General features: G+C 32.6%; 11 protein-coding genes, 2 long non-coding RNA genes and 1 pseudogene across 18 annotated transcripts; 9 read left to right on the top strand and 5 right to left on the bottom strand.

The window, feature by feature from the left end:
* Positions 1 to 2,265: 2,265 nt before the first annotated feature.
* LOC128292691 (uncharacterized) lies at positions 2,266 to 11,504 on the top strand. Its single transcript, XR_008282632.1, has 3 exons — positions 2,266 to 2,421; positions 10,557 to 10,643; positions 11,285 to 11,504. It is a non-coding gene; the product is annotated as an uncharacterized LOC128292691 (long non-coding RNA).
* Positions 11,505 to 18,557: 7,053 nt separating this feature from the next.
* LOC108450073 (auxin response factor 17-like) lies at positions 18,558 to 23,286 on the top strand. The gene is made up of 3 exons (XM_017747517.2): positions 18,558 to 19,991; positions 21,227 to 21,984; positions 22,907 to 23,286. The coding sequence occupies exons 1-2, from the start codon at positions 18,972 to 18,974 to the stop codon at positions 21,941 to 21,943; spliced, it is 1,737 nt and encodes a 578-aa protein (XP_017603006.1). The 5' UTR covers positions 18,558 to 18,971; the 3' UTR covers positions 21,944 to 21,984; positions 22,907 to 23,286.
* A 1,421-nt stretch (positions 23,287 to 24,707) lies between these two features.
* LOC108450091 (uncharacterized) lies at positions 24,708 to 27,127 on the top strand. 2 transcript variants are annotated; one of them, XM_053027421.1, is made up of 3 exons: positions 24,708 to 25,209; positions 25,443 to 25,936; positions 26,701 to 27,127. In XM_053027421.1, the coding sequence occupies exons 1-3, from the start codon at positions 24,967 to 24,969 to the stop codon at positions 26,714 to 26,716; spliced, it is 753 nt and encodes a 250-aa protein (XP_052883381.1). In that variant the 5' UTR covers positions 24,708 to 24,966; the 3' UTR covers positions 26,717 to 27,127. The 2 variants fall into 2 exon arrangements, with proteins under 2 accessions (XP_052883381.1, XP_017603033.1); XM_017747544.2 differs by having other exon boundaries at positions 24,725 to 25,209; positions 25,443 to 25,916.
* Positions 27,128 to 28,533: 1,406 nt separating this feature from the next.
* LOC108451973 (uncharacterized) lies at positions 28,534 to 30,306 on the bottom strand. Of its 2 annotated transcripts, none has more exons than XM_017749691.2 (3): positions 30,149 to 30,306; positions 29,865 to 30,019; positions 28,534 to 28,818 (listed from the first exon to the last, which is right to left on the bottom strand). In XM_017749691.2, the coding sequence occupies exons 1-2, from the start codon at positions 30,264 to 30,266 to the stop codon at positions 29,865 to 29,867; spliced, it is 273 nt and encodes a 90-aa protein (XP_017605180.1). In that variant the 5' UTR covers positions 30,267 to 30,306; the 3' UTR covers positions 28,534 to 28,818. The 2 variants fall into 2 exon arrangements, with proteins under 2 accessions (XP_017605180.1, XP_017605178.1); XM_017749689.2 differs by having other exon boundaries at positions 28,534 to 28,815.
* A 269-nt stretch (positions 30,307 to 30,575) lies between these two features.
* On the top strand, positions 30,576 to 34,619 carry LOC108453532 (serine hydroxymethyltransferase 7). 2 transcript variants are annotated; one of them, XM_053027875.1, is made up of 4 exons: positions 30,576 to 31,861; positions 32,409 to 32,817; positions 33,586 to 33,687; positions 34,186 to 34,619. In XM_053027875.1, the coding sequence occupies exons 1-4, from the start codon at positions 30,866 to 30,868 to the stop codon at positions 34,347 to 34,349; spliced, it is 1,671 nt and encodes a 556-aa protein (XP_052883835.1). In that variant the 5' UTR covers positions 30,576 to 30,865; the 3' UTR covers positions 34,350 to 34,619. The 2 variants fall into 2 exon arrangements, with proteins under 2 accessions (XP_052883835.1, XP_017607172.1); XM_017751683.2 differs by having other exon boundaries at positions 30,578 to 31,861; positions 34,116 to 34,619.
* Positions 34,620 to 35,704: 1,085 nt separating this feature from the next.
* LOC108451992 (uncharacterized) lies at positions 35,705 to 37,905 on the bottom strand. The gene is made up of 2 exons (XM_017749718.2): positions 36,673 to 37,905; positions 35,705 to 36,546 (listed from the first exon to the last, which is right to left on the bottom strand). The coding sequence occupies exons 1-2, from the start codon at positions 37,027 to 37,029 to the stop codon at positions 35,935 to 35,937; spliced, it is 969 nt and encodes a 322-aa protein (XP_017605207.1). The 5' UTR covers positions 37,030 to 37,905; the 3' UTR covers positions 35,705 to 35,934.
* Positions 37,906 to 49,366: 11,461 nt separating this feature from the next.
* LOC108489965 (uncharacterized protein At4g37920) lies at positions 49,367 to 52,837 on the bottom strand. The gene is made up of 6 exons (XM_017794735.2): positions 52,574 to 52,837; positions 51,788 to 52,206; positions 51,293 to 51,461; positions 50,833 to 51,077; positions 50,222 to 50,409; positions 49,367 to 49,931 (listed from the first exon to the last, which is right to left on the bottom strand). The coding sequence occupies exons 1-6, from the start codon at positions 52,728 to 52,730 to the stop codon at positions 49,772 to 49,774; spliced, it is 1,338 nt and encodes a 445-aa protein (XP_017650224.1). The 5' UTR covers positions 52,731 to 52,837; the 3' UTR covers positions 49,367 to 49,771.
* Positions 52,838 to 53,022: 185 nt separating this feature from the next.
* On the top strand, positions 53,023 to 55,293 carry LOC108450707 (pentatricopeptide repeat-containing protein At4g18520, chloroplastic). Its single transcript, XM_017748444.2, has one exon. The coding sequence runs from the start codon at positions 53,023 to 53,025 to the stop codon at positions 54,883 to 54,885; it is 1,863 nt and encodes a 620-aa protein (XP_017603933.1). The 3' UTR covers positions 54,886 to 55,293.
* A 1,270-nt stretch (positions 55,294 to 56,563) lies between these two features.
* LOC108453598 (uncharacterized) lies at positions 56,564 to 62,063 on the top strand. Of its 3 annotated transcripts, none has more exons than XM_017751799.2 (7): positions 56,566 to 56,814; positions 57,576 to 58,752; positions 59,380 to 59,435; positions 59,527 to 59,760; positions 59,866 to 60,157; positions 60,619 to 60,815; positions 61,735 to 62,063. In XM_017751799.2, exons 2-7 carry the CDS (start codon positions 57,619 to 57,621, stop codon positions 61,886 to 61,888), a joined length of 2,067 nt encoding a protein of 688 aa, XP_017607288.1. In that variant the 5' UTR covers positions 56,566 to 56,814; positions 57,576 to 57,618; the 3' UTR covers positions 61,889 to 62,063. The 3 variants fall into 3 exon arrangements, with proteins under 3 accessions (XP_052884830.1, XP_017607288.1, XP_017607287.1); XM_017751798.2 differs by having other exon boundaries at positions 56,568 to 56,814; positions 57,489 to 58,752; XM_053028870.1 differs by lacking the exons at positions 60,619 to 60,815; positions 61,735 to 62,063 and adding an exon at positions 60,449 to 60,477 and having other exon boundaries at positions 56,564 to 56,814; positions 57,489 to 58,752.
* A 17,081-nt stretch (positions 62,064 to 79,144) lies between these two features.
* Positions 79,145 to 79,487, bottom strand: LOC128292994 (uncharacterized). Its single transcript, XR_008283004.1, has 2 exons — positions 79,317 to 79,487; positions 79,145 to 79,236 (listed from the first exon to the last, which is right to left on the bottom strand). It is a non-coding gene; the product is annotated as an uncharacterized LOC128292994 (long non-coding RNA).
* Positions 79,488 to 80,848: 1,361 nt separating this feature from the next.
* On the bottom strand, positions 80,849 to 81,593 carry LOC128292606 (uncharacterized). The gene is made up of 2 exons (XM_053027457.1): positions 81,253 to 81,593; positions 80,849 to 81,167 (listed from the first exon to the last, which is right to left on the bottom strand). Exons 1-2 carry the CDS (start codon positions 81,531 to 81,533, stop codon positions 80,858 to 80,860), a joined length of 591 nt encoding a protein of 196 aa, XP_052883417.1. The 5' UTR covers positions 81,534 to 81,593; the 3' UTR covers positions 80,849 to 80,857.
* Positions 81,594 to 99,107: 17,514 nt separating this feature from the next.
* On the top strand, positions 99,108 to 101,840 carry LOC108451038 (probable LL-diaminopimelate aminotransferase, chloroplastic). Its single transcript, XM_017748774.2, has 10 exons — positions 99,108 to 99,372; positions 99,470 to 99,498; positions 99,668 to 99,735; positions 99,911 to 100,027; positions 100,119 to 100,181; positions 100,264 to 100,368; positions 100,440 to 100,490; positions 100,577 to 100,897; positions 100,984 to 101,190; positions 101,288 to 101,840. Exons 1-10 carry the CDS (start codon positions 99,296 to 99,298, stop codon positions 101,576 to 101,578), a joined length of 1,329 nt encoding a protein of 442 aa, XP_017604263.1. The 5' UTR covers positions 99,108 to 99,295; the 3' UTR covers positions 101,579 to 101,840.
* A 4-nt stretch (positions 101,841 to 101,844) lies between these two features.
* On the top strand, positions 101,845 to 106,183 carry LOC108451037 (3-dehydrosphinganine reductase TSC10B-like; annotated as a pseudogene).
* A 6,214-nt stretch (positions 106,184 to 112,397) lies between these two features.
* LOC108450806 (3-dehydrosphinganine reductase TSC10A-like) lies at positions 112,398 to 114,165 on the top strand. Its single transcript, XM_017748581.2, has 3 exons — positions 112,398 to 113,207; positions 113,452 to 113,599; positions 113,696 to 114,165. Exons 1-3 carry the CDS (start codon positions 112,689 to 112,691, stop codon positions 113,992 to 113,994), a joined length of 966 nt encoding a protein of 321 aa, XP_017604070.2. The 5' UTR covers positions 112,398 to 112,688; the 3' UTR covers positions 113,995 to 114,165.
* The last annotated feature ends 30,014 nt before the right edge of the window (positions 114,166 to 144,179 follow it).

Genomic DNA, 144,179 nt, shown 5'->3' with positions numbered 1-144,179 from the left:
GTTTGTTAACTTCGCTAACATAATAGTCTAGCTGTATGCCACATCAGCAGTTAATTAATTTTTAAATTAAAAAATATTTTTATAATTTTTTTAAAATATTATATTTTTTTGAATTTTTTAAATTGAAAATAATAATTAATTGTTGATGTGGCATTCACGTGTATACTAGTCAACCAAGTTAACAAACATTAACTTTTCCATCCATTTTAAGATGGTTTATCAAAGTACACAAGTTCAACGGTTAAAAAGGTGAAAAATTGAATAAGAAATTAAAATAACTTTTTTTTGTAAAGTTAAAAGATCAAATAAATCATTATGCATTTTTATATATATTTTTGGCACATCTCTTTAGTTCTACTATGTTTACTAGATTATGACAAATATGGGTGAATAAAACATTATGTAAACAAAATATTTATAAAAAAAAAACTATATAAAAGGCAATGGAACGAGGTGAGGCGAGATGCATGATGAAGATGTATTTGAGGATCAAATTGATTGAATTTATATATATGGAAGGTTAACTTTGTTAAATTATTTTAAATTAGGGTTAGTTTGATCAAATGTGTAAATGCCGAGAACTAAATATGTTATCATACCAAGTAAAAAAAGGTCACCTCACCATTTCTGTTAGTGATTTAATCAATGGGTGATCAAAACAGAAATGAATGATAACGTGATGAAATTGAAAATTTTTGTAGTTCGATGGTTAAAACAATAATACATTAATAACTTTGTAACTAATTGTATAGTTTACCCAATAAAATACTCTAAGATTTTGTGGATAGTTAGTTATATCAAAATTATTGATTTGATATATTGATAGTAAAGTTTTCATTCCACACATAAAATAAAGATATTTGAGAATTTTAAGTTGTTCAATATTAATTATGTATTCACTTTCTTTAAAATAGTTTATTTTCAAATTATTGGTGTACCAAAAAAATATTATTTATATTATTTTTAATTTTTAACTATTAATTAAAAATACATAATAATTTTTAACCTTATTTACCTAATTAAAAAACTCATTATTTAAGGTTTAATTACATACATAAACTTATATTCGAAATTCATCTTATTTGAAACTCCATAAATTCTATTAAAATATATCAAATAATTATCTATAATTTCTATTAAAATAATTAATGCTTTCTTTAAGAAATTCTTTAATGTTTAATATATATACATATAATAAAATTTAATCATGTTTAGAAAGTCAGATTTATGTATAAATATTTATAATTATACATTTGTGGCATATTTAGATAACTACTATAATTAGTATATTTTATTAAATTAAATATAATTAGACCCTCCTAAATTCTTATAGGTAATTAGAAATAATTAAATTCAAATCTAATTATCTTTCTAAAATGTTCGATTTAAGTTTTTTTAAACACTTTTATACAAAATGGTATTTTAATTTTAGGACAGATTTTTAAATATAATTATAGATAATTTCTTAATAATTTTGAACTACTAAATAATAAACTAAATTACTATAAATTATTTATACTAAATATAACTAAATTACATAATATTTATTATTAATTATTTATACTTTGTTAATGACCAATTAATGATAATAAAGATTATATCTTTAATGTTAAAGAAGGAATGACCCAATCAATATGGAATGTTTTTTTTCTTGAGAAAATACCGGATATTCGTTGAAATCAGGCCCAAACATAAAATCCAAAACAAAACCAAAGTAGACCCCAAACATGAAAAGGTCCAAAAAAATGAAAAAAACCAAAACTAACAAAATAAAAAAACGGCCCAACAACAATTAAGACTAGCAGCAGAATCGACGGGGGAGCTCTAGAGACTTCGTCCCAGCTGTAGCCAACAAATAAACCCCCTCTTGAAAATAACAAAACTGAAAGGGAAAGTTATCAGAATCATTATTACCACCCGTCAAATCCAACAAATATCACCCCGAAAAACAAAAACCTTCTCTTATACGCAATCCCTTTGACAAAACAAAAACCACCAAAAAAAACGATCAGATATCCTCATATAACCCCTTCCAGACTCCTCTTCAGCTTGCCAAACCTTTGTCACCTGCATGTTTTTTGTCCATCTGCGATCGTCCATCACCTTCGCTTCAGCACCAGAAGAAATCCTCTGCAACAGATAAGTATTTTCCCCATTCTTAATGTCTTCAGTAGCAATAAGATGAGCAACCTCGTTAGCTTCCCTATTGAGAAAGCGAAAAGCACAATATCTGAAACTCAAACTCATTTTTTTTTGAATCTTCAATATACACAGCAATTTCAGATCTATCTTCTTTCTTCTCTTGCAGCTTATGAATCACTGACCTAGAGTCTCCCTAAACTTCCACGCCCTTCAGGCCGAGTTGAAATCCCAGATCTAGTGCCTGATAACACACCAACACCTCGGTTGCAAAAGCAGACGGTATATTATTATTTATGATAGTTTTTGAACAAATAACTTATTCTTTTCCATTTCTAACCACTAATGTAACACCCCGTACCCGAGACCGTTGCCGGAGTCGGACACGAGGAGTTAACGGCTTAATCCACTCATTTTCACAGTCCATTTGAAAATTTTCCAGACAGCTGGCTAATTGCGTCACTGTCACCTTAAAAATCATAACTTGAGTTCCACAACTCGAAAATCAGTTTCGTAATTTTTCCCTGAAACTAGACTCATATATCCATCCACAAATTTTTTTCTAGAATTTTTGGTCAAGCCAATTAGTACAGTTTATTAGTTAAAGTCTCCCCTGTTACAGGGTGCGACTACACTGACCTTCCTGCATTACGATTTGGATATCTCCCTGTGCAGGGCTTCAATACTGATGCCGTTTGTTTCTACGGAAACTAGACTCGAAAAGGAATCTGTAAATATATGGCATGACTTCTAATTAGCTCTGGTAAATTTATAATGAATTTCCAAAGTCGGAACAGGGACTCCATTAACCGTTCTGGCCCTGTCTCACGAAAACTTAAATATCTCTTAACATACTGTTCATATGATCGTTTCGTTACTCTCCTATGAAAATAGACTCGTCAAGGTTCGTTTACATAATTTATTCACTATTTAATTCCATTCTTACTATTTTTAGTGATTTTTCACATCCACGTCACTGCAGCTATCAGCATCTGTCTTTAAGGTAGGCTTTACCTATTTCATAGTTTCCATGATTCAACTAGCCCTTAAACATAAATAGCACAAAATATGATCATGATTAACCATCCCAATGGCTAATCGTTTCCAAACATTTCCATACCTCTTAATGAACAACATACAATGATTATAATACCCTGCCCAAAGTATACTTAAGCCATTTTCGCATGGCTATCCAAATTTACACAAAACCGAAAGGTACATGACCTACAACAAAAGGGTAGTCCTATACATGCCATTTCAAAGTTCAACCAAAATAGTATACCAAGAATGAGCTTTGATAGTGTGGGCGACTTCGACTTCAAAATCCGAGTCCGATAGTGAAGAACCAAAATCTATAAAATGAAAATCAAAGAAAACGGAGTAAGCATTTAATGCTTAGTAAGTTTGAGCCATGAATTTAAACACAACCAAAGTATAGCATTCATGTAGCTAAACAGATAATTTCATATGCACAAATTCTCCATATCATACTTACTTCACATACCAACCCTTATATTCATGCACAAAGATCAACTTAGCCAAAGGCCGGTAGCTCATTTATCAACGAGCGAATACTTATTTGTAAGGGCTCAACTAATTCAGAGCACATACGAAACATACCTCATTGTTGGGATTTCACAAGCGTATTAACTGAAATTTTTACAGCAAGATCATTCATTCCCGAATCACGTACCTTCGGAATTTAACCGGATATAGCTACTCGTTCAAATGCCTTCGGACATAGCCCGGTTATAGTAGCTCGCACAAATGCCTTCGGACTTAACCCGGATTTAGTAACTCGCACTAATGCCTTCGGCTTAGCCCGGATTAGTAACTCGCACAAATGCCTTCGAATCTTAGTCCGGATTTAGTAACTCGCACAAATGCCTTCGGATCTTAGTCCGGATATAGTCACTTAGCACAAAGCCTTCGGGACTTAGCCCGGACATCATTCGAATAACCATGCACATTTAACAATAAATCATGACACATTCCGTATTTTATTTTCATTAGCAAAACTCAAACACAAGACACTTATCACACTTGCAATTTCGCTCAATAGCCACATACAAAGAGCATGATCTAATCAAATCATAATCTAAGTTCTATTACTCAAAAACTTACCTTGGATGTTGTCGAACGGCTTCAACGGCTATTCGATCACTTTTTCCTTTCCTTATCCAACTGTGGGCCTCTAAGCTCTTGAGCTAATTCAAACAAATTTAACTTATTAAAGTCTCATTTTGCTAGCTTATGGCCGAATATGACAAGGAATTTGATAGGTCATATGGCCACCTTTTAGCTCAAATACACAATGATCATACGCATTTTTAATCACATCAAGCAATTTAATACAATTCATTCGAACATCAAAAGAGAAGCTCAAGGTACTTAGCCCATATATACTTTAGGCATTAGAGTCACATATATATATATATATATGGAATCCCGAATCAAACTCAACATTTTAGCTAATATTTCCCCCTTGGCAGAATTTTCTAAGTCAAGCTAAAGCCATCAATAGGCTACCTATGGCCAAACATACACATCAACTCATGTACTCATTCATGTGGCCGAACATACACATCTATGCTAAGGCCGATTGCAACACTTAATACATTCTACAAGTATGGTCACTTGTATTGACTAAACACCATTTGTTTCAAGTTCAAAACTTGGCTAATACACATATATACACTATTAAAGCATCCTCTCCTTTCCATTAATTCAACACATGCTACCCATAATATACAAAATTATATTCGGCCTTAGCACACAACTTGCTAGCCGATTCTTCTCCATCTAGCAACTAATGCACATTCGAGCTCATTTGTTAGACTCTACTTCATCTAACAACAACCATATTTTTTTTTTCTCTACTTTCTACCTTGGCCGAATGCATCACAACACCATATCATTTCGATTTTAGTCATGGTTAAACAAAGAACTTAATGTCTCACTCAAGGATGCTAAAAAGGAGATTCAAGAGTCATCAATCCACCATCACATGCATCATTACAAGCTTCACCTTTAGCATGCAATTAACATCAACACAAATCCACCTTAGCCGAATATCATCTCCATGACATAGTAAAGGTTTGAACCATGGGCTAGTTAGAACTTAAACTAACAAAAGAAAACATGCATGAATCTCATGGCACAATATCAAACTTACCTTCACCTAGCTACAAGCATGGCCGAATCTCTTCAACATTTCCTTCCTTCTTTCCTTTGAATTTTCGGTCAAGAAGAATGAAAAAAGGATGGACACATTTTTTTTCTTTTTCTTTCTTCTATTCACGGCAATGGAGGGGGGCAACCACACACATTTTTTTTTCCTTTTTCCATTTCTTTATTACCCATACTCATTATTTTATTGTTCCTAACATACATCACTATAAAACATGTTTGTGACATGTTTCCACTCATAGCATGGCCGGCCATTAGCTCAAATATTGGGCAATTTTACATGCAAACCCACCATTTCTACAACATGCATTATTAGGCCACTTTACATTTGCCTAGCACATTTCTAAATTTTCTCACATAAATCCTTTTGACTAAATTCGCATGCAATTTACTAAATCGAAGCCTAAAACTTTCACACATTCATAATCACATATTTTAGACAATAAATATCATGTTCAAATAATTTGGTGACTCGGTTTAGCGGTTCCGAATCCGCTTCCCGACTAGGGTCACTTTAGGGCTGTCACAACTAACCCAGAACACAATTCCTTTCTTTGACTATTGAAAGCTGCGTCAAAATTTATCCTCAGTCATAGCCCTGATGGAGCAACCTATCTGGTTGTATGGATTCTTCTGTCAGGTAAAACCTGCTTCACCCCATTAAGTTCCTTTAGGTAGTTTGTAACAAAATATGCAATTTGGATCCTCAATCGCATTTTTCCCTTATGAATAAATCTATTTCTAGACGTCCAAATCCCTCATAATGTGCACGCAAACCTCTTACACATGCCCAAAGAATTAGATTCAAAAATTTTTTTTAACCATTCAATGAATTCGGTACTTTCTTCTGAGACAGGCCAAACAATATCTAACCTCTCCCATGTTTCCTTTGCAACAGGACAATTTTTGAACAAGTGCTCCCTCGTTTTCGCTCCCTTTTGACATCTTCGATAGGTGGCAAACTGTAATCTTAATTTTAGAGGGTAAATCTAAATTTCATAGTCTCTTGTAAAAAAGTTCGTAACTGTCCTGTACTTGAGTCTGCCCAACATGTGAGAGAACTTTGTGGCCACTTCGAACCGAATACTCTCCAGTAGGTTCATCTCGCCAGATGATAAGATCCTCATGTGAACTCAAAGACAAAAGGATACATAAAATCCTCTCAGCATTCGTCTCCGTAAAGTTATTAGAAATCAACTCAGCATTCCATTTCTTTGTACTAGTATCAATCAAATCTGCGACTTCTAATAGCCTCGAATTAGAAGTTGAATTCTGACCACTAAGCACATCATTTCCAGGAACCCACACATTATCCCAAATAGAGACCTTCTGCCCATCACCAATCCTCCAACCCAGTCCTTTCAAAAGGAGGCATTTTGTTACCCACAAACTCTGCTAGGTAAAGGAAGGTAAATTACCCAATTTGGATTTTAAAAAATCAGAATCCTTATAATATTTTGCCTTCAAAGTACTCGCTAGTAATAAATTAGGGTTACGTAACAAACGCCAACCCTGTTTGGCCAAAACTACAATATTAAAAAAATTTAAATCATGAAAACCCATCCCACCTTCTTCTTTGAGTGGGCTTAAGGACTTCCAATCACACCAGTGCATGCCTCTCTTCCTATTACTTTTATTCCACCAAAAAGAGCTCATTATGTTTTCCAACTCCGTGCACAAAGATTTTAGCAAAAGAAAATAAGCCATCGTATATGTGGGAATTGCTTGCAAAACGACTTTTATAAAAACCTCTCTACCTCGTGAAATATGCCTAATGCTCTAGCTGTTAATCCTTTGTTTCAGTCTATCTTTCAAACATTGAAAAGTAAATTTCTTTTTTCGTCCCACCATGTTTGGAAGTCCTAGATATTTCTCAAGGTCAATTGAACACCGAACGTTAAGAACCTGAAACACCAAGTTCCTATCATGATCATTTACATTCGAACTGAAAAAAATCATGGATTTTTCAAAATTAACACACTACCCCAAGCAAACCTCATATTCCCTAAGGATCTCTTGAAGTATACTTATCCCCCTATTCGAAACTTCCCCAAATAGAATGCAGTCATCTGCAAACATGAGGTGGGTGATTGATGAAGAAGTTCTGTACACCTTGGCTCTACAAATCTTTCCCTCCTGACAAGCCAGTCTTATTAACGCTGACAGACCTTCTCTACAAAATAAGAATAAGTAAGGGCTTAGTGGGTCCCCTTGACGTAAACCCCTCGTAGACCTAAAGCTCAATCCTTCTTCTCCATTAATTAAGATAAAGTATTGAACAAAATTAAGACAGCGAATAACGAAATCAATAAACCCATTTGCAAAACCCAACTTAGACATTACGCATTTGATAAAATGCCACTCCACTCTATCATAGACTTTACTCATATCAAGTTTTAAGGCCATAAAACCTTTTCGCTCTGATCTTTTGTTCTTAAAAGAATGAAGTACCTCGTATGCCAACAACACATTATCAGTAATGAGCCTTCTAGGAACAAACGCGCTCTGAGAGTCATCGATACAACCATCCAACACCTTTTGTAAATGATTGGCAACGGACTTAGCGATAATTTTATAGATCACTATATACAAACTGATAGGGCGAAAGTTTTTCAGATTAATAGGATTGGCAGGTTTTGGAATCAACACCAACTGAGTTCTGTTTATTTCATCCAACGAGTGACCATGATTTAACACATCCAAACAAAATTCACTAGTATCCTTACTAATGATATGCCAGAATTTCTGATAAAAAATCGCCGGAAAACCATCAGAACCAGAAGTCTTTGTAGGCCTCATTCCTTTCAATGCATCAGCAATTTCAGCCTCTGTGTAAGGGGCCATCAGACTTTGATTCATACTATCTGATATGCACGATTTGATCTCTAAGAGTATGTGCTTCACATCTTGAACTCCTCTAGATTCAAATAAGTCGAAAAAATATGCCTAAGCAATATCCCCAATCTCTCTCTCATTGGTTGCAAAAGACCCATCAATTCTCTAAAGCTCACTAACTCGATTAGTATGCCTTCTCTGCGAGGCACATTTATAATGAAGTGTTTTTATCACCCATTCGCAACCAGTTCACTCTTGCACGCTGTTCCCAATATCTCTCCTCCTTATTCATTTCCATATTCAAGTGAATTTTAACCTCCATAAGTTCCGCCAAAGTCCCATCTGATCTCTTATCACCATTCAATTCCTCAAGTCTTCTATTTAACCTTTTCACCTCGTACCTTTGTTTGGCTTGAATTTTGCCTGCCCAAACTTTCAAACCGTTTACAAGAGTTGACATGCGATTAAAATAAGATCCAGAACTTTCTTCCCAAAGCTTTCTGATTTCTTCTTCACACGACTCCTCAAGGACCCACCAAGATTCAAAATGATATCGAATAAGACTTTTCCCCTTCTTACCAACCTTCGTTTCAAAGAACAAAGGACAATGAGCTGAGAAAGAGTGCGGGAGATGCTCCAGAGAATAAGTTGGAAAAGTTTAAAGCCAAGTATCCGTAGCAACTCCTCTATCAATTATTTCCCTAATGTTCCACTCCAAAATTCGCCCCTTTTTCCTAAGTAAACCAGGGACTAGAAAAACCAATGTTCTCCAAAAGACAATCCTCTAACGTTCTACGAAATGCCTCAGTTTTAGCCTTTTCCCTTGGTATACCTTATTGCTTTTCATGTGCAAGGAGAATATCATTAAAATCTCCCCTAACCAACCAAGGCAATGAATTATTTCTCCCCAACCGTCTAAGTAAATCCCACGTCTCTACTTTATTTCTAACATCCGGAGCCCCATAAAAACCCGTAAACAGCCATCGATGTTTTCCTTCATCTTCTTGAATTTCCACATCAATGTGATTTTTTGAGAGACTCTTCAAATTGACCAAGTGTCCCCCATTCCACTCTAGACTTAATCCTCCTCGAGAACCTTCAGCCGGAACGTCAATACCGTTAAAAAATCCACACCGTTTCCTAACCCTTTCCATTCTATTAGTATTCAATTTAGCCTCAATGAATAAGACAATTTGGAAATGATAAATTTTTAGCATGTGCTGAAGTCTTCTAACTGCTCGCAGACTCCCCAATCCACGAATATTCCAACAAAATAACTTCATTGCTGTGGGTCGGCTTGCCCAATGGTAGCCGCCGATACTTGTTGATTTTGAGCGAAACACCCACCACAAACCTCTAACGAATCCTGTCCATTAGAAACATTAGAGATTAAAAAATCAGACCTTTGTCTTTTTTTTTCCTTCCTCATTAATTATTTGAGCGTCTTCTAATTCGCATTCCATATTTGACAACTCCATTTCAGTCAAAAGCCCCTTCCGTGTAAGAGTCTGATTTAGACCCTAATCGGAACAGTAGTTTTAAGACCACGTAACCGATTCTGAAAAAATATTTTAATATTATTTTCTATGTCTGTGATATGTGAATTTATATCTTCGAAGTTTCTGTGATTTAATTTGTCTGTTTCTATGCTTAATTATGAAAAATGATTTACTCGCATAAATGATAAAATTTGCATGCCATATATTCAATGTGTTTAATTGGCATTGCTTTGGATTATTATGGCCTTATGTGGCAATTACTCCATCGAATTTATGAGTGGTCATAAATGACATTGTTTTATGTAATTGATATGTTTATTTATGAGGGATACAATGGTAATTCGTGCTTTAACATGAAATAAAGAAAACAAATTGCATGAATGTGTTGAAAGCCATTTTAGGTTTTGGCTAGCTTAATCCTTGATTAAGGTATGAATTTTCGTCTGTTTTTGAAAATTTTTACGTTTCTGTGATCGTTGCTTCGTGTTATTCAAAACCCATGTCTGAATTTCTGTTTCTGTTGAAGATTATGAAATGTGCCATTGATGATTATATGAGCTTTGTAATGTTTTTATATGGATTATGAAAGATATAGGTGATATTATCATGCTTTGTTCTTGAATTTTTTATGGAATAGAGCTATTTGGGCTAATTTGTGAAAATGAGGTTTTGAAGGACTGAATTGTGAATTAAATATGTTATTTGGGCTTGTATGGAGGATATGTATATTCGGCCAAGCTATAGTCTTGGTGAATTTTTCATATTTGTGAAAAATAGACTAAATTGTCAAAGTGTGAAAATGTAAGGGCTAAAATGTAAAGTGCCCTAAATATGTGTTCATGGATTATTTTGCATGAAATGAATGATTGAATGGTTGAATTTGAATTGTATTAGATCAAGAACAAAGAAAATCGAACTTAGATCGAGGGAAGTCCAATATAGTTGAATAGTCGACTCGTTTCCATCTGAAATTCGTACGAGGTAATTCAAAATACAATTACGTGTTAAATTGATTGAATGTTGTATATACTAGTTATAATCTGTATTGGACGGCTATGAGAGCCTGATGAATGAATTCCGAGTAAATTCTGATAATATGCTAGTATCTGAAAAGCTCTGTATGTTTTTAAAGGAACGTTGTCATCGATCCTAAATATCGTGTAAAATCGTGTCTGGGACATCGGTATCATATCTGAATTCGTGTAAGACCCTGTCTGGGACAGAGGCATCGATACTGAATTACATGTAAGACCACGTCTGAGACGTTGGCATTGTACCCGTTTATGAGTATCTGTATCTTTTCTGAACCATCTGATGATAGAGTACGACATATGGGAATGAATATATGAAATGTATAATCTATACAGATACGTTTGTATAGTAGTAAATTTTTTAATATGAAAGACTCTGTTTCTGTGAAATAATGAATGCGTAGTATGTATGAAATCATGGAAATAAAACATGACATGTATACAAGCAAATGAGCATAGTTAGGCTCATGAACTATTCTGTGAATTCTTACTGTTGATTTGTACTTTATATGCTTTAATAGTTAGACCAACTGTATTTGGCTTACTAAGCTCTTTGTAGCTTACTCTGTGTGATTTTTGTCTATTTTACAGTTATCTTAGCTACTCAAGGCTCGGGGATAGTCGAGGATTGTCACCATACTATCGAACTCATTTTGGTACTTTTGAAAGTGTAAATATTTTTAAGTATAGCATGTATAGGATAGAATGTATATGTATTTAAGTTTTGATATGTATATATGTTATGCCATGAGAGTTGGCTAGCAAATGGTATGTTTGTGCTTAGTTTTGGTAAATGGTTTGTGATGCTAAATTGTGTATGCTTGTAATGGTTATATGGCCTTGTATGTGGTGGTCATTTTGAAATATGCCAAGTTGAGGAAATGGTAAGTTTTAGCATGAGTTAGAAGATGCCATAAGTGAGTTATGAAATGAGCATTTTGGCATGTTGTTGTAATAAGATTTTTAATATGTTTTGGTATGGATTTGAATAGGTTATTGAATGATGATGATTTAGTTATAATGAAGCATGTTTTGAGATGGTTTTGGATAAATATTTTGGTATAAATGTTGTTTAATATTGCTGGTAGGAATGACCCAAAAAGGGGTGGCAAGTTGGCTTAAACCAAGCCTGCATTGTGCCACATGGGCAGGGAACACGGGCGTGCCTTGTGGCCGTGTATGCAAAGCAGTAACCTCTTAAGATCACACGGTTAAGACACATGGGCGTGTCATATGGCCGTGGGCTTAAGTCAGTAGCCAATTAAGTATCACACGGCCGTGTGTAAAAGTCAATATGTATACTTTATTTTGGCACGGCTGGACCTCATGGGCTTGTCTGGTACCCGTGTAAGGCACACGGCCTGATCACACGGGCGTGTGACCTCAATAGAATTGAATTTTTTTTTTAAGTTCTGAAAATTCTGAACGTGTCTGGTTTAGTCCCGACATTTTCTAAAAGTATGTCTTAGGTCTTGGAGACATCCATAAGGGATGAATTGTTGAATTGCTTATGCATTAATATTATGTGATATCTGTGATTCTGTATGGATCTGTGATGTTCTGTCTGTCTGGTAATGCCCCTTACCTATTCCGGTGACGGTTATGAGATAGGGGTGTTACATTCCGCCCCGGAACATTCCTTAAAACATCATCATTTAGAGCAGGTCCCACCATTTGAATTTTCCCATGCCTCACACTCTTTCCATCAATATGACGAAATTTCCCCCCTTCTTGGTCTTCATTCAACTCTTCAATAGATTTGGAACCTTCCAAATTTATCCCAAGGATATTATTAAAATTACCCCATAATTCACGTCCTTGATTTTGACTTGAATTATGGTTATATTGCTGCTCAAACTAAGGCTTTCCAAAATGACAACTGTCCCCCTTATCCCTTAGCCAGATGCTGTTGATCGTGAAAGCCTTCCTCGCTTGAGCTTTCAACGATAGATCCCACCCAAACTCCATTTCTTGTGCTCCAATACGTAATCTCACCAGACAAAAGTTCTCACCATTTCTAAGACAGCCACATAAAAAACAAAACAATGTTAATTTTTCATATTTAAAATTTGCATAAGAGAACTTTGACTCAGCAATCATAACTTTCTTTCTTCGTTTCAAAGGTTTTCGCACATCAATCTGAACACATATACGCATGAAATTCCTATATCCATTAAGAACCTACTTTGTATCATATTCTAGAAATCTGCCAACAAAATTTCAAAACAGAACCGCCATTGAATCTCTAAAAAAACCCGGAGGCAAGTCATGGACTTGAACCCACCAATCTGAATACACCAATGAGATAGACATCGGGTCTTCATTCTCCTGAATCTGATGAAAAATCAAGAGGTGGTTATTAAAAGTCCAAAGAGCACTTGTAATAACACGAGAAATATCTATTTCATTGAAAAAATTGAAAATAAACCGTTTTTCCCCCAGATCTGATATTTGTACCCCTTCCAATGAATGCTAAATGTTTGCCAAAGTATTCATCAAGGCTGGAAAATGGACCACGCTGTAAGGAAACATCCCACCAAGCAGAAACTATACGCAGAATTTTTTTCTTCTGATTCCTCCGGCAAAGAGAAAGCCTCATCCTTTGCATCCTCTAGATTCAGATCCGCAATACCACGTTCCATCACTCACATAGCAAATCAAAACCTCTCCACACCACATAACCAGAAGCAAAACTGCAACAGAAAACGCAAAAACAGTAAAGAAAAAGAAAGAGAAAAGAAAACCCTCAAAATCGTGCCAAAACGGCAAAGTGAAACGTGCCAAAGCGACAGACTATCATTTTCTGTCTTGTCGTTATTTCCTTGTTAACATTTCACTTATATAATCTGGATAAAGTCATATTAATTATTTACTATCTCACTCAATTCGGCCAAAAGTGCTCATTTTCTTTCCAGAAAATTTGCACTAAACTGATGCGTTTGATTGTATAAACATAAGAACCAAGGCTTGATTAATATGGAATGTTAATGTAATTAAATAAAACTAGCTTTTGTCCCATGCGATGCATGAATTGATTATATTTAATAATTAAAACATATTAAATTACTTCAATTTAAGATATTTTAATTTAAAATTTTAAAATAATATGTCAAATTAAATTATTATAAGAAATATGTTTTAGTTAATTAAAAAGTGGAGTTAATTTAAATTATAAATTTTCCTTTAAAAATAACTCAGCATAATTTTTAATAGAAAAATTTCAATTTAAAAGTGATTCTAAATATTAAAAGTATTTAAATTCAATCTTAAATTAAAAGAAGTAGTATATATTAATTAAGACTCTCATATTAACATTATAGCGAGTATTACATATTAATTAAGATTATAGTAGATGGCGTAGTAAGCAATAAAAGCTTCTACTTATATGATTTAAAAAATATATTTAGCTTATTTTATATAATAAACATATAATTACGTAAAACATATTAAATGTCTAATTTAATAATTAAAATATTTATTTTTTGGTGAATTACAATAAGAAGACAAAACTTTAATAACAATGCAACTATTTCATGTTAATATGATATTTTTAATTGTTGCATTAATATGGATAAATTAATTTGACAAAGTAATATTATTTTAATAAATTAGAATTATAGTACTAAAATTTGCATTAGTTTCATGCCAATATGATATGATCTATTGCTGTATTTTTACATTTGCTTTTATCTCAGAAGTTTTATTTTATTTTGATATCAAAAGTTAACATTTTTATTAATTTCTATTAAGTACAAATAATCAAGGCATTGGAAAATAAATTTTAATTATACAACACATTAAATATAAGGGTAAACTATATAAATAGTCACCTAATTATACTTACGCTCATGTTTTGATCACTTAACTTTAAAAAATTTAATTTAGGCACCGTAAATTGATAACTAAAAGCATTTTTCTAACTAGTAAAATAACATATTTAGTCCTCAATACTTACTTATTCATCAATTTGATCCTAATTCTAAATAATTCAATAAATTTAACCATTCATATTTATAAATTCTATCAATTTGATCCTAAAACTTCCTAACTAAAGCTTCCAAGTTTTAAAATAAAAGCATTTCACACCTCTAAATTGTTTTATTTATGGTTGAAATTATTCAATTTAGTATATATAACCCTTTTGTTTATTTTTAATAAGTCGTTGTTAGAAATTAACTAAACACTATTAAAAATAATAGAAAATTTTAAAAATAAAAATATAATAAATTTATATAAATAATTTATATCTTTATAAATATTTTTTTTTCACTCTAACTAACATAAATTTAGTTTTAGTTTAACTTGGTGAATGATTTGACGCTAAATTAGATTATTAGTGATACATATTACTTATTATGGATTTAATAATTAAAAATAAATATAACACATAATAATTTCTTAATCAGTTTATATATATTTTCTCTTACATAATTATTAATTGAACCATTGGATTTTTCAAAGCTATGTTTTTAACTCTAGATTTAATTTCTAATTTCAATGACCAACTTTGAAGACTTTTTCTTTGTACCTTGAAAGAATTATCATACTGATAACAATAAGAGTAAGTTTGAAGTGTTTTTTTTTAAAGGGTTTTGTTTTCATTTTCTTTAGCCAAAATTTTATCAATGAAAGGGTTATAAAATATTATATTTAGAAGAAAACTAATGAAAAAGAAAAGAAAAGAAAATAAAGATTTAAGATAAACTCATTAGTATTAGGAATTGACTTGGAAAACGGCTCATAATTGAAGAAGGTTTTTTTTTTTTTGAGATTTTATAAATTTATAGATGTGGAATGTTTCAGTTTTAAAAATTAAAATTTTGATTAGGAAGTTTGAAGATCAAATTGATAGAATTTGTAAATGAGAAAGGTTAAATTTATTAAAGTTAGGTGACCAAAGCAAAAACATAAGCATAATTGAGTGATCAAGTATAGTTTACCCTAAATACAAATAATCAAGTAATTGAAAAAAATCAAATTTACACAAATTTGGCATCATTTACATGTCAATAAAGAATAAGGAAAACCATATTAAATTAGATGGAAAATTGATTACATAAATAAATCAAATAGAAACATGAAATAAATCTTCATAATCATTTTTCTTGTATGAATTCAAATCTAATTCTTTTTGATGAAATTGAACCTTCGATCCTGGAATTTATTATTATTTAAAAAAATCAATATTGAAAATTGTAAGTGTAATTTGTAATAACACTTAATAAAAAATTGAATGTAAAGTAAAATAATTCAAAAGGATAAATTGAAAAGCTATTACCTGACTTTTATGGGATGAAATTTTCTGATAACCAGTCGATATTTGTTTTTATCTACTGCGATGAAAACTCTTCCACGTACAGCTTAATAAAAACACACCACATTTGATTACAATAGGGGAGTTATTGTCAATAAAAACAGAAGATTCAAAATACGCTTAAGGGTTACCCAAAAAAATAGTGTTAATGGTGCAAAAAGCTTTTTAAAAAAACCATTGCTTTTATTAAAAATTATAAAATTAAAATTAAAAGCTATAAATATGATTAAATTTTAAATAAAAAATTCAACTATTAAAAACTATTAAAAATATAAAAATAGTAATAAAATATAAACAATTATAAAATTTTATAAAGTCGTAAGAAAATTATACAAAATGTAAGAAAATATAAATTTTGTAAAAAATTATAAAATTATCGTACTAAAAGAAACATTTTATAAATTTTTCTATAATTTTTATTTTTATTTTATCATTTTTCACCATATGTCATGTTTGTATTGCTACACGTGATGACTTTAATTGATTTAAACTAGGGTCGTTAAATTTTTTTGTGATTTTTATATAATTTTACAATTTTTATTTGTTACGATTTTTGTAAAAAATTCTAATTTTAATAAAATTTAAAATTTTATTAAAATTTATTATTTATTATTATTTATAATCTTTTTCTAATTTTTAATAAGAGTAGGAGCTTAATTGCTTATTTTTTAATTTTAAAAGTCTTTTAATGCATTTTGAAAGTTAAAGTACCCATTTGAGTGAAAAAGAGAGTAGAGGCTTAATTGCTTTTTTGAAAAAGTTTGATGGCATTTTGATATATTTTGAAAGTTTAAGTGCTTAATTGAGAAAAAAATTAATTTTTTTTTTTAAAGTTTGAGAATTTTTTAAGCTTTAAAAATGTAAAAATATATATTATACATAATTTACAAAAACTAAATAATAGAATATAAATCAAAGTTTAAATTTAAAATGATACCTTCAAAATTTTCTTGAACGATAACTCAAAATATTATTTATTCTGTGTTGTTTATTGCAGACAATTTATTTATAGGCTCTCTATAAATTCTAATTACGGTAATTGTTATTTTACTAAAATTATTTTATATATAGTGCTAAATATATCTTTTCTAAAATATAGGGAAAAAAATTATAATTAAATGCTTTGTAGAATTATTATTATTTAGTATATATTTCCAAAAAGTTTAATAATTAATATGGGAGATAAATTGATGACTTTTTTTAACATTAATTTCATTATAGGTTATTATTATATATAAGATCTATAACTATCTATAACCCTTCTCCAACTCTTAAATAGGATAATAATTCATTTTAACACATTCGAACCTATATATTCTTGCATTAACAACAATATCACTACCAATTAAATTAAGAACTAATCACCTTTTTAATGTCTATTGTCCACATGCTAATTCATAAGGTGTGCCACTTATCAAGCAAAAAGACTACACCACAACTGAATGTTTCCCTTTTTGGTTAAAAACTTTACTATAGAATATATAGTAGGTTCCTTGTTAATTATATTAGTAATGATATTGTAGAATATATTTTCATGAATCACTGTTTGTTAAGAGATTTTAAGTGTTATTGATAATTTTATAATAATTAATATTTTTTAAAATTTAAAATTAATTAATTGTTTAATTACAATTTATATTATCAAAATATAAAAAATTACTATATAATTATAATCTATTAATCAAATATGTATAAAGAATTAAAATTTTAATTAAAAATATATAAATAATTATAAAAATCAAAAGAGGAGGTGCTTTAAGTAAATGTCTAGAAATTCGCCTTGGACTAGACTTCTAAAGGTCTAATCTAAGTTTGACCCCACATTTTTCGAATATGATAATTCGGGAACAAAAGTTCTTCCAATAGGTTGGTCCACCATGTACTCTAAACCCATCCTCTATTATTAGGCATAGGGGGAGCAATTGGAATGAAAAGATGGAGAATGTTGGATTTAATATATAAAAAAAAAAACATGAAATGATAGATAAGGACTATAATAAAGAAGATCCGTATACCATGATAAATAGCATCTACTTCCTCATGTTTAATAATATTATTTATTTTTGTTAGATTAGAAGGAAATTAAGTTGAAATTATCCTCAATTTTTCATTAAGCAGGGAAAGGTTTTAAACAAAATTTCAGTGTTAGATTAAACCATTGATCTCTTTTGTAAAAAAATTGAGAGTCCAGATTATTACCATGTCATGGCTATTGCCAGTAATTATTGTGTTTAAATACGACCCAAAAAACAAGAGAAAATTAAATTAAAAAAATTCCAATGTCGGTAGTGAATGTAAATTGCGACAGCTGGGCAGAGAGAGGGAATCCAAATCCGGTCGTTGCAAAATTCCCTTTCTCTCACAAATCACAACCCCCCCGCCCACCCCACCCCACACACACACCCCAACCAAACAGGGATTCACTCAATATGTCTCCGTCGACCTTTTTCCAAATGTAAAGTATTCACGACCATTTGATTGGTTGACTTCCTCTTACCATCAAAAGGTTATTTTCGTACTTTACTTCAGAACAAACTTCATCTTCATTTCCAGAGCGATTGTACTCTACGTTTTGGAAGGTAGAGCGTCCACAACGACGACGTTGAGACGGTTATGTAAATTTCTAACCGACCATATATTCTGCCCTTTTTTCTCCCCGAAAAGGAAAAGGAAAAAAACAAACGCTAACATAACAGCATTTGGGTTTCGTGATTGCCCATCTGCCCGTCCTTGCCCGCTTCTCCGACCTTGAGACGGAACTCTCTCTCTTTCCTACCTCACCTCTTAGAGTCTGCGTCAGAGTCAGACACACCATAAAATACTATAAAAACATAAAAACAAATTAAAAATATAAATCTCTCAAGTAAAAATCTAACAAACATCACTCACTCTTAGACTCGCTGCCCCTTTTCTTTTTAACCCTTTTGAATTCTCTCCTCGTTTTATTAAACCCTAAGCGGCCCAATGCCGCCTTCACGGTCTAGTCCTCCGGAGCTTCGTCATGTTGATCCAAGGATCTGGCGAGCTTGTGCCGGCTCTTCCGTTCAGATCCCCACCGTTAATTCTAGGGTTTATTACTTCCCTCAAGGCCACCTTGAACAAGTTTGCGGTTCCACTCCCAAACTGTCCTCTCTCGTACTGTCTAGGCCTCTCATCAATTGCGTTATCTCCGACGTTCATTATCTTGCCGATCCGAAAACCGATGAGGTCTTCGCTAAGCTTTTACTCACCCCTGTTGAAACTTCTAGGCTTCCTAATCAATTTCTAAATGTGAATGGTGAAGTTGAGGATTCTGATAGGAATAAGATCGTGTCATTTGCTAAGGTTTTAACGCCCTCTGATGCCAACAACGGCGGTGGATTCTCCGTCCCGCGGTTTTGTGCCGATTCTGTTTTCCCGCCGCTCGACTACAATGCTGATCCGCCGGTTCAGACTCTCTCCGTCACCGACGTTCGCGGCGGTGTTTGGGAGTTTCGTCACATTTATCGAGGGACGCCACGTAGGCATCTGCTCACTACGGGATGGAGCAAGTTCGTTAATCAAAAGAAGCTTATCGCCGGCGATTCTGTTGTTTTCATGAGGGACTGTAATTGGAAAATGTTTATTGGAGTCCGGCGAGCAATGAAGGCGGGAGAAGGCGGAGGGGATTCGGGGAGGTGGAGAGAGCCGAGTGATGGAGGAGCAATGAAAGGGGAAGGAAGGGGGAGGATGACGGCGGAGGCAGTGGCTGAAGCGGCGGAGAAGGCAGTGAGGGGGTTCCCGTTCGAGGTTGTGTATTATCCTCGGGCCGGTTGGACTGATTTCGTGGCGAGGGCGGTGTTGGTGGAGGCTGGAATCAGTACTTACTGGGCTGCGGGGACCAGAGTGAAGATGGCAGTTGAGACGGAGGACTCCTCGCGATTGGCTTGGTTTCAAGGGACAGTTATGTCTGCTGCTGTACCTGATTCTGGCCCCTGGATTGGCTCGCCTTGGCGAATGCTTCAGGTAAAAGTGCTTCGGGCTCAATTGTTTGAATTGTGGTTATTCATTGTGATTAGAGCTTCATTTATATGGCGGGTGGTAGACCGGTCATCCAAATGAAGTTTAAATTGAATGTGGTTTACTGTTGATCTATTTTCAATGAACAATTTAATCAGTAATAATCCAGAATTATGCACTATACTTTCAACAGTATTTAAATTAAGTGCACTTGAAACTGAAAGAGTACAAAATGCTTATATAACGTAAGTTATGGTGTTTTACTTAGGAATTGAGGTTGGAATGTTCTACAGCTCTACGAGTAGACTGCATTTTACTTCTTGTATATCTGTTTTTGCATCACCCCCCCCCCCAAAAAAAAAAAAAAAGAATAAAAATCAGTGCCCTATATTAGGCTTCAAATCATTATTAACATTTTAATGAGACTTAAGAAACAGAAAGTGGAAAAACGTCAACAAATTTTAGAGTTACTCTTCTTAGGAATTTGACCAAGGATGGGTGGTGCCAATCAGATTAGACTTGTAGAATTTCCTTAGAATCTCATTCAGATCAGAAATGATTTTGTACCAGTTTCTTTTCTTTTCTTCTAGGTTGTGTTTGGATTTTGTGTGCCTTGTTAGGTAGTGTTTTCTCACTCAAAGTAAGATGGGTGTTCTTATTTTTTCTGTTTGTTGCATTTTGGCAAGGTATTTGTAAAATCATTAAATATTTGACTTGATATTGATTGTGGGTAATTCTGAATTTCTATTACTTTATATTTATGAAAGGAATAAAGGATTCATTCAATTTTGAGCCACCTGACTAACAAAGAAAATGAGTTTAGTCATGTTGAGTTAACTTCAGCCCCATCAAATCATGTTTCCTAAGTTTTAAATTTGATGCTTAGGTGAGATGTATCTTGTGATATTTGTATGCCATACTATCTTCATAACATATAATAGGTAAGCTTTTGGTTCTATGATCAAGGCTTGGTTTAATCTCTCTCGCTCTCTCTTTTTCTTTTCCTTACTCATGTTCTATGACTGGTACTAATGATAGAAAAGTTTATTCATATTTTGAAATATTTCCAAGGCAGCATTTTGGGGGTGGGTTTGTGGTAGGATGGTGTTTGTTTAATCTTTATTAAAGTTTTTGATGGTAATTGAGTCTAACTTTTTAATTTCATCAATGTTGCTACTTATAGAATTTTTTTTCTCCTCTATCTTTTGTGACTCACTATTGCATTATATTTATATCATTAGGTTGCTTGGGATGAACCTGAAGTTCTCCAGAATGCAAGGAAAGTGAACCCATGGCAAGTTCAAATTTCTTCCTCCTCACCGCTTCATTCCTCGTTCCCCTCGGAAAAGAGGCTGAAGTTTTCTCAGGATTCAGGGCTGGCTGATGCAGAGGGTGAAATCTTTCCTGTGTCAGGGTTAACTAATTCAACAATGGGGTATTTGAATCCATCACTGTTGAATTACAATTCTTTTCCTGCTGGCATGCAGGGAGCCAGGCAATATCATTTTCACTTGCAAAGTTTAACCAACGATGTGAGTGAGAATACCCCAGTGATGTCCACTGATAACTTCTCTGGCAACTATGTGGTACCCAAGCCAACTAGAATATCCACTGAGCTCAATATTGGCAGTTCACAGTCTGAAAACTTGTCACCTGATAGTCAGAGCAGCATGGTTTCCTTTGGCACAGAACTTATTGAACATGGGGGTTGCAACTCAAGCAAAGTAGGTGTTGGTTCGTTTCGATTGTTTGGCAAGATAATTGCTTTGAAAGAGCCTGTCAGAAGCAGATTTGATGATGTTGGTTGCATGGATGATGTTGGAGGTAAAAGGCATGATGAAGCTGTGAGTGAAAAGAACTCCTTAGATCTTTCATTGACTTATGGCTGTTCGAAGCTGCTTGACAGGCTAGATGTCCAATGCCAACGAGCCTCAACTTTTGATGGCTTCTCCTTGTGAATGAATTGTTGTCCAGATCATGCAGATGAGTAACTGTTTAGGTATGGTTTCTGTTATTGGATTTTACAATTTTATCATGCTGCTACTGCTATTTGATGCTTACATGAGGCCTGGATGTTATAAAGCTTTATCTATTTTTCATCCTGTTGTTCTAGAAATGATCTGTTTTCCTTTTCCATATTCATCTGCTTGCCTGTGTATTTTAGTATTAGGAAGGTTGGGGAAAAAGTTGTGACCAATGTCGTCTAGAGAGTTGTACCTACATTTCTCAAAAAAGAACACTGGAATACATAAATATTTTAGTTGTTGCTGGCCGGAGCTGACTGCTTGTCAAGAATGAGCGTGCACCCAAACTAATAATTTCCCTATTTCCAAAGGATGTATTTGCCTGCCATTAATTTTCTTTGAGCGACAGTATTAAAAGGAAATAGAAGAGTTGAGCCAGGAAATGGTTGAAGACTTGAAGCAGGCTTTGCTTAAAGTCATAAAAACAGTTTGTCCAATTTCTCATGGTTTTGTGGTACACCCAAAAGCCTTGGTCTCCAAGGGGTCTGGTCCAAAAAGACTTTCGTTCAGGATTTTGAGAAAACCAGTTTGCTTTGTGAGTGTTTTTCTGGGGTTGGAATAAGGTTGGCTTAATAATAAGAAAACAAAATCTAAGGGTATGTAAGAAAATGCATAATGGTGATCTATTTTGGTCTAAGCCTAGTTATACCTGTTAAACGCACACACGCACACACACACACACACACACACACACATGTATATATTAATTCCTAAACATCATTTATTGAATATGAGCTCCATAATTTTGGTGTAAAATAGTATCGTACTGTTATATTCTGATGCATAGCTTTATATACTTACCCGCACAGACGCATTTCAATACTGGCTTGAGGTGCTATTGTTTTCTGTCTGACCCATATATTGATATGTTGTTCGCTAAAATATTTTGTTTTGCAGGTAATTTTAGGCAGGCAGGCAGGCAGTCAGGAGGTTGACACCTGATATGATTTTATCTCTAGTTGTTTACTTGCTCATATAAATACGTGCTTAGGTTTTGATTCTAGTCTGTGTTAAAAGATGTTGATATTTGACACAATCTCGGTTTTTTCCCCCTTTTTCTTCTTGGTACTAAACGACAGTGGAATTTTTTTCGTGTGTGTGGACGGATGCTTAGATTGGAATTGGAGTTAGAGCAAATTAGTTGACTCTGCCATTTCCGTGTTACATTATCTTTTCTGGGCTCTTTTTCTTGCTAATATGATTATGGTCAAATTTTGATTTTGGTCTTTTGACTATCCCCAAAATTGAAATTTAATGTTGATAGTTTAGTTTGACAATTTTTTTGTTCACTTAATGTGAGGAACTAAGTATAGTTTAAATCGATAATAGTGTTAAAAATTTAGCGAACTATGAGGCTGATTTTATTGAAATTATGAATTTAGAAAATTTTATTCTTTTATCAAATTTGAGATTTATTCTCTTTATTTTTAATTTTAACTCCAAACCTGAAGGTGGTACTATTTTGAAAAATTATTACTCGCCTAATGAAATCTTTTTCAAGACTAAAATATCTACTTACCAACCTCAATTCCGCAAAAACAAGAACGAGAAAAGGGCTTATTATCTCTTACCACACGGATGAATTGGAGATTAGTGGTTTGTTTTGACGTAGTTGCGTTGTCGGGTTTCTTCGTAACATATGTAAATTCTCGACTCGAGTCCGACACATGCAAAGCAAAGAGCACGAAGAAGAAGAGGACAAGTGGCCATCGTTGATAGCGGAGGTAACTTCTATATTCTTTCATTTTGACGATTAATGGGACATGCGCTAGAGGCCGAATATGTCTGTTTAACAATGCTAAAACTCATTATACTAATTTGTTAAAACCTATTGTCTAACAATGCAAATACTTATTTATAAGCTTTCAGGATTACCAATGCCCGAATTGCAAGTATATATAAAGCTAGATAATAAGCTAAAAAGATGACTAGCTTAAGTGACACAATGCAAAAGTAAATGAACCTCTAATGAATGCCATGGTAATGAGATCTAGCTTTTGTTTCTTACAAAAACAAAGAGAATCCAGGGATGCATGAGAGAACTGGAAATTTCTTTCTTTAGAAGTTTTCAAGTCCTGAAAAATCTAAAATAGTTGTTAAATTTGTTAGAAGTAATAAAACATTTTGTTTGCATAAACGACAACAAGAAGTGTTGAATGGTAAGGTATACTGTTAGTAGGAGTTTTGAAATTTTTATTGATTGTAAGATTGGTTTTCCTTTTTTTTTTTTTTTACTTTTTATGTCTATTGTACGGTTTATATTTAAGGTTCATGATTACCCATTTCTACAATGTTATATCCAATATTTACACCTTGTTCGTTCTTCTCTTGGGAGTGCAATGTGTTTTGACACTATATTTAACACTTGTTGGTTGGATTGTAATGTTAGTTATACTAAAAAAATGTTTGAATGAAATTTGTTAATTATTTGAAGTGGTAATTAAAAATAATTTATTAATTTAGTATGTTAAAATTATAGTCATAGTCTTAAAAATTAAAATGTTTTATTATTAATATTAATTATTATTTATAAAACAAAAATTATAAAAAATCCAATTTCTCATTATTTTATTCAACTGTATTATATACTGTTATTATTATTTTTGGAAGATATTATTATTGATTATTCACTTCTGAGAAAACAAGAAAAGTTGAGAATATTGGAGAAGAGAGCATTCCAATTGGGTTTTTTGGGGGGCTTTATCCAAGACAAAGCCAGGCCCATAACCACAGCCCAAAGAGAAAGTTAGTAAGCGAAATCGCTTCAATTCAATCTCCTTTCTCCAGAGAAATCCTCCACTCAGTCACGGTGTCCGGCAAAGGCAAGAAGGCCAAAGGGCGGGCTGGCTAGTGGCTGCCACCAAGGACTCTTTTCCCAGGCTTTAATTTGGTTAAATTTTTACACGCCAATCTATTGCACAACCTACTAATCCCAGTTTCATCGTTCACCATTCTAGATGGCTGCTTCATTCTCTAACCACTCTCTCTTTCCTTCTCACTTCTCTGCTTCTTCTTTAAAACCCTCAAAACACACCCATATAGCTTCATCGCCGGTCCAATTTCTTTACCAAAGGCCTAGCTTTTCAAAACCCTTTTCTGGGTTTTCTCCATCTAACCTTTCCTTCCCTCTGAACCGCAAAAACTATCCCCAAAGGGGGACTTTCAAGGCTTCTCTTTCAGCCCAGGAATCTGCTCGCACTGTAAGTTCTTTTTTTCTCCCTTCCTCCTGGGTTCTTTATTTTCTTTTCTTGTATCTATTATAAGTTGTAGCATTAGATTGAGAGAAGGATATGTAGAATTTCCCTCCTTTATTATATCACAGTAGAAAAAAATTGGCTGAAGATGAAAATTGAATCAAATCAATCGATAATAGATGCTTATTATTGTTTAATTGTTTGTAATTAGTATTAATTTCATTAAGGAATTTTAACAGGAAAATGTAAAAGCATCAGCTGGAGAAGATTTTCCCGGTTTAAAGGCCATGATTGGAGTTTACCGGGAGGCGCTTCTCAATGGAGATGATAGGATTGTATCTGAAATTGAGAGTAGAATTAGCATTTTAGAAAACGAGAAGAATGGATTGGAAAAACAAGTTTTGGAATTGTCGGCAGAGATAACCTCTGGGAAAGAGAAGTATATCCGTTTGCAAGCTGATTTTGATAATTATCGGAAAAGATCTGAGAAGGAGAGACTTACGGCAAGGTCTGATGCTAAAGGAGAAGTGATGGAGAGTCTGTTGCCCATGGTTGACAGTTTTGAGAGAGCCAAGCAACAAATTAAACCCGAAACGGAGAAAGAAAAGAAGATAGATATGAGTTATCAGGGTATATACAAGCAATTTGTGGAGATCATGAGGAGTTTGCAAGTGGCTGTTGTCCCTACAGTTGGAAAGCCCTTTGATCCCTCTGTAAGGTTTCAATGCTACAAGTAATGTCTGTTTGTTACTTTATTTGTTGCTAGCCTTCAATAGGGTTTTGTTTGGTTCAGTCACATTAGAGAACATATTGCAAGTGTAGGATACTTTGGATACATTTATACCCACAGGCACACACATGGTTCAGTTAGTTTCCTATCTGCTTAAATTTTTGCAAAAGGTTAGAATATGTATCGTAGGAACCAAACCTTCAGTCTAGTAAACACTTTGGTTTAATTGTTAGTTTCGTCTGTTTAGGGATTCTCTTGGTTCAGTTTGTGTTTCAGTTTCAAACTCTATGAGCTAGCCTGATTATCTTCAAGCTGTGCACTTTATGGGGGTGCTAAGTGGGTGATATCCCTTCAGAAACTATATTGCAAGTTTGTGCTACTGCTAGGTACATACGATGAAAATCTTCTTTTGATCTCCAAAGTTGGATGCCATGCTAGTCCAGCAGCAAAAGCATACTTCTTTAGATTGAGAGCTTGTGTCCATACTAGGGATCATTCTAAATCTTAAACAGAAGATTACAAAGCTCGGTGCATATACCTGTTCGGTTTAGTTTTCATGTTTAGATCATCTCATCTGGTTGACATAAGTTTATTCTTCGGGGTATATCTGATTGAATATTCCTGTTTTGAGCCCAAAAGAGAAATATACCCATCCATAAATTTGGTTGAACAAATTGTATAGGCTTTGGAGTGACTTGTCACAAGAATCAGTACATTCCTAGTCATTTTTGTTATTGATTTACTTGGTTCCAACTTGTATGTTACAGCTACACGAAGCAATAGCACGCGAAGAGTCGCAAGAGTTCAAGGAAGGGATTATCATCCAAGAATTTCGTCGTGGATTCCTCCTTGGGGATCGGCTACTAAGACCAGCGATGGTTAAAGTTTCTTCAGGGCCAGGTAGTAGTAAGAAAGCAACTGTGGTCACTCATGAATCTTCGGGAGATGATCAGTAAATCTAAATGGGCATTGCTGCTACATACAATTGGTCCTCTTGACAAATCTCATTAGTACGTGAAGGCTTTTTCTCTTTTTCATATTTCATTTGCTATTTTTGCCTATGTAACATTATCACATTTTGGTTTTCATGGGCCACATTTTATTTAATGTTTCTTTTCTCGGAAAGGGGGCAAACACTTGTACAACTAAAGAATATTCAGATTTATTTATTTCTCAAAGCAACATATTTTCCCATTCCTTTTCTTTTGTTGATAGCTGCCTGAGCTTGGATGGGCTTTGGTTTTGGTGAATATCAACTCATTATTAGCTGAAAAGCAACCATCGTTTTTCACCATGCAACTCAACCGGCAGATTTTTGTAAATTTCCATTCTGAATATTTCTTCCGTCCATAATCCTTCGGACGTCCCTAATAGTAACGTTCTCATGGCTACATTTGAGCACATTGTTAAAACCCATGTCTAACGTATGCGATCAGGAATATGATCTTTCAAATAATGGAGTTGGAAAGAGCATAATCTTTTATTTAAAAATAGGTAAATTAGTCTATATATATTATTAAAAATTATACAAATTAATATTTTTATTCAAATTTTATCTGTGTTGTTATTAAGTAATAATTTGACTTTTTCAATTTTTTTATATAATATGAAATTAAAGAATGAGTATGATTAGGTAAAAGTGCACGAAGACATTCATATTAAGAATTAAATTATATTTTACCCTTTCTACTTAGAAATGTGCAAATTAATCTCTATAAGATTAAAAGGTAAACTCGTTATTTTGTTTAAAATCGCATCCATCTTTACTCAAAAATGAATAAATTAATTCTCGTATGTAAATAAAAAATGATAATTTTGTTTAAAATTATATTCATTTTAATTAAAATAAATTAATTAATTTCTATATGTTAGGTAAAAACAAATTGATCATTTTATTTAAATTACATCCATTTCTACAGGTGAATGTTGATGTAGCTGATGGAAGAATTAGATATGTACCTCATGTTAAGATGAGAATATTTAAAAAAAAATTTAAAATAAATAATTTTTTATAATTATTTAAAAATCACATCCATGATGATCCTGAACAAATAATTGCACTGATTCATTTCATCTGGGACATATATTTTTAAAACATTATAAAAATGTTTAGTATTATTTAAAATTATTAAATACAGAAAAAGCATAGTTTTTTAAAATTACTAAAGGCATCTAGAATGATTTAGGGCAAATAGTTTACCGAGTTCATTATTTCTTAAAAAACTATAAAAAATCTAAAATTAATTAAGAATTATAAAAATATATAAACAATGATTAAAAATTTTAAAATTATTTATATACATAAACTCCTCGTACAGTAATTTGGAGAGAGATGTATATATATCCACACCTGTGTAGGATAAATGTACACAGTATATACTCACATTTGCATTTCTGTCATCTCTTTATAGTAAGGCCACTTACATTTGACATTCACTTCCAAATTCGGATTAAAATTTTCATATGTAATGTACTTTCATAATAAGGCCATTTCTGGTTGCCAAATCATTTATTACTCACTTGCACGGTTAAGATAATTTTAATGACACCTATACTATAATTGGAAGTACTCATGACTCCAATTCTAATGGAACAAGAAATGGAAACTTTTAATGATCATCATATATTTTCAGTAATGGAGTTTTTTACAACAGTTGAAAATATATTTACAGAAGTGATAAACAAAACACTACATTCTCTAGTCATCTTGAATGTCATTTCCTTCATTTAGATCAAATATTGAACACGTTTACCTTTTGCTGTTTTACAACTTTCTGTCCACAAAAGTATGAAACAAATTGAATCATCTCAATCTTCTCCAATGTATTTCAAGCTGCCAGCACTGCTTTAGGTTTCGACCATCTGGAAACAGAGCTTTGTGGCTGCTATCATCCACACAAAGTTGCACTCAGATTGGGGATGAAAATTATATAAACATTGTATTTTACAAGCTATCAATAAAGTCTTTTTTTTTTCTTTTTTTTTTTCTGCTTTCAACACCAACCATACAGTTTAGATATGCCACTGGCACTGCTAAAGTGCTAAATTACAGGCAAATAAAAAAAGAAAGAACAGACTGAACTGCAGGTTACGTTGACAAATATAACCATAAATTTGGTGTCAAATACGAGTAAATGTCCAACACGCCTGAATATGTTCCACAGAGGTATCTAACACATACTTGAAGTTAAATAAAACGTTCAGATAACATAGATAGAGAGTATCCAAGGGAAATACTGAAACTAAGAATCGTAAAACAACCCAATGAACAGCAAGAAAACCATCAAAAACAACCTAATGGCTAATGCAAGGGAACACAATTCCAATCGTTATACAAGATTTTTTTAACTAACCAACGTCGAACAAACTGCATATGAACACATACAAGAATATTGAACACAATTCCAATCGTTATACAAATTGCCCTTTCTTTTGAGAAAATTCCTTTTCTAATGCAAATCCCAAAGGCAGGTGAATAGTGTATAGCAATAAACCCCATTCACCAAATTGTATCTTCCAAGGTCTAAGGCCAAATCATGAGCTAACCTGACCTTGGTTTGGTGTGGAATAAGAAGTCATTTGGATTCAGACATGAGTACAAAATAATATCCTCAAAATATACCAAAAAATTTAGAATAAGTAAACTCATGTCTAGACGCATACTCGTATTAAACACTCACTAGGTCCAGTTCAAGTGATGTAGCATATCACCATCACTGAATCAATATCTTAGCAGCTACTACATTAAGGGTTCTTAGTGCTAAATGATGCAATTTATCACTTCAATTTCACCTTAATTAACATTCTCTAATCAAATTATGTTCTTTCATTAATAAACTAGCACACACCCAAGCTATAACTAAAAAATTCAATCTCTTTTTCATGCTAACACAACATAATGCAACAAATTAAAAATAAATAAATAAATTACCTATTGAGAAGTAGAACTATGATTGTTGATGCTGTTATAATATCTTGATAATCGACGAGTCGGCCGCTTTGGTTTAACCGGTTTTTTCCTCAGACCGAAAATTTCTTGAACCAGTGGAACATGAACCAGAACCAACTTCCACGCCAACAGCCACCCTATAAATTTAAAATTTTTATAAATAAATTCAAGCAAAAAAAAAAAGAGAAGACAATTATCAGCCAGCAAAACCCTTAAATTACGAAAAAATAAAGGATAAGTTTTGAAAGGAAAAAAATAAGAATTACAGAGAATAATAAAAGAGAGAACGAAAAGCACAGCGAGAGCCGGACGGAATAGTAGAAAATTGATATAATTCCAGTAAGAAAGAAAATTCAAGGAAGTCGACGATGAAGGCGACTCCATGGACGACGCGACGACGACAAAAAAGGTTGAAAAGAAGCATTGTGTTAGAATCCACGAACCCTCTTTTATTCTGGATCTGGGCCAGGCTTCAAATTATTTTGGGCCTCTGGCAAGCTTGAACCTAGCGGTGATTCAGTCTACATGAGTTAACTTTTCCTTTTATGCATTATAATATATGAATTGAAAAGAAAAAAAGATCACACCTTTTCCATTTTTCCCCCTTTTATTCTGGTTCTGGGCCGGGCTTCAAATTTTTTTGCCCCCTGACAAGCTTGAACCTAGCCGTGATTCCGTCTACATTAGAACCTTTCCCTTTCAACATTATATCTATATGTATTAATAATTCCAATTTGTACATGAATTGAAAAAAAAAAAGTTACTCCTTTTTCAAATTTTTGCTCTGTTTTTGCTTCAAAGAATCAGGCAATGCTTCGTTATTTCCGTTGTAGTTGCTTTAGGAAGTGCAGCCATTGTTTTTGTTGCTTTTACGCTTACCCTTAAGGGCCGTAAGCTGTTATTCCCCTACTCCCTCAAAGAGTTTCTCCCAAACACTTCATTTTTTTATTTTAATTTTAATAGTTGCCTTTTTAAGGGTTTGAATGGATTTATCTCAGGCTCAATCGGGTTTGCCTTTGGGTTTTGCTAAAAATTCCATTGCAGACGATTCGATTTCGCTTCAAATCGATACCAGCTTTCGCTGCTCGTCGAACCCGGTGCGGCCCGTTCCTTTACAGTTCTTCGAGGAAAAAGACGACGGTGCCCCTCGTTTGGAGAACGGCAAGCACAAAGACCACAACAACGAAGATGAAGAAATTAGGATTCTAGGGCGATCTATGTGCGTGAAAAGACAAAGGGATCCTAAACCTGTTTCGAACCCTTGTAAACTGTTATGTTCCGAGCCAAGTTTTGACCAAAGACGAGCCGCTGTCCGGTCATGGGGAAACCAACCGCTAGAAGAGGCGGATCCAGAATTGAATGAATTCATGAATAAGGAAAAACAAAGGCAGTTCTTGGGAATTGAGCTTATTGCTTCCGAAAACTTTGTGTGCCGAGCTGCGATGGAAGCATTGGGAAGCCATTTAACGAACAAGTACTCCGAAGGGATGCCTGGCGCCAGGTACTATACGGGCAACCACTTTATAGATCAAATTGAAACCCTATGCCACGAGCGTGCATTGACAGCTTTTAATCTTGATTCCGAGAAATGGGGTGTTAACGTGCAGCCTTATTCGTGTACTTCTGCTAATTTCGCTGTTTATACCGGACTCTTGTTGCCAGGCGATAGGATAATGGGGTTGGATCCGCCGTCTGGAGGGCATATGAGTCATGGATGGTATATGCCGGGTGGGAAGAAAGTATCTGCTGCGTCTATATTTTTTGAGAGTTTTCCTTATAAGTTGAATCCTCAAACAGGGTATATTGATTATGATAAGCTCGAGGAAAAGGCGCTTGATTACCGGCCCAAGATTCTTATTTGTGGCGGGAGTTCCTATCCTAGAGAGTGGGACTATGCCAGGTTTAGGCAGATTGCAGATAGGTGTGGAGCGGTTTTGATGTGTGATATGGCTCAAATTAGTGGTCTTGTGGCAGCTAAGGTTCGAAATTTTCTTGTTTTGAGTAATTATTGGTTTGATGTTCTGATTCTATTATAAAGGTTTTTGTGTCCTGAGTAGAGGTGTCTTGCAATTCATTTGGATATTAATAGGCCCGAGTTAAGTTAGTTATCTAAACCATAAAAGTGTCCATTTCCTTGGTATCACTTAGGTTAACTTACAAGTAGCATTGCTCTTGGTAAATTGTCAATTAGAATTACTGTTTGACTGCTGGATATGCATGGAGTTCTTGCTACTGAACTCAACCTAAACATACATGCTAACATTTGCATTTAAGGAAGACCAAAGGTGCCCCATACTATACCTACCATTTAGAGAGAAAGGTTAAACTTTAGTTGGAAGAAACCAAATATCACCTTTTTAATCTGTATTTCCTAGCAATATTTGGAACTTATGGCTTATTGAAGTTGAATGGAATCAGTATTTGTAATGTTACTTCATTTTGATGAAATCAGTATTTCCTTTCATGCAAAGGCAAATTTGTGTTCTTCTTTCCCCTTACCAGCATGTTCACTTTTTTCCATTGCAGGAATGTTCCAGTCCATTTGACTACTGTGATATTGTTACTTCAACAACTCACAAAAGTCTACGTGGCCCAAGGGGAGGTATAATTTTTTATAGGAGGGGTGCAAAATCAAGAAAGCAAGGCATGTGTCTCGGTAACAGTGGTGATTGTAGTGGCCAGTATGATTTTGAGGAAAAGATAAACTTTGCTGTTTTTCCATCATTACAAGGGGGGCCTCATAATAATCATATTGCTGCTCTTGCCATAACCTTGAAGCAAGTGGCAACACCAGAATACAAAGCATATATGCAACAGGTGAAGAAAAATGCTCAGGCATTAGCATCTGCTCTGCTGAGAAGAAAATGCAAGTTGGTTACTGGGGGCACTGACAACCATTTGTTGCTTTGGGATCTCACTACTCTAGGCTTGACAGGTTCGTTGATCTTGCCTGCTCAATATGATAGATTTTTGGTGCATTTACATGCTGAGCATATATATGCTAATATATTTAAATTGTTTCTGGTTGGAATTAAGCTATTTCTCCATGTAGTTTCCTTTGATTATGTAAGCATTGTAGATTTTTGCGACCAGTTTTCACTTAAAAACTTCTTAATGGCTTTATCAATAAATTTTTTCTATTCTTTTCTTCATCCTTGTTGGAGAACATGACATAGATTCTTGATTTATCATAAGCCCCTTGTGAACATCAACTTGCAATTCATTGTAATAAATCTTACTAGTCTTGTTCAAGGCTTTTTTTTCTTTTGATAACCATTTCTTGGCTATGTTTTAAAAGGGGAAAGCTTATGACTGTGTTTTACTCCAAGGAGTATGGATAGGTTAGTTTTTATAAATTCAACTGGAAAAGCTAATAAAGCAACTGAAATAAAATATTCTGAGAAGTGAAAATAAACGTTTATAGTTCAGTTTAAACACTGCCTATTTTCTTGAGAATCTTAAGAGAAGGAAGAATTGCTTCTAGACTATATTCTCTACAAGTTTTTCTTCTGTCTACATCCCAGCCCATCTATTTGTTGATGGGAATTTGGAGTTTAACCTGTTTGATAATTCAAAAAATTTATTACCATGAAAAATGACCTATATGCGCAATTAGTCATACACAGTGCATTTCCTTCATATCATAACATATGCTTCCTTGAACGCTTCCTTCTATAAATAATTCTCTTATTCTGTTCCCCAGGTAAATGCTATGAGAAAGTGTGTGAGATGTGCCACATCACCCTGAATAAAACCGCTATATTTGGTGAAAATGGTGCTATTTCTCCTGGAGGAGTTAGAATTGGTAAGGAGTATTCTTGTTTTCTTTTTTTTTTTTTGGGGGGGGGGGGTTGCGGGAATAAATAGAGCTTCATTAAAGGTCAAAGTAGATCGTGCCTTTATTATTGTTAGACAAGCACATTTTCTAGGTTTGTTTGCAGATTGTTTTTGAGTCGTTGAAATTAGCCAATTGGTAAAATAATGTTATGGACTACTATTAATCAGTTCTTTCAAGTGCACTAATATGTTTTATTACACTAATAACATATTTAGAAGTGACTAATTCGTGTCATAGCTAGAGAGTATTATAGCAATCAAAGATCATTTGAGGATACGAAGGTGTTAAAAAGAGCACATCTTGTGTTTTTGGTTTGTGCTTCTTTGTCACCTAAGTATTGGCTTACAACCCATCTTTTTCCATTAATGTCTTTAACTTCCCTAATTTTCTCTCAGGTACGCCTGCTATGACATCAAGAGGCTGTTTAGATTCTGATTTTGAGACAATGGCTGACTTTCTTTACAGAGCAGCTCAGATTACAAGTGCTGTACAGAGAGATCACGGAAAATTGCAGAAAGAGTTTCTCAAGGGTCTTCAGAATAACAAAGATATCATTGATCTTCGGAATCGAGTTGAAGCATTTGCTGCTCAGTTTGCAATGCCCGGATTCGATGATTGAACAATTATAAAAGATGGCCTGCATATTACTTGACATCATTTTGTTTTATCTCTAGCATACCCTCACTTTTTCCTGGTAATTTAAGTATATTTTTGGCCGTCTATGTTTTTCCCATTCTACTCTTGTAAATTATATAGCATAGGTATACACTTCTGGTTCTTTTTCCTCAAAATCACTTTGCTGAATCAGTTGTCTTCCATGTGTGTTGTTTGTAAAAAGTTATAGTCAGTTCTTTCAAAACGGTATTAAAATATTTTTGATACAATCATGGTTTATAGAACTATACATGTATCCACATGTGAAGAAACCTTGGCAACAACTCCTACATTTATATGCAGCAGCCTATTGAATTAGTTGACAGAGCATAGTACTACTATGTTCCTTGGTGGATTGCGGAGCTCCATTTATTTAAGTTAATATTTATGCTACTTCGTCGAAGCTGAATATGTGATATTCGGGAGATGTTTGATCTCTAGTGTATATATACTACCTCAGACATGCATTATATCTACCTGTTGCTTTTGATGTTTGTTCTTATAGCCTGCCATTAAATTGTTTCTGCATTTTACTTGCAATAGCTTCTGTTCTTGGAATCATATATAATAATTGTTGTCTAATTTCAGTAACTAGTGCGTAAAGAGGAAACAAAAGCTGGAAACCCCTTTTCTTTTTCTCTTTTAAATAACAAATAAAGCAAGTGAAGAAAATGATTTGGGTTGATAATTGAGGGGGCTTTGCTGGATCTGTTGGTGAAACAGGCAACGGTAGCCTATGCATAGAGCAGGGTCGATTTCATAATGTTCTGCAAAAACTTTCTGCTACCCATAGATGGGGACATGTCAGGAAGAAAGGGGGTGATAGTGATTAGAACTTTGAAGCTTTCATCATTAAAAACTCCATTGCTTCCAAAGTTGAAAAACCCTAAATCAGACGCATCCCCAGCGGCAACGAACCCATTACTTGTGCTTTAAACATTTAAAGCTACCCAGGAAAACCTCTCTCTTGCACTCCCTCCCCCACTAATATATCATCTTAAAGCATCCTCTACCCCTGATTTTTCCTCTCTTTTCATCTCTAAAATTGACAACTGTATATATAAATTACCAGGTCAAGAGGGAAGTCACTTTCAAAAACACACATAAAATTAATTAATAACCTACAAAATATTTATATATGTAGCTCTAACATAGACACTTTCTAGTTATTATTATATATATAGAAGATTCCATCCCCTTCCCTGCATGAAAAATAGTCCTAACCATTATTTTATTTTTTATTTTTATTTTAACTGTTTACATTGTTAAGATAGTTGAGACCCCTGAATTACTCTGTTTCCCCTTCCCCTGCATATATTTTCCTTCTGGATTTTTGGGGAAAACAAACCACTATTTCCATGTTTCAACTGCGGTAGAAACAACAACAAATGCATGAAGTGAAAAATAAAAAGAGAATCTTTTTTTTTTCTGAAAAAAGAAAAAGAAAAGAAGAGAAGGGTCAAAAGGTACAACAACAACCTTCTTCTATCAAGTATTTTTGTAACTTTTTTTTTTCAACCATCCTACATTTTTTTTTATAATTTAATCTTCTTTTCTTCTCTACCTATGACTGCAAAAGTCCAAAAGCTTCTTCCTCCCTTCAACAATCTCATCAAAGAAATCATCAAGTTGCACAACAATGTTGTCAGCACCAGATCTCAACACCCCAAACCACCCTTTCAAGTTCTCAACCCTTTCCCTTATCCCCCCTACCTCCGTTTCCCACTCCTCCACCCCTCCGCCGCCCCTCCGCTCCAGCTCCCCTCTCAGCTCCTCCATTGCCAACTTCGATCTCCTGAACTCATAAAGCAATATCCCCGGCCTCCCATTCATTTGGTTGATCTCTGCCGCCACTCTTTGCTGCAATCTCCCTGTTGAGATCATGAAAGCTGATCCGAAAATTAGACACCCTTCATATCCTCCTCGTAGGAAACTGGATTCCGTTCGACAATAAACTAATCCGTACAGCAAGATCATTAGGAGCAACGAGCTTACATTCCTCATTGCGTATAAAACTCCTCGGAAACCATTGAATCCGTTCAGCTTTGATTCGATCGAAACTTTCTCGTCAAACCTTAACGAAAGCGGTTGGATTCTCGTTTCCATCAACGCCCTGTTTTCTTCTTCCAATCCCACAGCTTCCCTGCGGCACGCCGAAATTGCCCGGATTACCTGTTTCCATATAGTTTTTTAGAAAAAATAAAAAGCCATATCAGATCATGAATTCAATGCTAAAAACTCGAGAAAGAATATACATATAACGAAATTGTTGTAAGGTTTGGGAATTTAAACAAGGACCTGTCTAGAAAGCTGGTGAGTAAGATGGCGATGATTATCAAAAGAAGAAATGATATTAAAGCCAGCCGAGTAATAATTTTCGATGCCGGAGATGCCTGATTTGATAACATGACAAGCTTCCCAGAGCTTCGAACTTTCATCCATGTATTCATCGAGCCACTTATCACCGACGGGAAGGTGGAGTTTTTGGATGAGGAGGAGTAGCTGGGAGTGGAAAGATCGGAGAAGGGAAAGAACCCTTTGAAGGAATTGGATGGACATGAAGTTATTAGAGAGATAAACACGTTCAAGATCATCTATGCCACGAGTCAAGAAGGTATAGAACCCATTGACTGAGCTTGTAGAAGATGCATCCATTGTTGAAAAAGCAACAAAGGAAAGTGGAGAAGAAGGTTGAAAGAGAGGGAGAGAAGAAGAAATAGAAAGGAAAGGAAGGGGAAGGAATATCTTAGAAGCTCAGGTTTCTAAGGTTGAAATGAAAAGGATTGTTGGCAGCAATGATGAGTGTTTCCTATAGAGGGGAAAGGATGATTGGTAATATGCCATTTTCATTGTTTAATTGGCAGAAAGGAAAAAATATATATTTAAAAAAGAAAAAGAAAATTACCAATCTGGAAAACAGTTCAAGAAAAAAGAAAGAGAAAGAAAAGATGGGGCTTAACACCTTTCTTAAAGAAATGAAATTTTCGTGAACTTCTGATTTCTTCCCTTTGTTTTCACCCCCAGATTCTGTGTAGCTGAAGTTTATATATTTTTATTTATAAATAAAGAGAATGAGAGAGAAGATGACAAGTTAGTTTTTTTTTTTTGTAATTTAAAGAATAATTTTTTTAAAAAAAAATGCTTTGCTTAGAATTAATCAAGTTAGGCATTAACAACTGAGATTCAGCTACGTTTCTCCTTTTTTAACTTGCAATTATTTCTTCCTTCATTTTAGAATTCCAGATGCTTGAATCAAAGTACTCTTCCTTTGCCTGCCAGCAATAAATTTCATACAAAATGGATGATATTATCAATTTTCAATTCGATGCGTCTTAAATTAATCAAAACCGTTGCTTTCACGAGCTTAAGGACCCATCAAACGGCGGATCTTAAACAACAAAAGGGGAAAAAAAGATGTGGAATTGTTTACATTGATTATGGATTATACAATGTTTTGGGACCCAAATTTGTGGTTACATTTGACCAAACAAATCCCTAATGATTAAACCCTTCCTATTTGTTAATCAAAGGCAATAGAATGTTGAAGTGGATGATATTTATATATACATATTCCCTTATCATAATTTTCTTTACAATCCATACTTAATTTTCTTAATGATATGAATGTTGTCTTTTAATTTTTAATTTGTTGATAGGAGGTGCGGGTGGGACCAGTACTCTTACTTTTTTATTCTGGCTGTGTTTTAATTAATAAATTAAAAGAAATTGGGGTCGTGGGTTTTTGGGGAATGGGACATGTTCACTTGTTCAAAGGATGTTGGTCTTTTTTATATCTTTTTTAGTTTTCATATTTCATGGTTTTCCCCCTTTTTTGTTGGTGTATTTATGTTGTTCAAAGGATATTATTATTGTTGGCAAAAGAAAAGTCTGAGATAGGTATACTTATATGCATTGCCTAATATAATAGTTGTAGATTATAATGGGACATGAAAATAGAAAAAGTGTTTTAAGTTTAGAATTATAGATATTAAATTAAAAGGGGTATTAAAAATAGCCAGGAAATGGCGTAATAAATAGGGAGGGAATGTTTCATTTTCTTCTTAATGATGTTAGATGGATACAACTGGATGGTCCAATGCCCTCTAAACAAATTAATGAAAATGATCAGTGATTGTTTCTAATGCGTTCTATATATATATATATATCATGTAATATTGTAATTAATTTAGTTTTAGTTTGATCGGTATTAGAATTGTTGTTTGTATAGATGAGTTCAAGTGTCTTTGAAGCGCATTATCTTTTTATTTAACTATTATTAATAAAATATAAATAGTTTATAAAAATAAATGACAAAATTAATATTCAAAAATATATAATGTAATAAAAGCTACGTAAAAACTTTTCACATGGAAGGGAATGTGTAGTGACCTCACCGCAACACTAATACTTTTTATATTTTTTTCTTAAAAGATATTCGATTGTACTTTTATCTTAATTCTTTTTATGTTTAAAATGATTTTTTTATACAAGGTTTTTCAGCATATTTAAAAAATATTTTATGTAGGGAGAATCTATTTATATTGGTATAAAATTAATTTTATAATTTTATACAATTAATATTTTAATAATATGTTTTTTTCATGTAAATCATGTTTGTTAAGTTTAGAGAAAAAATAAAATGTTTAACTATTCATGTTATATAAAAAGTTTCAACCGTTAATATATATATTAATATAGATAATATTTTAAATTAATATAATAAATATATTGGATCTATTCAAAAATTACATGCATGAAGAGTAAATATATATTGATAAATTTAACGGTCAATTTGTTAAAATATTAATCGTATAAAAATTATAAAATAATGAAACACCACTTTAGTTTTACAACGGGTTCCTTTCATTTCATTTATAATTATATCATTTGTATTTTTCTAATAAAATAATATTTAAAAAGTAAATTCATGTAATTATTTTAAATAAAATAATGGTTCAATATTATTTTGAACTAACTTTTAAATTTATAAGAAAATTGATATAGATGAAAAACATATTGATCACTTAAATTCTCATTTAAATAAAATATTTTAATAACTACTAGAGTAATAAATAAATAAATAAATATTATTTGATATATTATAATTTTTTTACTGAATCGAATTATAAATTAAGGGAAATTATATCAACAAAGCTTGAACACGAGACACTAAAGTGTCAACAACAACAAAAGGCCTTAACCATATTTTTATTAATACTTTTACTTTTTATGCTACTTTTAATTATTTATTAATTAAACTACTATTTGACATAAATATAACTACATCAATTATAGTTATTTATTCATTTGATAAATGTTTCTTTTACGGTTCATGTTTTAAATTAAGATGATATTTTTATTATTATCTCTCTGTACATTAATACTTGGTGTGTTTGAATTGAACACATATCTTACAAATAATTTTAATTTAACCATTGCAATATTCAATGTGGTTGATACCATAAATCTCTCTAAGACTATTTTTAGTCTTATCTAAATCAATTTTACTACTCATTCAAATATATCCTTAATTTTTTTTACCACCAAACATTTTCAAAATAGTGATTTAAAATTTTTATTCCATATTTGTTTCGGGTCAAGTTTGGATTTTTTTTAAGTTTGAAACTATTAAAATCATAAATATTAATAAATATATTTTAACATTTATATAATTTTATAATTAATTTTAAATAAAATTTTGTGGGGAGGAATTAGTTAATTTACACCTATGTAAAATTAAAGTATTTTTAAATATTTGTATAGTTTTATATGATTAATATTTTAATAATTTAACTATCATATTTTATGTTCTATTTACGTATATATCATGCATGCCAAGTTTTTCATAAATTAAAATTTCTAATTATTCGTTTTATGTATAAAAAAAGCAACCGGTAAATATATAGTAATACAAGCAATATTTCAAATTGATATAATAGAATATCGAATTGACTTAAAATGTATATGTATAACAAGTACATATATTTTGAAAAATCAATGATTTGATTATTAAAATATTAATTGTATAAAAGTTACGAATGATGTAAAATTATTTTAAATTTACATTAATATAAATAGTTCTCTCACCAGAAAATATTATTAAATAGTAATTTGGGATGGCAAAATTTATGAAGTCGTTATTCAACACTTTGATCATATAAATCGGATGAGTAACTATTGTGGAATAAATCAGCTTAACAGTTATGACAGTTAAATAGTTAATAGTTAATATGTTAAGAAGATAGTTATTTTTGTTATTGAATTAGTTGAATCAACTAATATAAAATTGTTAATGTTGATATCAACTGATTTATTAACTGCTAATGTATATATACCATATATATGTTGACATCATACTTATCCATATGAAATGTCACGTGTCAATTTCTCGTTGCTTCTATCAATCATGTCATGTTAATGATCAATCTGGTTAACGATGGTTCCATTCCATTAATGGAAGAGTGTAATTGATTTTTTTTTCTTTGAGGGTTTGAGTGCATTTTTTTTCTAAGAGCTCAATTGATTTCTTTTATTTTTTTACTAAGGATTTTTCAGACCCTTTTACCTAATATTTATTGATTTCTTTTAAATAATCTTTAAATGAAACAACTAAAATCACATATATCCAAGAATCGAACACATATTTAATGTGATTTTATATAAATTATTGACCATTCCACCTATAATCATTAATGAATTAATTTCAAAAGAAAAATATTTTTTACATAAAATTTTTAGGTGTGACATAATCTAATATGTATAGAATGGTTAACCAAATAATATATTATTATTTGGTATATTCTCATGGTGGAACTTTTTAACACCATGGATTAAAAATCATTATGTCTCTTATTTATTTAGTTCTAAATTTTTCTTAAGGATTTTTATTTCATACACAATTGGTGAAGTAAAAAAAAATTTCAATAATCGGGTTTAGGATGAACCATTTGTTTTTAGGGTGTAATAAAACAACAATAAAATAATTAAAAAATACACTTGACACCATCATAAATGAGCTTGTGGGTTTTCTTTTACCCACAGGTGTTGGACAAAATGATTACCCCTTTTCTTTTTTTGGTATTCTCGATTTTTATTTTAAGGTTCATATTTGAGATCTGTAGCTCCTCCTTCGAATAAAGTTATCGCCAAGGTTTGAGCATACATCTCTCTTTAAACGTGTAATATGTCTTATTATTGCACCCAACACTTATTGATATAATTACTCATTTTTAAATACCAATTAAATACACATAAAACATAAAAACTTCTTAATTTTACTTGTAGAATTGAAACTGCACCTAAATTTCTAGTATATATTTATACCAATATTAACATGTTTGTAACTGTTGTTTCATATATTTTAATAATTAATGTATTGATATCATATTTATATTTTTAAAATTTTAAATTTAAATAAATAAGTAAATAAGATTCATCAAACAGGACTTTAATAATTTTATTAATCATTATTATTTCTTTTCATGATTTAGTATTCTTCCCTGTTGTAAATTTGTAATAACCTACGAATTCTCATGATATTTTCTCTTTGAAAGAATTTATGATTTTTTCTTTTGTAAGTTATTCTCTTCCAGTCTAGGTTAAGAGTATACATGGGCCAACGGCTGATGGAATATTCTTTTCTTATAGTACTATTTTATTAATCTTTATATCTCCTAAATTCAAAAGTTATATCAATTAATTATTACAATTAATCATAATTATTTAAGTAGATATCTATTGAATAATTATATTTATTGCTAAATATATTGTTATCCATTTGAGTAGTTATGTCACTATAAAGAGACATGAGACATTCAATAAATAAGAGTAAAAATTTATTTGTATGACACTCAAAAACATATAAAATAAAATTTATTTCTATTATCTCGTCATCTTTTATATTTTTAGATTGTTCTATAAAGAAAAAAAATCTTTATAGAAATTGATATCCTTATTAAGCTCCGCTTAGTGCTCAGTGGATTGTTTCCGTCAGTATAAAACATAGACAATCATTGAGTTTTATTGTATCCTCGAAATTTATTTACCAATAACTCTTTTGTACATCATAATATAAGTGAAGATAAATAAAACTTTAAAGAAATTAATATTGATACACGCCTGGAAGCTTTCATTAAGTTTTTATAAATTTTTTTTATCCCCAACACACCAACATTTTTCGTCCACTTTAATTGGGTTTTGAATTTGGATTTTATGTGAAAGCTAAAATGAGAAATCTCGACTAAAAATTAACGTTTTTGAAAAGGAATGGTGGATTCAAAAGAAGAGTTTCAAAAAAGTAGTTTCCAAAGTAAAAATCTTGGGGTTTCGATTGAATTGTGTTTTACATGATTAATTTTTGGGTTATGAGGTAAATAAAAAGAAAAAAATTATTTAATGTTAAAAATATTTGTTAATCTCTGCTTACCATATTCTAAATTGGAAAGTTAGAAAGATCGTATTAGTTTTCTTTTAAAAAAGATTAGTTAATCAATTTGTGGTTAAATTTTTTTAATATTAATAAACTTGAAATATACTACACATGTGGAAATTACCGTCCATGTATAAACAGTTTACTTAAAATGAAGTAAAAAATATGGTAAACGAAATGGAAATACAAATACGCAATCTCAAAACAATAAAATACCACTTTATTAACTTCTTAATTCTAACCGCTAAAGTGCTAAACCATTCCTTGGTCACCAAAAAACTTTATTCATGAAGAAATTTTATTCACCAAAATTTCCAAGCTATTAAATATAATTCATTAAATAAATTTAACAATTAAATAATCTTGAATAAAAGCACACTAAAATCCTAATTTAATATTGATAACTAAAATTTAAATTAATATCTAACAATCCGATCAACTCAAAGCTAAGAATATATAGATTTCACTATTCCCTCCCCATTCTCCCGTATCAACGTGGACCCGAAATTTATATATGTATATATAAGTACAATAGAGGCTCAAATTCGTTTAGGGAGATAGATCCTATAGCCTAGTTACCCTCTTTGACTAACATTGATGGTGAGAAAAAATGGGGAAGAGATTGCTTTGCTTCCCTTAGCCTTTTCATCCAACTATCCAAAGTTAATTATTTTAATAAATAAAAAACTCCACTTTGGGATTCCTTCCCACTATAGAGTAGCTTTTAGCTCCTTCTCATCCCCTAAAAGAGGGAGCATTTTAAAGTTCTATAAATAAATAAACTTACTATCTTCCTCAAAACCACATCAACTTAGCATTTATAGTAATGTAATGCTAGTACTAGTGCTTTCTAGGCCTTAGGCTTTAGAATGATAAAAATAAAAATAAAGGAATCAATTGAAAGCTATTTAGGGGGCATACTCTCTCTTTTCATGATTATGGTTTTGATTTAGTAGAATTTCTTTTCTTTTCTTTCCTTTTTGCATTGCCAAATTGATTAAGGACCTTAGCTCATCATGTGCCAAGTGGGAGCATGCCACATGTTGTAAATCTAATAATACTATGAATCAAGTTGAACTAATTTCAAAGAATACCAATTTTCAAAGTTCATTTTGTTAAATAAATTGATTCAAATTTAATCCAGTTCGAGTGAATCATGTGCATTGATAGATAACTAATTGATATACACAGCTATATTATAGCTGCAATCTTTCGTTTTGATGTTTAAAGTATGTTGAATGCATGCAATTCACCAACTCAACTAAGTCCCTTTTGTGGAAAAGTAAACCCTTTTGTCAGGCAAAGCCATTCTTCTACAGATCATGAAATGGGAACGGTTAGATCATTGAAACAGCCCATTGACTTTAATGGACACCCATTTCCATTTATATTATCTTTATTTGGATATTGTCCTTTTCTTGAGCTGTTATGTGATAAATGGCCTCCATGAATGTTCTTTCATGCCTGACAATACCCTTCAAAGTTCGCCAGCTGTTTTAGGTACACACAATTAAAGGAAGGGAAAAAAATTAGTGGCATTAATTAAACTATAAGGATTAGTTTTGATTCTTTTTATTGTACTTAATGTTGATTACGGTTTAACACTTGTCTGAATATTGATTATGGTCTAAGTTGGAGAGGGACCATTGTCCAAGATTTTATGGTTTGGGGAGTTATGCTGTCATTGCCCACCTGCCATGGTCCAGCAAAGGCTGTAAAGCCATGAATTCTAAGCTGAAATTCCATCAATAACCAAGAAAAGTGGGGCACTTTTATCATTGAAAGGGGGGGGCAAAGCAAAGAAAAGAAAGGCAAGAGAATAATTTTTATTGGCTTAGGGGGTAGGGTGATCTTTACAGTTAAAAACTTGTGCAGAATTACAAAGGCAAAGCTATAGATTGGAGTAAATAAGGAAGTCTAACAGCAGGGTTAGGGGAAGCTTAGGGGGGCGGCCATTGTAGTTCATAGCTGCATGTAATCATGTTCAGTGATTTTGAATATCTCATGCTGTATTGATGTGATCAAACTTTATGGATTTAAGGTCCATTTTTGGGTGATAATTAGTATGATTTCGTTTCTTATTTCTTGTTTGCTTTATTAAAATAAATTTTAATATGATAATGCGGATGGATCATTTATTTCATATGGTACTTCAGTTTTAAAGAGAGAGTATGGAGCAGACTTGTCGGCTAATGTTAGCAGTAAAAACTAAAACATGTTCGAAAGCACGCTCGATGGCATTCAGTAAATCATAATTCTGGTCCGACAACTTAGCTATTGGGCCCAGCCCAACGGCTCCCGTACCACATTTCAATTCTGCACCGGCCTATATTAACTGAGCAATGAAAGTATCGTAATTTTGCGCTGCCTGTGTGTCACATGGAGAAGCTCAGCATTTTATGTTCGGGGAATTAAAATGGATACCGCAGCTCTTCACGAGGATTTCGACTTGTTCTTCAAAGCGGCCACCACAACTTGAATCAATTCTCCATCATGAGAAACAAATAAATGAATTTATATAATAATTAATTTACCTTTTCTTCATAAATTACTTAAAATAAATGAATAAAAAACTTAACTATTACTACAATATTCTCAAAAAAGAAAAAAAAAAGAAGCAGCCCCAAATAGGATGAAAAAGGCATCAATAATAGACTATTAATGGAATCCGATTCCAAAATACGAACCACCCAAAGAAAATAGTAATAAATGAACAAAAACTTGTTCATTTCTCCTGTTTTGAATTTTGAAGGTATTTTTTCTCCCATGTGTTTCATCACCCTTAAACATTGACTCAAAAAACACTAATGTTTTTGTAGCAAAAAACAAGTGTTGGATCTAAACAAACATCGTCCCCTTTGTCTTTCTCTTTTTAGAAACTATACTTTCAATCGCCCCTTCCCACTCTTAACTTTGTCTTGTTTTCTTTCTTACATTTTCCTCCCATTTCCTGGAAAATTTTTCCGAGCTCCCTAGAATTTCTCAGGTATGAAGCTTTTTTTTTTTTTGTCGTTTTCTTTTAACTAACGTTAACTGTTTAATATGCTATCCTCTATCTCTTGTCTTATTGTACATAATTTCGAACCAATCTCTGTAGATCTGACGGCTGAGATGACAGGTATCAGATCTAACGGTAGTATGGTTGATTGATGTTATTGTTTTTTGTCCCTAGGTTTGTGCCGTACAAATGGAGACCAAAGAAGGTTATAGCGAATTGATGGTTAAGTTTAACCATGGTTTGCTAATGTGCGCGTGGTGGGAAACCGTACTCACCCTACTCGCCTCCTCAGCTACGTTTCAAGCTCTTGCTTTTCCACCTCAAGTAAGGGTTGGTTCTTTTTAGGTTTCTATTTTTATTTTTTATTTTTGGTGATTGCTAACTTGCGCTGCTGGTGTGGGTGAAGCGCACAATGTGCGGAACTGAAATAGAAAACATAGATTCTGTTTTACGTAAAATTATGTTGAGTTCCGGGGATTTGATTCCTTGTCGGCCCACCAATATATAAATATTAAATAAAGCGTTCAAACCTCCCCAATAAAAATGGGTAGGACCATGCTCACAGTTCCTCAATTCCTATTGGACTCACGGACAGTGAGTTACTATATTATTTCTTATTTTAAATTTGTATAATTAGTAATTATTAATATATTTTTAAAAATAAAATTTAAACCTTGACTAGGATAACCCTTAAATTTTAAATACTAAATATTAAATCTAAAAATAAATTTATATTTTTATAAAATTATAAACTATAAATCTTGAATCCTAAAAGTCTATACCAACTTTAAACCTTAAAAAGCTAAATCCTAACCTTCCATTCTAAAACAAAATTAAACCTATGGCTAGAAATGGTTTGTAAGTCATAAAGGCTTTCATTAAAAATATATTAATCCTTATTTATTAAGGGTTTATTTATAGATTTGCCTTTGAAAAATTGCCTAGTGATTCAGTTTGAGTTTAATTATTTGTAATTACGCATGTGTGGCATGTTTAGATAACCATTACTAAATTAAATGTAACTAGAACACCTCAATCATGCACTCCAATTCTTAAGAAAAGGGAGTATTAAAGTATTTATATGGTAATTACAAACAATCATACTATAATCTAATTATCTTATAACTTTTCAATTATGTCCTATATTTTTAAGTTTAAAAGTTATTTTATATAATAATAGTATTTTAATTTTAAAAATATCTATAATTATATGTTATTTTTCTAATCTTGTTAATAATTTTAAAAATTTATTGACAAAAGATAATTTATCATATATTTTGATATACTAAATAATTAACTAAATTACATAGTATTTATTATAAAATATTTATACTAATTTTAACTAATTGCATAATATTTATTATTAATTATTAATATTTGGGCAAAGACCATTTGATTATAACAAGTATATGCTTAGTGTCAAAGTATAGCTCAACAAATATGAAATTCTAGAGTAATTAGATAAATTTGTGTAGAATGTTTTATTATTATTATTAATTTTATTAATAATTGTATTATGAAATATTTTCTTGGAATAACATATTATATATTATGATTTGATTTTAAGTTTTGTTATTTGTATAGTAGTTTTTTTCTTAAGTATTATTCATAATTTTGATAATAACTAATATTCTTTTTCATTTAGAATTTAAAATTATGTAAATTTGTAATTATAATTTATATTACCATGATATAGAGAATTATGACATAATTATACTCTTTGAGCCAAACATGTATAGGGAACTAGAATTCCTTATAATTACGTGAGGGTATAATTGCTATCATAGTAATTTTTCAATTTGTAAAAGTAACACAAAACTCCCTGTACTATATAATGATTGCATTTTAGCGTCTCTATTAAAAAATGAGCAAATTAGCTATTGTATGTTAGATGAGTGAGCAAAACAATCCACCCGTTAAAATTTTTGTACTGTTAAATGTTTGTTTTAGTGTTTAGGTATAATAGTAAATTTAGCCCTCAACCTTTATACATTTATTCAATTTGATCCATACTCTTTTATTTGAAGTATATTAGAATGTTTCAAACTAATAATGCCAGAGGATAAAAAAAAAATCTTAGTAACAATTTTTAAAAATCAATTGAACCCTTTTAAAATTAAAAAAATTAAAAATATAAAATTATAAACAAAATTTATAAAAAAGTTTAAATTATAATTTTTTATTAATAAATAACAACAGCGACCTATTAAAATCTAACATTTATAAGATTTTTTTTAAAAATTGACCCCTAATCTTTTATTGAAACTGAAAATTTTTCGTAATCTAAATTTAGAGACTAAAGTAAAAAAAGTTACCAAAATTTTAAACTAATATGAAAAGAATTTCAAGAAAAATTGCTAAGTTGAAGATTAAATGTAAGAAAAATTGGTTAGTCGAGTACCGATATAAGAAAAAAACTCCCAATTTCTATTTAAAGCAACTAAAATCATTTTGACGCCAAAAACGACATCTTTTTTACTAATATTTTGTTCGTGTATATAGAAAATGTTAACTTCACATTGAATTCAATTGCTTTATAGAATTAATTTAAAAATTAGTATTCAGTGGTTTTAATTTTCTAATCTACTATTTGTTATTGTATATTGAGAAGTATTCATCTTTCTGTTTGTGGAGTTTCATATTTCAATGTAGTAGATTCAATAATTTGTCATAAATTAATATGCATGTAAGAAGAAACTTGGGTTGGGTTTTGCATGACCATGGGTGAAAAGCTAATTCCCGTTTTAGTCATTTTACAATGGAAGTATTTCGTTTTGTGGGGTTTGTAATTTGTTGGTTTCAATATATTTTCATGGTGCAATTGTCAAGCAGACGTGATAATTAGCTTAGATTGTTGTAATAGTTTCAGAATCTGGTTGAACTGTTGATGGTAAACCCAGAAGGTGAAAAGCAAGAAAGTGATTTGGGTGGACATAGATATGAAGCGATAGTTGATGCTGAGGAAGATGGAGATGAAGACGAAGATGAAGACATTGATAATGATGGACCCCGAGAAGACAATGAAGAAGGAGACCTTTCTGATGGTGAAGATCATGGGAACAATTCCAATGACCAAAATGGCAACTCCAACAAGGGAATTGGTGGTGGAGAGGCTGATGGAGCAGGGGAAGAAGAGAACGGAGAGGAAGAAGAAGGTGAAAATGTGGATGATGAGCCAGAAGACGAGGATGAGGACGACGGTGATGGTGACGACAATGAAGGCAATGATGATGAGGAAGAAAAAGAAACTGTAGAAGATGAAGAGCCTGAAAATGAAGACGAAGATGAAGAAGAATCGATTCAGCCACCAAAGAAGAGGAAGAAGTAATCATTTACAGATTCTAAGACCTTTTATTTTGGTGTTCAACTTCAATAATTCAAGCCTAAGTTTCTTAAGAATTAAGAGCTGACCACAGTTTTTACCTAAACTTATAACATGTGGGACAAGTCACAAGAGTTAATGGCTTCTAATTTAGTTCATAAATGCTCTTTACAGAGAACTTTGAACCTTTATAATTTTGTGTTACTTTATTAGAAAAAAAATGAAATCGCATTATGGCAATTAATTTTATTGAAATATTGTTAAATTAATATTTAATATGAAATCAAGGTATATTTGCCAGTAATTCATGTAACATCTGATTAACAAGTTCTAATATTAAGAAAAAGAAAAGAAAATTATGGGACCACAACAAGATCAATCTCTGCAGGAGATCATTGGCACCTTGTATGTTTGAACATTCACACCTAAAGACTATTCTTCTTCTATTGCCAATTTTTGTTGTGAAGTAACTCTACTTTGATGCTTTCGGGTACGGGCAGTATTACTGCTTGAGCTATGAACCAACCCGAAATTTAGAGTTATCACACCTATATATATTCAGATTCTCAATCAAGGTAGAGATTAAAGATTATGATTTCTGGACCAAGAAATATACGTAAAGCTATTCAAAGTACGACTTAGCTCCACGTCACATGAAGTTTTTCTCCACAATCTTTATCAACTCCTCCAGGTTTTCAATTATCTTCGGATTCATCAAATCTCTAGCTTCCCTTAAGAGAGTGCCTTCATGGCTGAAATTATAAGCATCCACCACAGCTCTCATCATGGTATGAAGCTTCTCCGGAGTCCTAAAATTTCATTACAATGAGTTAAATGAAGGAACAAACTTACGCGCAAAAGAGGATGACACAAAATTTAAACGATGTTTGGTTTAGGCAAATAGCAGGACACCAGAGTAACTATCAAATCCTTTCCTGGGATAACTACCAACCTAACTCATCATTTGCACCTGAAACTATAAAAAGCAGGACCCGGAAGGCTGGACGATTGACTTGAAAGATTAAGCCAATGCATTGTAAGCCTAATTCCTAGATGGTACTAAATTCTGATAAAAATCAAGTCAGAGCAAAAGACATACGTGTAAAGGTTGTCCATATCGCTCCCTTCAAGTTCTTCTCCAGGTGTAAAGGCATCGTTTAGGGCACACAGTCGCTCCTCAGGATCCTCAATTGTAAGAAGGTACTTCACAATTCTAATCTCTTTTGGAAGGAGCCTCTGTAGATTACCTCTAGCAGTCATATACAAGTGGTACAATATATCTTTTACCTGCAATTGAGATGATAACTTGGTAAGACATCTTACAGCAGCACTCCAAAACATAGGAATTTATCGTAAAGTTAAATTTTTTTCTAAAACCATCGGCTGATGATGCTTAAATTAGCAATCCTACTGAAAATTTTAATGCTTATCAAAAGGAACACATCAGTTGGCTTCCCCACAAATGACTATATGGTTGTACTTCCTAAAATTAGTTCCGCTCTTTACTAGAATGCCAAAATGAATAATCCCTTTTCCCTTCATCCCCAACCTAGTAATCATTCCATTAATTTATAAGAATATCATCATAGGGTTCTTCTAGGTGCAGTCACCCTGAGTCACAAAACAAGAACTACATCTAGTTGACCATCGCATCATACGATTTATAGAGCAGGTGGAGGGCTTTTTCCTCCCTGAAGTCAGCAACAGTACCTCATCTTTCGTCATGTTAGATTCCTTGGCAGCTGACCAAGCTTTAGTGATCATTAGCACCAATGCTGAGTCAAGTTGGTTTTTCTCAGCCAAACTATCAATCTTCCGGCAAGCAACATCTAGAGAAGGTGAATTGATGATATCTTGGAATTTCAACTCTGCTGCATTAAGTGCCTCAACGTTTTCAGCAGCAGTATCATAAGCTTGTACAGCAGCCAAGCAAGTATTCCCAAGCTTTGACAGAGCTGTCAAGTATAAACAAATAAATGAAGGAATAAGGTCGGGAAGGCATATGGTTAACAAGTATAAGAACTAAATGTTCTGATCTCAAGCCATGCAACTCACCACACAGCTTATTTTGTTAGGCATATAGTTTAAACTGGCACACGATACTAAACATTCATACTAATAATTATCAATAAGGTTTTGATAATTAAATTATTCGATCATACTGCCTTACCATTTTGTTCAGTTGGATTGTCATAATATGATTCTGCTACAGTATGGATATGCACAAAGAATTCTTTTGTAAAATCTTTACGACGTCTAGCAACAATTTCACTAATCTCAGATGGTGAACCCTTGATCACTTCAAGAAGTTCGTTGTGTCTTTGAACATCGTCATCAATCTGTATAACAAGAATCACCATGACATCAGCATGAACTTGAAAATAAGAACAGTATGCATCAGACATGCCTCAACTATTAAAGCCATATGACTAACATGCCATCCAAAGAGAATAAGAAATTCGATTCCTAGGAATCTTCACTGCACATGGATCTGTTCAGCATGTCAGCATCATAAAAGCAGGTAAATTTCTCTCCCTTGTTCGTACTCTCTTTATAATCAATCTAGAATTAATCATGAGCAGCTAGACAATTCTCCAGATTCAATATCTCATACAAAAAACTGATATTGATTGCAAAAGATTATAATTATAATCAAATAACCCACCTCTTTCAATTTCCTTCCAAGTCGAAGAAGCTTATGCTTCATTCCAGGATCACCTTCAACATCAGCTCGTTCCTGACAACGCTGAAAGAAATGAGGTCGGATGTTGTTCCATTCCTTACTGAAAGCAAGTAATCTTCTCCAATCAGTTGGCGTAGGCTTGTCAACCAAGAAAACCTCAATTAACTTGTCACACACTCTGATCATTTTACCGCTATCCAACCCCTCAACATTACCTTTATCACCATCATTTTCCCCATCTCCGGTCACCTCATCATTAATTACCGAGGAACCGGCAGAATCTGAATCTGAAATCTTGTCTTCATCACAATTATTTGGCACCGCAGTTTTATCACCAACAACAGCCGCAAGAGAAAACCGCTGCTGCCCGCTTACCCGATTAACACCCAATGCAGAATAACCTGCCCATGAGAACTATCTGTTAAAGACAAATGGCCTAAAAATAATATATGCATCTCTGCAAGCACCAAAGAAGCTCCTAACAAACAATGCTTTCCCAAATAATCATGCTAGAAGAAGTTCCCAATTTTCTTACTTCAAACGAAAAGAACTTAAAACAAAAAAAAAGAAAAAGAAAAAGAAACGATAAAGCTAATCATCATAGAATACTTCAGCTATAGCACTTAATTATTATTAATGTATTCAATTCCAGGTTGAACCATTATTTACGCAGGAAGGCAGCGCGGGAAAGAGAGATAAATACAGTGAATAAAACGCTAAATTAATAACCTTTAGCTGCAAATTATTAGGTAAAAAAGAGTAACTTACTTAAGAACTTTGAAGACAAACAACGAATCCGAGGTGAATTTGAACTTTTACAGGAAGGAAGTAAAGCTAAAGAAGATTCAAATTTTGTGGCTTTAGAAGATTTTAATCTTACTGGAAATATAGAACAAACTTGAAAACTTGCACAAGCCAATTCCATGGAAAGAAAAAGATTAAATTTTTAACTTTGTAAGTTTATAGCAGGAACCAATTTAAGAAGGTTTTTGGCAGGGGGTTCTAGAATAAGGTTTTAGAGACCGGCAAAGAAGTGATATTGTGAAGAGGTTGCAACCTGCAAGACGATGTCGTTTTGCTGGCTTAGTGGCAAAATGGTCTTTTATCCGATGGAGTTTTTGAAAGCCTCGGGATTTAACAAAAACAAGAGCTTAAACTTCGGGAAACTGGGTTCTGTTTTCCGCGGGGAGTTTTGAAGAAATCCAAAGATATAGCTGATGCTTTCGTTAACGGTGATTTCACCCCAAGTGGCGCACTTTCAATGGCCTTCCTTTTTCACTATTCAAAGTCCATCATTTCATTATTCGAATTCCAAAAACGAGTCCAGACCAAGAATCACCAAAAACCCACCCCAATTTTCTTGTTTTTCTTCCAAAGATTCATGTTTTCTACCCGAATTCGATGATTTAACCAGTATTTCAACTTACCATGAAGACCCAGATGCTGGTTTTAGGGATAGAACCCCACCGTCGGTTAGTCGAAATGTCGGTTCTGATGAGCTGGCAGCTTTGCTTCAATCTTGTAGCAATGGCAGACAAGTTAGGAGAGTCCATGCGGTTGTTTTGAAGCGTTTAGGGAACCCAGTGACCTATGTTGAGAATAATTTGATAAGTTCGTATTTAAAATTTGGGAAGCTAGTGGAAGCTCGAAAGGTGTTTGATAATATGGCTGAAAGAAATGTCGTCAGTTGGACAGCAATGATTAATGGGTACTCCAAATTGGGTTTTGATGATGAAGCTTTGAGGTTGTTTTGGGATTCGATATCATGTGGGGTTCAAGGGAACAGGAAGATGCTTGTTTGTTTGATGAATTTGTGTAGTAGGCGGGCGGATTTCGAGTTAGGCAGACAAATTCATGGGTGTATCCTGAAAGCGAATTGTAGGAACTTGATTGTGGATAGTGCTGTTACTTATTTTTATGCACAATGTGGGGAGTTGTCAAGGGCTTTTCAAGTGTTTCATGGGATGGCAGAAAAGGATGTGGTTTGTTGGACAGCTATGATAACTGCTTGCTCCCAACAAGGATATGCGGAGGAGGCTTTCTCGTTGTTTTCGAGAATGCTAAGTGATGGTTTTTGGCCTAATGAGTTCACCGTTTGCAGTGTTTTGAAGGCTTGTGGAGAGCAAAAGGCATTGAGACCAGGGAGACAATTACATGGTGCCATAATAAAAAAGATGTTCAAAAATGATGTTTTCTTAGGGTCTTCTCTTGTGGACATGTATGCAAAATGCGGGGAGGTAGTAGATGCTAGGATTGTGTTTAACGGGATGAGTAGTAGAAATACGGTTACCTGGACTTCTATTATAGCAGGGTATGCTAGGAAGGGTCTTGGTGAGGATGCCATTAGTCTTTTTCGAGTAATGAAGAGACGAAATATAATTGCTAATAACTTGACCATCGTAAGCATACTTAGGGCTTGTGGTTCAGTTGTGGATTTACTTATGGGCAAGGAAGTCCACGCACAAATAGTAAAAAAATCTATCCAAAGGAATATGTACATAGGAAGCAGTCTAGTATGGTTCTATTGTAAATGTGGGGAGTACGATGTTGCCTCCAAAGTCCTTCAACAGATGCCGCTGAGGGATGTTGTCTCGTGGACTGCCATGATTTCTGGCTGTGCAAGCGTAGGGCATGAGGCTGAGGCTCTTGATTTTTTGAAAGAAATGATGGAGGAGGGTGTAGAACCTAACTCTTTTACCTATTCTTCAGCTTTGAAAGCATGTGCTAAGCTTGGAGCTGTTACAAAAGGGAAGTTAATTCACTCCTTCGCAAATAAAACTCCTGCCTTTTCTAATGTCTTTGTGGGCAGTGCATTGATCCATATGTATGCGAAATGCGGTTTTGTAGCGGAGGCTTCTCGTGTTTTTGACAGCATGCCAGAAAGGAATTTGGTTTCGTGGAAGGCCATGATCATGGGTTATGCAAGAAACGGGCTATGTCGAGAAGCTTTGCAACTCATGTATCGGATGGAAGCAGAAGGTTTTGAGGTGGATGATTACATCCTCGCTACGGTTCTTAGTGCATGCGGAGATATTGAATTGGATGAAGGTCCTTCATCGGAAATATTAGTGGTGACCTAATTGTCTTAGGCATGGAGTTGCAATTGTCAAAATTATTTCTTTTCACTGCAGCGTGTATGTATCATATATGCGATGGACAAGGAAAAAATAACAGTTAAAACAAAAATCGCTATGCTGTTATGCAGTTACGCCATTGCCTGCCCCTATTGTATTAAGAAAGGCATGCCGGTGCTGTTTCCTTCCGAGCTTCAAAAAATTTCACAAGCTTTTCTATCATGCTGTGCTGAGCACTGAATATCACTCCGGCAACAGGTACATATAGGTAGTTATGTTCTTTGTAAACACCATGTAAATCTAGTTCATACTCACAAACTTTAAAAAAAAGAAAAAGAAAGATGATGTCTTACTTATCCTTATTTTCTGTGCTGCTCTTATTTGTCATGTTAAATAACTTTTCCCCTGGGCGAACCCGTGCATCTTCCTTCGTTTTCGTACGAATTTTGAATTATATACGAGTAGAAATCAAGTATATGTTCTCCTTCGTTTATAACATTACTGCATTGGAATACCTCTTCAAGGGCCAATGTTAAGCAGTCTGCTTTTTCATGTAATCGTCACATGCAATGCCCGGAAAACGGATAGGAACATGTCATGCAGCCATTGCAGTCAACGTGTTTGATAAGATATTTACAATCTACAGCTTCATATTGCTTGGTAAATCCAATCTGTTCGTGTAATCCAAAGAAGACGTGTTAATAACTTAAAACGTTTGCATGATATGTGTCGTTGTCCTTGAAAGCTTCCACAACATGAAAGCAGTAAAATACGCAACAACTCAAAATCAAAAGTTGTGCTGTAGTTTTCAACGAGTTGAATAACGATTAGTATTAGTATTTTATAGTTTACTAAATCCATTGATAGTGTTTTACATTTGAATTTTTTATTAAAACATTTAATATATGTACAATTTCATATTTAGGATCCTATTACATTAAATAAATTTTATTATGTCTACGCAATTGAATGAAGGGTAAATTATACCCACTGTCGCTAAACTATTAGTAAATTTACATTTTGGTTACTTAAATTTAAAAATTTTTAAAATGGTTATTGAGCTATTCAAAACTTCTCATTTACGTCACTAAACTATTCGAAAATTTTTATTCAAGTTACTGAGCTATTAAGGTTTTTTTTTTTAAAGTTCAGCTAGCGAACTTCAAGCTACAATTTGATGATTGGTATAGTGGATCAATACCCTTCGGCAAGTAGAAGAAGACAATTAATTTAAGATATAGAAGAAGAAAGCTACTTGGAATTTGGTCTGTAAAAAACTAAACTGTAAAAGAGAATATTAACGAGAGTTTTCAATTATGCAAGCAATGTGAATAAAGAAAGCTATATAGTGACCATTTTAACAATCTAGTGATTTGAACGAAAATTTTTAAATGGTTTAATTTTATAAAATTATAAAGTTAAGTAATCGAAAAGTAAAATTAGTTTTCTAATCTTACATATAGCTTAGACTTGAGAGAGTCAAGCAAGGACCTTGGCTTCCCTTGAGTCCTTCGAATTAAATTATATTCGATTTAGCAATTTAGTCATCTTAATTCTTCCTCAATTTTAAAAAATGGAAACAATAAGGGATGGATTGGAAAGAAATCAAAAGTATTGGGTGTCCAAAATAAAGAAATAGGATAAGGGGGTCCTTAAGTCTAAAAAGACAAAAAAAGATAGGCCCACGGATTTCCCGCTTGTCCCGACCGCCCGCCTCTGCTTCTGAAAATCATCCACCCTCCATTAATTGACTATTCTTTCCTTTTCAATTTTCAATTATAAGTTTACTTTCAAAACATTAATACACCAAATTTGTAACTCCAAAGTTGATATATATATTAACTTAAATCTTTCTTTTTTGGTTCTGTAACTCTCTCCGGATCTTTTTTTCTTTTCTTTTATATTCACTGTTTTTTCTTCACTCTCTCTGGATCTGTAAGCTCTCTCTCTCTCTCTTATTTTCAGTTTTCATACTTCCCGTTATGATTAACTTGCAAAAATCCTATCGATAAATTTTCAGGGTTTATTATTATTATTATTTCTTTTTGGAGATTAAGTTGTGTGGTAATTAAATGAAAACTTGATCAAGTGTTAAGGACTTAAAGATTTAATCTTTTTTGTTATTTAATTTTGGTCACAGATTCATTTCTCTGCTATTTTTTTCTTTGACTTTCATTGTTCATAATATTACTACTTCTTCCATCATGGAGGATTTAGGTTGACCGGTTCTTTTGACTAGGAATGGTCGAAAACTAAAGCTTCAGGGCTTGACTTGCCGGATCACATCTAGTGCTTTGAAACAATTTCTTATTATGGATTTCATCTAGTGTTTTGGTTTAATATACTGGATTATGTTCATATTTCTGAAAATCAATGAATAAGAGCCTATATACAACAGATTATTTTGTTCCCTTTTTTGTTACATTTTTCCTGTTTAAATAGCCAAAGAGTGAAAAATGGAGATCCTATTGTTTGTTAGGCAGTTTTGAAATGGATGTCTGCTTTCAAATATGACTCTGTTTATGGAAGTATAAGAGTCTTATATTCATTTTTCATCCGTAGTGGAATTGGTCTTCTGTTGAATTTGTCTATATGAAATGTCCTTGCAGGAACCTGGGAAGAGATCCTCGATGAAAAAGTTTAAGGGCCATGTTTTCACAAGTTGAATGACAATATTTATGTTTTTCTGACATTAGGGAAGAGGGTAACTCCAGTTACAAAAATATAACAGATCCTCCCATGGATGAAAAACCAGAGGGACATACTGATGGTATTCACAAAGAAGATCAGGGAAAACCTGTGGAGGTGGAGGAGATGCATAGTCTGAACATCAGCAAGGACGATGTTAATAAGTTAGAGGAGGGTAATAAAGAAGACAAAGATGACAAACATGCTGAACAAGGTGACAGGATGAATAAGGATGGGGATTTGGATTCCAAAGCTCAAGAAGAAGTGAACGAAACTACAAGAGAAGATCTTGCTGAGGAGGAACAAGAACCGGTCTTCGATGGAACAGAGGTTCCTGGGATGCAGGCTAATCGTTGTTCATCAACTCGTTCCTTGGATCCTGATCCAGAGGAAGAGGGGTCTGTGTGGCCTGAGAAAGCAGTGGCACTTAAGAATTTTGTTAAGGAAAAGGGTGCCGCAGTGACCAGTGTCCTGCGTCGGCTTTCTTTAAAAAGAGATGGAGTTGAACAGGCTAATGTTGATGTAGATAAGGACACTTCAGATTCTGCTAAACTTGGGGAGCAAGCTGCAATGTCTCCAAGGACTGCAGAAAGATCTGCTTGGAATCCCTTAAACTACATTAAGGTGTCACGTGATACCGATTCAGAAAGCAAAGCCGAGCATGGGAAGAATAACATTGAAGAATCACTTCTACCTATTGCCACAAAAGGAAGAATTATATTGTATACAAGGTTAGGATGCCGAGATTGTAGAGAAGCTAGGTTATTTCTGCAAAGAAAAAGGCTTAGATATGTTGAGATCAACATTGATGTATACCCCAGTAGAAAGTTGGAGATAGAGAATGTCTCTGGATCTTGTGCCGTTCCTAAGGTCTTCTTTAATGAAGTAATGATTGGGGGTTTGAGTGAACTAAAAGGCTTAGATGAGTCTGGCAAGCTTGATGAGAAGATTGATTTTTTTATTTCTGAAGCACCGTCACCTGAAGCACCTTTACCACCTCTCCCTGGTGAAGATGATGTGTCCGATAATGGACCTGTTGACGAACTAGCTGTAATTGTTCAAAAAATGAAAGCAACTATTGTTGTTAAGGATCGGTTATACAAGATGCGCAGGTTCACTAATTGTTTTCTAGGTTCGGAAGCAGTAGATTTTCTATCTGAAGATCAGTACCTGGAAAGGGAAGAGGTTAGTTTGGATTTTTATTATGTTTTCCAAGACTGGTTTAGTGAATTTTATGTGATACTTATATAATCCACGGTCTTTGTCAACTGTTAGTATTATAGTTTTTCTCCATATGGGGTTATGACCAAACTTTCCTGAATCAGATCACTCTTTTACTTGCTTCCTACGGCAAATGCAAAGTTAAAAATGATATCTTCTCATGATAGTAGATGGCTTTCAGTTTAATCCTTGCATATTAAAAAATACTCTAGAGCCTACCTTTCACTGATATCATTCCAGTCTGATTAAAAGAAGCAACAGTGGACTTGATAGTTTCCATGATAAGTAGGCATATTGCGGATGCCAATTTTATCTTTAGCATTAATTCTTATGATACCGCATCATAACAGTTTTCTGAAAGTAATAATACATATTGCTATTTTTAACTTGTCTCTTTTTTCTTTATTCTCTTGTTGTTCTATTTTAAATGGGTGGTTTTGAGAGATTTTATCTGTTGTGTGATTTTTGTCGTTTCACTGGTAAAATCATAGTACCACTGCTTTTGAGTTAGAATTTGTGGTTTTGTGTGCTCTGTTTATACATGTTTAGATGCGGTTATGTATTTTTCTTTGTTCTTGCATTGTGGTATAGGCTGTTGAATTTGGGCAAAAGCTTGCCAGTGAGCACTTTTTCCGACATGTTCTTGAGTGAGTCCAACCTTCCCAGTTTATTTTGTTTTTGTGACCCTGTAATCTATCGTAGAAAATCCTTATTTTTTTCTGTGATGCTTTATAATAGTGAGAATCTTTTTGAGGATGGTGACCACTTGTATCGGTTCTTGGACCATGATCCTACTGTGTCATCTCAATGTCACAACATTCCAAGGGGTATAATTGAACTGAAGCCAAAGCCCATTGCTGAAATTGCATCAATGCTGAGGTTTTTGTCCTATGCTATTTTTGAAGCCTATGCATCAGAAGATGGAAGACATGTTGATTACAGAAGTATTCATGGAAGTGAGGAATTTGCAAGGTTTGATGCCTCTTAGTGTATGATATTGCTCACTCTAGTAACTTCAAAATTTTATGCATTTCTTTCAAATGCTCAAGTCTCCATTGTGAATGGAAAAAAATTTAGGTACTTAAGAATAGTTCAAGTGCTCCAAAGAGTAAAAGTTCAGGACATGCCAAGGGAGGAGAAGCTCGCTTTCTTCATAAATTTGTACAATATGATGGCTATCCATGCAATACTAGCGTGGGGTCATCCTGCTGGTCCATTGGAACGAAGGAGGCTGTTCGGAGACTTCAAGTATGTTGTTGGCGGGTGCACATATTCGCTTTCTTCCATTCAGAATGGCATTTTAAGGGGCAATCAAAGGCCACCATACAATCTTTTGAAACCATTTGGCGTAAAAGATAAACGATCACAGGTAAGACCATGGATAAAATTGATGCTTAATGTTTCATGATGATTCTAGCCACTGTGTTGGAGGCTAGCATTTCTGTGCTCACCTTATTACGTGGTTTACTGTTTTGTACCTTTTATTTGTTGGTGAAACTATGGAAATTAATTTAACCTTCAGAATTCTTTGCTCATTCCTAGAATTGGGTGTCCTTTTACTTTTTCCCATTGTTTCAGAAGGATGACCCAAAGGTTGTGCATATGAAGTGACCTCCCAATGCCCTACTGGGTTGTTGATTAGATTGACTTCACCATGCAGTTTTCTGCTGGGTAGTTAATTACGTTGACTTCAGGCTTGTAAGGGTGTAGCCTGAATAAGTGCTGTTAAAACATTTCATTATGGTACCGGAAAAAGAATTTCATCCTCAATAGTTGAATGCCTCGTGTGGAAATCCAACCTAGCTCATTCTGTGTTTTGTGTTTTTTCAGGTGTCTCTACCCTATCCCGAGCCTCTAATTCACTTTGCCCTGGTTTGCGGTACCCGGTCTGGGCCTGCTCTTCGATGCTACTCTCCTGGGAACATTGATAAAGAGCTGATGGACGCAGCACGGGATTTCTTAAGAGCTGGTGGCCTTATTGTTGATTTGAGTGGCAAGGTTGCATATGCCAGTAAGATCCTCAAATGGTAAGTTAATTTCAAGCACGTTCTTGGTGCACAAATTCATATTTCTTCCTAGAGACCTTTATTTTATGTTCAGGAGACAAAATAAGTTTTTAAAATTTTCACTAGACACATGCGTTGTACGCTAACAGGCATATGCACAGCCACACTAACACACACATGCATGCACTCCAAAACTCATTGGCTCATTGGCATAGGCACAAGGGAATTTAAAAAAACTGCTGTTTTCATTGTAGCTTATATAATCTAATCATACAGAAATTCTTAGTGGTAGAATTATGAAAGCTTGGGTTGCCTAAGTTGGATTCAGAAGCTATAGATATGCAGGAAAACCATATATGGCACTTCAAGCCATGATTAGTGTAAATTACAGCACTAACAATGCTTAATTTTCTAGTCGCCTGTTGCACACTTCTGTAATAATAATAATGCTTTGTTTAAAAAGAAAATGAAAAAGGGAGTTACAAGAGAAATATAGGGATGACAATTAGAAGTTACTGCATTTTTTTTATATTTTATTTAGAAAGAGAGAGATACCAGAAAAGTGACTGGTTGATGAAGATTTAATTGAAATATGACCTAAATGACATCAATGTTATTGTCTTATTTAACTTTTTGGTAAATTCAAAATTGAGTTGGTAATAGTGGGTAGCAGTTAGAACCTCCCATTATATGTAAATATAGTTCACTTCAAAGATCAGCAAAAGATATGCAAGATTACCGTAACCTTTGCACCAAATACCAAGCTGTAGTAAATTGATAAATCTTCGATTTAGAAAAAGATGGATGATGGAATGCAAATGCATATGCATATGCCTTCTTTGGTTAACCAGAGATTTACTAATTTAATAAGCTTGATTCTCATATACTTTTTTTCTGGAAAAGTTTAACTTAATGTTGCTTGCTAATAATCCACAAACAGGTATAGTGTTGATTTTGGGAAGAATGAAGTAGAGGTATTGAAACATGCCTCAAATTACTTGGAGCCAACTGACTCAGAAGCTCTGCTGGAGATTATTGCTGATGCTCAGTTGAAGGTGATATACCAGCCATATGATTGGAGATTGAACTGCTAGGGTTTGATTACTTTTTCCTACTCTCACTTGACAGATTCCCCTAATTTACTTGAGTTTAATGAGGGAAATATCTATTACTATGTTCTTGGAACTTGAATATACATGCAGCTTTATGTCAGTCAGGTTACAGTTTTAATCAAATAAAATACCAAAGTGCCTTAAAGGTTTTTTTTTTTTTCTTTGTCTCGTTGAATATTAAGAATTTCAATGTGATTGCTTTTACCCATTCTTTTTGGGTCCTTTATTCACCTCATACATAATCGTGATTGTCACTAATAAGAAAAGGAAGAACGAACACAATATTTTAGGTGGAAAATAAACTTAAATATATTAAATGTATAAATTCAAATCTTAAAAATAAAATCATAATTCGGGAACAAAATTATCTCTATAATTATTATGAAACTCTTATCAAAACTCATATGCGACTATGTTTTGTCGTCTTCAAGAAAAGCTCTTACTGATTGACATATCAAAACAGTAATACAATGACAATTTTAAATAGGCTTAGATTAGAGTTTTAATCATATCAAAATATTCTTGAAATAATTAGAGTCTAACTGAGAGAAAAAATTTTGCCTGAAGTCAAAAACGTGATTGCTTATGTGGAGAATACGTCGTGTCGTCGTGACGTCCCATGCATGCTCATCACAACGTCGGTGTTACCTTAAGTTGGGAGTTCGTCACATTGTCTTGACATCGGGCCTCTTTTGGCCCTTTTTCAGTTACTTGTTGATTCTCGTCTAAAGTCCCCACACATATATTTTGACATGGATATGGTGGTTAAGTTACTCCAAAAGGTAATTGTTTAATCTTTTGTTTTATCAATATCCTTGAATCTTTAGTTAATTGCCTAAAGAAGAGCTCAAATAGGTAATGTTATAAATAAACAGTGTGTCCGACAAATAGTTAATTAATATTTCGGTTTCTATTTGTTTATTAAGCTAAATAAATTAACATGAATAATATTTTAAGGTTCGTTTATTAAATTAACGAATATGAACAAAATTTGTTTAGTTATTTATGTTCATTTTGAAGTTTTTTAAAACTTGTTTATTATTTGGTTATTATATATTAATAAAATTTTTAATTGTGTGCTAATTTGATTTATTTGTAATATAATTATTAATCTTATATTTGATTATTGTATAGATAAAAATAATATATACATTTATTTATGGTTTATTATTCATTAACATTCTTCGTGAATATGTTTGACTTGTAATATAATTATTTACCTATTTCGACGCATAATTATAGTACAGTCTGCCACTTTTGAGAATTTTGACAAGTTAAATCCAGACGCATAATGTATCCACCCATGTAGAATTTGAGGATTTCATCTCGGGATGTTTCTCAATTGAAGAAGAGTACGCCAATGGAAGAGTACGCCTCAGAATTTTGACTGAGCATGACATGCATATCAAGTGTATAAGAAAATTATGGAAGATTAGATCATTTTCAAAAGCACGCCTTATAAGAGTTACTGCCAAAAGTATGGTACGTACAATTTGCTCGAACACTGTGTAAGGTGCATTCGGTAACGTGATTGGTTGGGAGTCAACTGAATAGATTGACTGGTCAAACTGCATCTGTACCAAATTTTCTTTTATATTTTTCTTGATTTTTGTAGGGCATTTAAGAGACAAATTTTTAATGCATTTGGCACTTGTCAAAATCCACTAAGAGGAACTGAGTATATATATATGGTAAGGAGGAAACATGGAAATGGTTTTTTCTACCTTCCGTTCTACGCTCTGGTTCTTCTTTTTAAACTTAAATATCCTGTTCTTCTTTGTTAAACTAGAAGCTAAGGTTTTTGGTTAATCGAGGGATGTTTCAACCTCCTGATAAGTTTGATAGTTCTGCATATTATGATTTTGGAAGAGTAAGAATGTTAAGAGACAAAAACAATTGGGTGTTAATAGGAGGCCTTGCATGAGAGTCGTTTGTAATTGTGATGTTAGTAAATTATCTGCAAATGGGATTTTAATGGAAGTTCCATAATCTTTTAAGCAGTTGTTGCTGCTGGTTCGAGTAGGATCATCGAAACATAAATTCTGAGTTGAAGTCTCAGGTGAGTCCCTAGCCTCAACCCTTGCATGTCATTCTAAATAGAATATTCATATGATTGATGTTCATGTAATGTTGCATGACTCCTAAAGTAACTGAACGAATGTGTAATACCCCTACCCGTATTCATTGTCGGAATAGGGTACGAGGCATTACCGGAGTTTACGAATTAATTTTTTTTTTATATTCAATATAGCCCTTTTATAAATATCTAACCTTCACTGTAATATTAAATCGAGACCAATCCACATCAACCAAATCAATTCAACATATTTTCATGATAGATTCATGCATTTATATAAGATAACGTCATCACATATCTATAACCAGGTTTGTTAACCATAATAATGGCTAACTTTACATTCATTTCACGTTAACATTTACTTTGTTAGCTTATACATGCCATTGATTTCCAAAATAAAGTTTCTTTATATACCAAAATCCTGAGGTTGACAGTGTGATGTGTCTCTGACCAAATCCGATCTCCGAGCTCTTAACACTATAAAACAGGGAAAAAGGAAACGGGGTAAGCACTTTGTGCTTAGTAAGCTCATGTAACAAGAATTATACTTACCTAATATTTTCAATACAATACAATAAACATCCATATATCCATTCAATGCATTATTACCCTAATATGCACAAACTCAACATTCAAGTTAGTACAATAATTTCCATGTACCAATAATATATACTATGATTGATAAGCTCGTCAATACCATGATTTCCATTTCCTTGTTATTTTTCCATATTTATCCCGTTGAATTTCTTGGAATTTTCGATGGATTTTCAGAGGTACACTTTTAGTGTACAATTTCGGGTCCATCAATTCATATTCATGTGCACACATATCCATTTCAGAGAGCACACTCCCGCGAACCTCAACCTTGCAGCGGGATTACCAGCCCAGGTTAAATCCCGCAATATAAACTCATAGAGTATTGTCGGGATTACCGGTCGAGGCTAAATCCTGCAACGACAATTACTCTAATAAGCTTGGATCTGAATTACAGTCGAGCTAAATTGAGACCTAATTCGGATTACCCGTCCGGCTAAATCCATTTTACACATATTTTTTGGAGGGCTATATCAAGATAGGATCACCCGTCCGGGCTAGATCCTTTTACCGTCAATTCCTTTTAGAGATCCATCGAATTTTCCTTTCATTCAACCGGATTTCTTCCCATTTTATCAAATATATCAATGTTTCATTAATTTTCATACAATGAACACTCAAATCATATTCACATCAATAACATACAATCTCAAGCATTTCAGAATATAATTCAAGTTACAAGAACTTACCTTGATACTTGTTTGTAAACAGTAAAAATCTACTAATCCCGAACTTTTTCCTTTCCTCGATCTAGCTTCGTATTTGAATCTTCTGGATTTGGTGCAAAAATTATGAAATACCAGCTTAGAGAACCCTCCTATGGCGTTTTTAGCTGCTGGAATTGAAAAGAAATGAAGAAAAATCTAGATATTTCCTACTTAGTCCTAGTTTTATTTAGTTAATTTTGTAATATTCCAATTTTACCCTTAATTTATCAATTTTTCTGCTGATTTCATACCCTTGCCGTCCAGCCCAAATAACTTTTGGGTCTAATTGCCTTTTAAATCCTTTCTCATTAGACTCTTAAGCTATTTAACCGCTCTAGCAACTTTTACACCTATTACAATTTAGTCCTTTTCATTTAATTGACTACCCAAACATTAAATTTTCCTAACGAAATTTTAATACCACATTAATAACATTTCATAAATATTTATAAAATTATTTTCGACTCAGTTTTACGAGATAGAGGTCCCGATACCTTATTTTACCCAATTTCTTCAATAATTTCTTTTCTAACTAATCACTAAACCGATAAAATTTTCCTATCAATATTTTCATACGATTTTCCTATCATATAAATTTTCAAGCAAAAATATTGAAATAAATTTCTCTTTAAATCGGATCTATGATTCTGAAACCATTGTTCGATAACCTTGAATTTAGGCCATTACAACTCTCCCCCTTTTAAGGATTTTCGTCCTCGAAAATCTTAGCGATAAAGAGGTTTGGGTATTGTTTCCTCATTGCCTCCTCCGGTTCCCATGTTGCTTCCTCAATCCGTGCTTTTGCCACAATACTTTCACCAAATTTATCTTTTTATTTCTAAGCTCTTTTGTCTCCGTGCCAATATCTTGACCGGTTCTTCTTTGTAAGTCATATCCGGTTGAATCTCTACTTCTATCGAGAAATAACATGTGAAGGATCGATCGATATCGTCGTAACATAGATACATGAAAAACATTATGGATTCTATCAAGTTCCGCTGGTAATGCCAATCGATAAGCGACCGGTCTAATTATTTCTATGATTTCATAGGGCCCGATAAATCTTGGACTCAATTTACCCTTTCGACCGAATCGAAGAACTTTCTTCCAAGGAGACACTTTCAGAAATACCTTGTCACCTACTTGAAATTCAATCTCTTTTCGCTTAAGGTCGACATATGATTTTTGACGATCGGAAGCTGCTTTTAGACTATCTCGAATAACCTTTACTTTTTCTTCTATTTCCCGGATCAAATCAACCTCATGTATCTTCCTTTCACTGAGCTCTGTCCAATATAACGATGTTCTACATTTTCTACCATACAAAGCTTCATACGGAGCCATTTTAATACTAGACTGATAACTGTTATTGTAAGCAAATTCAATCAAAGGTAGATACCTCTCCCAATTACCTTCAAACTCTAGTATACAACATCGGAGCATATCTTCCAATACTTGAATTACACGCTCAGATTGACCAACTGTTTGAGGATGAAATGCGATCTTTGAAATACAACCGAGTACCCAAGGCTTCTTGCAATTTGTCCCGAAGCGAGGCGTAAATCGGGATCTCTATCGATATAATGGAGACAGTACTCCATGTAACCTGACAATCTCAGATATGTACAGTTCAGCTAGTTTATCTAAAGAATAATCCATACGTACCGGAATAAAGTGAGCTGACTTTGTTAATCGATCAACAATCACCCAAATAGCATCTTTTTTCCTCGGAGACAAAGGTAGCCCCGATACAAAATCCATAGTGATTCTTTCCCATTTCCATTCCGGTATAGTGATTGGCTGAAGTAACCCCGAAGGTACCTGATGTTCAGCTTTAACTTGTTGACATATTAAACACCTTGATACAAACTCGGAGATATCACGTTTCATTCCGACCACGGTACATCTTTTTGAGATCATTATACATTTTATTACTCCCGGATGTACGGACATAGTACTCTTGTGGGCCTCGCGTAGAATCTTACGTATGAGCTCAATTACGAGGTACACATACCTTACCTCGAATAATAAACAATCATCGAACCAATCTGAAATTCGAATCATTACGACTCACACTGTGCCCGTTTAACCTGTAACTTCTCATCATTCTTCTGAGCTTCACATATTCTTTGTAAAATGTCGGTTTAGCTCTCAATTCAGCTAGTATTGAACCATCATCATCAATGATAACCGGGTATTCGTAGCTCGTAAAGAAAAGCAGATTTCGGCTCAAAGCATCGGCTACAACATTAGCCTTACCGGATGGTAATCAATAATCAAATCATAGTCCTTTATCGTTCAAGCCACTGCTACTGTCTCAAATTCAAATCTTTCTGTGTCATCAAATATTTCAAGCTTTTATGATCAGTATACATATGACATTTCTCACCATACAAGTAATGCCGCTATATTTTCAGCGCAAATACAATAGCAGCTAATTCAAGATCATGTACTGGGTAATTTCTTTCATGTGGTTTAAGTTGTCTTGAAGCATAGGCTATTACTTTGCCTTCTTGCATCAAAACACAACCTAAACCATTTAATGAGGCATCACTGTAAATAACAAATTCCCTACCCGGTTCAGGCTGCACTAATACAGGTGCTTTCGTTAATAGGTCTTTCAATCGGTTAAAACTTTGTTGACATTCATCAGTCCACTCGAACTTTACATCTTTCTGCAATAATCGAGTCATTGAAGAAGCTATCATAGAGAATCCCTGTACAAACCTCCGATAATAACCAGCTAAACCCAAGAAACTTCTAACCGGATACATTCTTGGTGGACTCAATTGACAATAGTGAGATTTTACTTGGATCTACCACGATGCCTTGGCAGATACAATGTGTCCAAGAAAACCCACTTCTCGAAGCCAAAATTCACATTCTTGAATTTAGCATACAACCGCTTCTCTCGTAGAATTTGCAACACAATTCTCAAATGTTACGCATGTTCTTCTTCATCCAGAATAAACCAAAATATCATCAATGAATACTACTACAAATCTGTCTAAATGCGGTGCGAATATCCGGTTCATCAAATCCATGAATCTGCAGGGTGCATTAGTTAGCCCAAACGGCATAACTAGAAACTCATAATGCCCGTACCTGGTTCTAAAGGCTGTTTTTGGCACATCTGACTCCTTTACCCGTAACTGATAATAACCTAATCGAAGATCAATCTTTGAAAACATAGTAGCACCTTTCAGCTGATCAAATAAATCATCAATCCGGGGTAACGGGTACTTATTCTTTATGGTTACTTTATTAAGCTGCCGGTAGTCGATACACAATCTCAAAGACCCATCTTTCTTTTTCACAAACAGAACTAGAGCACCCCAAGGTGAATGACTCGGTCGGACAAAACCCTTGTCAATAAGCTCTTGCAACTGTGTCTTTAACTCTTTTAATTCTATAGGAGCCATCCGGTACGGAGCTATGGAGATCGGAGTAGTTCCCGGAATCAAATCTATAGAAAATTCCACTTCTCTTTCTGGTGGCAATCCTGGTAATTCTTTTGGAAACACATCGGAAAATTCACATACCACTGGAACTGCTTGTATCTTTGACTCAGATACCTTAGTGTCGAGTACATAAGCCAAGTAAGCATCATACCCCTTTTTGACATACCTCATCGCCATTCTTGAAATCATATCGATAACCCTACATCGATCGATTTAACCAGAGTAACTCACCATTCGACATTTTAGCACAATATATTTTTGTTTACAATTTCCTCTTGCATCATCTTTGGGTTAACCAATCCATACCCAATATCACGTCAAATTCATCAAATGGCAATAACATCAAATCGGTAGGAAACAATAACCTCTTACCATCGGTGGACAATTTTTACGAATTTTATCCACTAACACAGGCCGCCCGGGGTTCGAGACTTTAACCACAAATTGATGGGTTCAACAGATAAATTTTTAACAATTGCAAGTTTAACACATATATATGAATCGTAGAACCGGGATCAATCAATGCGATAATATCGATTATTAAGTAAAGAAAATGTACCGATAATAACATCGGGTCTTTGAAGCATCTTCTCCGCACGAATGGCATATGTCCTAGCAGTGCTCATACCTCGAGCCTACCTATAGTATCTTTTGTAGCTCCTCGACTACCACCGACATTACTGGGATGGTCGAGGTGGTCGCCCCTCGAAACTAGATTACTCGGCCCGATATATGTTCAACTTCTTTTTCAACCCTTTTAGGACAATCTCTGAGGAAATGGTCAAAAGAACCACATCGGTAACAAGCCCCACTCTTAAATCGGCATTCACCAAAATGAGCTTTATTACAGTACTGGCATCTCGGTTTAGGAGTGCCAACATTGCCAACACTGGTCACTGATGGAGTAGAAGGCCTTGGATTAGTGCGTTGAGAACTTCGCTCTTTGACCGAATACCCAATGGCTGAAGTAGAACGATCCTGATATTTCTTCAATTTCTTTGAAGCAGAAAACTGAGATTTTCCCATTGGTCTTTTACTAAAAATTCGAGCTTCCCTCTTAGCCTGTTTCTTTTCTTTGTTCAATTCTTCTGCTTTATAAGCTCTCTCTGCCAATGTAGCAAACTCTCGAATTTCAAGAATTCCGATCAGTAACTTAATGTCTTCATTCAACCCTTCTTCGAATCGTTTGCACATTTCAGCTTCTAACTGTACCCATTCTCGAGCATATTTACTCAATCGAACAAATTCTCTTTCATATTCAGATACTGATCTATTGCCCTGTTTCAGCTCAAGAAATTTTTTTTTCTGGTCAAGGAACCTTTGGCTGATATTTTTTTTCTGAACTCGGTCTGAAAGAATTCCTATGTAATTTCTTCTTTCGGAACAATTGAAGCTTTAGTATTCCACCAATGGTAAGCTGTATCTTTTAGCAGTGAGACGGCACATTTCAGACATTCTTCTGGTGTACAAGATAATTCTTCCAGAACCCGAGTAGTGTTTTCTAACCAGAATTCAACCCGTTCGGAATCATCATCAACTGCTGCTCGAAATTCTTCGGCCCCATATTTTCAAATTTTATCTACTGGAGCTTTCCCTTTTCTGACAGATTCAGTACCTGTACCTTGTGGGATCTCGGGAACCGGTGGAGGAGCAGGAGGGGGAGCTTGAACTTGCTGCACTACAGGGTTAGTTCTTAAGTATTGATTAAACCATTCATTCATCATTTGAAAGAAGGCTATTTTGCCTCTTCCTTCGACCCTCTGTCTCAGACTCATTCTTGCTAGTTTCTTCTCTTTGTCTTTGAAGCGGAGCATGACTCCCAACTTCCTCAGATTTAGCTCGGTTGGGATGACATTACTATAAGAAAAACACATTTTAAATGGTCGGGAGATATCACACTATCAATAATAATTTAAATGGCATGTATAGCTAATCCGTATTTGCTACATCGGTCCTAGAAGCGGCTAAACCGTAGCTCGATACCAATAAATGTAATACCCTACCCGTATTCATTGTCGGAATAGGTACGAGGCATTCTAGGAGTTTACAATTAAATTTTTTTTTATATTCAATATAGCCATTTTATAAATATCTAACTTTCCCTGTAATATTAAATCGAGACCAATCCACATCAACCAAATCAATTCAACATATTTTCATGATAGATTCATGCATTTATATAAGATAACGTCATCATATATCTATAACCAGGTTTGTTAACCATACTAATGGCTAACTTTACATTCATTTCACGTTAACATTTACTTTGTTAGCTTATACATGCCATTGATTTCCAAAATAAAGTTTCTTTATATACCGAAATCACGAGGTTGACGATGTGATGTGTCTCAGACCAAATCCGACCTCCGAGCTCTTAACACTATAAAGCAGGGAAAAAAGAAAGCGGGTAAGCACTTTGTGCTTAGTAAGCTCATGTAACAAGAATTATACTTACCTAATATTTTCAATACAATACAATAAACATCCATATATCCATTCAATGCATTATTACCCTAATATGCACAAACTCAACATTCAAGTTAGTACAATAATTTCCATGTACCAATAATATATACTATGATTGATGAGCTCGTCAATACCATGATTTCCATTTCCTTGTTATTTTCCATATTTATCCGTTGAATTTCTTGGAATTTTCGATAGATTTTCAGAGGTACACTTTTAGTGTACAATTCAGGTCCGTCAATTCATATTCATATGCACATATCTATTTCAGAGAGCACACTCCATGAACCCCAACCTTGCGGCGGGATTACGGTCGAGGCTAAATCCCGCAATATAAACTCATAGAGTATTGTCGGGATTACCGGTCCGAGTTAAATCCCATAACGACAATTACTCTAATGAGCTTGGATCTGAATTACCAGTCCGAGCTAAATTCAGACTCTAATTTGGATTACCGTCGGGCTAAATCCATTTACACATATTCTTCGGAGGGCTATATTAAGATAGGATCACCCGTCCGGCTAGATCCTTTTACCGTCAATTCCTTTTAGAGATCCATCGAATTTTCCTTTCATTCAACCGGATTTCTTCCCATTTTATCAAATATATCAATGTTTCATTAATTTTCATACAATGAACACTCAAATCATATTCACATCAATAACATACAATCTCAAGCATTTCAGAATATAATTCAAGTTACACGAACTTACCTTGATACTCGTTTGTAAACAGTAAAAATCTACTAATCCTGAACTTTTTCCTTTCCTCGATCTAGCTTTGTATTTGAATCTTCTGGATTTGGTGCAAAAATTATGAAATACCAGCTTAGAGAACCCTCCTATGGCATTTTTAGCTGCTGGAATTGAAGAGAAATGAAGAAAAATCTAGATATTTCCTACTTAGTCCTAGTTTTATTTAGTTAATTTTGCAATATTCCAATTTTACCCTTAATTTATCAATTTTTCTGCTGATTTCATACCCTTGCCGTCCAACCCAAATAACTTTTGGGTCTAATTGCCTTTTAAATCCTTTCTCATTAGAATCTTAAGCTATTTAATCACTCTAGCAACTTTTACACCTATTTCATTTAATTGACTACCCAAACATTAAAATTTCCTAACGAAATTTTAATACCACATTAATAACATTTCATAAATATTTATAAAATTATTTTCGACTCGATTTTACGAGATAGAGGTCCCAATACCTTATTTTACCCAATTTCTTCAATAATTTCTTTTTCTAACTAATCACTAAACCGATAAAATTTTCCTATCAATATTTTCATACGATTTTCCTATCATATAAATTTTCAAGCAAAAATATTGAAATAAATTTCTCTTTAAATCGGATCTATGATTACGAAACCATTGTTCCGATAACCTTGAATTTAGGCCATTACAGAATGTGTGTGAGCCTTATGAAGCATCTACATGATTGTAAGTGTTTTCTAGGAAACAATTATATGTTTGTACATGAAGCGTATACGATGTTGAATGAACATGTTGATATGTGGTAAGCATGCACAGAAATATATTTCTTTTATGGGTATGAGTGAAGTCTACATGAATGTGTATTTATGCTATATATATGATGCGTGGTTGAGAATTGTGGAGAAATGTGGGCTCGACGGAGTGTCAAGATATGATGTAATATATGTGATTATGGAGGTGATGCCTTCGGTAGGATGTGATAATGTAACACCCCTACCCGTATCCATTGCCGGAATAGGTACGAGACATTACCGGAGTTTACTGAACATTTTTAGATAATTCTGAGTCATTTATTATTCATATTTTGAAAATAATCATAACGTCTCTTTATTGGGCCCTCGAAGCCCCAAACATACATTAAAAACCAACCGGAATTAAATCGGGATCATAAAAAAAATTTCGCAAAATCTTAAATTTTATTTTCATCTAAGTACTTACCATTTCAATGCTTCTTATAATTAAACATGTTACCATTCAATCAATAGCTTGACCTTTGTCTAAGCGTCAAGCCACATCATTGTTAGTATACTTGCACATATTTCATATAAATTCAACATTGATATACTTATTTTCTCGACATGTCACACTTGAGTTTAATAATTGTCTTTACTTACATAATTTCCTTGTATCAACATATCAAAGATAATCATATATGTACATGTCATGAAACATATCATTCTCTTACCGTTTCTTCATAAGCATATATCATTTATTTCATTATATCAATATTTCATGCTCCATCATTTCCATATATTTTATGTATATTTATTCCGGTAATAGCTTATATCAAACTTAGCATAAATTATATTCCATGTACTTATACTTATTTCGTTTATCTATCTTCATAATTATTTCATATAACCATTCGTCATCTGATACATATTACCTGAATATCAATTGTTCAACAGATGTCATAGCGTCTCCCATCCACGGTCTTATTTATCTTTGACATGATGCCATAGTGTCTTTATCTTTCAACCATGGTCTTACACATTTCATATCAGGTTGCCATGGTATTTCATATCAGGCTGCCATGGTATCTTTCAACTATGGTCTTACACATTTCATATCAGGTTGCCATGGTATCTTTCAACCATGGTCTTACACATTTCATATCAGAGAGCACACTCATGAACCTCATCCTTACAGTGGGATTACCGGTCGAGGCTAAATCCACTGCAGCGACAATTACTCTAATGAGCTTGGATCGAATTACAGTCCAAGGCTAAATTGAACCTAATTTGGATTACCCGTCGGGCTAAATCCATTTTACACGTATTCTTCGGAGGGCTATATCAGAATAGGATCACCCATCCGGGCTAGATCCTTTTTACCGTCAATTCCTTTTCAGAGATCCATCGAATTTTCCTTTCATTCAACCGGGATTTATTTTCAATTTATATCGAGTATTATCAATATTTCATCAAATATCATGAATTGAACATTCAAATCATATTTTCATCACATAACCACATATTTCAAGTATTTAAAATACAATTCAAGTTACACCAACTTACCTCATTGCTTGTTTGTGTTTATAATTTCATTAATCCGATATATTTTCTTTTCCACGATCAAGTCTCATATTTGAGTCGTCCAGATCTTTATAAATAAATTTGATCATCATTTTCATTCATTTTATATTATAATGCATTTAATTAATGCTCTAGGCAAAATTATCATTTTGCCCCTAAACTTTTAATTAATGACGATTTCATCATTAGGGTCAGGAAAATAAAATTCTTACAATTTAATCCTTTTTTTCAGCTATTATTCTCATACATATTGATAACAGTCCATGAATTCTATAAAATATAAGAATTTTCCATAATTTCAACACTTTTCAATTTAATCCCTAAAACATGTTTTCCCCTATCTTGAACTAAATTAATAATTTTATTCAATTTTGTAATTTAAATAATAAAATAATCCATTTCATGCAATTTGGTCATTTTTGACATTTTTACAAAATTACCCATAAAGTTTTACTTTTATTCAATTTAGTCCACGAGCTTAAAATATGCAAATTAGCCATGCTAAATGAATATTCATATATGTTTTCCTCCTCCTCTCCATTCCACATTCTTAATGTATATAACACACTTGTAAGTAACATTATCTATATATTTTTTTAATTTACTTTTATGAATATTCAAGTTGTCCATCTGTGTCATAGTTACTAAATTATTTATATCTGGAGCTATAGAGATCCAAATTAAGATCCGAAAATTTTACCCGAAACTAGACTCATATATATTCTTTCCATAAAATTTTCAGAATTTTTGGTTTAGCCAATAAGTACAGTTTATTCTTTAAAATTACCCCTGTTCTGTTGTCTGACAGTTCTAACCCTTCTTTACTAAAAATTAATTATCTCCTTGTACATAATTTTAATGGTATTCCCGTTTATTTCTATTGAATATAGACTCATTAAATATTATAAAAATATAAATTTAAGCCCCTAATTATTTCTATCCAATTTTTGATGATTTTCCAAATCAGAATAAGGGAACCCGAATTCATTCTGACATTGTCTCACAAAATTCATTATATTTCATGATTTACAAATCCATTACTTACACCGTTTCTTCTATAAGAAACTACGCTCAATAATATTTAAACTCATATTTTATTCATCCTATAATTCGATTTCTATAATTTTTGGTGATTTTTCAAAATTAGACTACTGCTGCTGCCCATAACTGTTTTAGTGCAAGATATTAATTACCATGTTATAACACCCTTATTTTCTTTTTCTACACCATTTCTCATCACTTTCTCTTATTTTCTCTTCACTAACATATCAAGAACTTAGGACCTTATGTAAGAAAACTCTACTATAACATTATTTCCATGCTTTGTTAATAATAACAAACTTAAAAACATATTGAAATCTTGATGTACTTACCTTTTCTTATTGACTTCAATCTTTAACTTGATTTTTCTCTCTCCTCCAGCTTCTATTTCTTGAATCCAACTTGATATTCTTGCTCTCCATCATCTCCTTGCTATCTTTCTCTCTTGATGGCTATGGAAATTCTTTCAATTTTTAGGTGAAAATAATGAATTTTTGGAGGAAGGACTAAATTGTAAGAAAAGGAAAACTTTGTTTCTTCTTCTTCTTCTCACGTTAGTTGCATGAGAATGGTGATCATCCTCCCCTTTCTTTCCTTACATATATATATTAAATAAAATAATAAAATATCATTTAAAAATTAATTTAAAGTATTAATAAACTAATATTTATTTATTTAATTTATCTAAAATATCTCCAACATCATCATTGTCTCTAGATTTCTCTCTTTTCCAATTGACCATTTTACCCTTTGTGATCTTTTAAAATTCCAATATTGAGTCATCACTTAATTTGGTAAAATTACAATTTAGTCCCTCATAATTCTTCACCTATTCAATTTGGTCCTAATTCATCAATTTTCCTTGGTTTCTAGATCATTCTACCCTTAAAATATTTACATTATTAGTCCTTCAACTTTTCATATTTACACTTTAATCCTTCAAATTTTGAGTATTTACTCTTGGGCCACAAAACTTTTCTCACTTTTACAATTTAATCCTTTCTTGAATCAATATCTCATAATATACTTCCCAATATTGACATAACTCAAAATTTCCCTTTTTGTCACTTTATTTCCTTATTTTACTATATCACGGATAATATTTTACTATAAAAATTTTCGAGGTATTACAGATAATGCTAACTGGACTGGCAGATCATGACATAAAGGTATATGTAAGACCAAGTGGTAGAGACTGATGGCATTATATAACAATGAGGATATTCATGGTGTAGCCTCTGATGAGATGTAAACTGGACTAACAAAACATGACATGAAGATATGTGTAAGACCATGTGGGAGAAACCCCATGGCACACATAGAGATGGTTCGCCATAACAGTAAACACAAAATCCTCTGGAAAGCCTTCGTGGCGTATTCTGTGATGCCTTTGTGGCATCTTTTGTGATGCATTTTTTGCGCATTTTGTGTTGCCTTTGTGGCACATTCTGTGATGCCTTTGTGGCACATTCTGTGATGCCTTCAAAGAGTTAGTTTAAGAGATGCAGGTAACTTTTTTAATTTTAGCTCGCATTGTGTATTGGTAAAATATACAATGAAAGTAACAGAGAAAATAGAGCTACTGCTAGACTTACAAATTTCATCACTCAAACCTTAAAAAATATTATTATATTTATGTTATATCACTTAGCAATTCATATGCCTATACACATTCACTTACCTATTCATATAACTTTCTATCTCATTCTTAAAATATTTTTTATTATCTCTCTACTAAATAATATTTGAAATACAATTTAATTTATTAATGTGGGTGATTTTTTTAATATATTGATGGCAATGTGATTTGCATATCAAAATCACACACTTAAGTATACATCACGGTTAATTTTTTAATTTTTTTAAATTAGATTGATGGTCGAATTGATTAAATCATTAATTTTTTGGTCTAACCAATTTAGCAGATTCGATTAAAAAGTTAAAAACTTTTGAAAGATCTAGTTCAATCGATTTTTTAGTTGATTCAATCAATTTTTACCGATTCATCACTACAGGAAAACAGACTTTTAGTGGCGCTTTTTAAGCCTTTAGCGGCGCTTTTATGCGCCACTAAAACCTTTAGCGGCGCTTTTATGCGCCACTAAAACCTTTAGCGGCGCTTTCTAAAACGCCGTAAAAATTGCTATATGTAGCATACAAAATTTTGTGGCGTTTGTTGGAAAAAAACGCCGCTATAGGTCAAGGCTTTTAGCGGCGTTTGTGGGAAAAGCGCCGCTAAAGGTCAAGGCTTTTAGCGGCGTTTGTGGGAAAAGCGCCGCTAAAGGTCAAGGCTTTTAGCGGCGTTTGTGGAAAAGCGCCGCTAAAGGTCAAGGCTTTTAGCGGCGTTTGTAGAAGCGCCGCTAAAGGTCAAGGCTTTTAGCGGCGTTTGTGGTAGAAGAGCCGCTAAAGGTCAAGGCTTTTAGCGGCGTTTGTGGGAAAAGCGCCGCTAAAGGTCAAGAGATTTTAGCGGCGTTTGTAGTAGAAGCGCCGCTAAGGTCAGGCTTTTAGCGCTACTTTTTAAAACGCCGCTAAATTTGGCGATTTGTAATATTTTTTTCACCAATATCCATTCTTCCGCATTAAAATCCAACCAAATACAACAAATATAATATAAAATCTGACCAAAAACAACAAATTTAACATAAAAATACAACCAAAATTATTAATTCTAAATGATACTTCAAATTTAACTAAAGATATATGATATAATTAATAATAAAGTATAATTTAAAATTTTTTACAATAATGTTAAGCGTGACAAAACTTAAAACATTCTTACAATAAGAAAACTAATGTCTAAGGCGGCTTTTGCGATTGTTGAAACATATGCATCATCTCTTTGAAGGTGTATTTGGAGGTCATCGTACTTTTTGCTCGTTACGCTACCATCGCTCGTGCCTCTGCCTCTCTCACTGCAGCATTGCCTCCTCTCTGCTACCTCTGCTCTAAGTTGTTCTTGGAGTTCTTCATATTTTCGTTGAACCTCGGCAATTTGCTCAACCGTGTTCGCTTGCATCCGAGCTATCTGGTCTCTTAACCTCTGAACTTGACTTGAGCTTGACTTAGGAAGGCATGTATTCTGGGAGCGGATCCAAAATATTGGGTCGGGGTAACACGAGATCCTTGAAATCGAACCCGACCGTACCTTTCGGGACCCAAAACTTCGGTGATAATTACATTATCAATGTTCTCAAGATTAACAGAACTATCACTCGAAGCAATCGCTTCATATTCCGCCTTCTTATCCTTTAGTTTCTCCTAAAAATCAATTAAAGAGTTAGAAAGCGAAATATATAATAAAAAGAAATGCAACATAACTTAACATTTTTAAAACTACTAATGATGAATTGAATTAAACAATTATAATTAAAGATTATAAATATTTAGAATAAATCAAATATTATTAAGTGAATATACCATAATTTCTCCGACTTGGATGTCATAGGAGATCCATCTTTCTTCCTATCGTAATCTCAAAAAGTGAAGGCGTCCAACTTTTGTCCGGATTTGACTTCCTACAATATAGTAGTAAGAATATTATTTAATAATAGAAAGTTATTAATATTTGAAAGAATTAATAAATTCATAATACCTCGGCCTCATTCTGAAGCAAAACTTCTCGACCTGCTGGTAATGCGTGAATTTTTGTTTTTGCCTGCTACTTGTTCCAACTCGCTCACGGTCCTACATAATAAAATTATTATTACGTATATAGTAAACACTATATATAAGAGTTTGGAAATACACAATACCTCTCCTTTCTTTGAATTCCAAAATCTAACCGCATCTTCCCATTGATACCTCAGCATTCCTGGCGGAACATTTCTCAGTTTTTCCTTGAGGCTTATGTCTTTCTTAAAATATTGTTTCTTTAAAGTGCTTTTATTGTCTCTCCATCTTTTACCTAATGCCTTCTTAATATAATCATCGGAGACTTCTAAAGCAAATCTCTCCTAAAAAAACATAAGTTTAGAATGTAAATATAAATGAAACTTAAACCAAAGTATTATAAATTGCATTCACATTTTGTTACCTTAATATTAGCGAGAGCCTGATTTTTGTTGCTATTAGGCATGTGATGCCATGATTCGTAGTTGATGGGCAACATATTTGCATTTCGTGCTAAAATGCCCAAATAGCCTGCTAAAAGTCGAGCTTCAGATCCAACAGGCTGACCATGAGTATTTCTACTTACTTTAACACGCTCAACAGGATCTAAGTCGTATAAATCTCTAAGTAGCGTCGTCCTCGAACTCTCAAGCGTCCCACCACTTTCAAATTGAAAAATGATATACTATTATTATAGTAAAATTGACAAATAATTCAATAATAAAAGTCAACACATGTAAAATGAACATAATATTACTTTGAAATTCTTCAGGCTCATCAAGTGTCTCCGGCACATTCGAAGATCCAACAAGCATCTGCTGTTCACTATTTCTTTCTTAGAATTTGGAGTATTACGGACAATACTTAAATCTCGTACTCTTCTTCTACACATTTTTCCTGCAATACACATAAAATAATTAAAGTTTTAGTAACAAATTACAACAATAGTAGTACATATAAACTAGTTAAATTATATAACATGACAAAGATTAAAATTATAATATTACATATAATTAAAAATTGTAAAATCGACTACATCATTATTCAGTAAATATCTTCATCCACATCATGTCGAACCCATTGATGTTGTGTATTAGTACTAGGGATATTTTCATCTAAGTTTTGTTCTGGAAAAGGTAATGTTTCTGATCTTTCGACGATGTCATCTCTACTTCCATTACCCATGTCAAACAAGTCTCTAGGGGTGTTCTGGAGTACAACATACCAACCCTCATCAATTGGATCTTTCGAATAAAAACTTGTTTCACTTGAGAGGAAAATACATATGGCTTGTCCATCAATTGTTGTCCATGTGAATCAAGCGAGAGAAATTCACCATTGTAAACCCAAATTGATCTTTTTAATTCCTCGGCGGTATTAACATCGCCCAATCACACGAAATAAGATAACTTTCCATCGCCATAGTAATCCAACTCAATAATGTCGGTAAGAAGTCCGTAATACTCCACATTACCCTCAACCGGATTACTATCCCTAGCACTAGCATAACTTGTAATTGAAGAATTAACAACAACTCCACAATTTTGAGTTCTCCTCATTCTCTCGCGATACTTTGTATGAAATCAGATCCATTGATGAGGAAGGCACTATATCTTTTATTACTCTGTTCGGACCTTGGGAAAGCCATTTAACCGTCATTGGCGTCCTTCCCCTCCAAACCTATTGAATCGAAAGTAAATTAAATAATTAACAATGTATTATGTAAAAACATTCTTATTTGATTAACTAAATTTAGCGATTATATGTAACTTATTAACTTTAGTTACATACCGTTTGACTTAACCATTCATGAAAAGATTACGTGAATAACTTATTAATCTCGATGTTGTAATCTTGAGGCGTGCGAGATCTCAAAATTTGTTTGTACTCACTATATTAAAAACAAGTTTAATTGGTTAGAAGATAAACAAATCAAAGCAGCGAATCGTAAGACAATTTTATAACTTACTTGCGCAACGGTTCAATTGAATCGTGGTTAAAAAGTACATATCGATGTGCCTGTATCCACGATATATCATCTAATTCTACAATTTCAACTTTGCCGATTGGTTCTCCATAACTTTGAAATAAATAAGTTTCGGCCAAGTCATTATCATTGAGCCCAGCATTTCTACTTGGTCTATTCAATCGTGTTTCAGCATCTTCTAAATATCTAGAACAGAAGGTCATGCACTCTTCTGCCAAGTAGCCTTCAGCAATTGATCCTTCTGGATAACGCTTATTGCGACAATATGACTTCAATTTGCTTAGGAACCTAAACACGATATACAATATTTATCAAAAGCTGTAACTAAATGTATAGAGGTGAATGAATGAATACTTGAGAAATAAATTAGCACCTTTCTATAGGATACATCCATCGATAAAAAACCGGTCCACCAAGGATTGCTTCGTGAGGGAGATGGATTACCAAGTGCACCATAATAGTGAAGAAGGAAGGTGGAAAGATCTTCTCTAAATTGCATAAAGTCAAAGCCGCTCGATCCTGTAGTTTCTCAAGTTCTTCGACATTCAAAACTTTGCCACAGATAGCTTTCATTATATTGGATAGTTCAATTATACAGGACGTTACATTTTTTGACATACAGCACCGTAAAGCAATTGGGAGTAAATCTTGCATCAAGATGTGGTAATCATGTGATTTTAATGAATATAATCTTCTATCTTTGAAACTCACACATCGAGATATATTTGAAGCATACGCATCTGGGACCTTTATATCCTTCAACACCATGCAGAAAACTTCTTTCTCTTTCTTTGACATTGAAAAAATAGAAGGCGGCAACCGATATTTCCCATTCGGAAGTACTTGAGGATGAAGATCACGCCGGATTCTCATGTCAACTAAATCAAGTCGGCTCTGAAGATTGTCTTTTGATTTTCCATCGATATTTAAAATTGTCCCAATTATGTTCTCGCAGACATTCTTCTCAATATGCATGACATCAAGATTGTGGCGTAAAATGTTGTGCTCCCAATAAGGCAACTCAAAAAAAATACTCCTTTTCTTCCACAACTCCGCCTCATTAGGATCATCCTCTTCGTCAGATTCATCATCAGATTCATCCCTCGATCTTCTCCTTGTTTGCGTGATAGGTGGTTGATTCATCTTCCGTAACTAAAGTTGATATCTTTTAACATAAACAAGATTTCAGATCCAGCAGTGCGCTCAGAGCTCCTCTGTACTCTTGATGCAGTCAAATAGAGTCCTCTGAAATCTAAATTTATGATTTTCATCTAACCACCGACGATGGCCCATGTAAGAGAACTTCTTCCCATTATACAACCACTTGAACAATTTTTGCAGCACAACAAGGACGAGCATAACGTCCTTTAGTACTCCAACCGATAAATTAGCATAAGCAGAAATCATTAATTGTCCACAATAAAGCTGCACGTAAATTAAAGTTCTCCTTTCTCAATACATCATATGTCTCAACACCGACCATAATTGTTTTAACTCTTCAATAAGTGGCTGCAAATAGATGTCAATATCATTTAGGACCTTTCTCTCGGGGATAATCATTGATAAAATAAATGAAGATTGCTTCATGCAAATCCATGGAGGCAAATTGTAAGGAACAAGCACTACAGGCCAAATCTTGTCTGAAGTACTCATGATTTTAAATGGATTAAAGCCATCATTTGCTAGCCCAAGCCTCACATTAGAGGATCGCTTGCAAAACTTGGAAATTCTTGTCAAATGATTTCCAAGCTAAAGAATCCGTGGGATGTCTTAATAATCCATCATCGGTCCGTTGATCATTATGCCACGTCATAGATTCGGCTATCTTTGAGGACATGAAAAGCCTTTGAAGTCTTGGTATCGGGGAAAATATCGCAAGACCTTGGTGGCTTCTTTCTTAATCGTGCCCCACCTTCATCCGTATTCACATCTTACGTATTACTATTCATCCAACGAGACTTACCGCAAACATGACAAGATTGTTGGTTTTTGATCACCCAGTACAACATGCGATCATTTGGGCAACTATGAATTTTATCGTACCCAAGGCCCAAATCTTTTATTAGTCTCTTCATGTCTTGACAAGGCGGGAATTTTGCAAGCGAAACATCTCTCTTAGAAACTCTAGCACATTGTAAAAGAGTTTCGGTCCACCCTCCCAAACATTTTAAATGAAATAGAGCGAATGCGAAGGACAATTTAAAATATTTTGATCCTCGTAAAGTTCTTCATTCATTTCATTAAGTAAATTGTAGAACTTAGCCGCTTCTTCATTTGGCTCCTCATTAGGTGCACTTGTTCCCGTTTCGCAAAAAACATTTCTACCAATATTACAATCCTCAGATATAATAAAATCAGGTGGACACGATTGCTCACCATGACTACGCATATTAAATGCATCCCGCAACATATCTTCCATGTCATCTTGTCTAACATACTGATGGTAATCGATGATCGAGGATAAGTCGGATTAATCGTTGAAGAAGTTCCACTAGATGTACACTCTCCATGGAAAATCCATTTTTATACCCCGAATAAAGCCATCAACAATTAGATGTTCAGAGACAACTTCACGAAAATGCCGTTAGATGTTGCCACACTTCTTACACGGGCAAAGAATCATATTCTCTTGGCTTGCATTTTGAAATGCAAAATTTAGAAAAGTTTGTACTCCATTTTGATAGGCATTGCTTACCCTTGACAATTTCATCCAACTCCTATCCATTTTGTAGTTCTTGAAATCTAAAGTTGACAACATATTACGATTACTTAAATGTTCTCAATTGATTTAAACCATATCATTATACTAAATATCAAGTCTCTAATGGGTATAAACTAATTTAGGCAAGGCGTTGCAGGATTTTCGACTATAGATTTATGTATTATGTAAGTTAAGTAAATTTTGTAAACTAGTTATGTATGATATGATATATATTTAAGTATTATGTAAGTTATGTAATTTATGATATGATATATATTTATGTAAATTATATATTTATCTAAGTTATGTAAGTTATGTAAATTATGATATAAAATATATTTAAGTATTATGTAAGTTATGTAAGTTATATATTTATCTAAGTTATATAAGTTATGTATGTTATATAAGTTATGTAAGTTATATATGTTATATAAGCTATGTAAATTATGATATCAAATATATTTATGTATTATGTAAGTTTTTATTTCACGATGTGGAAAATCACATGGATAATACATATCAAATATCAAGTATCTATAGGTAAGTAGCGGGATTAAATAATATTTAATTAAATAATATTTATAAAAATTATTTTAATTAAATAATATACATGTCGTTCGTTTTTATTTGACAAATCACATGTGCGATTAAAATAGTCCACAATTAATTTAATTTATGTTTTACAAGTCATCTTTTCTTAAGTACATATTAAAACCTTGTGTGGACATCCGTATTTAGCTTAAAAGCTATGATTTAGTTTGAATAAAAGTTTAACTTAAATGGTAAAACAGACGATAATATTTGTAATAAAGCGGAGAATAATATTTGTGATAAAGCGGACGAGAATATTTCAATAATAATTTAAATTTAAGTTAAAAACTATATAAAATATTTTATTAAATATTTGTATATTAGATGGGACATATTAAATTGAAACATTTGAATTTTTAAGATTCATCATACGTGGCGTTGTTACACCTAGGGAGGATCCATTATATATGCGACTCGATATAAGGCAACCCGTCGAGTTTCCGACCTATATACTTTGAATCTTTAAAATATTTAAAATAAGGTTGGAGAGAAGGTCACTATTGTTGTAATTTTGATAAAAAGTAATTATAACTTTTAAAGAAATTTAAAAATATTAAATATTAAAATAAAACATTATTAATATAAAAAAATAGTAATTTGAATATAATAATATAAAAAAAGAATCGTAGTTTAATTTTTATAAATAAATTGGAAATAAATTAAGGTTATATAAATATTCAATAGTAAATGAGCTCGATACAACTTTTTTCAAGTCTTTTTGAATTTTTTAAGATTCATCATACGTGGCGTTGTTACACCTAGGGAGGATCCATTATATCTTGCAGCTCGATATAAGGCAACCCGTCAGGTTTCCAGCCTATATACTTTGAATCTTTAAAATATTTAAAATAAGGTTGAGAGAAAGTCACTATTGTTGTAATTTTAATGGACAAGCAAGCTACGGTAATAAAATTAATTCATACCTATTCATACTTAAGTTGAATCAAATAATAATTAAGTTGAACCAAATATTTAAAATTAATTTGGAAACAAAATAGTTCTACTCCAAACAGAACTAGCAATTAAATCTTTACAAAATCGCAACCCCAAAATATTAATTTTTCCAAAATCATCATGATAAAACTATTATTGATTAGAATTTTGAAATAAAGCCTACCTTAATAAAACGCACTGGTCTACTCCACTCTCACCGACAAGAAAAGTAAGTCGGAGTCAAAAAAGTAATATTTGTTAAGTAATTTAAAGTGAAAATGCATAGAAATAAGGAAAAATTTTAGCAACGAAACTTGTACGTACGTAGAACAAATGCCAATGGCTGTGGTGTATTTAGTTGCACCAAATATTAATTCAGGTGCTCGATAGTACCTAGAACAGATGTAAGATTATAAGAGTAGCACCAAATATGTTTCAGTTTAAGCAAATATAGAAACTTTACCTATATCAATTTTGCAAGTGCCCACTTGTACCGGGATCAAAGACAACGCCAATGAAGCTATACACCTTAGCAAAATATGGCAAAGCGCACGATAAACACATAAGTTGGATAGAAACATGAAAAGAGACCAAAAGAACATCTAAAAACAAAATGGAATCACCATTAGTATGTAAACATGAAAATGCATGATTGAAACAAACCAACTTTGCATGTGCGAATCATACTCCACAAAACTCATAAACATTAACTTCTCCTAACGAATACCAACTTTATGTTTACAGAGGCCTTGATCAAAACTAACATAAGCTGTTGATTTATAACTTATCTAATAAGAATCATAGAATATGCAGAAAGTACGAGCATTTAATTTCAAGAGAACCATGTATTGAAGGAAAAGAGCAGAAAATGATCAATGTATGCAACACACGGTCTATATTTCAAAAGCTGAGTAAAGCTTTCATCTAGTACCAAATACATACATATATAGAGACACAAACACACTAATTCATACTTAAGTTGAATCAAATAATACTTAAGTTGAACCAAAACATAAAAACTTATTCATACTTCAAATAATAATTAATAATACTATTTTGAAAAAAATTAGTTATAAATTTTAAAGACATTTAAAAATAATAAATATTAAAATCAAACATGTTTAATATAACAAAAATAGTAATTTGAATATAATAATATCAAGAAAGAATCGTAGTTTACTTTTAAAGTGGAAATAAATTAAGGCTATATAAATATTCAATAGCGATAGAACTTTTTTCAATTCTTTTTGAATTTTTTAAGATTCATCATACGTGGCGTTGTTACACCTAGGGAGGATCCATTATATCTTGCAGCTCGATATAAGGCAACCCGTCAGGTTTCCAGCCTATATACTTTGAATCTTTAAAATATTTAAAATAAGGTTGGAGAGAAGGTCAGCTATTGTTGTAATTATAATGGACAAGCAAGCTACATATATGGTAATAAAATTAGTTCATACTTATTCATACTTCAAATAAGTAATACTATAAGGTCAGGTTTCCAGCCTATATACTTTGAATCTTTGAAATATGTTAGAATTAAGTGACCCAAATTCTTATTTAAATAAAATACGATGGAAAATAAAATAAAAGTAAAATCCATATAGAACTAGACTTCTTTTATTTTATTTTAGAATAAGGTTTTTAAACCTTATTAAACTCCATCTATTTTATATTGATTAGGATAAGGTGTTTCAATCCTACTAGAATATGGCTTTGCAAGCCTATAAATAGACATAGTCTATTCCTCTTGTATTTGAGTAAAAAAATTTTTCGACATAGTGAATTTTCTTCTCCTCTGCTTCGTGATTTTTTTCTGAAAGGGTTTCCACGTAAAATTTATGTGTTCTTTATTTTATTTATTTTATTCTATTTTATTTTTCACAAATTGGTATCGAGCTTAGGGTTATTCATCTCGATCACGGTAATGGCGTCTTTGAAGTATGAAATTCATTGTTGGATCGCAACACCAGATTTGCGTTGTGGCAAATTAAGATGCAAGCGATTCTTGCAGATGGATCTAGAGGATGCCTGCTAGGATAGATAAGATGCCTTCGACATTAACAGATGAAGAGAAGAAGCGTAAGGATCGAAGGCATTAACACAATTACATCGCATTTGTCCAACGAAATTTTGCAGGATGTGATGAAAGAGAAAAGCTGTCATTGCATTATGGAAGAGGCTAGAACAAATATGTATGTCGAAAACTCTAACAAGCAAGTTGCATATGAAGCGGCGTCTTTATGCTCATCGTTTGGAGGAAGGTGCGTCATACACGAACACTTAACGGTGTTTAAAGAAATTCTCTCAAACTTGGAGGCCATGGAGGTTCAAGATGATAAGGAAGATCTAGGGTTGATTCTACTTTGTTCGTTGCCCCGTCTTATTCAACCTTTAGAGACACGATTTTATATAGCGCGAGTCTCTCACGGTTGATGAGGTTTATGATTCTTTAACCTCGTATGATAAGATGAAGCATCTTGTGGTTAAACCCAACTCTCGGGGAGAGGGTCTCATTGTTCGTGGGAGACAAGACCGGAATGTTGATGATGATCGTGGTAGAACAGAGCGGAATCCTCGTGGTAAATCTAAGGGTAGATCGAAATCTTCAAACAGAGGTAAAACTTGCAACTTCGCAAGAAGAAAGGGCACATTAAATCTGAGTGCTATAAGCTACAAAATAAGATTAAAAGGGAGGTTGTGAATCAAAAGGAAAACGACCGGAAAATTCGGTGAAGTGATGTTGTAGAAGACTACGGCGATGGTGAACTTCTAGTTGCTTCATCAATGATTCTAAAGTAAGCGAGGTGGATACTTGATTCAGTTGCACCTTCCACATGAGTCCCAATCGGGATTGGTTTACAACTTATGAAACAAGATTTGAAGGTGTTGTTTTGATGGGAAATAATGCTTCATGTAAAATCGCAGTGTTGGAACAATTAAAGTTAAGATGTTTGATGGAGTTGTCGAACACTTAGTGACGTGCGGCATGTTCGAATTGAAAAGAAATTTAATTTCGTTGAGTACTCTTGATTCAAAAGTGCAGATACACGGTGAAAGTGGGGTTTAAAGATTTCAAAGGGTCCCTTGTTGTGATGAAAGGGCAAAGAAAGATTGCCAAGTTATATGTTTCTGAGGTTCTATTATTCTTGGTGATGCAATTGTCGCTTCCTCTTCCTTGTCGGATGATGATATTACTAAACTTTGGCATATCGCCTAGGGCATATGAGTGAGAATGGCATGGCGAAATTAAGCAAAGAGGACTTCTTAATGGGCAAGGAATTTGCAAACCTGAATTTCGTGAAACCTTTGTGTTTTGGGAAGCAAAGAGAGTTCGATTCACTAGAGGAATCCATAACACGAAGGAAGCGTTGGAGTATATCCATTACGATCGTGGGGGCCGTCGAGTGCCTTCGAGAGGTGGAGCTAATTATATGCTAACCTTTATTGATGATTTTTCCGAGAAAAGTTTGGGCGTTCTTCACGAAGCGAAAGCGATGTGTTTTCCACATTTAAGTCTTGGAAAATTATGATTGAAAAGCAGACGGAAAAGCAGATAAAATACCTCCGCATGCACAATGGCTTAGAGTTACGTTACGATGAGTTTAATAGATTGTGCAAGTCGGAAGGATTATGAGACACTTGACGATTCGTCATACTCCTGACAAAAGCGGCGTTGCGAGCGAATGAAACGAGCGATCATGGAGAAGGTTCGATGTATGTTGTCAAATGCCAACTTACGAAGTCATTTTGGGCGACGACCTCTCTGCATGTTTTTGATCAACCGATCTCCATCCGTTGCCATTGAGAAAAAGACTCTACAAGAGGTATGGTGCAGTAATCCCGCTAATTATTACGATTTAAAGATTTTTGGGTGTCCTGCGTATGCTCATGTTGATAATGGAAAATTGGAACCGAGATCCATTAAATCGTTTTCTTGGTTATAAAGTGGTGTAAAGGCTATAAGTTATGGTGTCTGAAAATAGAAAAGTTGTGATTAGCAGAGATGTTGTTTTTGATGAAGCGCTATGCTACCTAACTTATCTCTTAAAGACTCTTCCAATAAAGAAAACCAAAAGCGGTGGAGCATCGATTAATCTGAATCAACTCCTCAAGCCGATACAAAAATTGAGAATAGAGTTGCTTCTTCACCGCAATACTCTATCGCCAAAAACAGGACAAGAAGAGAAATTAAACCTCCAAAGAAGTATGCCGAGGTTGATCTAGTTGCTTATGCTTTAAATGTGGTGAAGATATAGATGCGAATCAAGAGCCATTTAATTATTCGAGGCGATTAGTTGTGAAGACTCGAAAAGTGGATGTTTGCTATGCAAGAGGAGATGGAATCACTCCACAAAAAAGAACATGGGATCTTGTAAAACTTCCTAAAGGTAAAAAGGCATTCGTTGTAAATGGGTGTTTAAAAAGAAAGAAGGGACTCAGGAGTTGAAGAACCCGGATATAAAGTAAGGCTTGTTGCAAAGGGTTACTGATCAAATTCGAGTGGACTTCACAGATGTGTTCTCTCCGGTTGTTAAGCATAGTTCGATTGAGCTTTGCTTGGTATTGTTGCCATGCATGATTTGGAGCTTGAGCGGTTAGATGTAAAAGCGCATTTTGCATGGAGAACTTGAGGAAGATATTTACATGCAACAACGAGAGGGTTTTATAGTCTCGAAAAAGAGGACTATGTTTGCTTGTTGAAAAAGTCCCTTTACGGTTTGAAACGATCACCAAGACAAGGGTACAAGAGGTTTGATTCCTTTATGACTTCTCATGATTTCAAAAGAAGTAGTTTTGACAGTTGTGTCTACTTTAAGAAAAAAAGTGATGGTTCTTTTGTGTATCTACTTCTTTATGTTGATGACATGTTGATAGCGACAAAAGATAAAGAGAGATAAGAAAGGTTAAAGCCCAACTAAGTGAAGAATTTGAGATGAAAGATTTAGGACCAGCAAAGAAGATACTTGGTATGGAGATTCTCGAGATAGAAAAGCAAGTAAATTGTACCTAAGTCGGAAGGGTACATTGAGAAAGTTCTTTGCGGAGTTCAATATCAGAGTGCTAAGCTGTTAGTACTCCTTTAGCGACCATTTCGGACTTTCATCGGCCTTATCTCCTCAATCGGATAATGAGATTGAGAACATGTCACATGTTCCATACTCTAGTCGATGAGGATCTCTCATGTATGCTATGGTTTGTTCACGTCCGATTTATCATATGCGATCGGTGCGGTTAGCGGATACATGGCGAATCACGGTAAAGAACACTGGAAAGCGATTCGATGGATTTTAAGATACTTACGAGGCACTACTAATGTTTGCTTACAGTTTGGAAGAACTAAAGATGGAGTTATAGGGTATGTTGATGCTGATTTTCTTTGGAGACCTTGATAGAAGAAGATCTCTCACGAGTTACGTCTTTACAATCGGAGGTTGTGCAATTAGTTGGAAAGCCACTTTGCAAACTACGATCGCTTTGTCTACCACTGAAGGTGAGTACATGGCGATTCACGAGGCTTGTAAAGAAGCTATTTGGTTGAAGGGACTATTTAGTGAACTCAATGAAGACCTTCAAATCAGCACGATATTTTGTGACGATCAGTGCCATCTTTCTTACAAAAGATCAAATGTTTCATGAGAGAACAAAACACATTGATATTCGGTATCATTTTGTTCGTGATATTATTGCTCGTGGTGATATTGTTGTGAGCAAAATTAGCACTCATGAAAATCCTGCAGATATGATGACTAAGTCACTTCCTATAACCAAGTTTGAGCATTGCTTAGACTTGGTTGGTGTTCATTGTTGAAGTTAAACCCTTAAGGGTTTTTCGGAAGAGGTGAAGAACTTGTTTATTGAAAGTTCGCGATGAAGAACTTGTTCATTGAGAATTTGTGTCAAGGTGGAGATTGTTAGAATTAAGTGACCCAAATTCTTATTTAAATAAAATACGATGGAAAATAAAATAAAAGTAAAATCCATATAGAACTAGACTTCTTTTATTTTATTTTAGAATAAGGTTTTAAACCTTATTAAACTCCATCTATTTTATATTGATTAGGATAAGGTGTTTCAATCCTACTAGAATATGGCTTTGCAAGCCTATAAATAGACATAGTCTATTCCTCTTGTATTTGAGTAAAAAATTTTTCGACATAGTGAATTTTCTTCTCCTCTGCTAGTGGTTTTTTCCGAAAGGGTTTCACGTAAAATTTATGTGTTCTTTATTTTTATTTATTTTATTCTATTTTATTTTTCACAAAATATTTAAAAGCGTACCTTAATAAAAGCGTACTGGTCTACTCCACTATCACCAAAGAAAGAATTTGGAGTCCAAAAAGTAATATTTGTTAAGTAATTTAAAGTGAAAATGCATAGAAATAAGGAAAAAAAATTTAGCAACTAAACGGCCTGTACGTACCTAGAACAGATGTAAGATTATAAGAGTAGCACCAAATATATTTCAGTTTAAGAAAATATAAAAACTCAAATACTAACAATTTCATTTAAGGACAACAGCCACCTCTTGTTCTCTTGACTATCATCAAGAATTTTCAGCATGGCAGGCAGTTCTCTTCTTTTTTGGTTCATTACCAACATTTCAGGAACATTATTTATAAAATTTCACAACCATCATTTTTATTAAGTTCTAGGTTTGGTGAACAAAAACAATATAATGAAAAAAATATCTTAGAACTTTTGACTTTGTCTCACGAGCACTTCCTTTTGGTAGTATGGAGGGTATGAAACTAAAAAGAATCCAACAGAAACAAGTGAGGATAAAATGATTGACACGAACTAGACATGAACAGTTAATGACCCAATGTGTAGGTTCCCAAAATAACATGAAAAATTACTCTCGCAAGAAAGTAAAGTGTCTTTTTCTTGCATGCTAAAATTCTTTTATTTGATTCAAAATGCATGAAAAGGAAAAATCAATATTAGGCTAGACTCTAGAGACGACCAAGGAGAAAATTAGAAAGAATCTTCACATAATTTCAAGAATGGTGAAATAGAACATAATGTCAATAAAGCGTAAATTCATATAAACTGGGTTTTTGCAGAGATTGAAAAACCAAACAACGACCCGAGAAGCTCAAACTGAAAAGGTCCTTTCTAGGGACGAGCGACAAATGCGGTTTTAACATTGATTACCGAGCAAATAAATGCGAACTACCCCGGACAATTCCAATTCAAACAATAAAAATAATAAACAAATGGATAATAAAGCGATCCAAGACAAACAAATTTCTTCACATAAGCGAAAGAAAATGAATAGAGAATTCAACAATATAAAACGTGAGCAACAAGACAAGAATAAACTCTTAAATCAATCTAAGTCCACACTAAACACATAAGTTGGATAGAAACATGAAAAGCAGACCAAAAGAACATCTAAATAACCAAAATATAACAATTTTATTATATAAAAGCGTGAGCAACAAGACAACAATAAACTCTTAAATCAATCTAAGTCCACACTAAACACATAAGTTGGATAGAAACATGAAAAGCAGACCAAAATAACATCTAAATAACCAAAATGGAATCACCATTATTATGTAAACATGAAAATGCAGATTGAAACAAACCAACTTTGCATGTGCGAATCATACTCCACAAAACTCATAAACATTAACTTCTCCTAACGAATACCAACTTTATATTTACAGAGGCCTTGATGGAAACTAATATAAGCTGTTGATATATAACTTATCTAATAAGAATCACGAATATGCGAGAAAGTACACGAGTATTTAATATCAAGAGAACCATGTATTCAAAGGAAAAGAGCGAGAATTGATCAATGTATGCAAAACTTGGTCTATATTTCAAAGCTGGAATCTGACTTTCATCTATTACCAAATACATACATATATAGAGACACAAACACACAGCATACATCTTCCATTACGAGGCATCTATTTCTTGAAAATGAAAGATAAAGCACGCTTCTACGTGAAACTTAACGAAGGAAGCCAAATCGAGACAAAACACAAAAAAGAGTGGATGAAATAAGCTTAAAAATTTAGGAATGTAATTAAAATGTTAATTAAATGTTAGGAAAAACATTAAAACTTTACGAATGTAATTAAATGTTAATTAAACATTGAAAACATAAAAGGAAAAACATGTTGAAAGAAACATAAATGTTAGGAAAAAAAGGTTACCTTGATTGAAATGGAAATGTTTTCTTGAGGGTTTATTTAGAGATGCTTGGGATTGATCTCTAATAATGTCGAGAGACTTCCCTACTCATTGCATTTGAAGAACAAAAGTGCATTTACAGTCGACAAAACAATCAAATGAGTTCTAAAATAAACAACATTTAATGATTGGTATAATATTAATTATATTGCATAATAACGGTGGGAATAAACAAATAAAATGATTACAAAAACAGACCAACAATATGGTATAACATTAACGGAGAAATAGGACCAAGCTCAATACCATTAAAAGACAAGAAGTTACATTGTATACATATTAAAAGACGAGAAGTCGTTGTTGCTCGATAAATTTGAAAGCTGTCCATATATTTGGGAACATAGTAGATCAAATATATATAAGCACTAACAATATTATTATTAATGCCAAAGACCGTTTTTACTCTCCGTGAGAGGAGCTGATCCTCAAACACCAAGTTATCCACAGTTTGTCAGTAGAGAAAAGTGAATAACAGGAAAACCGAAACAAATGAAGACCAAATATAATTCAAAGCGGTCTAAAAGCGAATTCCAGATTCCTATCAAAATTGGTCAAAATATCACCTTGAGCTCATTGTATATAGGTTGAACATTGAAATGGCAAACATATGCATTAGTCATAATAGGGATAACTACTAGTAAATCCAAAATTGCCATTTTCGATCCAAAATCTAGGCTCCTCCTTGGAGCCTCTATCTTCCTTCAATAAGCTTAATGAATGCAACAACAAGGCAAACCACAATTAAAACAACAATGAGAGCTATCGAAGCAGCCAAAGTCATGCTCAATGAATGAATCCTATCTAACACGCAAAGTGGAGCAAGAAAAACAACCATAACAACCAAAACCAACAACTTCCTATGATCCCCAAAACTAGTCCTAACCACTGATCGAGAACCCCAATATGACGAACCGAACCAGACATAACATCTCCCAGACATTACGAACCGAACCAGTCCTAACCACTGATCGAGAATCCCTAAAACAAGCCCTAGAACCTTCATAGTAGCAGGTAAAGCCATGATTCCAGCACAAATAATTGTGGTGGTTCAGTTCAAAACAGCACCAGAAACACTAGACTCGGTATTGGGTTTACTTAAAACAAGGGTATAATCATCGAGATCAACATCAACATCAGTATCAACATCATTAATCTAAAATCCCAAAAAAAATAAAAGCCAAGTAATACAGTAACTACACATTAATCTAAAGGGGAATAAAAACTAACCATTTAAAACCCATAAACCATCGGCCGTCGGCGAGAGGAAAGGGAAAACAAGTAAGGGATTTGAGAATGGGGGAGCAGTTAAGGGAAAAAAGGGGACTTGGGGAAAAGGTTAGGGATTTCGGGTTTGGGGAATTAGGGGATGATTTGGGGAAAAAAAGAGGTTTTGTTTTAGGGATTTGGGAAGGAAGGCGAGATGGGGAAAAGGACTTAGCCAAAAATGAAACGATTTGGGTAAAGGGCATAAACCTCGGAGAGAAAAAAAGACGCCGTTTCAAATAAGCAAAATTTGTGGCGTTTTTAGCAACGCGCCGCTAATAAGACCTTTTGCGGCATTTTCAGCAAAGCGCCACTAATACCTATTTCGTCTACACAATAAAACGACGCCGTTCTAAAACGATTTGTGGCGTTTTCTAAAAAAACGCCGCTATTTTCTATCTTTTGCGGCGTTTTATGTGTAAACGCCGCTAATACCTAAAACCCTAACTATAGTTGAAACTTTAATTTTGTTTTAAAATACATATTATGTATGTATATAAATTAATTAATTAAATAAAAACATGATGCTGTTTATTATATCAATAACGTGTAAATTAATATTTTACAAGATCTAGATCAAATTACAATTCATGTACACAATTGCACACTACACCATTGACCCTTAAACCCTAAACTCTTAACCTATATCCACATAACCCTTAAACCCTAAAACTCTAAACACTAAGATCTTAGACCTTAAACATTAAACCCCAAATAATAAACTTTAAAACACTAAACCCCTATCCTCTATCCTCTTAACCTATATAAACCCGGCCCCTAACATCTAACCCATAAACCAGCTTAAACCCATGCATATATATCCCTTAATACTAACCACTAACCAATAACCACTAACCCTTAAACCCTAAACCCCTAACCTTCTAAATTATAAACCTCAAACTCTAAATCGTAAAACATAAATCATCAACCCTAAATCATAACCCTTAAACCCATAACCCCTAAACCTATAAAAATATTAAGTGTAAAAATCAGTTTAAATAGAAAATTTTAAATTCATTTAAAAAATAAGTTAGACTGAAACATTTAATACCTGAGTTTGGTCTAATCCGTTTTCAACTTCATAATATTTTATATATATACTATGTAATTTTATAATTTATAAAAAATAAATTTATACTAAATGTATAATAGTAGTCTAATATAAACATTAAAATAATATTAAGATAACTATATAAAAATTTAAATAAATAAAAATATTAAATTAAAATGACATAATTATTACAAAAATTAAAAATATAATATGATTGGACTTAAAATAGACTTAGGTTAATCATTTGCAAGTATTAGTGGGCTTTAACAAAATGTTAAACCTATAATTTAAACCCTACTAAAATAAATTCAAACAAATATAAAATATATGATATTATATTTAGCAATTGCGGCGTTTTTAAAAACGCCGCTAAAGTTGATCTTTTCTTTGCGTTTTTGGGAAAACGCCGCTAATGCCAAAGGAGCACATATAAACAGCGTCGTTTTCCTTAACATTTTAGTGGCGTTTTTATAAAAAAACGCCACTAAAATGTTAAGCTCATGTGAAACGACGTCGTTTTGATTAACCTTTAGCGGCGCTTTTAAAAAAACGCCGCTAAAGGCCGACTTATGGTGGCGCTTTTTCAAAAAATGCCGCTAAAGGTCGACCTATTGCGGCGTTTTTTTAAAAGCGTCGCTAAAACTCCATCTATTCGATTTTTCCGGCGTTTTCTTTTAAAACGCCGCTAAAAACGCCGCGAAAAGTCTGTTTTGGTGTAGTGCATGATCTAATCGATTCAAATCACTTTTCAAATCAATCTATTGATTAATTCTCAATCCAACTAATCTGATCCAATTCAAACAACACGATTAAACTTTAACTTTGGAGTAAAAGTGAAGTGTTTTGATTTTTGGAAGGGTTGGTTTTAAAGTTATGAATAAAAAAGATGGAATAAAAGATGTGGGACATTTGTATTTAGTTTATTGTTTTAAATTTAAATTCAATGAATGTGAGTGTGGAAAGGTGGGGAAGGAAGAGGCGAAAATTAAGAATAGGCTGTGTGTGGGAGTTATGTGGGCGTATAAAATTGCGCTGTTTGATTGATAGTAAAGCATTCATTTAAACATGTGTTTCAAAGGTGGAAATTCAGGCCTAGCTCGTACACGTGGGGGAGAGAAAGTTAAGTACCGCTTCTTTACTTGGACCTTTTCTTGCCACCCTATCTTAAACTCTCTACTATTCTAATTCCAATCTACAATACGGGTAAATAATTTTATTTTTTTCATATATTTTAAATACGTAAATTAATAAATGAATGTTGGGATTAGTCTCTCTCATTACATTAAGAAATACGTAAATTAATAAAAGATTAATGGGATTAGTCTTTTCATTTCATTATACGTAAACTAATAAATGAATATTTACATTCTTTTTTGGTAAAGGTATTATTAGGTTAATATCAATATGAAATACGATTTAGGAGGTAGGGATGAAATTAGAAATTTTTTAGGGGTCAGAATTAAATTATATATTTTATGATAGTAAAAATATAATTTAGTCATTTAATAACCTATATCTTTATTATTTTAGAAGATTAAATTAATTTTTATTATTTTAGAAAGGAATAAAGTGTAATTTTACCATTATGAATTTAAAATTTTATAAATTATAAAAGACATGAATGATAAATTTTTCATTTTATGATGGGGCCTTGGCACCCCTTAGATCTGCCTCTGTTTATATTTATTCAAATTCACTAAAGCTCATTTTAGACTTACCTATATTATTTTTAATTTTTTTGAAATTTTTATATTATTTAAAATTTTATTTTCATTTATTAAAAAATTATATATAGTCATATTAATATTTATTTTAAAATGTTTACATTATATAGTACTATGTATTATTATAAATTTAAATTTTATGTGTTATTTACATAATATATGAAGTTAATATAATATATTATATTATAAATTTTAAAAATTAATTGGATCGAAGTTTTGAATGATTAAATTTGAGTGTGACTCATATTTTAAATGGGGTTAAATTTTTAATTTAAATTTATTTTTTTAGATATAATATTTTTACGGAAATTCTTTCAAAATTTAGATGGATTTTCAGTTCCCAAAAAAATAAGTCTATTTCATAGAGGCTGAGGCATTTAATTGTATAGTATCTAAGTTGGAGAATCGAGCAAGGCAAAGCAAAGTTTTTCCAGTCTCATGAGAGTGAGAGAGATATATACAAAATTCCACACTGACACTGATGGAAGGTGTAGTCTAAGTTAAAGGACAATTCTGGATGATAAGCTTATAAACTCTACATTCGTGTCTTGTTTCTCACCCCAAGCTGTTAATCCCCATTAAAGGTTGAAATGAGGTTATTATATATATTTATTATCACCAAAAAATTATTAAAGGTGAGATGCTTTTTTTCCATGTATGGTATTTTTCAATTTCCATGCAAAACCTTCAATCCATTCACTAAAACCAATTTCCAATGTGTCTTTGAACGCATCAATGCAAAGTCAGCATCGTAATGGAAAATGTCCCACAAATTTGGTCACAATTCAGCTGCCCCACGACTCCTTTTTAAGCAGCCACTGGCTGACTCACCACTCAGCAGCTGACGGAGTCCTGGTGCCTAAAAAAAAAGTGAATTAGCTTGTGCCATGTGGCTGAATAAACTTTCTTCTTAAATTAGTAGACTCAATTAACCATGCATGTAGTCTTATTAATGTTGCAATAGACTTTTTCTGGAAAAAAAAATTGATGCCTCGTTAAATAATGGGACATTACAAATCGTGGTAAGTTCAAGGAATCATCCAGGGTAGAAGTTTTTGCATTGGAAAAGCATGCTGTAGTGTGGAAATTTAATGTTGGGTTATGAATATGGAATATAATCTTTTAAATAAGATATAAAAAAAAAGAATAATTTAAGTTATGATCATTTTAAAATATTTAATATTTAGATACCCATAAAATAACCTTACATCACCAAATTTTAAAATATACAAATGGTACTATAAATTCATTTATATATAGCATTTTCTCTAAATTTGAAAACCCTGAAATAAATAATTAAAATTAAAAGAAGAGAAAAAGGAAAAATTGAAAATAAATAAAAAATAAAACCAACAATTAAAAATTAAATAAGAACCTTAAAAACATTAATACAACATTGAAAATTATAGCCACCACAGATTGTATTATCAAACTTTGTTATTTGGTTAAAGTTAATTTTAAAAAAATTAGGTTGCACAAAAATAAAAAATATTAATTTTTGGAAAAAAATAAAATAATTAAAAATTATAAAAGAAGAAAAGATATTTATTTATTATTTAAAAAATAATAAATAATGTAATTAAAGTTAATTTAAGTTGAAAAAATATTAAATATGGATTTTTAAGATGATACTAATATAAGTTATACCCTAAAAAATTATTGGTAAACAATATTATCTCTCGTGTTTTAGACAACATAAGTGGAAAATAGTATCTTCATGCAGTCAAATGGGTGGTGGCGTGAGCAGATTGATCACATTATGTTTTGTTTGCTTCTAGGAACCTCCACAGCAAATTCTGTTGCACATCCACAAATAGTGATGGTCCCCCATTGTTCATTGTTCTCAGTCGGTCACGATGTTAAGTATATATATCCATTGTAAATCCCATTAAACAATATCCCATAATCAAAAGCCCTTCATCCCAAATCTGAAACAAACACAATGTATTATTCTCAGTTCTTATCCCGGGTTTGCATGCCTCATGCAGTGTTATTACAACCTAAAGAAAGTTGGAACAGGTTATGGACTATATTAATCAAATGTTTCTTATATACTATCATCTTTTTCAGTACTTTTGCTTCTGAATGACACTTTTCTTTTCCGTGTAATTTACAGTTCAAAATCAAATGATGAAATCATAGTTGGTAAGTATTTATTTATTTTTTTCCCTCAAAATTTTGAAGAATATGATTATCGGATATGAATATGTGTCAGATGTGAAAATGTTATGAAATTATATTGTTTGAGAGTCTTATTCTCGTACTCGAAGTTATGTACTAATTAGCAAGTATGAATTCCATGTCATTATTGTAGGTCATTGCACGAAGGTCCCACGAAATTCGAACTTGGAGAAACTACGTAGTGGATATCTTTTTCCTGAGGTAGGATCATGGCCATGGGTGCATCTCAATTTATGTTAGCATGTTTATTTTCTCATATGCTAACGTCTGCATGAAATGCAGAAGTTGCAGTAGTATCAAATATGACTTAATGAAATCTCTAAAATTCTTCTTTAGACTCTTCCATGGCCTTACCTTTGGTATTTCCCTTATTTAGATATCCAGGCATGAATCTGAACACTTGCAGAAGAACCCAGATGCAAGCTTAATAAGACTTGGAATTGGCGATACAACACAGCCTATACCAGACACCATAACACTAGCAATGGCTGAGGTACTAACCAATTAGTCTTGTTGAACTTAAAAGTACTTCTCCATTTCTTCATGTTTTCAAACTTTTTTTTTCCTGCTTTATGAAATTGCAGCAAGTTCGTGGCCTATCAACGATTCAAGGTTATAGAGGATATGGAGCTGAACAAGGCAACATGGTAATTATGTCATTTTTTCTTTCTTTTTCTTTTCCCATATAGCTAAGCTTAATGTGGAAAGATCTTCCTTTCTTTTTTGCAGGCATTAAGGAAGGCAATTGCAGGAAAATTTTACCAGGATATGGGTATTAAAGCTAATGAGATTTTCGTATCGGACGGTGCACAATGCGACATTTCTCGCCTTCAGGTACCAACCATTTCATACTCATTGTATCAGTCTATCATCTGAATACAGATGATTAACCACTCCATTTGCAGATGCTTCTAGGATCCAATGTTACAGTGGCTGTGCAGGACCCATCTTTCCCTGTAAGCTTATCAAGTCTTTCATATAACCTTATTTTACTTGCACGCTCTTTGCTACCACTTTGATGGGCCAAAATTTTTGGGGACAGGCCTATATTGATTCAAGTGTCGTGGTTGGTCAAGCTGGTGAGTTAGAAGAGGAAACAGGCAAGTATGGGAACATTATCTATATGAACTGCGGGCCTGAGAATGATTTCTTCCCTGATCTATCAACAATCCCAAGGACAGATATCATTTTCCTTTGTTCACCAAACAATCCCACGGGCCATGCTGCATCATGGCAGCAACTAAAGCAACTCGTAGAGTTTGCAGAGGCCAATGGGTCGATCATAGTTCATGACTCTGCCTATGCTGCTTATATCAGAGATGGAAGCCCGAGGTCCATCTTTGCAATTCCTGGAGCCAAAGAGGTAGGTTGCTCAGTTTTATGCGATCATCTTCGTTTATCACCTAGATTTACTGCAATTTTTAACGTGAAGAAGGGTTGTCATTGCAGGTTGCCATTGAAATTTCATCCTTCTCCAAATTTGCTGGTTTTACAGGCGTCCGACTTGGCTGGACGGTGGTCCCTGAGGAGCTTTTGTACTCCAACGGCTTCCCTGTTATAAAGGATTTCAACCGCATTGTTTGCACTTGCTTTAATGGCGCATCAAATATTGCCCAGGCTGGAGGCCTTGCATGCCTTTCAACAGATGGTTATCATGTACATAATTGGACCCTATGTTACTTAGATATCAAATAAAGTTATATTTAAATTTTTATATAGTAGTCTATATATATTGCTGTTACCATGGTTGCAGGACCTATGCAAGGTGATTGACTACTACATGGAGAACGCTAAAATACTGGTAGATGGATTTACATCACTTGGATGGAAGGTTTATGGTGGGAAAAATGCACCCTATATATGGGTACACTTTCCAGGAATGAGTTCCTGGAATGTATTCGCTGAAATTCTGAAGAAAACAAACATAGTGACAGTTCCAGGGAGAGGGTTTGGGCCTGCAGGCGAAGAGTATATTAGAGTCAGTGCATTTGGTCAAAGACAAAATATTTTAGAAGCTATAAGGCGGCTCAATTCTTTTCTATAAATGTTACCTCAATTATAAATTATAAGCAAGGGGAACATATATTAAATTTCCTTTTACTTGTCCTAATATATACGTGTGGTAGCTACCAAAAGATATAATCAACTCCACTAGCACCCACCACTTGCCTTTTCTCTTTTAGGATTCTCTTTTCTTTATTCTTGAAAATGAGTCGGCTTCACCTGTTTTGCTCTTATTTCTATTGTATGATATCATGTAGTTGCATTATAAATAAATAGAAAAAGAAGATGAATTCTTTTTTTAATCTTTGAAATGATAGTTAGTATTTGATTATTAGGCATCCTGTTAGCACCCAAAGATCATCCAGTTTATTAAAGCTTAATTGATAAACTACAGTACAGCACCAGCTATCAGATTTACGCTCAAAACTTGAGAATTATTCCCGAATACAAGGAAAAAAGGGTAAATAATGTTAGACCCCATATGGAGAGAGATGCTTGCTTAACCTTAATTATTTCTCTCCCTAAAACAAATTAAACTTCAATGGTGCTCTTCGGTCTTCTCCTCCTACCAATCCTTCTCCTTCTCCTCCTCCTCTACTTCATCGTTCGGCCGCGGCCCATTAACATACCTATTAAAAACCGACACGTTTTCATAACAGGCGGTTCAATGGGCATCGGGCTAGCTAGCCATAGCCAAACAAGCTGCATCGGAGGGAGCGCGTATTTCCCTCTTGGCTCGCTCCGTTGACCAGCTCCAAAAAGCAAAGGAATCAATCTGTCAAGCCTATGAAGTCGAGGTCTCGATCTTTAGTGCCGATGTTCGTGACTACGATGCCGTTGAGCGTGCTATAAAAGAGGCTGGCCCTATCGATGTGTAGTTAACCATGGGGTGTATTACGTTGAGGAGTTTGAGACCCAAGGACTAGATGTGATGAAGACGATGATAGACGTGAATCTGATGGGAAGCTTCAATGTCATCAAAGCAGCTTTGCCATTAATGAAGGATAGAAAGGACAAGGGACCTGCCTCCATTGCTCTTATGTCTTCAATGGCCGGCCAGGTTTAATATAAACCAAATGAGATATTAGCCTTGAATGATTCTTATACTCATCATGATGTACAATATTTAATAAATATAGGCGGGTATATATGGTTTTGCGGCTTACTCAGCAACCAAATTTGGGCTTAGAGGATTAGCAGAGGCATTGCAACAGGAACTTTTGGTGAACAACATTCATCTCTCTATCATCTGTCGTAACCATTTTTGAAAAAAACGGGAATCGACTTGGATTTTGAAAATGAACACAAAAAATGGGAGTTGCCATCGATCCTTTTTGACTAGGTGTGATCGGGTCACCTCGTTAAAGTGGTTGTTTTTAATAAATAACTTGATTTATTTAAACAACAATTTTGGTCTACGCAAATCAAGAAAACGGGTTCGGGAGTCGGTTACGTACGAGGAAGGATTAGCACCCTCGATACGCCCAAAACTGGTACCTAGTTGATTAATTAGTGTCTTAGTATCGAAGATTGAAAACTTGAAAGATTTTAAGATACGATCCTTTTTTGTAAAGTGAACATTGAAATGTCAAAGACATTCTCGTCTCAAGGCAATGACATGTTATATCCAGTGAGTTAGGATACGGCATCTCGAACTTTTGAGAATGAGCTTGCCTTGTATTTAAAATAAATATATTTTGACCTCTTTTAAAAGGATATTCGGTTAGTTAGGGTGAACGAGGAAGATCGAGACCCAGTAAGTTAAGGCACGTTTCCTCAAATTCCCGAACACCGAACATTGCCTTTACTTGTAAAAGATCTTGTTTCGAAGTTTCAAAGTGTCATACCCAGTAAGTTAGGGCACCACGCTTCGTATCTCTGAAAATAAGCATTTTTAAGACTTGTATCGTAATTTAAAAAGAATATTCCGTTATTTAGGTTAAATGAGAAAAGTCGAAACCCAGTAAGTTAGGGCACGATTATCTCGAATTACCTAATAACGGATTTTGCTTTTATGAAAGAATTGTTTTAATATGTTGAGCAAAAAGTAACGCGATTTATTGTAAAACGTAAAAGCATAATATGGTATTAACACGTATAAGAACATAATAATAGGTGTGACTATGTCGAAGATAATAATATGAGCAAGTATAAAAGACGAAATATTATTGAAGCTTAGAAATATGTGAATGTAAACACGTACGTGAGGAAGATGAAGTAATTGAATGCGCAAGCAAATAAATAGATAAATGTAACAAAAATGGCAAAATAAAATGAAAATGATAACGACAGTAGTATATACATATATGTATTAAGGTACATACATAATAATAGAAGTAATAAGAAATATATGAGAAAAAGTATATATATACATAATGATAAATATTTAAAATGCATATGCATAGCGTATATATAAAAACATATACGTAATATAATAAAAATATATAGTATATGTACATGTTAGTAATAATAATAATGATGAAAGTGATAATGCAATAGTGATGCAACGAAAGATATAATAACGATAGTAACAATACAAAGATAATGATAATACTAAAAACATTACATAAACATATATTGAAAATAGATATACATATAACTAATAATACGAGCGATATATACATACTATATATAAAGACATGTACGATATATATATATTAGAAATGGTAATAATGTAAAAAAAAACAATTATTAATAATATTACATAAATATATATATATAAATAAATACCTAATAATGTTAAAGGCATATCGTAATATATACATAGTATACGAAACAAAACATACACGTAATATATCAAAATATATACATAGTATTAAAAGGAGGAATATACATATATATACCTATGTATAAAAAATAGACAAAATATATTATTAACATACATATACGTTAATAAGAATAATAATATTGAAACTATTAATAATACTTTATAACATATATATATATATATATATACTATAAAATGATAATAATGAACTATTAATAAAAATACAAAATAATAAAATATGATATTATAAATAATATTAAAATTAAATTAGAAAAATGAGGAAAAGTGAAAAAAGGATGAAATTGAATTAACGAGTGGAATTTTGAGGCTAATTTCAAATAAATGAAGGAAAAAGGGGATTAATTTGAACACGCGAGCAACCAGGAGGGACCAAAGGAGTAAATATCCCGATCTACTAAAAGCGGGCGATTCATTAAAGGTACCAAATTGAAAACGAAGTAAATTTTAGGGCCAAATTAAAATTAAATAAGACTCAATTGTGAAGCCTTGGAAAAGCGGAAGGACTGAGGGCGCAAATAACCCCTCAGTCCAAAAACACGCGGACCCTGGGCATAGGCGGGTCGGGTCCTCGAGTCATTGCCTGAAACGGCGTCGTTTCTGCTTTTTAAACTGGGCACCAAAACGGTGCTATTTTGGTAGGCTATAAAAGCCTGAAAATTTCTAAAAATTTCATTTTAGCTGCTGAGGAGAGAAAAAAAAGGGAGAGAGAGGGGAGAGGGGCGATTCCCTGCCAGGGGGCGGTCAGTCCGCCGGTCAGCCGGAACGCCAAATGCGCCACCGTCCGCCACCGTGCACGCTTATGAGTTCAAAAAGGTAAAATTTTCTCCTTTTTTTTGTGTTTTCTACATGTTTGTATTTAGTATATATGTTGTTTTAAAATAGGGTGAAAATATTATATACGAATGGATTCAAAAAAAAGAAAAAGAATGAAGAGAAATAAGGATAAACCTTCGGTTTAATCTCCGATCGATCTGTTTTTGCTGTGATTCTTGAGTTTTTTTGCTTTGTTTTTTTTTCTTTTGTCTAATATTGCTTATTATTTCATCAAAGTGTCTCAATCCCTTTACAGTTTTTGGATCTGGCTTTTAAATAGCCATTACATTTCTTTCTTTTTGCTTTCTGTCCACTCCTATTAATGCTTGCAGGTACAACTTGGGCGGTGAGGCGGTGGACGTGACAGACGGTGGCAGACCTGGCACGGGGAGGCAGCAGCTAGGTTTTTTTGTCCTTTTGTTTCTGATTTGTTAATTTAGGCTAGGGTTAAGGTTATTTGGGCCCGGGAGTTATTTGGGCTTTTGTTTGGGTATTGGGCTTGAGGGTTAGGAAATAGGTTTTGGGCTAGGGGGGTCAAACGGGCTTGTACAATTTTCCCTCCCGTTACTGAAACTTCGGGTATTGAACAAGGTTTGGAATATATTTTTATTTTCTTTCAAATCATAGATTAACTTTTAATTTGTTTGCATTTGCCCCATCATAACTGTGTATATCGACAAGATTTTACTGCCATGAAGTTATAAAGTGGAGTTCATTTCTGTACTAACATTTCAAGCAAGGGAGAAAATGCCGGAAATCACCAAGATAATATTGGAGTCATCTCCTGGAATGAAAGCTGAAGAGGTTGGGAAGATAACAATACAAGGCATTAAATCAGGAAGTTTTAGCATACCCTGCAGGCTTGATGGACAAGCAGTGGCAATAGCTACAGCTGGTTTATCCCCTCAGACATCTTTCCTCATGGCATCTATTGAAGTGGTTTTTGCAGGTCTATTTCGCTTTCTAGCTCTGCTTTTGCAATGGAGAGGCTATGAGATTATAGAGAAATACAACTACTCGCATAAAAAACAGCAAGTGGAATAAATTTTAGATGAATGTCTCGCTATTGTTAATCAGTATAAGCAACCTTACCCTGCTTAAAACAAAGACATAAAAATAAAAAGTGTGCATTTTTGGTTTATCTATGTATATGTATATGTTATAATTACTTTGAGATAGTTTCACTTGCAAAGCTAGATTAGTGATCCATGTTAAAAAAGTAATTAGAGTTGAATTTTCATATTAAAAAAGATTATTCTAATAAGTAATTTTGAGAGTAATTATTTGTTCGGCCATAAATTCTATTATACGCCAGAAAATTCAATTTTTTTTCTTTTCTTTTTAATAAAATGGCTACACATTGACACATATTTTTACATTTTAGACGTTCAGAAAAGTAAAAGTAACACCCAAAAAGAAAAATAGAGAAAAAAATAAAAGTACTGCATTTTTTTTTTAAAGGGGAAAAGAGAGAACAAGGGCAGTAGCGATAAATAAGGGAGAAGGATAATGAGAAATTCAAACGTGTTGCTACTACTACTTCTCATGATCTGCTAGTTCTTTGTGATGAAAACTTTATGAAGCTAGTTTCGCGAATTTAGAAATTTAATAATTGTAAGTCGCATTTTTTTTAAGTGAAAATTTAATTTTAAATTCGCTTAACTCTCAAAAAGTCATAAGAAATACATATAATGTGTTTGAGTAAATACTCTAAAAAAAATATTTGATTAAATGATACAGTTTCAATTACATTAATGGTTGAGATTAAACTTACCTACAAAATGAGAATCCTAAGCGATTTAAACTCTATACAATCTTTTCTCTTAAGTTACAAAGTAATCACCGTGATAACTCTAGTTTTACTGAGGTGTTTCATTAGGCCATCAAGACTTCAAGTAAATGAGTTTCTCTATATGTTCCACGAATCAGACTAGTTCAAGTGAGTCAAATGAGCCCTAATTAACCTACAGCCCTTGACATTCTCCCCCATCCATTCTTGCAACACCCTCTTCGTATATTCAAAATGTAATACCCCTACCCGTATTCATTGCCGGAATAGGGTACGAGGCATTACCAGAGTTTACGAATTAATTTTTTTTTTTATATTCAATATAGCCCCTTTATAAAAATATCTAACCTTCCCTGCAATATTAAATCGAGACCAATCCACATCAACCAAATCAATTCAACATATTTTCAAGATAAATTCATGCATATTTATAAGATAACGTCATCACATATCTAAAACCAGGTTTGTTAACCATACTAATGGCTAACTTTACATTCATTTCACGTTAACATTTACTTTGTTAGCTTATACATGTCATTGATTTCCAAAATAAAGTTTCTTTATATCTGAAATCCACGAGGTTGACGATGTGATGTGTCTCAGACCAAATCCGACCTCCGAGCTCTTAACACTACAAAACAGGAAAAAGGAAGCGGGTAAGCACTTCGTGCTTAGTAAGCTCATGTAACAAGAATTATACTTACCTAATATTTTCAATACAATACAATAAACATCCATATATCCATTCAATGCATTATTACCCTAATATGCACAAACTCAACATTCAAGTTAGTACAATAATTTCCACGTACCAATAATATATACCATGATTGATGAGCTCATCAATATCATAATTTCCATTTCCTTGTTATTTTTTTATACTTATCCCATTGGATTTATCGGAATTTCGATGGATTTTCAGAGGTACACTTTTAGTGTACAATTCCGGTCTGTCAATTCATATTCATGTCGCACATTTCCATTTCAGAGAGCACACTCCATGAACCTCAACCTTGCGGGATTACCGGTCGAGCTAAATCCCGCAATATAAACTCATAGAGTATTGTCGGGATTACTAGTCAGAGCTAAATCCCTACAACGACAATTACTCTAATGAGCTTGGATCTGAATTACCAGTCCAAAGCTAAATTGAGACCCTAATTCGGATTACCCGTCCGGGCTAAATCCATTTTACACGTATTCTTCGGGAGGGCTATATCAGGATAGGATCACCCGGGCTAGATCCTTTTTACCGTCAATTCCTTTTCAGAGATCCATCAAATTTTCCTTTCATTCAAACGGGATTTCTTCCCATTTTATCAAATATATCAATGTTTCATAAATTTCCATATAATGAACATTCAAATCATATTCATATCAAAAACATGCATTTCAAGCATTTAAGAATATAATTCAAGTTACACGAACTTACCTTGATACTTGTTTGTAAACAGTAAAAATCTACTAATCCCGAACTTTTTCCTTTCCTCGATCTAGCTTCGTATTTGAATCTTCCGGATCTAAATAAAAAAATTTAATTATCAATTTAATACATTTTATGTTCATATGCAACATTCTCTATAATTCAACTATTATTTATAGTTCATTCAAAGCTGTCTACTTGAGTCATAGTCACTAAATTATTTATAACTTGATCTACGGAACTCAAAATTAAGATCCGTTAATTTTCCTGAAACTAGACTCATATATCTTTTTACCATAAAATTTTCAGAATTTTTTGTTTAGCCAATCAGTACAGTTTATTCTTTAAAGTCACCCCTGTTCTGCTGTCGACAGTTCTGACCCTTCTTCACTAAAAATTAATTAGCTCTTCATACAGAATTCAAATAATGTTCTCATTTATTTCTATTAAAAATAGACTCATTAAGGATTCTATACATATAAATTTAAGCCCATAATTGTTTTTCTTAAATTTTTTATGATTTTTCAAAGTCATAACAGGGGAACCCAAATTCATTCTGACCTTGTCTCACAAAATTTATTATATCTCAAAATTTACAAATCCATTACTTACAGTATTTCTTCTATGAGAAACTAGACTCAATAAGCTTTAATTCCATATTTTTTTCATCTTCTAATTCGATTTCTACAATTTATGGTGATTTTTCAAATTTAGTCTACTGCTGCTGTCCAAACTGTTTTTGTGCAAGCTGTTTATTACCATTTTTCCCCTAAGCTTTTAATAAATGATAATTTCATCCCTACTCAATTAGCCTCTCAATTGAGCTGATTTTTCTCAATTAACATTTTATTCTATCACCTTAAACTAGTTTACAACCTTTAGGAATCAGAATTTCAGCAATAGACTTTAATTCCAAGCATTTTCACAATTAGGTCCTAAAAATCAATTTCTATTGAAATTACCTAATAAAATCATCTCATAAACAAATTAAAACTTTAATTTAATTCTATTTCATCATAAACTTACAGCACTCAACCATGGTGACTTTCAATTTCATCCATGAAATCAAAAACTAATGAATTTAATAGTAGGGCCTAGTTGTAAAAGTCTTAGAAACACAAAAATTACAAGAAAAAGGCAAGGATTAACTCACTTGATGTAAAAATTATGAAATACCAGCTTATAGAACCCTCCTATGCCATTTTTAGCTGCTGGAATTGAAGAGAAATGAAGAGAAATATAGATATTTCCTATTTAGTCCTAGTTTTATTTAGTTAATTTTGCAATATTCCAATATTACCCTTAATTTATCAATTTTTCTGCTGATTTCATACCCTTGCCGTCCAGCCCAAATAACTTTTGGGTCTAATTGCCTTTTAAATCCTTTCTCATTAGACTTTTAAGCTATTTAATCATTCTAGCAACTTTTACACCTATGACAATTTAGTCCTCTTCATTTAATTGACTACCCAAACATTAAAATTTTCTAACGAAATTTTAATACCACATTAATAACATTTCATAAATATTTATAAAATTATTTTTGACTTTATTTTACGAGATAGAGGTCTCGATACCTTGTTTTTACCCAATTTCTTCAATAATTTCTTTTTCTATCTAATCACTAAATCGGTAAAAATTTTCTATCAATATTTTCATACGATTTTCCTATTATATCAATTTTCAAGCAAAAATATTGAAATAAATTTCTCTTTAAATCAGATCTATGGTTACGAAACCATTGTTCCGATAACCTTGAATTTAGGCCATTACACAAAATGACACTAGTTTGACTCGTCTCAGAACTACCACATTGCCTCGATTGTTTCACAATTAGTCTCCCTGTTGGATAGTTTCACCTCTCAAAACATTTGGCTTGGCATATGTTTATAACACCCTTCACCCGAAATGATCTGATACATCAAGTGCAAGAGATGTCATATGGTCACTAAGATTACTTAACTCGAAAATCAGTTTCAAAACTTTATTTTAACATAAATGGACTTATTTTAAGTTATTCAAGTCATTTTTAGGCTCTCTTTAAAGTTTCGTAACAAATGGGAACCATTTAGGGTTTATTTGAATAAAAAACAGAGTAAACAGGACTAATATCGCTACATTAGAAAATGGGTGTCACGATATTAATTGATGTTATAGGCAATTTGTTGTTATAAAGAACTAATTTAATAAAGAAGGTATTTCATAACCATGGATATTGTTGTCATAAGTGGAACGCTGTTATAGAAAGTTAAAATAAAACATAAAAAACTAATTCTTCTAAATATTTGGTTGTTATAAAGGTGTTTGTTATAAAGAGGATTGTTGGTATTTAAAAAGAAAAATAAAGAGTCTTAACAACATAGATATGGGATATTCTAGGTGATGTTAATCCTCCTATTTCAATTCTATTTACCAACCAATCCCAATTTCAATTGGTAATAAAACCATCTAACATGGATATATAAACAAAATTTATAAGTAATTAATCTATTATATGTTTAAGAGTATAAAAATTCCTTACTAAAAAAATGAAAAATCAATTAAGTCCATCCTATTAGAGTCTTTAATGATAAAAAAATTAATTAGGCATTTTCATTAACGAAAACTATTAGTTGATCGGTTTGACCATTCACTTAGTAAAAGATTTCAAAATTTTTAAAACATTTTCAAATAATTTTAAAAAAAAAATATTTTTCTAAAAGATTATAAAATAATTTAAAATAATTAATAAAATTACATCTGAAATGAGTCTAGATATATGGTTGTCTTGGTTCATTTGAATTTGGATAACTATTTCTCCAGATTCGTTTTAGTTAAGTTCAAAACTAAAAAAGTATAAAAAGATTTAATAATTATTTAAAAATTCTAAAAAGTTTTAAAACCAATAATTTTATATAAATAAGTTATATATATTCGAATATTTTATATTATATATAAAAAATCCAATAATTTTTATTGTTACTTTTTAATAATAACTTATATATACAACATTTGAATATAAAATTATTAGTGCAACTTTTCAATTTGAATTAATAATTTTTATATTCAAGTTTTGTATATATAAATTATTATTAAAAATTATTATAATTTTTATATAATATAAAATTATTTTCATAATTTTTTGAATTTTTTATAATTGTAAATAATTATCAATGTTTTTTAGTTTTGAACTCGTATAAAACGATATAGGCAAATTAGTTGTCAAATTCAAATGAACTTGGGCAACATTATGTCCAAGTTCATTCCAGATATAATTTTTTGAATTACTTTTTATAATTTAAAAAAATTGAAATTATTTTGCTAATATAGCATGCCATGTAAACATCCTACAACATGTTATCTCTTGATGAAGCCATGTTAACACCTTTAACAATTAAACCCGTTAACTAATAATTTCCGTTAATAGAAGGGCCTAGTTAATTATTTTTTTAGTCAATAAAGACTCAATAGAGAACACTACTTTTTAAGATTAAAATTTTTTAATAATTTTTACCATAAAACCTTTTATTATAATTCAAATCAAACTACTTCTCTACACCTATCATTAATTAATTGTCATTTCACTTTACAAGTCAGAATCTTTAACTAATTAGATAGATTTTAATTATCGGGAAAGAATTATATAAAATCGTGACGCTACGTCGTCTGTATCCTTTTTTCTAATAGTCTTATGCCACATCAGTATTTTTATCTTAAATTTCAACATTTTTATCTTGAAAAAAATCAAATCCAAATTAAAATATTAAAATTTAAAATAAAATTACTAACGTGACATAAAACTATTAAAATAAATAATATCCCTATTTCCTACACTCCTTTTTGTTAGATTACTTCAACCAAATGAAAATAATATATACTGACAGCTCACCATACATGCTAATCAATATACACGTCTTAACATATTACTCTAACAGTGACCGTTACAGGTAAAGGGATTTGGGGCCTGCAGGCGAAAAGCATGTTAGAATTAGCGCGTTAGGTCAAACGACAACGTATTTAGAGGCTATAAGTGAGCTCCGATTTTTTCAAGGATGGAATTTCGTATCCTTCACTGAAAAACAGATGAAGGGGACAGCCAAACGAAGATAAACCCAATGTTTGCAATCATGATTAGTGTTGATTCTCTGTTAGGGCCCAGGCATTCCGTTAGCATCCAAAGATCATCGAGTTTATTAAAGCTTAATTGCTAGACTACAGTACAACACCAGTTTTCAGATTTATGCTTAAAACTTGCGTATTATTCCCGAATACAAGGGGTAAATAATGTTAGACCCTATATAGAGAGAGATACTTGTTTAACCTTAATTATTTCTCTCCCTAAAACAAATTAAACTTCAATGGTGCTCTTCGGTCTTCTCCTCCTACCAGTCCTTCTCCTTCTCCTCCTCCTCTACTTCATCGTTCGGCCCCGGCCCATTAACATACCTATTAAAAACCGACACGTTTTCATAACAGGCGGTTCAATGGGCATCGGGCTAGCCATAGCCAAACAAGCTGCATCGGAGGGAGCGCGTATTTCCCTCTTGGCTCGTTCCGTTGACCAGCTCCAAAAAGCAAAGGAATCAATCTGTCAAGCCTATGAAGTCGAGGTCTCGATCTTTAGTGCCGATGTTCGTGACTACGATGCCGTTGAGCGTGCGATAAACGAGGCTGGCAGTATCGATGTTCTAGTAGTTAACCATGGGGTGTATTACGTTGAGGAGTTTGAGACCCAAGGACTAGATGTGATGAAGACGATGATAGATGTGAATCTGATGGGAAGCTTCAATGTCATCAAAGCAGCTTTGCCGTTGATGAAGGATAGAAAAGACAAGGGACCAGCCTCCATTGCTCTTATGTCTTCAATGGCCGGCCAGGTTTAGTTGTACCTTAGTTGTTACGTGTTAGGTTTTAATACTAATAATCTTCTCTGTTATTATAATTTTTGCATAAATTCTATCCCCGTTCCATTTTCTTTTTCTAAATTAAAAAAAATATATATATAAAAAAAATAAATGAGATATTAGCCTTGATTGGTTCTTATAATCATTTGGAAAAATAAAAAATATATATTTGTAGCTATTTTTAGCCATTTTAAGTGGGTTCATATAATAAATATAGGTGGGTACATATGGTTTTGCGGCTTATTCAGCCACTAAATTTGGGCTAAGAGGATTAGCAGAAGCATTGCAACAAGAAGTTTTGGAGAATAACATCCATCTTTCTTTAATTTTCCCTCCCGTGACTGAAACTCCGGGATTTGAACCAGGTTTGAGTTTTTTCTAATATAATTATTTTCTACAAAATAAATCAATTAATTAAAATTTTCATTGCATTAATTAACCATCCACGTGTGATTTTGAAGCAAGGAAAACAATGCCGGAAATCACCAATATTATATCGAGCACATCTGCGGGAATGAAAGCCGAAGAAGTTGGGAAGATAACAATACAAGGCATTAAATCAGGAAGTTTTAGCATCCCCTGCAAGCTTGATGGGCGAGCACTGGCAATAGCTACAGCTGGTTTATCCCCTCAGAGATGTTTCATCATGGCGTCCCTTGAAGTGGTTTTTGCCGGTCTGTTTCGGTTTGTAGCTCTGCTTTTGCAATGGAACTGGTATGGGATTATAGAAAAGAAAAAATCACAGAAAAAAAAACAGTAACAGCAAGTTTGGTTCACTGAAATAAAATACAGTTGTTATGTAATAATGATGTAAGGGAATATAACTATAATAAAATAAAGTTGTAATCAATAATCAATTACTTTGTTGAATGGGATGTAATAGTAATTTTAAAAAATATTTTAAGTATAAATTATTGTTATTTTTATTAAATTTTAATAGAATTATTATTAAATATAATTGAATAATATTTTTAATGTAATTATTTTTATATTAATATAATTAAAATATTTTTAAAATTTTTATATTAAAATATTTAAAATATTATGTTTAAAGATTTAATATATTAAAATATTAACAATTCAATACTAAAAATTATAATAGATAATTTCTTTTACTTATGATCTCCCATTTAATCCTCCAATATCTTTTTCCAATGCTCTCCCCCAATTTAATCCCACATTATCGTTTTTCAATGCTCTCTCCCTCCTACCCTCATTTAATCCTCCAGTATCTTTTTTCAATGCTCTCTCCCCCCAAAAAAACCCTCATTTAATCCTCCATTATCTTTTTCAATGCTCTCCTCCCTTACCAATTCCCTTTCATCTTTCTCATCTCTCTGGTTCTTTTTCTCAATCATCAAATTTTATTAATGGAGTAGAGTCATTCAAAGGTTCTAGAAAAGCACGTTCTCACTTGCCATTCTGACCCTCCATTTTTTTCTCCATTTCTATTCTCTCTAGCTTGTTCCTATTCCCGTCCCCTCTCCCATCTTCCTAATATTTCTATTATTCTTCGTTCAAGAACCCAAAAAAGCCAATTTTGAGAACTGCTACATGCACCGGTCATCGCTTCATCAGTTCATCTCTGAGTACTCCATATTATTATTATTTAAAAAACTTATGATTTATTCATTTTAGATTTGTAAGCTCAACGTCTACTTCCTATATTCCCTTGAACCTCAGAGAATTTTTTTTTGTTTTTTAGTCTAATTTAAAATAAAAAAGTAAAATTTGTTAATTTGACTTTGATTTGTGATTCACTGATTTGAGATAGAAATAACAGTTTTTGTTTAAAAGAAATTTTGGGAATTTTTTTTATTTTGTACAGTGGGAGTTTGAATAGCTATTAAGAGCTCTCACCACTGAATTCCTGTTACAAGAGTAGAGGGAATAAAGGTGCAATAGAATTCTGCGAAATCACTTAAATGTTGAACCAAATAAGTGAATTACTGTAGCGCACGGAATAGTAGCAATTTCATCGATGTAAGTGTTAAATTTTATGTAAATGAAACGTTGTGATTAAGTAATCTTCCATGATGCGATGATAATTTCTTGAGGGAATAACTAGTTTCGGTCTCTACTAGAACTGAACCTCAATCCTAAATCTTTACATTTTATTTTCAAAAGTTCTAAAAGTAAAATTGGAATCTGAGAAGAGTTTTGTTTTGTATTCTTCTCTTCTGTGTAATAACACGAGCAAAATATTTATATTTATTTATTTATTTATTTATTACATATGTATTATAATTGTTATAAAATAAATAATATTTAGTACAAATTTGAATTTAAATTAAAAAGATAAATAAAAACACAGTGAAAAATAAACGAATTAAATTAGTTTATTATTCACTCATATGTGAAAATGTAAGCTACAATGTAAAAGTTAAACGTAGCATCCGTGTTTTAGGCTATGCCTGCTTTCTATAAAAATTGTATATTATTTTAATTTTAAATAAAAAAAGTATTATGAGTATTTCTAGTCAGAAATATATAATTGACATTAGACTATGACACATGAGTGAAAAAAGTTTATATAATAAATATATTTGTAAAAATAATTTTAAAAATAAATGAGATTTTAGTTAAAATGGTGTTAAAATATTAAATATAAAATTATTTATTGAAATCCTCAAGATTTTACATAAAATATAAAAGGATAAAATTACCATCATAATAATATTTATTATTTTATAAAAATATGTTGTTTAGAACAATTTTCTTTATGAGCTGAAACTCAGTCCAATCAAACGTTAAATAATAGTATAAATTATAGTTAAATTACACTTTAAGTTATTAAATTATTAGTAAGTTTATAAATGTTACAAAAGATCATTAAATTATTTGAAAGTTTTCATTTAAGTTATTGGGCTATTAAGTTTTTCTTTTGAAAAATTTTGGCTATCAAGCTCAAAACAACGATTCAACAATTCGTACGGTAGATCATTACTCATCGACAATTAAAAGAACATACCTTAGATCTAAGTCAATCTAATGGTCAATGTCAGATATCATATAAGAAAGTTGCTTGAATTTTAATTCACAGATTCTTGATGTTCAAAGTTGTTTTAAGAAAAAAGAACCTAAACTATAAAAGAAAAGATGAATAAGAGTTTTTAATTTATGTAGGTAGTGCAAATAAAGTAGGTCGTACAACAGTAATTTTAATAGTTTAGTAATTTAAATAAAATTTTAAATAATTTAATAATTATTTGTATTTTTAAATTTAAATAATTAATAATTTAATCACATTTAATATAGTTTAGCCCAACATGAGGAGTACATTATCTTGCTAGTAGAACCACTTGTCTACTTTGTCAATTTAAAATTTTGGGGCCAATACCACAGTTAGTAGACTGACTATAAGTGAAGTTCACGCGGAAAGGGAAAACAGAACATGCAACATATTTGCTGACGCACGCCAGCTACAGTTTTTTCCGATTAACTTCTCCATATCACTTCAGATTCCTTTTTGAGTTGGAGTTTTGTTTTCAAATAAGCTTTCCAATGTTTTTTAAACCAGATTCGGTTAGTCTAGAGTTAGATTATAAAATTATTAAAATATTATAAATTTTAGTTTAATTAGTTTAATCATTGGTTCAATTATGTTATTTCAATTCTTGATCTAATTGGTTCAAAAACACTCTATAAAAGCACTAAAAACAGTTAGGGAATTAATCAAGGACTAAACTGAACATATCATAAAATTTTGGGTAAAATTGTGAAATTTGTAAAGTGGGAGACAAAACTATAAAATCTAAAAAATAAAGTAAAACTGTAGAATCTAAAAAATAAGGGTAAAATTGTAAAATCTAAAAAATAGGACTAAACCGTTGTGGAAAGTCCTAAACTGTGTGGCTGGGTCGTGCAATAAACTAAGGCCGTGTGAGAATCGAAAAACTTAGGGTTTCAGGGGAACATGGTCGTGTGAGGGGTCATATGGTCCACACATGTGGCCTACACTCCCGTGTGACCTTAATCCTAGGCACGGTTTGCCTCAATTCACTTGTAAAAGAACACACACTTGTCTCTGGGATCTCGAACGACATCCCTCTCATTCAGATCTAGTCCAGGGTACTTAAATTGAGTCATTCAAACGATATTTATGAAAGAATTAATAACGGATTCTAAGATTTAAACAAGATTATTAAGATTATTGAAATGAGAATACTTACCTAACTTTTGATGAAAATATAGGATGCGATTGTCGGAAATTGCGAAACTGGTGAAGAAAATGAGTTAACATAAATCGATTTTGACTCGGGATAACAAAATAATTTTCAGCAAAAAGATGTAAAGTTTGATAATAGAAAAGGGAAAATAAGAGAAAAAGAAAAATATAAAGAGGAGAGGAAAACTCCTATTTAGGATTGGAAAGAAATTAAAATCTATGTTTAATCAGGAAATATTTGAGTAAATACTTAGAGTTTGAAAATCTTAAGGGGTTGCATTATAATTTTTCCTTTTCTATCGAAATTAAAAGAATATGAAAGGGGAGGGCCGGCTATGCCCACACTTGGTTATTTCTATTCCATTTAATATATATTTAAGTATGGTTTTAATAATAGGTTGTTAAAAAAATAAAAATAAAAAAGAAATGAGAGAGATGTGATTTAAACTTAACTATCAAGCCCAATACTTATTTTGGGATGTGATCATAATCTGTTGAAGTAGCTACTAACTGTGATGTGGGAGGATAGGAATTGTTACATTATAGCTCGAGAAATTGTGCTATAAACTTTCCTGCTCGATTTTTCACTTTTTCTCCAATTTTTTAAAATGCAAATTACTTTTTAATGCTAATTGCGTAATATTGATACTAAACTTGTGGCAATCAACTTTTGTTGTTTTTGATATAACAGATTAAAATTGCACATGTGAATATAAAGTTACCTAAACGAATAGATTTTTTTTCTAAATAGATTCTTGAATATTAAACGTTCAATACACATTTAATGTCATTGAATTAAATATGGGTTCTTTTTATCTTAATTCACCTTTATTTTAAATAATAATTTTTTAATATATATTTATCATAATATAAAATCATAATTTTAAAAATTAAATATTTATATTAGTTTGTTATTATTTTTAAATATTAGTATTGTTAAAATGTTATAAAATTTTAATTGATACATACTATTAAATCCGTGGATCATTAAAAATTTGCTTGAAGAGAATAAATATTATTTTGATAAATTATTAGTTTTCATTAAAAATAAAGTATTGGTTTTAATATGTATTGATAATGTATTATAATTCCATTTATTTAATTAATATTGATAAAATTAAAATTTTAATTATTTGACACTCTGAAAATTTAACTTATTATTAAACAATTGATTAAAATACTTACCATTAATAATAATTGCAAATATTTGAAAACTATAATATGTTAAATTTGTTTTGAATATCTTATTATTAGAATGTCTATAACGATCATAATAAAGTTTTGATATACTTTAAATTATAATAGTTATTAGAATTAGATCCTACTTTTTTATACTTCTTATGCTTATAAATAGAGATTTTGATAAAGCATTGTAAATCATCCCTTTGATTAATAAAGTACATTCTCTATTACTTTTATTTTTTGTTCTTTATTCTCCCCATCTCTCTTTATTTTATAACACGTTATTAGCACAATGATTCTCTATTTTTTTTGTTTTAAAATCTTTTGAAGTCGTCCCCCAAATCCAATTCCTGTATCATCTTAAACGTTCACCCTTACAACTTCATCTTCAGAATATTAAAAGATTCAATCTCATAATGGATCATGGTGATGACGATGATGTTAAAAATCTTCGGTATATTTTACTATATTTTATTTATTATATCATATTTATTATAATTGAGAGTAATCATGATTCATGACAACATGAATAAATAGATTTTAATTTAAAATCGATGTATGTTTACAATAGTGATAATGAAATAAAGAGTCTATTGGGATGTTTATAAGTTCGTCCTAGTAATCTATACATAAAGAAAATAAAAGATAAACTCATGGAACATAGTAATAAATAAGAGAACAATGAGAGTTCTCAAGATAACTTTTCAAAAGGTAAAGATAACTTTTGTTATCAATGTGATATGAAAAGATTATTGGCCACATATGTGACGCATGCCCAAATATTTTGTTTCTGTTAATATTTTTTGAGGAAGATATGAAAATGTAGTAATGAATTCTATCATTACAGATAGAAAATATTTAACTTATTTGGTACTGAAACAAACAAATATTATTTCAATATTTGATAGTATAAAATTAGTTGATAGCTCCAAAAGAACTAATATGTCACTATCTAAAAAGCACAAAATTTTTTATGGTTAATGCATTACCTTTAAAAGTTATTTGTAATGGATCTCATATTGAAATTGTGAATGAGGAAAATATTATATTTCATATTAATAAAAAAAAGGGATTGGGTTATTAATTTATATTTATTTTATAATCTTTGTGATATTCTTTTGTTATTATCCTATTAAAAGGTTAAAAGCAAAATATTTGACTGTGAAAGATCTACTTATAAGCAATAGAATATGGATAATTCTATCTAAAGCTTATTATGGTTTGATGCACCTAAAGTTGCAAGTTTTTTTGAAAACTGTGAGTATAACTCTACAGTATTCAGAATAAGTTCTTAATTAAAATTATGTGGTAAAATATTATGATGGGAACTTGCAAGAGAGAAAACTTATGTATGAAAAGTCATTGGTTATGTACCTGTTGTACACTTGGAAAATAAGATCCACTCTCAAAATTTGCTATTAATAGATTTTTGGGCATTTGAATATTTTGGCATATTCCCTGAAGCGAATATTGTATATAATTATTTGGAAATTATATTTATTGACTTGGTGACATTATAGACTTCACGTTGATTTAGACATTTCCAGTAGTAAATGTCACAATAGTACTTTTAGTTGGATATTTATTAAAAGGAATGATAATAAAATTATCAATTTTTACAAGTTAGTACAATTGAAACACATGTTAAAGTAAACCATAAGTTTACTAATACAAATGCGTTTACTACTTGGTGTGACCAGTTAGACCATCTTGGATTGTATATGATGTGAAAATTAATTGAGAATTCATATAGACATCCATTAAAGAACTAGAAGATTCTTTAATTTAAAAGAATTCTCATATGTCGCTTGTTCTCAATGAAAATTAATTGTTAGAAACTCACTAGTTAAAGTTGAGATTTAATGTCTTGCATGTCTGAAACAAATATGGGCCCATTCATCCACCATGTGGATAGTTTTGATATTATATGATTTTGGTAGATGCATCTACAAAATAATCACATATGTGTTATCAATTTGTAACATGTCGTTTGCAAGATTGCTTGTTTAAATGATTAATTTTAGATTATATAATTAAAACAATTCATCTTGCTAATGTTGGTGAGTTTACATCCCAAGTTTTCAATGATTATTAAATGCCAATTGGAATAAAAGTTGAACATCCTATAGCTCATGTTCACACATAAAATGATTTAACTGAATTGTTTATCAAATGCCTCCAACTAATAGTTAAATTATTACTTATGAGAACTAAACTTTCTATTTCAACATGAGATTATGTTGATTTATATGTTGTACGCATCAAGCCAATAAGTTATAAATACTCTCATTACAATTGGTTTTTGATAAAGAGATAAATATTTCTCATTTTTGAATTTTTGTAAGTGCGTATATGTTCCAATTGCTCCACCATGATTCACAAAGATGAGTGAATCATCAAAGGAAGTTGGGAATATATATTAATTACAAGTTTCTTTATATTATTAGATGTTTTGAATGTATTCGAGATTCAATTATGACATAATTTGTGATTACAATTTTGATTCAATAGTTTTCTCGACATTAGAGGAAGAGAAATAATAACTTGTAATGAGTTAGGGGGATAATAATTTGAACCAGAAGTTCAATAAGGATAACTCATTACAAGTTAATTGTTAAATATATTTACAAACTTAATGAGAATAACCAATTGCTATATATCATCTAATATTTTAATTTGAATCAAAGTCCCAGTAGGACAATCAGTTAGAATAAATAATAGATTGACCGGTTCCGAAAATGAAAATTCTTCTAGATGGTTATATAGTGGAGACTGGTGCTCCAGAAGAGACCCAAGACATAACTAATAAGTAAAACTTTAGAAGAAGTTCAGGTATCTGAAACTGAATTTTAAAATAATGAAAATAAGAAATCTCGATAAGTTATGTTAATTCAAGATAATGTGGAACCGAATAATAAAAGTGGTCGACAATGATTTTGCATGCAATATTATTATTGAAATAATGAAATAAAAGGAGGATCTTGAATAAATCTATTGAGAAATATAGATATGGAATAAACTGATCAAAATAGAAAGACGCAACTCAAATACAATTAAATTTGTGGAGTTTTTGGACTTGTAGTCCAAATATCTAAAGGTATAAAGCCAATGAAGGTACAATTGAAGTAGTTTTGCAAAAGTGGAATATGAAGTTTTTTCAATAAGTCCTGGCATTGATTATGAAAAATATAATATTCTTTTGTGGTAGATGCAATAACCTTTAGATATATTATTAAAATGACAATTCATAAAGTATTTAACTTGCGTCTAATGGTTATTGTTACAAATTTTTATGAATAATTATAGAGTAAAGTGTATATTAAAATCCTTGAAGGATTTAGGATGCTAGAAACATATTGAAATTCTCGAAAAATTATTTTTTATATGATTGAAATAATTTGAATATATGTGGTAAATCGACTTAGTGAATAGTAGTTGAAGGATGATTATAAAGTGATCCAAAATACATATTTGTGTTTTATAAAAGAATCGTGATTAAAGTTTGTTATGGTTATTGTTGAATCTCCTAAAGAGATTAAAATATATTTCCCCAAATTTCTCTCACTCGTGACTTTTAAAAGAATGGTAATATAAATGTTTACCAAAATAAATTTAAATAGTCATTTGAAAAACTAGTATTCAAGATTGAATATGTAGAATTTGAGAAAATATGTAATGTTTTCATAAGGGAGAGTAAATACATGTTGCACTCTTTTTCCCTTAATTGAGGTTTTGTCCCATTGGGTTTTCTTGGTAAGATTTTTAATGAGTCAACATATTATGGGTATTATAAATTGTGTACTCTTTTTCCTTCATTAGGTTTTTTATCCAAGGGGGGGTGTTATGAATATCTTATTAAGTGGATATCCATCATAATCAATATAAAGTTTTGGTGTATTTTAAATTCTAATAGTTATTAGAATTAAATCTCTACTGCTTTTATACACCTATAAATAGAGACTCTGGTGAAATATTGGAAATCATCCCTTTAATTAATAAAATACATTCTCTATTGCTTTCATATTTTGTTTGTTCTTTATTCTCCCCATCTCTCTTTATTTTATAAAAAATTATTTATTATCTTTACCAAATTATTTATGATTTTTGTCAAAAACAAATTTTATAAGTCTAATTTATAATTAATCTTGAACAATTTTCTAAAATAAAAATAGAAATATATGAAAATAAATAGAAACTTGTCATAAACACTTCAAAGTATTTTTTTTCCTTTTTATGTTTTAAAAAATTGTCAAAAGAAGTTGTAGAGGCCCAAATTTGCCCGGCCCAACAAATTAAAATCAAACCTAAATCCTACCAAATTCACAAACCCAATTACAAAATCAGACCCAAAACTAAGCCCAAATAATAAAAACCCTAGCCCAATACAACCTAAACTTATTTAAAAAAAAAAAAAAAAACTAACCACCTTGCCTCCCACTTGCACCTACTCCACCACCTTGCCTCCCACTTGCACCTACTCTACCACCTTGTCTCCCACTTGCACCTATACCATCAAATGGAGAAGAGACATAGAATGATAAGAAATGTATGTAAGATGGCTATAAAAGCAAAACCAAAAGTCTATTGTAAAAAAAAAAAAGGTTTGAAAGGTTTTTTTGATACAAAAAAAAGAGAAGAATGTAAAAGCAAAAGTTTTGCAAGCAAATCTGAAATAAAAAAATCGAGTATTGAAGAAGAAAAGATTCAAACGCGTTAAGATTTTTATTTCTTTTTTCCTTTTTATTTTCACTTTTTTTGTACATATAAACATTTTTCTTTTTTTCTTTTCTTTCAAAAATAGTATACATATATTTAGATATAAAATAAAAAGAAAACAAAAATAATACATTTTTAAATTCGACCCATCAAGACGATTAGGGCATGACAACAAAAAGGCATTGACTGTGCCGATCCGGCTTGAGTCTTAATAGGACCATGGCCGAAATGGGGAAAGAGGGAGAGAGTTGAGAGCTTTGTTTTATTTTTTTTATTTTATTATTTTACTATTATTTATATTATTATTATTATTTCTCATGTATATATTATTATTTGTATTATTATTATATTATATATACCCACTCTATATTTATTTATATTATTACTATCATTATTGTTACTTCTATTATTTTTATTTCGACTACTATTATTATATATATATATATGTATTATTGTTTGTATTATTATTATTATTATTATCACCCTATTGTTGTTACTTTACTTTTGTATTCTAATATATTATTAATATTACTCATATTTTCATTATTTTTGCTATTACTATTATTATTATATATTAGTGTATATTTTTATGTATATATATATTTATATATATATATATATATAGTATTGTTTTTATTACTTTAATTTAATATTTTTATTATATTTGCTCTTTGTATTTCTATATTTATTATTATTATTATTATATAGTAGTGTGTATTTCTATTATATACATATATATATATATATATATTTTATATATAGTATTATTATTTACTTTACTTTAATATTATTATTATCATTATATCCAACCCAATAATAATTCTTTCATAAAAGTAATATTCCATATTCGGTAATTGAGACAATCGTGCCTAACTTACTGGGTTTGATTTTCTCCTTTAACCTAAATAACGGAATACTCTTTTAAATCGCGACATGAGTTTTGAAAAATGCTTATTCTTGGAGATACGAGGTGTTGTGCCCTAACTTACCGGGTATGGCACTTTGTTACCTCGAAATAAGATTTTTGCAAGTAAAGGCAATATTCGGTGTTCGGAAATTCGAGGAAACATGCCCTAACTTACTGGGTTTCGATTTTCCTCATTCACCTTAACTAACTGAATAACCTTTTGAAATACACGAATTTTTATATAAAAGGCAAGCTTGCTCTCGAAAATTCAAGATGTCGTGTCCTAACTTACTGAATGTGACATTTTATATCGTGAGACGAAAAGGTCTTTAAAATTTGAGCATTTTCTTTACAAAGAGGGATCGTATTTTAAATTCTTTCAAGTTTTCAAATTTTCGACACTAAGACACTAATTAATCAACTAGGTACCAATTTTGGGCGTATCAAGGGTGCTAATCCTTCCTCGTATGTGAATCGACTCCGAACTCATTTTTGATTTTCGTAGACCAAAAATTATCGTTTTAGTAAATCTTAACTTTTATTAAAATGATTAATTTAAGGTGATCCGATCACACCTCATCAAAAAGATTGGTGGCGACTCCTCTATTCGTTTTCATTTCCAAAAATCTAAGTCGATTCCGTTTTTCAAAAAATGGTTACGACGACTTAGCGACTCATTGGGGACACCAAATAAGAGAGTCAAGCCACAAGTTGATTAACTTTTGTCTTTTTGTCGAAAATTGAGAATTTGGTTTTGATATATGATCCCTTCATTGTATTTCACCCGTTTTCCGTACGGTTTTCATCATTTTATTCCCATTTTCTTTAATTGCTTCAAGTTTTTATGCATATATCCTCGCACATTGCATTGCATGACCGTTGTGGTCACACCCTTTAAGTGGGAGTGAAAAACTATTCCTTCGTGAGGTTTTCACCTCCGTGCAGGACAGCGGATCGCTTTCAGGATACATCCGTACCTATATCTTCGTGAGATTTTCATCTCCGTGCAGCCATAGGGAAATGTATCCCCCTGAACTAAACTCGGTCCATATGAGCCTATAATGGGCGAGGATCGAGGAATCTGCTAGTTCAGGTACCCTTACTCTAAAACCGAGCTACATATAGAGAGACCTAGGAGCCCACCCTAGGTAGAGCCACTCCGAACCCCTAGTGGTCACCCGAATTGCTTTATTTGTTATTTATTTATCCTGCACTAACATGTTTTATTTTTGTTTTGTTTATAATTGCATTACATTACATCATCCTAGGAAGGAGGTGTTGATTCATATTTGATTGCTAAATAGAACAGTTTGTCATAAGGAAACGAATTTTTTGATAAAGTGGATTATAATACGGTTGTCTAAATATGGTCCAAGTGAACACATGAAAGAAGGCTGATAGTCCGTGAAGAAATACAAGACTTTACTTCATTGCATGAGGACAGAAACTGACAAAGATTATTCGAGAGCCGTCACGTCTTGACTTTCTTAAAGGAGTTGACAAGTATGACAGAAATAAGTGAACAACGAGCCGCAGCATGGATCAAGCAAAAAGGAGTTAATATAGACATCTCTTGGGGAATTTGCAAGACTCGACCATAAGATCTGGATATGAAGAGGAAGTTAGGTGTCTTCACTTGGAATATGGGAGAAAGGCCGTATATGTAGTCCGTTTTATGTAAAGGAATTTGTTTTCTAGAAAAGTTGTTCTAATGAAATTGAATTCAGAATCAATTCCTTCCTTTCTTTTGCATTCATTTCATGTATTTGCATTGCATTGCATTATTTGCATTAGACTTTCCCTAAAAGAACCCTAATTAGGTGAAATTATTTCAGTCAGCCTGGGAACCGACAAAGGTCAAACTACTAGGCATCTTTACGGTACACGAAAAATGATAAAAGATATGGATCAAAAATTGGAAAGATTTGAACAACTTCAAAGAGAGACACAAGACCTGCTACAAATGCAAATGCAAGAGCAACTAGCGAAGATACTGCAAGATATAAGGGACCAAATGCTAGAGTCCCAAAGGAATACGATGAATCAGTTGTTCTAATTACTGACTAAGGGGCTAAGAAAAGGAAAAAACTCCATGATCAATGCTGGGGAGGACAATGATGAGCCTCTATACCCTCCGGGTTTCACCCCGATAAACGATCAGACATGTCCGCAAGATGTACCTATTGCTATAAGATCACAACAACTTCAGGTCGGTACCCCGGCACCCCTGAACTACCCGACGGGCTCAGGTTCCAATCCAAGGGACAGTCCAACCAATCATGAAGTTCCTAATCTAGACGAAATGAAAGAAATAGAAAAAGCAAAGGTTGAACTGGCAAGACAACTCGAAGATCGATACAAGCGGTTGGAAAAAAAACTTAGAGTGATGGAGAATGTTGATTACCATTGCAGGGTCGATGCCAAGGATCTGAGTTTGGTCCCTGATCTAGTATTCCCGCCAAATTTTAAGACTCCAGAATTTGAAAAGTACAATGGGACTAGTTGTCCTGAAACTCACATCACAATGTTCTGTCGAAGGATGACAGGATATGTTAATAACGACCAATTGTTAATTCATTGCTTCCAAGACAGCTTGATCGAGCCAGCAGCTAAATGGTACAATAAATTACGTCGTGCTAAAATCAATTCATGGAAAGACTTAGCACGGGCTTTCATGAAGCAGTATGGCCACGTGACTGACATGGCGCCTGATAGAATTACACTACAGAATATGGAAAAGAAGCAAAGTGAGAGCTTCAGGCAATATGCCCAAAGATGGAGAGAGGTAGCGACGCAAGTCCAGCCGCCTCTTCTGGAAAAGGAGACACGATGCTTTTCATCAATACTCTGAAAGCCCCGTTCATTACCCATATGTTGGAAAGCGCTACCCTGAGCTTCTCAGACATAGTAATGTCCAGCGAGATGATTGAAAATGCAATCAAGAGTGGGAAGATATATGTAGGAGAAAGCGCAAAGAGGTCAACCCCAAATAGAAATGAAAATGAAGTGTAACACCCCAAACCTGGCCCAGACGTTACGACCGAATCCGGCGTGTCACATTGAAGTGTTTTTTAAAAACCATGTTTTCATTGAAAACCCTTCTTGATGTTTAGAAACTTTTACCGTTTAAACTTGAATAAAACCTTAGCCTTATTTTTTTTTCCAAAACGTGATTCATTGTAATAATCAAAGCATTGTTAACAACCTTATAAAATCTTATGGGAAACTTTGAAAACTTGTAAACCTTTGTAGTGGTAGAAACATGTTATTTTAAAAAAACAGTTAAGTATCGAAAAAAATCAAACCTTCTTTGTCATGGCTTAAAGTGAATGGATACTATGCACCAGGTAGGATTCAAGAAAAGAGGAGGTGAGTCAATTAGACTGCTTAAGTACCTAGCTCTTCCATGATCCAATCCCAAACATGCAAACATCCATTGCCACACTTTAAACTTATTACTTGTCCACGAACAACAAATTAAGTTTAAGTCTATTTAAAATATTTATTTCCTTTGAAAACATTTACGTTATGGAAGCTTTGCTCTTGTTATCGTGATATTTTAAAAATAAGTAACTTTTATAAAACGCGCCTAGAGCTAACCAATTTAATAACCCAAAATATTAAAAATAATAAAAGAGCGGCCTTATTACAACTTTAACGAATAAAAATAATTAAAATAATAAATGCGAAACTTATTTTAAAGAAAACAAAACTTAATCTTCGTGGCCACTCTGAATCCCCTTGACTCCAAGTCCATCGATCTAAGGCTCACTTGCAAAGATGGGAAAATGGGGGTGAGTTTGGAAAACTCAGTGTGTAAAGTATCCCAACCAAAGCCCAAATCAGTTCAAGCTTTCTTGGGCCTAAGCCCTATTCAATTTAGTGTTAAGCGAGCCTTAGCCCATATCAATATTAATCGGGCCATAGCCCTTACAGATAAGAGTATCTGGGCCTAGCCCATATCAAGATTAATCGCCCGTAGCCTATTACAAGTCGAGATATATTGGGCCTTGCCCATATCAACTGATTGGGCCCATTTCAATACTGATCTCATATGATTAATGCATGATAACCCCATCCAACCTTGCACTTGCCTCCGTCCATCCCTACACTTCACGTGGGGAATAAATCACCACGCCATCCCTACATTTACGAAGTGTTAGCAACGGATTATGACTAACTATAATCCGCAAAGAAAGTCGCTTATATCGTAATATGTGGCACGACCACCGAATGGGTTCTTCCTCCATAACAAAACCCAACCCCATGCAACAGATATACATGTCATGGCATACAACAAACATAATCAGAATATTATGCATTTCAGTCAAAATTAACCCTAGGGGTATAACGGTCATTTTGCACCTAAGGGTAAAATGATAATTTTCATATTTAGGCGTATTTTAATAAAATTTACTATTCTAGAGTTTACATACATATTCTAACCATTAACACATTAACAGAAGCACTTATCGAGCGTTTTTACCGAATTGGGCCCGTTGGCCCACTAACCTGTTTTCGGCCCATTAAGCCCAAATATACCGAAGTGCACGAAATTGCGCACTCTGCAATCATACTGCTTGCGATTACCAAAATTAACAACCAAACCACCTCACAAGCGCTCGCACGCTCGCAAGTTCACAAATGCCGACTTTTCGGCTTTTGCCGATCTAGTCTATAAGTGGGTGTCGTTTACACACCTGTTTTATGACGATTCGTTGACGAGATCCACGCACGAACTGCCTACAATTATATTACTACCACGTTAATCTAACTACCGAAATGAACTACATATTAATCCCTTACCTTATTCGGCCAATAACACCTTAGGCGCTAGCAATCTTACCTTTGCCGAAGTTAGCGACTAGATTTAGATCCAGTTGTTCCACTTGTCCAAGCCCTTGATCAACGTTCCCCCCTTAGTTCCTACTTGATTCTGATGTAGCTCTAAGCCCTCAAACGATAACAAAATTCGAGCCTTCAGTGATCTCAGTATTCGGCTATACCCCTAGGATAGTGTGGGATTTTCAGCTTTTTTTGCAATAGTGTAGAGAAAGATAAAATATGAGGGTTTCTTTGTGGTGCTTGTCGACGAAACTTGGGGTTTAGAGGATGAGAGAATCGGCCAAAGATGATGAGAAAAATAAGAGAATTGGCTAAGGAAATCAGTACAAGAGGAATCAAGTTTTCAGGATTTCGAGATTTGAGGCAATCGACTATAGTCTTAAAAATAATGGAAGGAAGAAGGAGTTTGAACCAAGAGAAAATTAACAACAAAGGATCTAGTTTCGGCTTCTAAAACTCATTCTAAGGTATGCTTATTTTGGTTTTCAAAAAGAAAATCGAAGAAGAAAGGGTTACAAAAATAGAAGAGGTTATCAAAAGAGAAGAGATTAATATTCGGCTAATTGGGAAAGAAAATCAAAGGAATAAATAAATTAAGAATAAGGGAGAAGATTTTGTGAAAAGTGAATGAGCAACATAAAAATCAATTGAAAATAAAAAGAAACGGATTTGGCTAATTGGCTAAGAATAATCCCAATTTAAATCTCGTGCATATCTCCTTCTTTATAGCCAATAACATAGTTTGAATTTAATTCAAACTCTCCTTGCGCAAACAACAGCAGGAGTCCTCCGCTTGGCTGACTCACCTTGCACCTTCTGCTGGGGAGTTTCAATCTGTCTGACCCTTTTCGTGCGCGCACATAAAAAGGAGCACCTCCCGCACGCTTAACGCCGCTTTCGAACACGGACCTCCACGGTGCCCAACACACCGCCGACCACGGGACGGGCCTCCTTCTTTGATATAATAGCGTCGCGTTTACCTTTAAACCTTACTGCCGACGTCCCGAGTTCTTGTAAAAATAAAGCAGAACATATATGCTTTGGACTTGAACCCGAGCCACCACAGGACTCCTAATGCTTCTTGCATTGCGCCACAAGCCTTTTAGTGGCATAACTCGGTCGCAACTATACTTAAGTTTTACCTTAGCTCAACCTGGCTTCTAAAATAAAAAGCAACTTACGCGCACACCGTGCCTTGAACCCAGGCACTCCTACAACCTCCTAACGCCACTGCTGCTGGACCAAGCTTCCCTTTTTGCCTAATTTAGCCTACTTTATTATTAAAGCCTTATTGCCTAGTTCCCCTAAGAAGAAAAAAAACTAATTTCTTTGCTAAAGTCTTGGATCGAACCAAGAATTTTCCCACACTTTAAATACTTCTAAATTTATTTAAAAACTAAATTTAAACACCACATTAATAATAATATCCTCTATATTTTAAATAATAATAATAATAATAATAACCATAACAATGAAAATTTCAACTACAATAATATATTTTTTTCCAAATAATAATAATTATAATTTCCATAAATCAATAAAAATAGATACAAGAAAATTTTCTAATAATAATTTAATTTAAACACTAAATTAACAACAATAATTTTATAAATATATTTGTATCTAATAATTATAATGATAATAATTTTCATAAAAATTAAAATATTAGTAATAACATAAATATTTTATCAATATATATATTTTTTAAACACTAGTAATATTTAAAACTTCTCAATATTCAGGTTTCCTTCTATCCGAATCCCAGACTCAAAGTCCAACTCTTCTAGGCCCAATTTTTGGGGCGTTACATGAAGTGAATAATATGAGCAAGGGGTACCCCAAATTGGTCAACATAGGCCAGCCGGGGCAGGAATCCAACTCGAGGCCGAATACAGAAAGGCTCCGGTTTACACCAATCCCAATGTCATATAAAGAGTTGTATCAGAATCTCTTTGATGTACATGTAGTGTTACTGTTCTACTCGAAACCAGTGCAACCTCCGTTCCCAAAATGGTATAATGAGAATGTTCAATGCGAGTACCACGCGGGAATAACGGGACACTCAATTGAAAACTGCACTACTTTTAAAAAGTTGGTCGAAAGGTTCATTGAAATGAGAGTTGTAAAGTTTGACGATTCCTCAGAACCAAATTGCTCTGACAATGCAATAAATACGATTTGAAAGTGGGGGCAAGAGAATTGCAATGCTTTGAACAAGTCAAAAGTCTGGAAGGAATATCGAGGATCTGAATGACTTATCCGAAGAAGGAACTGGGGAATAAAAGTTTCCAAACCCTTGCATTACTTGGAAGTGTTTTGAACAATCGGACTGTGGAAGAGATCCCTTAATTTTTAGAGTTAATCTAGAGTAATATTCAAAACACGCTTGTTGCTTTAAGCCTAGAAGCAATTAAACCCCTTTTGTGAAATAGGCTTGTGTCCTAAGTTTTTATTTTAATAAAATGCATCTTTTTGAGCAAATATTCTTTGATTTCATATTGTACAAATAATCGTTCTTAGATTCATTTGTTCTTTAGACTTTCTTTCAAATATTTATGTATACTTCATCCATGATCATACCATACAAATAATCATCCTTAGAATCATTTATTCTTTGGAATCTGCCTTCAGCGGGTCCCTAGATATCAATGATGTGAGTATCGCTGTCATTGACTCCGAGTCTCCTTTTGAGCGAAATATGAGCCTAAAGGGATCTCAACACTTTGAAGATGAAAGAGATGTAGACTACTCTCTGATTTGTTAGGGATGGTAGAGTAAGATGAAAACAGATCCTCTCTTACAAAAAGTCAATAGACAGTAGGCCTAGGACAAGAGAAAGAGGCAAACATCGAAGTCTGCATTACCACAAAGGCAAAGTGAGCGTCATTGAGTCACTTCCAAGAATTTAAAGATTTTTGCACATGAGGATGTTGTAGGGTTTTGAATGACATATGCTAATGGGTTTACGATGGCCAAGCTAATCATGAGATTTGGGTTCTGCTGGCCCACCATAGAAAGGGATTGCATCAGTATACCGTAAATGCCAAATTTATGGAGAGAAATTCATGTGCCCCCTTCAATCTTTCTACTTTCTCTATGTGGGGCATGGAGGTTATTGGCTGATCTCGTTGAAGGCTTCTAGCAGACATCAATTACTTCGCCAAGAGGGTGAAAGTCGCTTCATATGCCAATCATCAAATCCTAAATAAAAAAAAAAGAAAGAAAGAAAGAAAGAAAGAGAAGAAAAAGGAGAGGCCAAAGCGAAAACCCGCAAAGGGCGCTTTGAGACCAAAGGGGATTTGAGTTGAAAACCCGGAAAGGGCGGCTCAAATTTGGATCCAAGTGGGGTATACAACAATCTTGCTATATCTGAATTAACAATGAAGAAGTATGCTACGTCTTGGGGCATCAACAAAGTGCTTCGGATCTCCTAAACACGTATTGAACTCAGAAAAGTCCTCAAGAAGTTGGTACATAGAAGTTCAAGCTGCGATATCTGGGGCACCTAGTTTTCCATCCTACCCATTTTGAATTTGCTATATTCATTTTGAGTTAATTTCCTTCTTATTGCATTGCTATCTTTGATTAACTTATTCATTTTGAGTTAATTTCTTTCTTATGGCATTTGCAATCTTTGATTAATTTATTCATTTCGAGCTATACTTCTACTCAATTTCGTTCTTGTCCATTTTTTTGACCTTTTTCAAGCATTTTGTATTGAAATAATGATTAATGGACTAATAACACTTTCACAAAAGAAGTTTTGCATATTACTTTGGAAGTTTCTAAATAATACAAGAACCTGAAACAGGACCGTTGTTTAGAACTCACCAAGCCTAAGGGTTGGAAATATTGAAGAAAGATGATTACCTCTTTGGACTCAACAAAAAGACAAGACATTTCATCAGTGATACAATCTCGACAAATAACGAACAATGTCAACCCAAGTGTAAAAAAAAAAAGGGTCACTCTCGGGAAAAAGAAAAATGATACTCTGCATTTATGCGAATATCAGGCATATACATCTGGTCATTACACCCAGGGAATAGTGTAACAAATTAATCGATTGAAGATAATACAAATCCTATACCTTTGAGTTGCAGCAGTATGGATGGAAGAAACTAAATGTTATTCTTCTGAAATTACAGCGGGGCAAGCTTGCTGAGCAAAATATGATTATTTTTCTAACTTTTTTGTCAAGAATACCAGTCGAACAAGATGGCAGCGTAATACGTCAGTGATAATGTCCTGATGAACAATGAGCGATGATACCTTAAGCCTCTTTAAAAAGCTCATGACATTTCTACATTCATATAATAACACATCTAGTTAGAAGCATTTGATTCATTTCGATCATAGTATCCTAATTATTTGACATAAACATCATATTTAGTTAGGAGCATTTGATTCATTTCAATCATAACGTCCTAATTATTTGGCATAAGCATAGATACATGAAACTGATTTTACAGATCATGTTCCTCAAAGGACAGTGCAGTGGAATCGGTGAATCCACAAGCCTTAACCCCCTAAGCAGTAGGGTAACAGGCTAAATTTACAGATCTTAAACCCCTAAGCAGTAGGGTAACAGGCTGAATTTCCAGATCTTAACCCCCTAAGCAGTAGGGAAACAGATCGAAGACGAAGGGTCTTAACCCCTAAGTAGTAGGGTAACAGATCAAATTGCAGATCTTATCTCCCTAAGCAGTAGTGGAGCAGATCGAAGACGAAGGGTCTTAAACCCCTAAGCAGTAGGGTAACAGACCGAATTGCAAATTTTATCTCCCTAAGCAGTAGTGGAGCAGATCGAAGACGAAGGGTCTTAAACCCCAAGCAAGAGGGTAACAGACCAAATTCAGATCTTAACCCCTATACAAGAGGGAAACAGATCGAAGACGAAGGGTCTTAAACCCCAAGCAAGAGGGTAATGCACCAAATTGCGATTTTATCTCCTAGCAAGAGTGGAGCAGATCGAAGTCGATGGGCCTTAAACCCCAAGCAAGAGGGTAACAGCTGAATTTACAGATCTTAACCCCCTAAGCAGTAGGGAAACAGGTCAAAGACGATAAGCCTTAAACCCCTAAGCAGTGGGGTAACATGTTAAATTTACAGACCCTAAACAGTAGGGAAACAGATCAAAGACGATAAGCCTTAAACCCCTAAGCAGTAGGGTAACAGGTTAAATTTACAGACCCTAAACAGTAGGGAAACAGATCGAATGTGACAAGCTTTAAACCCCTAAGCAGTAGGGTACCAAGCTGAAAATTACAACTTTCTTCTCCCTAAAATGGCACTAAAGAGGCTCGAAGCCACTATTCGTACCTCCTTGAAGTTTCAGCGGATCTCTTCTCCTTAAAATGGCTTGGAGCGGTTAAAAGCCATAGCAGATCTCCTTGAAGTTTCGGCGGAGAAGATTGAAGTCACAAGTCTTATTTTTCTGAAGTTATAGTGGAATGGATCGGAGCATCAAGATGTAATAGAATGAAGTGAGGCTACATGAAAAAGTGGAGCACAGAAGAAGTCGAGACCGGGTGAGACCAGGCAAATTTGGCCCTTTTTAAGTCTTTGCTCCATTCTCGTTACACGACAATGAGCAAAGAGGGGCAGCTGTAGAGGCCCAAATTTGCCCGGCCCAACAAATTAAAATCAAACCTAAATCCTACCCAATTCACAAACCCAATTACAAAATCAGACCCAAACCTAAGCCCAAATAATAAAAACCCTAGCCCAATACAACCTAAACTTTTTTTAAAAAAAAAAAAAACCCTAGCCACCTTGCCTCCCACTTGCACCTACTCCACCACCTTGCCTCCCACTTGCACCTACTCCACCACCTTGTCTCCCACTTGCACCTACACCATCAAATGGAGAAGAGACATAGAATGATAAGAAATGTATGTAAGATGGCTATAAAAGCAAAACCAAAAGTCCATTGTAAAAAAAAAAGGAGAGGAGGAAATAATTGTATTTTTGAAAGGTTTTTTTGATACAAAAAAAAAGAGAAGAATGTAAAAGCAAAAGGTTTGCAAGCAAATCTGAAATAAAAAAAGCGAGTATTGAAGAAGAAAAGATTCAAACGCGTTAAGGTTTTTATTTCTTTTTTCCTTTTTATTTTCACTTTTTTTTGTACAGATAAACATTTTTCTTTTTTTCTTTTCTTTCAAAAATAGTATACATATATTTAGATATAAAAATAAAAAAGAAAACAAAAAATAATACATTTTTAAATTACCATCCCAAGACGGTGGTGGCGGCGACAATGGCAAAGACGGAGGGGCGCCGATTCGGTAGCTTAGTTAATGGGACCATGGCCGGAATGGGAAAAAAGAGAGAGAGTTGAGAGCTTTGTTTTATTTTTTTATTTTATTATTTTTACTATTATTTATATTATTATTATTATTTCTCATGTATATATTATTATTTATATTATTATTATATTATATATATCTACTCCATATTTATTTATATTATTACTATCATTATTGTTACTTTTATTATTTTTATTTCGACTACTATTATTATATACATATATATGTATTATTGTTTGTATTATTATTATTATTATTATCACTTCTATTGTTGTTACTTTACTTTTGTATTCTAATATATTATTAATATTACTCATATCTTCATTATTTTTGCTATTACTATTATTATTATATATTAGTGTATATTTTATGTATATATATATATTTATATATTTATATATAGTATTGTTTTTATTACTTTAATTTAATATTTTTATTATATTTACTTTTGTATTTCTATATTTATTATTATTATTATTATATAGTAGTGTGTATTTCTATTATATACATATATATATATGTTTTTTATATATAGTATTATTATTTACTTTACTTTAATATTACTATTATTATCATTATATCCAACCCAATAATAATTCTTTCATAAAAGTAATATTCCATATTTGGTAATTCGAGACAATCGTGCCCTAACTTACTGGGTTTCAATTTTTCTCCTTTAACCTAAATAACGGAATACTCTTTTAAATCGCGACATGAGTTTTGAAAAATGCTTATTCTCGGAGATACGAGGTGTTGTGCCCTAACTTACCGGGTATGGCACTTTGTTACCTCGAAATAAGATTTTTGCAAGTAAAGGCAATATTCGGTGTTGGGAATTCGAGGAAACATGCCCTAACTTACTGGGTTTCGATTTTCCTCATTCACCTTAACTAACTGAATAACCTTTTGAAATACACGAATTTTTATATAAAAGGCAAGCTTGCTCTCGAAAATTCAAGATGTCGTGTCCTAACTTACTGGATGTGACATTTTATATTGTGAGACGAGAAGGTCTTTAACATTTGAGCATTTTCTTTACAAAGAGGGATCGTATTTTAAATTCTTTCAAGTTTTCAAATTTTCGACATTAAGACACTAATTAATCAACTAGGTACCAATTTTGGGCGTATCGAGGGTGCTAATACTTCCTCGTGCGTAACCGACTCCCGAACTCATTTTCTGATTTTCGTAGACAAAAAATTATCGTTTTAGTAAATCTTAACTTTTATTAAAATGATTAATTTAAGGTGATCCGATCACACCTCATCAAAAAAGATTGGTGGCGACTCCTCTATTCGTTTTCATTTCCAAAAATCTAAGTCGATTCCCGTTTTTTCAAAAAAATGGTTACGACAGAAGTTACATGTTTTTACTTTTTAACCGATAGACAATGTTATTTAAAAAAATTGTAGATTACTTTTTATATTCCTATAAACACTTTAATAAATTTGAAAGTTAAAACCGTTTAAAAATTATTTATATCTTGAAAATATTTTAAATTCACATGTTTAAAATTTTAAATTATATTATATTTAAAAATGTTTTCATTAAAATTTTAATAGAACTTAAGAAAGAATAAAATTTTTAACAAACATATTTAAAACAACTTTAAAACTTTTGAAATTATTAGAAATTTTAGTTAAATGTTTAAAATGATTAAAATATGTTAAAAACATATTACAAATTTTCAATTAAAAATTATAGAAATTTAAAACTATTAAAATCTTATTTTCAAAATATTTAAAACTATTCAATAAAATAGTTTTTTCAAAAAATTAAATTAAATTTAAAATGTATATAAAATGTAATTAAAATACTATACAAATAATTCTATTTAGAATAAAATTGAATCAGTTTATTATTTTTAAAAATAAACTAATATCTATTTAAAATATTATTATAAAAAATTACAAAATGATTAAACTGATGTATATAATCTGGGTATCCAAACTAGTTAATATTTAAAAGAATATGTTGTTTTCAATTCAATTCTCACATTAATATATTCGCATTTCCAATATATTAAAAAAGGGAAGAAAAAAATCGTCACTTTCCCAGAAATTTCAGCAATAAAAAGAAAAAAATTTCAACAATGTCAGGCAATGGATTTCCTTGGCCTGCAAGTCAAATTAAAGACTTATCGACCCCGCAATGGAAGTTTCCCCAATCTTCCCCACAGCTGCCTATAAATTTCCCAGATTCGGTAGTTCCTGAAGACTTATTCTTTCTACTCGCCTGCTTTCAAACACAAAGCGTAGCAAAATATCTCATCAGCCTACACAACTGTATTTTTTTTTTAAAATTTTAAATCAGTTCACAATGGCAACGACTGGTCTTGGAGCTAGTCTCGCAGAAGTTTATGTGATGCGATCTCTCCATAAGCAGAAATTGAAGAAAATGGAGATCAAGGAACAGCAGGAGGCAAAGATTGACGATAAGGTGTTTGATGAAAAGAAAATTCCTGCAGCTACTAGCTGTTTCTCCTTCTGGGTGTCTACGAAAACCCCTTCTGCCAAGGTTTCTTCCGACGATTCTATGGAAAAACCAGTTTAAAAACCAAATATTGGACAAAAAAAAATTGCCTCGGGGAATACGTTGGGTAGCCTTTACTGCATGTTTGGTTGATTTGATTTTTTGGTTCTTTGACCTTTTAGGCTGAAACTATCATGGCCACGGAAAGACCGTTTAGCTCGATTTAAGTAGTTGGATTAGCTAAGTTTGGGATTGTGTACCCTTCTTATTCTTATTTGTGTAAAAAAAAAAAAAAGAACGCTATGAAAAGCAATATTACTCGATTTTTTTTGTTTACGTCTACATATTTAGCAATTTATTTATTTTATGAGTTTATATTAAGTATTATATTATTTAGAGTTATTTAATTCATCATTGATGTTAAAATGTGTTACATAATTAAAATTTTCAATTATCAAAGCTAGTTAAATTTATGCATAATATTAATATCAAATATAGTTGTCTAAGCCTCGAAATATCAACTTTAAATTTTGTCCAAATTTATTTATCCAAGCTTATTTATACCATGCATATTTAAAAAAATAATTTCTTATAATAATTATAATTTATATATTTTATCACCATTATATAAAATTTTATTAAATTTCTAAATATAAATATTTTCTTAAAAATTATATGTACAATATAATTAAAATATAAATACATGTTGAAGCAACCATAAAATATAATCAAATTATTACCGCATGAACGAATAAAAACTAAAACAATTTATTTTGCTTAATGTTGTTATTCATAAAAAGAAAAAAAAATTAAAACAATTTAGGACTAAAATTCACGCGTAGCACCCAAGCACAAGCGAATTAAGATTTGAAATAATCTAGACTAAAACCACTCATATGGGATGAGTTTCAAATTTAAGTATTCAAGACTCAAGACCTTCGTCTTTGCCAACTATACCAGGGCAAACTTAAACATTTTTTCCCACTAAATATAAACAACATATCACACTTCACACTTTTTAATATTTACATTATAGTATAATTAATTTAAAATTTCATGTGATTTAAATTAATGATATATAAAATAAACAATAAGCTATAAATTTGATTTAAATTATATTTTGATCACTAAACTTTAAAAAAGTTATGATGGGATCACTAATTTATTGATTTGTTATATTTTGTCCTTGAACCGTTAACGATATAACGAATGATGTGACATATTATATAATTATTTTAAAAAATTCTAATTCCAATTAAGAAAGTAATCTTTATATATATATATACATATATATATATATTTTTTTTCATTTGAAGTAATTTAGATTCTTTTCTTTTAACTTTTATTTTTAATTTTACTTCTCTTCTTTCTTTCTTTTCTCTCTTGTCTCTTTCATAACCTTAGCCATTATTCAATCAGGAATGTAAACTATAATTCAATTAACTCGTGATATAATTCAATTAAAGGTTTTGTGAATAAATAAAAATATATAAATGCACATAATTTATATAACATAAATTTATTTAAATATTAAAATTTACATAAATAGATATAATTTGTAGTTATGGTTATCTCATATAAATACACGTGTCTAATTATGAATTTCATTCCTATCCTTTACTAAAATTAATAAGTTAATTCCTCTACTTTAATTTATTAAAATTTGATCCTCATATTTTTTAAACTTTATCATCAACTCGCTAATAAGGAAATTAACAGTTCCACAATTTTTATATAACGAATTAGAAAAAAAAATTAAACAATGTATATATGAAAAATTAGCAAAATCAACATTTCAAGTTTTTGTTTATCATAGATTAACTTTTCAATTTTAATAAAATATGAGGACCAAATTCTGATAAGGACTAACTTATGAGTTTTAGTAAGATAAAGGGATAAAACTGAAAATTGGACCTAAAAAAATGTAAACTATAAATATACAAAAATCACGTCAAATATTGACATTTTCAAAACATAAAAAACAAAATCCACACTTTCTCAGAACTTACAGCACAAAAAGAAGGAATTCAACAATGTCAGCTAATGGATTTCCTTGGCCAGCAAGCCAAATTAAAGACTTATCGACTATCGACCCAACAATGAAAGCTTCGCCCATCTGCCCCCACAGCTGCCTATAAATTTCCCAGTTTCAATAGTTCTGGGAAACATCATTCGTTTCCTAATAGCGTGCTTTCAAACACAAAGCCTAGTGAAATATCGCATCGACGTAAAAAAGCTTATTTTTTTTATCAGTCTATCAATGGCAACTGTTAGTCTTGGAGCTAGTTTCGCTGAAGCTTACGTGATGCGATCTCTTCATAAGGAGAAAATGAAGAAAATGAAGGAAATGGAGAAGGGACAGCAGGAGGCAAAGGGTGATGATAAGGTGTTTGATGAAAGGAAAATCCCTGCATCTACTGGTTGTTTCCCCTTCTGGGTGTCTAAGAAAACCCCTTCTGCCAAGGTTTCTTCTGATAATGCAGCAGGAAAACCTGTTTAGGAACCAAATATGGGATGGCAAAAAATTGTCTGGGACAACACCTTGTTTTACTAATGTTTACTTGATTTATTTAATTTATTTATTTATTATCAAAGGGAAAGACCATTTGGCTAAATTGTGTGGCCTTGTGATTCTTACTTGTTTGGTTGATATTTTTTAGTTAAGTTTGGGATTTGTGTGATGAAGAACTCAAGATTATGTGCCCTTCTCATTCTTATTTCAACCAATAATGGACACAATATGAAAAGCTAGATTACTCCAAAATTTTTGTTTATGCATCTAATAGTTTTTTATTGTTTATACTAAATATAATATTATTTAGGCGTTATTGAAAAAAAAAAGAGACAATTCTTCTTTCGGAAATCCAAATGAGTTTTCATTGAATAAAAAAATTCAAATGAAATTTTAATCCAAAAAAAGGGAAAATAAAAAGATAATAAAAACTTTCCCCCCAAAAAAAAGTTAATACAAAAGAAGGAGCAAAATAAAAACATCAAAACAGTCAATTTGGAGGTACTTCATGCCTTACAGAATAATTTGTTTGGGGAATTGGGTATCACTATTTTCAGTAGAGTTTAAAGAATCATGAGTACGGAAGGGTATTAGGTGATTCAACATGTTTCTAGAGAGGAGCTGACTGAGTATGCTTCAGATTTATGACGAACGTCTTCATGACGTCTTGAAAGTTTTGAATTAAGATAAAGTGAGTGGTGCTCTTAATCAACTTAATTTGATGTAATTTTTGTTTAATAGTTTATTTCACTTTAGCTTTTTTATTAGAAAATTGAGTAAATTAGATAAGTAAGCAAAATAGCCCCTCCACTAAAATTTGGTGTTTATATATGAGTTATAATAATAAATTTAGCTCTCAACCTTTACATAATTTATTCAATTTGAATCTTACTCTTTTATTGGAAGTAAATTATAATTTTTGGAACTAATAAAATTAAATGATAAAAAAGCCTTAGTAACAAATTAAAAAAAACTCAATTAAACCCGTTTAAATATTTAAAATATTTTAAAAATTATAAAAGAATTTATAAAAATTAAAATTATAAAATTTTTATTAAAATAACAATATCAATTCAATAAAAAAATAGGGTCAATTTTTAAAATTTTTTTATAACCGTTAGATTTTAATGAGTCGACATTGTTATTTTTAATAAAAATTATAATTTTAAAATTTTAAAATTTTCTTTTATAAATTCTGTTTATAATTTTATGATTTTTAATATATTTTAAAATTTTAAAGACCTTAATTGATTTCTTTTAATTTGTTATTAGTGATTTTTGACCTTTTAGTTTTATTAGTTTAAATAATTTAAATGAATAGGAATGATTGAATAAATATATAAAGATTGAAGATTAAATTTATTATTATACATGTCAAACGTTTTGGACCTTGATATTTATAAACATTTTTTAAGGAAGGAATTTATAAATATTTTATATGTGTTAAAAGATTCAAATATTATGAATTTGAATAATATTTGACTTATGTGAGTTGTTGTTTTCTATACATTTTTCACTCAGAATCTTGTCATTTGGCTCTGAATAATATTAAAATATTTTCTTTCTAAACTTAAAAGTTTTCAAATTCACTGTGTTTTGCAGGTAAATGTTGTCGAAACCATTTTTGAAAAAAACGCGGAGATCGACTTTGTTTGACAATAAAAATTAAAACGGGAGTCGCCATCGATCTTTATTAAGTGAGATCAGACCGCCTTTGTTTTAATAAAACGTTTTAGTTTATGAAAACGGTGTTTTTGGTCTAGGAAAATTGAGAGAACAAGTTCGGGAGTCGGTTACCTGTGAGAAAGGATTAGCACTCACAAAAGGCCCAAAAATTGGTACCAAATTGATTAATTGGTGTCTTGATGTCGAAAGTTGAAAATCGAGAATGGATTTTAAAATACGATCCCCTTTTTTATTAACGTTGATTTTAAAAGCGCTTGAATTAGCAAAGTGATTGTTAAGGATTTTCTCATCTCGAGGTATCGAAGTATCACATCCCATAAGTTATGGACATAATACCATGAACTCCCGAACGCAAGTTTGTCTTTAATTTTAATTAGAAATCCATGTGTTTTAAAACTCGAAAAGGATGTTTGTTATTTAGAAACAATGAGAAAATCGAAACCCCGTAAGTTAGGGCACAGTTCCTCGATGTTCCAAAATGTAAAACATTGCCTTATTTGGGAAATTTAGTTTTTGGATAGTAACGAGTACGATATTTAAACGACGTGTAATTGTTAGGTTAAAATAAAACGATTTATTGGATAAATGTATTGGAGTTTAATATACGATGTGATTTAAACTAGGTAAAACCAAGATATAACATAGAGCATAGAATAATACAATACGAATACAATATTATACAAGCGAATGGTAGTTATGTGAAAATATAAATGAACGAAGCATAACACATGTCACTTAAATACCAACATTAATAATCAAATGAATGAAATAAACTACATGAAACCTTTTAAAATAAATGATGAGATGATTTCAAATAAATAATATATAAAAACAAGTTTGAAGGAATATGTCATAAAAACGATTTTAAATGAGTAGTATAGAACGATTTGAAACAATCAATATACAAAACAATTTAAAGTAAAGTAGGCGAATTGATCTAAAATAATATGTAAAGGTCTAAAATAAATAAAAATATATGTAAAGAGTTTAAGGTACACAATATATCGATTTGAAAATAAATAGTCTATGAAAAATAGTTTAAAATAAATATAAATAATTCAAAATGATATATAAAAGGGTTAAATAAATAAACGAAACAAGGTAAAGGAATATATAAAACAGTTAAAGGTAATATGTATTAAAATGGTTAAAAAAAAAACTATAAGACTTAAAATGAACAAAACATAGAATAGTAGAAATTTTCAAAATGGCTAGTATGTAAAATAGGTTTTATAACAAATGATATATGACTAGGTTAAATAACATATAAAGATTATTAATCAATGTATGGAAATATAAAATAGATAAATGAGTTTAATGTACAATTAGTAAAAACAAGTTTGGATACATATTTCGTAAGACAATAATAATAATAATAATAATAATAATAATAATAATAATAATAATAATAATAAGCAAATGAATAGATAACTAAATAGACTAATGAATAAAATAATAATAATACTAATAACAGTAATGATAATGAGAAAGACATAAACCACATAAATGACCGATGGAGAAAATAAAGAATTATGAGAAATAAAATAAAATAATAATAAATAAACAAATATGAGGATTTGAAAATAAATAAATAAGTAAATAGACTAGCAATATACGAATGAATGAATAGGCGAACAAGCAAATGGGCAAAATAATAATGCATAAATACACCAAGTGAATAAATAAATGAAACATGTAAAAAGAATTTAAATAAATAAAAAGGGGGGGTTAATTGCGAATTAGATGAAATTAGAAGAGCAAATTGAAATAAATAAATGAAAATAAAAGGGGTAAATCGCAATGAGCTGAAAATGAACGGGGCGAAATGGAAAATTTCTCATACCCCATTATACGCTGCGTTTCAAAAGCCAAGCAGACGGAGGATCAAAATGAAAAAGAAACAAAATTCTATGGAAGAAATTAAAAAAAAAGGAAAGGACCATAATAAAACGCGCTACAAAGGCAGATGACCCAGCACGTAAATATCCCAATGATGGGAAGTGCGCGGAGCCAAAACTTTTTTTTATTCATTTTAGCCTTATTTTTTTCTTAAAAAAAAAACAAATCAGAGAGCCTGCTCTCTCCTTCCCCTCTGTTTGTGCTCTGCTAGGGTTTCAAAGAAACCCATCATCGCCGCCACGTCGGCGCC

Source organism: Gossypium arboreum, chromosome 5 (assembly GCF_025698485.1).
Source record: "Gossypium arboreum isolate Shixiya-1 chromosome 5, ASM2569848v2, whole genome shotgun sequence".
Lineage (NCBI taxonomy): Eukaryota > Viridiplantae > Streptophyta > Magnoliopsida > Malvales > Malvaceae > Gossypium > Gossypium arboreum.
The sequence above is the reverse complement of the archived record's forward strand: the minus strand, read 5'-3'. Positions and strand labels throughout refer to the sequence as shown.

Coding starts and splice junctions, on each gene's coding strand:
- LOC108450073 (XM_017747517.2), top strand. CDS start 18,972: ATGCCGCCTTCACGGTCTAGTCCTCCGGAGCTTCGTCATGTTGATCCA. Junction 19,992..21,226: donor CGCCTTGGCGAATGCTTCAG/GTAAAAGTGCTT, acceptor TTATATCATTAG/GTTGCTTGGGATGAACCTGA.
- LOC108450091 (XM_017747544.2), top strand. CDS start 24,967: ATGGCTGCTTCATTCTCTAACCACTCTCTCTTTCCTTCTCACTTCTCT. Junction 25,210..25,442: donor CCCAGGAATCTGCTCGCACT/GTAAGTTCTTTT, acceptor GAATTTTAACAG/GAAAATGTAAAAGCATCAGC. Junction 25,917..26,700: donor GAAAGCCCTTTGATCCCTCT/GTAAGGTTTCAA, acceptor TGTATGTTACAG/CTACACGAAGCAATAGCACG.
- LOC108451973 (XM_017749691.2), bottom strand. CDS start 30,266: ATGGAGTCGCCTTCATCGTCGACTTCCTTGAATTTTCTTTCTTACTGG. Junction 30,020..30,148: donor TCTCTCTTTTATTATTCTCT/GTAATTCTTATT, acceptor TTAAATTTATAG/GGTGGCTGTTGGCGTGGAAG.
- LOC108453532 (XM_017751683.2), top strand. CDS start 30,866: ATGGATTTATCTCAGGCTCAATCGGGTTTGCCTTTGGGTTTTGCTAAA. Junction 31,862..32,408: donor GTGGTCTTGTGGCAGCTAAG/GTTCGAAATTTT, acceptor TTTCCATTGCAG/GAATGTTCCAGTCCATTTGA. Junction 32,818..33,585: donor CACTACTCTAGGCTTGACAG/GTTCGTTGATCT, acceptor TCTGTTCCCCAG/GTAAATGCTATGAGAAAGTG.
- LOC108451992 (XM_017749718.2), bottom strand. CDS start 37,029: ATGGATGCATCTTCTACAAGCTCAGTCAATGGGTTCTATACCTTCTTG. Junction 36,547..36,672: donor CTCACCAGCTTTCTAGACAG/GTCCTTGTTTAA, acceptor ATATGGAAACAG/GTAATCCGGGCAATTTCGGC.
- LOC108489965 (XM_017794735.2), bottom strand. CDS start 52,730: ATGGAATTGGCTTGTGCAAGTTTTCAAGTTTGTTCTATATTTCCAGTA. Junction 51,462..51,787: donor TTGGAAGGAAATTGAAAGAG/GTGGGTTATTTG, acceptor CTTGTTATACAG/ATTGATGACGATGTTCAAAG. Junction 51,078..51,292: donor CAATCCAACTGAACAAAATG/GTAAGGCAGTAT, acceptor TATACTTGACAG/CTCTGTCAAAGCTTGGGAAT.
- LOC108450707 (XM_017748444.2), top strand. CDS start 53,023: ATGCTTTCGTTAACGGTGATTTCACCCCAAGTGGCGCACTTTCAATGG.
- LOC108453598 (XM_017751799.2), top strand. CDS start 57,619: ATGGATGAAAAACCAGAGGGACATACTGATGGTATTCACAAAGAAGAT. Junction 58,753..59,379: donor AGTACCTGGAAAGGGAAGAG/GTTAGTTTGGAT, acceptor ATTGTGGTATAG/GCTGTTGAATTTGGGCAAAA. Junction 60,816..61,734: donor GCCAGTAAGATCCTCAAATG/GTAAGTTAATTT, acceptor ATCCACAAACAG/GTATAGTGTTGATTTTGGGA.
- LOC128292606 (XM_053027457.1), bottom strand. CDS start 81,533: ATGCAAGATTTACTCCCAATTGCTTTACGGTGCTGTATGTCAAAAAAT. Junction 81,168..81,252: donor TGGATGTATCCTATAGAAAG/GTGCTAATTTAT, acceptor TATCGTGTTTAG/GTTCCTAAGCAAATTGAAGT.
- LOC108451038 (XM_017748774.2), top strand. CDS start 99,296: ATGTATTATTCTCAGTTCTTATCCCGGGTTTGCATGCCTCATGCAGTG. Junction 99,499..99,667: donor AAATGATGAAATCATAGTTG/GTAAGTATTTAT, acceptor TCATTATTGTAG/GTCATTGCACGAAGGTCCCA. Junction 101,191..101,287: donor TTTCAACAGATGGTTATCAT/GTACATAATTGG, acceptor CCATGGTTGCAG/GACCTATGCAAGGTGATTGA.
- LOC108450806 (XM_017748581.2), top strand. CDS start 112,689: ATGGTGCTCTTCGGTCTTCTCCTCCTACCAGTCCTTCTCCTTCTCCTC. Junction 113,208..113,451: donor TGTCTTCAATGGCCGGCCAG/GTTTAGTTGTAC, acceptor TAATAAATATAG/GTGGGTACATATGGTTTTGC. Junction 113,600..113,695: donor AACTCCGGGATTTGAACCAG/GTTTGAGTTTTT, acceptor GTGATTTTGAAG/CAAGGAAAACAATGCCGGAA.